This window comes from Neovison vison, chromosome 9, assembly GCF_020171115.1.
Source record: "Neovison vison isolate M4711 chromosome 9, ASM_NN_V1, whole genome shotgun sequence".
NCBI lineage: Eukaryota > Metazoa > Chordata > Mammalia > Carnivora > Mustelidae > Neogale > Neogale vison.
In genome coordinates, this window is record NC_058099.1 from 42,892,215 (window position 1) to 43,004,719 (window position 112,505).

At 41.8% G+C, this 112,505-nt stretch overlaps 2 protein-coding genes across 6 annotated transcripts; one reads left to right on the forward strand and one right to left on the reverse strand.

Moving 5' to 3' along the window:
• Positions 1-2,610: 2,610 nt before the first annotated feature.
• On the forward strand, positions 2,611-21,207 carry LOC122917548 (putative exonuclease GOR). Of its 3 annotated transcripts, XR_006386397.1 has the most exons (9): positions 2,611-2,777; positions 4,420-4,535; positions 10,409-10,523; positions 12,943-13,039; positions 15,383-15,486; positions 15,945-16,131; positions 16,496-16,610; positions 18,932-19,017; positions 21,064-21,207. XR_006386397.1 is itself a non-coding variant. In XM_044265559.1 (3 exons), exons 1-3 carry the CDS (start codon positions 2,709-2,711, stop codon positions 10,476-10,478), a joined length of 255 nt encoding a protein of 84 aa, XP_044121494.1. In that variant the 5' UTR covers positions 2,611-2,708; the 3' UTR covers positions 10,479-10,694. The 3 variants fall into 3 exon arrangements, 1 of the variants encoding a protein (XP_044121494.1); XR_006386398.1 differs by lacking the exons at positions 15,945-16,131; positions 18,932-19,017; positions 21,064-21,207 and having other exon boundaries at positions 16,496-16,566; XM_044265559.1 differs by lacking the exons at positions 12,943-13,039; positions 15,383-15,486; positions 15,945-16,131; ... (1 more) ...; positions 18,932-19,017; positions 21,064-21,207 and having other exon boundaries at positions 10,409-10,694.
• Positions 16,606-111,390, reverse strand: TEK (TEK receptor tyrosine kinase). Of its 3 annotated transcripts, XM_044265558.1 has the most exons (24): positions 110,974-111,054; positions 95,965-96,050; positions 71,072-71,383; positions 62,494-62,604; positions 60,358-60,510; positions 56,433-56,564; positions 55,981-56,121; positions 55,111-55,239; positions 52,241-52,392; positions 50,489-50,633; positions 45,803-45,964; positions 44,511-44,645; positions 39,403-39,690; positions 37,096-37,395; positions 34,919-35,073; positions 32,956-33,166; positions 30,485-30,595; positions 27,828-28,018; positions 27,082-27,195; positions 22,887-22,957; positions 21,827-21,867; positions 20,258-20,354; positions 18,422-18,521; positions 16,606-17,584 (listed from the first exon to the last, which is right to left on the reverse strand). In XM_044265558.1, the coding sequence occupies exons 3-24, from the start codon at positions 71,364-71,366 to the stop codon at positions 17,510-17,512; spliced, it is 3,309 nt and encodes a 1,102-aa protein (XP_044121493.1). In that variant the 5' UTR covers positions 71,367-71,383; positions 95,965-96,050; positions 110,974-111,054; the 3' UTR covers positions 16,606-17,509. The 3 variants fall into 3 exon arrangements, with proteins under 3 accessions (XP_044121493.1, XP_044121492.1, XP_044121491.1); XM_044265557.1 differs by lacking the exon at positions 95,965-96,050 and having other exon boundaries at positions 34,922-35,073; positions 110,974-111,390; XM_044265556.1 differs by lacking the exon at positions 95,965-96,050 and having other exon boundaries at positions 110,974-111,390.
• Positions 111,391-112,505: the final 1,115 nt, after the last annotated feature.

A 112,505-nucleotide genomic window follows, 5' to 3' on the forward strand; every position in this document is an offset into this window, starting at 1 on the left:
GTCTCCTCTGCTCTCCCTCAGGAGTCTAGCTGGAGCCCAAACAGCTCCACCTCTCCTGCCCCTGCCCAGGTCCCGGCCACCCCCTCCCTGTCCCCAGTTGCTGCACTGTCCTCCTGCTCAGTCTCACAGCTCCTCCCAACCCCCCACTCCGCATCTATTTTTCACCCCCAAGCCCCTAGAATAACTTTTTGACATCACATCGGCTTTTGACATCACTCTGCCCTGCTTTGATAAAGACACTTTGGTTTCTTGGCTGACCCTGCCTGATTCAGCCTCTGCCCCCATCTTCTGCCCTGTCCCAAAGTTCCCTTCCCAGCCCCCCGGCCCTCTGCCCAGAGCCTCCTTCCCTGTTGTTCCCTGTGCTTGTGCTGTGGCTCGGTCCTTCTTACCCTCTGTGTCTCTGCTTAACTCCTCCATCCTTTCCCAGCCCCATCCCAGCTCCAGGCCTGTTCCTTTCAGAGCATGTAACCATATTTAATAACGATCTACTCGTTTATCTGCCCTCTCTGAAAGACTGTAAGCTCTGGGAGGGATGCCCATCCCTTCCTGATTTCTCTCCCCAGTGTCTTAGCACGGGACTAATGCATAGGGACTGTCAGTAAATCTTTGGGTGGGTGCATAGACACATGAATTATTTATGTAGAATTTATGCAGAATTATTTACGTATTATGTAGAGATGGACAGGAATATAAGTGAGTGCACGAAATACTATGAGGAAGATAACAGAACAGTGGGCTTGATTGAATAACAGAAAAAAAATATGTGGATAAAGAATAAAGTAAATCAGGCAGGTTTGGCCCGAGTGTTTAGAGCATGGGGGGCTTAGTTTCACAGGGTGGAGGGATTGTGAATTCCCATGGGAGGAGAACGAAGAGGGAAGATGCCGCAGGAAGAGTCAGTGTAGCAGGGAGACCAGTTGGGCTAATCAGGCAATACAGCATAACAAGCAGAACGAGGACTCTGGAGTCCTCAGACCTGAGATTTGGGGATTTTTTTGCCACCGACTTCCTCTAAGACACTGGGCAAGTTACTTAATTTTGAGCTTTTGGTTCCACCTTCACAGAATGAGCTTTGTGTGGCAATTTGGTGAGCTGACATGTGCAAGTCCTGGCTTATAATAAATGCTGCGTTAAAACTGGATCCCCGCCTCTCTTCCTCATCCCGGGAGGAAGTAAGACGGGGCTGTGGGGTGTCAAGACTGGGCAAGTGACGTAAGGCTGGAACAGTAAGACCCTTCGGGGCCAGCCTGAGAAATTCGCATTTGATCAGTCATGTGCAAGGGAACAACTTGAGGAAAGTGATATAATGAGTATGTGTTTTAGGAAAGTCAGTCTTAACCACATTTTATAGGAAAACTGGTGCAGAAAACACTGGAGGGCAGAATGATTTAATAGGCAGCAGTTGAGAGAATGTTGTCTTGGCCAGAGGGAAATGGGCTGAGGTGGATAAGGAAACAGATGGGATGGCATATGGGAGTAGGGTAAGAAAAGAGTTATGAAGGCTTGGGATTATGGCTGTGAAAAAATGTGCAATATGCCTGAACAAAGATCCAGAAGAAGAGGGCATCAGGGTTTCGTAGGTCTAGCCAAGGCTGGAGGGGACATCTGTGTTGTGGTCTCAGTCTGTATAACTGGGTGAGGCTTCCTGGGTCAGATCAACAGCTCAGACATGGGAAGGGAGAAGCTGGTAGTTGGTAGCCCCAACCAGCAGGCTCCAGTAGAGAGGAAACATCAAGGAGCAGAGAAGATCAAAAAGATAGTTGAGGTGAAGTCAGAGCAGAATAAAGAAGCCACACTAGGGGCGCCTGGGTGGCTCAGCTGGTGAAGTGTCTGACTCTCGATTTTGGCTCTGGTCATGATCTCAGGGTCCTGGGTTCAAGCCCCCTGTGGGCCTCCCCGCTCAGCATGGAGTCTGCTGGAGATTCTTTCTCCCTGTCCCTTTGCCTCAGCACCACTCTCCTGTGCCTGCACTCTTGCTCTCAATAAATAAATACATTAAAATCTTAAAAAAATGATGCCAGAGGATTGCTGAGGGACCAGGACAAGAATGAGGGAAAGAGGAAGGAAGGGAATAGAAAGTGTTCAGGACATTGGTAATTGTACTTCATCAAAGTGGAACCCATAAGAACTCTGCTTCCAGGAGTTGATTGTTTTGCTCATTATGGAATATCTAGAACAAGACTATGTGGAGTGGTAACATCAGATCACATGTACAGCAGTGTCCTTAAAGGTCTTTGAAGGTAAGACCTGGGAGTGAGATCTGCTGCTGCTTTATAGAGTTGAGCTGTTTTGATTTTTATTTGTTTCTGGTTTGTAGTCCTTGGTGGCTTAGAGACACAGTACAGCTGTTGGGAATGCGTCCTTGGACCTGCTGGGTGTCTGGTCGCCAAGGTAGGGCTTGTCACCAAGACCGCTGCCCGGGTCAGGATCAGAGGTTTGTCTCCAGAGATCAAGAAGCCTTTGAAAGAATTTGAAAGAATTCATTAACTAATTTTTTTTAATTTTTTATTTTTTATAAACATATATTTTTATCCCCAGGGGTACAGGTCCGTGAATCGCCAGGTCCATACACCCCACATCATTAACTAATTTTTAATTGATGAAATTTCTATGAGCATAATCGCCCCTGCAGGAATACACAGTAATTTATTTGGCCCTGTTTATTTCAGCTTCATGTTCATGACTGGGAAGAAAACCTAGAGGGCTTCATGAAGACTTCCATCAAGTGCCCACCTGCCAACAGTAATCCTGGTGTATTTGCTGTGAATTGTGAGGTGGTATGTCAGTGTTTTCTCTCTTACCCTTCTTGGGGTAATTATAAGGAAATTATGGTGTCGTACCCTTCGTCATATGAGAGTACTTCACTGGGCTTTATCCCCATCCCACATAGCTCTGCAGTGTAGTTCATATATTTTCAGAAACAACTGAAGCTGAAGAGAGTTAGGCCACTTGGCCACTTTCCTATACTTAGGGATAGAGCCAGGAATTGACCCTTGGTGCTCCTTTGGGTTATTAATTTTTCTTTATATATTACCAATGGTGTTTCTACTCCTCAAATTGCTGAAATTATATGGGTGGAGAATATTATAAATAGTATAAATAGTGCTGTTATCCCCAGAATCAACATAAAATCTTGAATAAATTTTTCAGAAACTATTGTTTATAGAGACAGTAAAATATTTGTAGGGACTTTTATTCATATGAGAATCAATACAAAAAAGTAGGGAACAAACAGAACTTGGAATCCTATGACCTCAGAAACTTCACCCCTCCCCCACGGTCACCCCCGAGCAAGAGTCCCAGATGCTCTAACCTGTGAAGTAGGGGGTTAATCATCACTCCATGGTTACTGTGAGAATCAGATATACTAAAATAGGGGAAAGTACATTGGATGTGTCAAACATCATGTGAAGAGTTGTCTTTCCCAAAACACAAAATTTTTATTCCCTGTAGTATATTTGGAGAGCATATTTGTAGAGTTTAATTATGATATATATATATATAAGGCATTGTTCAGTTTGAAGCTTGGGTCTTTAACTAGAAACAATTAAGGCTGCTTCAGGCTTTGAAATCGAGTATCCTTACTATGCTGTCCTCTACAATGCCATGTTTATACATTTACGGTAAAGATTTTCTTTTTTTCATTGAGTAAGATCTTTAATTGCATTATCCAATATGGTAACACTCAGTTCCTCAGTCACACTAGCCAGATTTCATTTTGTTTGGGCGGGGGGAGCACACATGCAAGTGGGGGAGGGGCAAGTGGGGGAGGGAGAATTTTTTTTTAAGATTTTATTTATTTATTTGAAAGAGATCATGAGCAGGGGGAGGGGGAGGGAGAGAAGCAGACTTCCCACTGAACAGGGAGCCCAATGCAAGATTGGATCCCAGGACCCGGGGATCATAATCTGAGCTGAACGCAAACCCTTAACCAAGTGAGCCACCCAGGTGCCCTGGGACAGAGAATCCCAAGCAGGCTCCATACCCAGTATAGGTCCAGTGCAGAGTTCAGTCTCAAGACCCTGAGATCATGACCTGAGCTGAAATCAAGAGTCATATGTTTGACTGACTGAGCCACCCGGGCACCCCTCAGACCTGTGGCTACTAGCTGCCTTATTAAACAGCATAGAAATAAAACATTTGGTCATCATGGAATGTTCTACTGGATAGCACTGATTCTAATAAAAATAGTCATAAATACTAAGCCAAGAAAATGGAATTATTTTATTAGCAGAAATACTACTAACATTAAAGAAAAAAGTTTGGAACATCTTTTGTAAGACTGTCAGACTGGTTTTTGTTAGAAATCCAAATAATACTAAATTGTATATTCTAGTCAGAAATACTCCTTTGGGATATCTCAGATGTTAAAATGTTTACTCAATATGCTATGTAAGTTTAATATGTCCCCCTTTATAGTGCTGTACAGCCAAAGGTTTGGAACTTACTCAAGTGACCGTGGTTGATCCCAGCCTCCAGGTGGTCTATGACACATTTGTGAAACCAGATGAAGAAGTCATTGGCTATAACACCAGGTATATAAAAGGGTTGACTTTGAGAATGTAGAATATTCAACATGTAGTTTAGGTGAGTTTTAGCTTAATACTTTTATTGAGTCAATGTTACAGTAGGAGTTACACTATTTTCCTTTAGTTCATTCATTTGTTCAAAAACATTCATATTTTATGGAATACCTTGCTAAAATTATGCAGACAGACACTGTGTTAGACCCCATGTTACAACCCTAAATAACAGGTTTTCAGCCCTCATGGTGTTGACATGTGGAAGTGGTAGGTAGTTTAGAGAGGTAAAAACTTATTCAATAATAAATTATTCTATTCATTGTTCCATCATTAATCAGTTCCTTTTGAAAATTCCCTATTTGCCATTTCCATTCAGTAAAAATTCCCATTGGATAAAAATTTCTGCAATCTTGTAGACATGTCCCTGAGTATACATGGCTTTGATATGGCAAGCAGAGTAATGGTTCAGTGCAGATGCTATTCTGTGAATCATTATTATTAAAATAAGATGTATTTCTGACACAAACTCAGTGCTAACTTGAAGTGGTAGAATATAGATGTGCCTTTAATTTTTTAAAACCTCATATGAAACACCAGTGATATCACTGATCAATTGAATTTGGGTTTCCTAAAGGTTTATAAGCCATATAACATGACCTATTTATATATTTCCTCAAATATAAAATGGCAAGGATCTAAATTTTCACTTTAGAATAAGAAGTGTTTATTATTGATGTTACTGTACTTATTCAATTTAACACATTCTCCAAAAGTACTTAAAATTACTCAGTTATGTGTGTGTATATATATATGAATTGTTTACATATATAAACAAATATGACTTGTATATACATGTATACATGTACACATATATAGTATATATAATGTATATAGTATATATTAATATAGTATAGTATATATACTATCTTACATAATATTGTATATAAAGTATATATTATATAATATATAATGTATATATGTCCATAATTTTGGAACACAACAAAGCAAAGTGGTCATGTAAATTAAAAGTTATTTTGATGATAAATATTGAGAATACGTATAGAGAATTCTAATAAACATTTTTAAACCTAAATTCCCCCCAGTTCATAAAAATGGTTATATGCATAAACACAGTAAAGATTGCTATGATCAGAAAATACTAATATTTGTATACTAATCTTTCTCCAGACCTCTTTGGATTTTTTTTCCTACTAATTTTTGCCACATTTAAATAGTCCTATTGATTTAACTGTTTTCTTTTTTTCAGCTTTATTGGGGTATATTGACAAACAAAATTGTAATATACTTAATGTTACTATCCTTCCAATGGTACTTACTCTTTAATGGTTTTAATGGGATCTTTCCTAACTGAATTTTGGAAATATTTGGTAATTATTGATACTCATAGTGACAAAATGATAACTGAGGGGCTTGCATTATAAATAATTTTTGAGTCTCAAAAATATGTCAAATACATTAAATGCATTGAATTTTTTAAAAAATGTTTTAAAATAAGCCCAAGTACCCCATGATAATTTCCCTCTTAATCCAAATATTTGATTATTTATCAAATTCCCTAAGCTTGATGATGGAGCTAGGTATCTTTTCTTTAACTATTCAAGTATAATTGGGATACATTATCAGTTTCAGGTTACATACAATATAATTTGTCATTCACATGTAAAATGATCAAAATAAGACTGGTTACCATTTGTCACCATACAGTTTAAAAACTTTTCCTTGTGAGAACTTTTAAGATTTACTTTTTAAACAACTTTCACAGTAACAGTACAGTCTTAATGATTATAGTCCCCATGGTGTACATTACAACCTCTTGACTTAAAAGTGGAAATTTGTACCTCTTGGTCTCCTGAACCCATTTTTTTCTACCTCCAACAATCCTCCCCTCTGGAAGCCACCATTTGGATCTCTGTATCTGAGTTTTGTTCTGTTCATTGATTTATTTTGTTTCTTTCTTTCTTTTTTTTTTTTTTACATTCTACATATAAGTGAAATCATACAGTGTTTATCTTGCTCTGATTTATTTCACTTCATCTAATACCCTCAAGTTTCATCCATGTTGTCACAAATAGAAAGATTTCATTCTTTTATAGAGTTAAGTGGTATTTCTTTGTAGATTTTTTTGTAGATTTCTTTCTCATCCATTCATCCATCAGTGATTACTTAGGTTGTTTCCATATCTTGGCTGTTGAAAATAATGCTACAATAAACACTAGAGTACATATGTCTTTTCAAGTTCATGCTTTTCATATTATTCAAATAAATACCCAGAAGTATAGATAGTGGATCATATGGTAATTCTGTTTTTAATTTTTTGAGGAAACTCCATGTTTTTCATAGTATATGGCTATGCACCATATATACTGTATACTGGTGGTATATTGGTTGCACCAATTTATATTACCATCAACAGTGCACAAAGCTTCCCTTTGCCCCCCATCCTCACCAACACTTGTTATTTTTTATCTTTTTGACAGTAGCCATTCTAACAGGTGTGAGGTGGTATCTTATGGCAGTTTTGATTTGCATTTCCCTGATGAGTGATATCGAGCATCTTTTCATGAGTCTGTTGGCTGGCTGTGTATCTTTGCAAAAAATGTCTATTCAGATCCTCTGCCCATTTTTTTTTTATATACTGTATTCTTTTTTTTTTCTCCCAATTTATTTATTTTCAGAAAAACAGTATTCATTATTTTTTCACCACACCCAGTGCTCCATGCAAGCTGTGCCCTCTATAATACCCACCACCTGGTACACCAACCTCCCACCCCCCCGCCACTTCAAACCCCTCAGACTGTTTTTCACTCTGCCCATTTTTTAATCAGATTGTTTTGGATTTTTTGTTGTTGTTGTTGAGTTGTAGGAGTTTTTTATATACTTTGGATATTAACCACTCATTGGATAAATGATTTGCAATTACATTCGTCCATTCCGTGGGTTATTTTGTTGATGGTATCTTTAACTGGGCAAAAGCTTTTTAGTTTAAGGTGGTCCCAATTGTTTATTTTTGCTTTTGTTGCCACCGCCTATGGAGTCAGATTAAAAAAAAAAAGTCTAAAACCAATGTCAAGGAGCTTTTTTTGCCTGGTGTAGGAGTTTTGTGGTTTCTGATCTTACAGTCAAGTCTTTAATTCATTTTGAGTTAATTTTTGAGTGTGGTATAGGATGGTAGTCCACTTTCGTTCTTTTGCATGTGGTTATCCAGTTTTCCCAACACCACTTATTGAAGAGACTATCCTTTCTCCGCTGTGTAGTCATTCTTTCTACGTACTAGATTAATTGATCATAAGTGCATGGGTTTATTTCTGGGCTATCTATTCTGTTTCATTGATCTCTGCATTTGTTTTTATGCCAATACCCCATACTGTTTTGATTACTATAGCTTTGTAATATTGCTTGAAATCAGGAAGTGTGATGCCTCCAACTTTGTTGTTCTTTTTCAAGATTGCTTTAGCTATTCTGGATCTTCTGTAGTTCCATACAAATTTTTACAATCGTTTGTTCTATTTCTTTGGAAAATGCAGTTAGAATTTTGATACAGATTGCATTGGATGTGTAGACTGCTTGAGTGGTATGGCAATATTTACAGTGTTCTTCCAATCCATGAGCATGGAATATCTTTGCATTTACTGGTATCCCCTTCGATTTCTTTCATCAGTGTACAGGTTTTCGGTGTACAGGTCTTCTACCTCCTCGATTAAATTTATTCCTAGGTATTTTATTCTTTTTGATGCTTGTAAATGGGATTTTCTTAATCTTTAAATGAAATTTCATTATTAATGTATAAACATGCAATAGACTTTTGTATATTGATTTTTGGACCCTGCACATTTACTGACCTCATTTATTCTAACAGTTTTTTGGTGGAGTCTTTGGATTGTCTATATATAAAATCATGTTCTTGTTGCTCTAGCTAATACTTCCTATACTATGTTAAATAAAAGTTGAGCCATATATATTTTGTTCACAGGGGACAATAATATCAGCATACACTTTAAATAAAAAATACCTTCCCAGGGGTGCCTGGGTACCTCAGTTGTTCAGCATCTGCCTTTGGCTCAGGTCATGATCCCAGGGTCCTGAGATCGAGCCCGCATCGGGCTCTCTGCTCAGCAGGGAATCTTCTTTTCCCTCTCCCTTGGCTTGTATTCCCTCTCTTGCTGTCTCTCTGTCATATAAATAAGATCTTTAAAAAAATATCTTCCCAGTACTTTTATCTCTTGGTTTTCTCCTAAATCACAGTAAACAGAAGTAGCCATGCTTCTGGACAGTTATTTAGAATGGGCTTCATGGAAGCCACTAGAGTGTTTTCTGCATGTATTTCACTGGTCCTCATAAGCCATTAAGATTGGTAATTAACTCTACAGATAAGACTAGACCAGAAGGTTAAGTAACTTTCTGAAAATCAAATATAGTAACTGTAAAGAAGATGATGTGTGTGTGTGTATAATTCAGTCATAAAAAAGAATGAAATCTTGCCATTTGAAACAACATGGATGGAACAAAAGAGTATAATGCCAAGGGAAATAAGTCAGTCAGAGGAAGACAAATACCATATGGTTTCAATCATATGTGGAATTTAAGAAACCAAACTAGTGATCATGGGGGAAAAGAGGGAGAGAGAGAGAAACCAATAAACAGACTCTTAACTATAGAGAACAAACTGATGGTTACCAGAGGGAAGGTGGAGGAATGGGGGAGAGGTGAAGGGGAATAGGACTACACTTACCATGATGAGCACTGAGTAATGTATAGAATTGTTGAATCACTATATCATCCACCCGAAACTAATATAACACTATATGTTAACTATCCTGAAGTTAAAATTAAAAAAATAAATAAAACAGTAAAAAAAAGTGTAAGTAAGTAGTAGAGTCATAGCATAGTTCAAACTTAGGTTATCTGACCTCTCCCTAGGACCTTTCCATGCTACCCATATTTCATAGTTAGACTTTATTATTTTTTATTATTTGAGTATAGTCAACACACAATGTGACATTAGTCTCAGGTATAAAAAACTGTGATTCAACATTTCTCCATTATTCTATGCTCACAAATATCACCACACAACACTACTAAAATATAAACTATACTCCCCATGCTATACCTTTATTTCCAGAACTTAATTTACTTCGTAACTAAAAGCATGTATCTCCCACTCCTGTCTGCCCATTTTGGCCATCCTCCCATCCCCCTTCCTTCTGGCAACAATTAGGTCTCTATTTTTATAGGTCTATTTCACGTGTGAGTGAAAACTCAGTCTGACTTATTTCACTTAGCATAATATCCTTTAGGTCCTTCCATGTTGTCATAAATGGTAAGATCTCATTCTTTTTTTAATGCTGCATAACGTGTGTGTGTGTGTGTGTGTGTACCACACCTTTATCCATCAATGGACACCTAGGTTGCTTCCATATCTTGGCTATTACAAGTAAAGCTGCAGTAAATATAAGGTTGCATGTATCTTTTTCGAATTGTGGTTCTATGTTCTTTGGATAATTACCCAGTAGTGGAATTACTGGGTCATATGGTAATGCTATTTTTAATTTTTTCAGGAACTTCCATATTGTTTTCCGTGGTGGCTCTTTGAGGCTTACTTGAAATGGGGGACTAAAACGCAGATTATACGAAGAGAGTTCAAAGGAACTCTGTGAACTCCTAATGTCTCCCCCCTCCCAGCTTTACATTAATTAATCTACATTACCTTTTACAAATATAAGCTGGTAAAGGATGGCTGGTGATCCTAAGTAAGATCATTGTTTTGTTCGGTGAATATTTGTCACGCTGGGTCAGAGATGTGTTCTACCTCTAACGGATGAAATCCAGCGAGATACCTTCTTGCATTGTGTGTCTTACTGGGGCAGGTTTTCTGGTGTCGAAGAGGACCTGAGGAACACAAGAATATCGATCCGGATGTCCAAGCCACCCTGTTGAACCTGTTCAGTGCTGATACTGTACTAATTGGACATAGCTTTTAAGGTAAAAGAAGTATGCTCTTAAGGTAAAGAAGTACAGCCTCGTACTTTTACAGAGCAGTATGAGTTAAGGTGGTAGTCCTTCCTATGGCATTATCCCTGATGGTTGATTTGCCCTGTTAACCAAGAAGGAAAGAATTGCTGTCCATGTTGATAATACAGTCCAACCATCACAAACTAGAAGCAGTGTAAGATAGCTAAAGTCGTTTGGCTCATCCAGATCAAAAAGAAAATCCATTAGTTAGAATTAAACCAAAATCATTGTTTGATAGTATCTTTAATATTCAAATGGGTGAGACTAAGGTTATTTTATTCACCTACTTGAAGATACTTTTTTGTGTTAAGTCCAAGTAGACTCAAAATCAAATGTCATGTTCACTTTTCTTGGCATGATAGACTTGAAAAATCTACCCCTTAATATACTTCAGGTTAAAATGATCTGTTCTTTGCTCTAGAACAAGAGTCCAAACACTGCAGCTGGTGCTGGCCACCTAGTTTTGCAAATATTTTTGTTAGACCCACTGCCCCCCATTCACCTCTGTATTTTCTGTGGCTTCTTTCATGCTACAGCAGGATTGTTAAAGAGTTTTGACAGAGACTATGTGGTCTGCAAGCCCAAAATATTTATAGCTTGACACTGTGAAGAGGTTGGTGGCTACCTCTGTTCCAGAACACTGGTATCCAATAGAACTTTCTATATTTTCCACTACCTACTATGGTAGACACTAACCACACTTGGTTATTGAACATTTACAGTATGTCTAATGTGACTGAGAAGATGATTTTTTCATTTTTATTAAATTTAAACAGCCACATGCGACTGGTGGCCTACCACTTGCACAGCACAGCTCTTGAACTTTGGAGACATTTGCTGATTATTTGTTTTAGCCACCCCCAAGACTTACCTTCATGCTGAGAAGGGCTAGTTCTTTAGTGCAAGAATACAAATATAGCTATTTAAATTTCATAGGTGAATGTCAACCTCGTTCTCTGTAAAGCACCTGGCATTCGAAGTATAGATCTGTTTCCCATAGCAGTGTTGTCTTTGCACGTGCCAGCTAAGACTGGGATGTGCCTCCACCCAGACCTACCAAACTATGTGAAAAGAGAGGTGGGAACGGGTCGCCTGGGTGACTCAGTGGGTTAAAGCCTCTGCCTTCAGCTCAGGTCATGATCTCAGGGTCCTGGGATCGAGTCCTGCATCGGGCTCTGTGCTCGGCAGGGAGCCTGCTTCCTCCTCTCTCTGCCTTCCTCTCTGCCTACTTGTGATCTCTGTCAAAGAAATGAATAAAATCTTAAAAAAAAAAAAAGAGAGGTGGGAACAGACCTAAGTTGTCTTTGAGAAAGTTATTCCAGGGATGTCCTTCTGTGGCCCAGAGACCTCACCTCTCAAACTGAACTTCTCACCATGACTCTGTCTCTTCTTTTTCACGAACCATTCTACTCCACCTGTCTCCTGGATCAGAAAATGTTAAACTGTCATGATTCTTCTCTGTAATCAGTCTGTTTCTTCTGCCCAGATAACTCATGGATTTTCCCGTTTTCCTCTATTTCTACCACCATCTTCTTTTATTTACTCAATACCCCACAGCCAGGAACTGGTGTCTGGTTGGTAGTTGACTCATTAAAGGACATTTTACAGTACTTCTGAAACATGGCATACTAGGTGCTTACTGTTAACTCTTCAACTCCTCATTTTTCGGGGAGTCTCTAAATTACTCTTGAAGCTCATCTTCTTCCACGCTCCTTTCATAATACAGCTCCCCTCCGCAAGAATCCAAACTGGTACCTCACTTTCTAGACTCTCCGTTATCTGACTGCTCTGCTTTTTATCCTATTTTCTGCCTTATGAAACTTCAGTGGAAATGTATGCATCATCTTTCATGTATAAGCACAGGAAACTTGGACATAGATGGGATAGGGTCCTTGTCCGTGCCACCTCCCCAGATGCAGACACGTAAACACTAATATGTGATGGGACATGTGCTAAGTTGAGGGGTGTCCCCTTCAGTGGCGTCCCAGGGTGGGAGGAGCGTGGCTCTGCATCTACCCGTCTTGGTTGGAACCTGTCTGCACATGCTGCCCCCTGGTGGTGCTTCCAGCAAGGAAGTGGCTCCACAAGTCAGACTGCTTGGGTTTGATTCCCCAGGACTCTCCTAACTCTGTTCTTAATTTCTCAGAGCTGCAGTTCCCTGGGCTGTAACAGGGGCCAATATCATAAAAGGGACAAAAAAAATACCCCATTCGGTTGGTTTGCAAATTGTACTGATAATCTACGTGGAGAGCTTAATGACTGATAGGTCACAGCTGCCTCATGTTCCTTGCCCGCGGAGCAAGTTCTCCCTGTACAATGATGGTTGGGCTATCAGTGTGGTTATTTTGAGGGGAGAGCTTCTGATAGCATTTTCTCGTTCACTTGACAGCTAATTCCTACTTCAGTTGTGGACACGACAATTCTGTTTCCTTGTGGCGAGGCTTGTCTAGTGGCTGACCACCTGCAGAGAATCATTCAGGACTATGGTAAGAGCCTGTTCACTCATGATTAATCTCGGGATCCTAAGTCTGACTTGAGTAAACAAACCATGGGATTCGTGGTAAAAGCTTTGCTCCCTGAAATGCTTAAGGTAGGTTTTTCTTTACGGATTCCCTGCTAGGGTGGAGAACCCTAAAGCATCTGCGTATGTAGACACCACTCAAATGCCCCCCCACCGCCTGGTGTTGTCCTGGCTCTTCCACAGGCATCGGAACAGCCAGGCCACAGAGATTGGTGGCCAGGTCGCTGTTCAGCAAGTTGCCTGGTCTTGGAGTTCATGTATAAAACTTTGGTTGGTGGGGAGGTCTAATTCCAGTCCAAATTTTGCTGGGTACCTCTTTTCATACCAGCTTTTCATTAAATGAGATTCCAGAATGTACTGGGGTCAGGTCCTCTCACCCAGAGTAAATTGTGCGTGTTGGGTTAGAAAAACTATTGTTCAAATTCAATAGATTTCATCATATGTGCATGTGATTTGTACTGGTTTGGTGTGTATCTTGCTCTCATAACATCTTGTTTTTTTCTGATAAATACACCCAACCGTAAACAAGTTAGTCAAGTACATCGAGTAAAGCTACAACCGCCCTGTTAGTGGTATTGCCATATGCACAGTCAAGCAGCGTCTGCCTTGGAAGGGGGGTTACTCTGTACATTCACGCATACCCATGTAGGCTCCTCTTTGGCACAATAGAGAATTCTAAGAAAACTAATTCTGCCTATTTTAAAATTTGTTATAGTTCTGTGTTTCTAAAGATAACTAAGACATGGGAAGGCCCTCTGACCGTGTCATTAATTGTACAACATACCCTATGTACCCTATGGTCTTTATTCTTTGATTCTTCGTCTGTTAGATACTACTGCTGCCTCACAGTGGGTCTTTATCTGTTTTGCTAAAAATACGTCTCAAAAAATTCCCACAATATTCTGTTATAAAATGTAATGTGTTCTATTGAAAGCTGTCTTGAAGGGCGCCTGGGTGGCTCAGTGAGTTAAAGCCTCTGCCTTCGGCTCAGGTCATGATCCCAGGGTCCTGGGATCGAGCCCCGCATTGGGCTCTCTGCTCGGCGGGGAGCCTGCTTCCCTTCCTCTCTCCGCCTGCCTCTCTGCCTACTTCTGATTTCTGTCAAATAAATAAAATCTTAAAAAAAAAAAAAAAAGAAAACCGTCTTGAACCTTAGACGGGAAAATATTTCATTTAACAAAAAACAGCTTATATAAACATATACTACCCATTTTTTCCAGAATAACACAAGTGAAAAATACCATACCATTTTAGACATGGTGATCATATGATTTTTCTCATTTAACCTCCTACATCATTTATTATTCTCATCAGAACTGTAGGCTTTATACTTGGGGTAAATTTTATCCACTTGTATTTCAGGTCATTCTCTGTGTAGAGAGTTGCACTTTTTCTAGCACTATGTTTGGCTTTTTTGCCAGATCTTTTACTTAAGCTCTCCCACTTTGTTGTTCTCTGGAAAAGGGGTTTACAGAGAAGGTAACAATGTGCTATCTTGTCATAGCAAGGCAGAGACAACGTGGGGACAGCCAACGTAGGAAAAGGGAGAGGTTTGCTAAATCTAGATTTATGTATAATCTTTACAAAGCATTCAGAATCATGTGTTGGTAAGTGCCCGGTGTTAATTTTTTATAAACACGAACTCAAGGCTTCGTTTTGAGAACCGCTGTGGGTAATGTCATGGATGCAGTCATTGTGGGTCTGATATGTTGTCTTCTGTTCTGTACTGCTTGAAGTTCATAGTTCAAGTGAAAATGCAACTGCCTTCATAGAACTGGTTCTCTGGAAGGTAAAACAAGACCTGAAAGGAAAGGAGTGATCGCTCTGCCCGAGCAGATCTTAAATCCCTGTAGTGGGGTTTGAGGGACGCCTCTGCGGCTGGCAATAGAGTTGGGTCTATGATGGTAGGAAGTTTCTTGACCTTTTTCTTCAATTTCCAACAAAAGTTGTGAGTGGGGTGGGGGGCGGTTAATGGGGAAGATTAAGTTGCTTTGAATTTTCGACTCCTCTTGATGGATCTAGGGTGACATGTTTACCAAGGAGTACGGTTTATAGTTGAGCAGTGACCTCCTCAAGGGTCACGTCTCTGGTTACGTACATTTCTTTCTCTCCAAATACCAAAAACTATCATTACCTAACACATTTTTTTTAGGTCTCATATATAAATAGATTTTCCTCACAAAGTAAATGTAAACTTTTCAGTGTACTCTGTTAACATAAAGCTTTGGGTCATTTGGCTGTTGGGTAATGTTTGTATTCTAACTGGTGTACTGTGACTGGATTTTAATTCATAACTTATTTTTTTCAGGCAGTGTCCTAGGGATCTTCGGAACACACTAACCTGTGTTCAGTGCCGGACCTGTCTCATTCCTTTGAGGGGCTAGCTCCATCTTTCTTGCTTTCTCATCATGGGTAAGTACCTGACCTGATTCAGTTTGATTACCCTCAAGTACGAATCTTCAGTATTAATGTTGCTAACATGCTACAAAATTACAAAGGTTTCAATAGTACAGGAGAGTCAGAGTAATTAACAGGAGGGCCTCTGGCGGGAAGTACACCTGCTACCTTCTGACAGTTGCTTGTGAGATGCCCTCAAGCGTACGTCGGTTTGGCTGCCTCCGTGTTGTGACTTACAAGTAACTCAGTGATGCCTGAACATGTTTTTCTTGCTGCCCCAGGTACTTCCAGCCATCTCTCTTGTCATGTACTTGATGTAAAGTAAAATAATACAAATTTTAATCATTATGAATTTAAATATGAATTAAGAAAGACTATGGGGGGGGGGAGATGTGTTACAATGCCACATGCAATGAAGGGATTATCTGCGTTTTCAGGTCCTCCTTGCTCAGTTCCACATACTTTCAAACCAGGGGCTGTCAGGAGGATCTCCACAACATGTGGTAAAAAGCCCAAGGAGCTAGTGCAGATACCTGGACCCGTCAAGGGCTCTTCGCGCGTTTCCAGCTGCTGACTCTGCTGGCAGCCTTGCGTGTGCGCTCTCCCCTGGAGAATGCCGTTGGGAACAAAGGGCCCTGCTATTGTCTCTGAACACACGAGGTGAATCAAGTGGAAGGAACAGGGAACTTTATGCTCTATGTCGACCGATTTCACACTATCCCAGTTAAGAGGTTGCCGTTCTGGAGCACCTGGGTGGCTCATTGGGTTAAAGCCTCTGCCTTTGGCTCAGGTCATGATCCCAGGGTCCTGGGATCGAGCCCCACATCGGGCTTTCTGCTCAGCAGGGAGCCTGCTTCCTCCTCTCTCTCTGCCTGCCTCTCTGCCTACTTGTGATCTCTGTCAAAATTAAAAAAAAAAAAAAAGCTGCTGTTCTAAGCCCTCAGTGGACACTGGCGCACTACTGGGGGCACAGGGCGCTGCTACAAGAAAATGGGCTCACCCGAACACTTCTCGATGTTTGCAGTCCTGCCAGCTGGAGTCCCCACCCACCGCACTACGGGCATCTCACCGAGACAGCTGGAGGGCAGGAACTTGACATCAGGCATGACCTAGGAGAAACACTCCCAGACAAAAAACAGGTACGCAAGACATTTATTCACTTACTAGGAGATCTCACGGCGATGTGTGCCTACCATGTAAACTGCAGACTCACAGCTGATCAACACGGGAACTTTACCATGTGCAGTACATGGTGTTCTGTTGTACCCACGTCACATGTCTTCCAAATAGAGCCTCAGGCGTCCTACTCGATTTCTTAAAATACACAAAGCAGTGTCACCAGAGAAACTAAAACTAAATCCCATTGATTTACCAAACTTGTACTTCTTTAAAGGTCCTTAGATGCACACTGAAGGAGGGTTGAGTCCCCTTTTAGATGGTAGCACTCTGGACTGGACTCTGGACACACATGACAATGGGGTCCAATGAGCAGATGACATTGAAATGGCTTCTACAGTTGAGGAATCGAAGAATCCCTTTTAAATGTTCAACTAGGTCCTGATAGAACTAACGTATTTTCCCCACTTTCCTCACCGGTGCCATCAGGGCTGGTGTGACATTTATTAACATCTTTCTTCTATACAGCAAAACGTTTTACAGCATTCACTATGAAGGTAAATACCAAAAAAAAAAATCCAGAATGATAATGAGTTAGGCATCATAGTAATTGTACTCACACACCTTCCTGTAAAGTCCATATTTTTAGAAAAATATATTATTGCATATGAAACCACCAACAGGCATTCTGAGTTCAGCACATTCTTACTCAAAACGGTATATACAGTCCTAGAAGAGTCGCAGGGTCCTACAGATTCACACGCACGGGTTTTTGTGGTCTCGTCCCAGACAGACAGCAATATATATACATTTGTATATTCTGTGTCCCCTCTCTTGGCAGAGTCTTGCTGGCTTTCTTGGCGTCGAGGGTCTGACAGGCCGGGGAAGGGGCAACGTTACGTACAGACGGGTGTGATTTGTTCTAGGCGGCTTCCTCAGCAGAGCAGTCGATCCCGGCGTAGGCGAACTTCTCATAAAGCGTGGTATTCACATAGGTCTACGAGAGCAAGAGTGGTTTAGGACAACAGCGTCGAGAACGGTGGTCTAACAGTGTTCTGCCACTGCCAGGGGCAGGAATCATCAGACCCTAGTTTTCTTAACTTGTTTTGATTCAAATACTAGGTACCTGGGGGACGTTTTTCTGTCCTCAGTCCCCATGTGGTATTTGCTGGCTTTCTTCCTGAAATGCCTCCCTGGCCTTCTGCCCCTAAGACTTCACCCTTGTACTCTCCCCAGGCTCCAGGCCATTCTTTCTTGTCCCGGTGTGGCCCCCCCCCCCGGAAATGTCCCAGTCTCTCAGGATCGTTCTCAGCCCTCAGTTCTCTCTGACCTCACCCACGTCTCTGGTTTAATCACCACTCGGGTGGTGGTAACTTTCCGTCCAGTTCTATAACCTAGATTTGTCTGTTCAACCTCAGATTTGTACAGCCAACCACCTGCTGGACCTTTTTATAGAATTCCTGCCCCTGCCCCCTAGAAACCTGCAGACCGGGCTGTACCGGTTCCCGGCTGTGTGCCCCTGGACACATCCATCTCCCCTCTTTGTATAGATTTCTTCTGCAAAATTGAAGAGTCAGGCTCCATTACTGATGAGGCTCCTTCTAACTCAGAGGTAATTCTATCTGTCGTACCGAGTGACTCTCTCTTTTATGGAAATCTGATTAACTCGGACATTGTAACATCCTCAGAGCTGGGGGCCACGTCCTTTATGTCCCTCTATTGCCTCAGGCTGCGCCCAGACCACCCTGCTGAACTGTATCAGCTATTTCTCTTTAACCACAGGGGACACGTGATGAACTGTGATTCCAGAGTCTGCCCAGAACTCCGTGCTCACCTTGCGTTCTTCTAACATCCTGTTCAAGGACACCAGGATCTGGGCAAACGAGGGCCTCTCGTAGGGCTTCTCCCGCCAGCACTGTCTCATGAGGTCATACCTGTGAACACAAAAGGTTAAGCAGTGAACTCTGTGACTCTGCTTCAGTCCTGGGCCTGTCCTGCCGTGGGGCACCGAAGCGAGAGAAGAGAGGGAGCCATTTCACACGTGGGCATCTGCGCTTAAGCAGCAGCACAAAAGTAGAGCATCGGATTTCTCTCGGCCTCCCTTCTCGCCCCACCGGTCCCCCTTTCTTCTGTCAGTAAAACTAGTGCCCATCCTGAGTACCATTCCTGCGGGATCTTGGTCTCAGCTCTCCTGACTGGAAAGAACCGACTCATGCATGCATCTAGGGCAGCATTTCTCTTGGAATGCCACATCTCTCAAAATTTTAATTCTTTTCTTTTTTTTTTAAGGACTCCATGCTGTAATAAATTTGCAAGATTCTCACCTATTGTGTCTCCCCCTTAGGGAGTAGCAGAGTCAAAGCTTGAGAAGTCTTGCCCTTACAAACAAAAAAAACCGTGTAATCTGATTTAACCTGGAACTTGCCCCACGTAAGTGACCATAGAATTCCTTCCCTCTTATATTACCTATTTGCATCTTGTATGTCCCAGGAACACTGTGTGGAAGCACTGGTCTAAGGCAGTACGCTCCCCAATATGGTCAGAACCACTTGCATTAAAAGGCAGATTCCTGGGACCCACCCTAGACCTATAGAAGCAAAGTCCGACTATGGACCGAAAGATCTCTCTGATGTGAGGAATTTGAGAGGCAGGCTGGGGGGCTGTGGAGGGTAGGGAAGGAAAAAATGAAATAAAATGGGATTGGGAGGGAGACAAACCTTAAGAGACTCTCAATCTCACAAAACAAACTGAGGGTTGCTGGGGGCAGGGAGGGAGGGAGAGGCTGGCTGGGTGATGGACATCGGGGAGGGTATGGGCTCTGGTGAGTGCTATGAAGTATGTAAGCCTGATGATTCACAGACCTGTACCCCTGGGGCAAATAATACCTTGTATGTTAAATTTTTTTTTTTTTTAAAGAAGCAATGTTGGGGGATAGGACTCAAAATTTCACATAGGGAACAAATGTCTTAAGGGAAACTTACAGGCACAGAAGTCTAGCCACCTAGCGTGGTCTAGGTTCATGCCTCTTGTACCAGAGACCTAAGGAATAACACGCTTTCTCAGAAAGCAACTCCGTAAAATAAATAAATTGGAAAAAAAAAAAAAAAAGAAAGCAACTCCGTGTGGATAATAAATTCTTTGCTGAACCTAGTGCTTTGCCCTTTCACATTACGCCCTTTAGGCAGCAGCTCCTTCAGGGAGTTCTGGGAATGGTGGTTTCGCAAAAGCTACTCATTCTTCCCTGGGGAATAATTCTTATTTCTGGAAAATGATCCTTGCAGAATCAAGATACTGTGATTTTTTAAAAAAAAAAAATCCATCTTCCTAACATCACAGCTCTGAAATCTCTCTCTCCAAAGTTAGCCTCAAGGTTTCATACATTTATTTATGAATTTCAGATCTTTTCTGCATTTGGGGCCTTTCCTCATTTCCACCTTCCTGATATCACTGCCTTAGATTCCTGCTGGATTTCTATGCCAATAAAGCTCTTCACTCCCTGCCCACTGCACCATGCTCTGAGTTTAAGGAGCCCCCTACCCTCCTCCTCCATTTTGGCTGTTTGGGATGGCGACGTGTGTATGAAGCAGACACCCCTCCCAGGAGAGTCTGTGTGTTCAAGAAATGCGGGGGAGGTCAAGGTGAAATGGCCCCAGCGCGGAGCCTGACTTACACCTCGTCATCACAGTTCAGGGGCTTCTCCAGTCTGTAGCCCTGGGGCAGCTTCTCGTAGAGCTCTGCACATGTCATCCCGCAGTAGGGGGTGCCACCTGGAAGACAGGAAACCACGTCACCCTCAGGCCCTGCTAGTGGGCGCACAGGGTCTCCTGCTCCAAGCCTCTCCAGCAGAGAGACGGGGAGAAAGGGTGTGGCAAGGGAGGTGCCCACCCAGCGTGACCCTCCCTCTGAGCAAACCCACCACACAGCACAGCTGCCCAGATGCCACCGACCGCGTCACAGGGCGGCCATCCCCTCGGTGGAAAGATCCAGTTCAGGGCTCACGGGGCTGTTCCTCCCAGGACTGTTCTCGTCCCTGAGTCAGCCCACACAACTCGTCTCGCGTCCCAATGAGCGGTATCTTTTCCCTACTGGGGAGTCTGCTGTTAGGTTATCCACTTCCTGTTTGATCTGTAATAGTTACTGTCCAGTGATAGAAAACTTGGAAAATACAAAGAAGTAGGAAGAGAGCAAGCAATAGTGTGTATCACTCTGGTGTAGTCTTTCCAGGTTTTTCATGGGCAGTATTTACTCAACGGGGGTCCTAGTGTAAGGCAGTTGTTTTTTGTTGTTGTTTTTTTTTAAGATTATTTATTTATTTATTTGATGGACAGAGATCACAGGCAGGCAGAGAGCAGAGAGCCTGATGCAGGATCGGATCCCAGGACTCTGGGATCATGACCTGAGCCTAGGCAGAGGCTTTAACCCACTGAGCCACCCAGGCGCCCCAGTTGATGGGTTTTGACACCTATGTTTTCACAGGCTATTAACTGGCCTTCGGAAAGGACTTCTCATGGCTGTGGAGCGTGCCATCTTCAAGCAAACGTGCAATAGTCCTGGGACATCTCTGCGCCCACAGACACAACAAGCTCTAGTGTCCGTCAGCCACCAGGTCATAAGTATTAGGTATGACATTAGCTACAGAACTCTCAAAAAAGAAAGACGGGAATAAGCACAGACAGAAACCTATCAAATTCTATTTCCCAGTCCTATCCGGTGGTGCCACGTAAATACAGAAATATATAAAAATGGCACCGGTGGGGCGCCTGGGTGGCTCAGTGGGTTAAGGCCTCTGCCTTCGACTCAGGTCATGATCTCAGGGTCTTGGGATCGAGCCCCACATCGGGCTCTCTGCTCAGCGGGGAGCCTGTTTCCCCCTCTCTCTCTGCCTGCCTCTCTGCCTACTTGTGATCTCTGTCTGTCAAATAAATTAATTAATTTAAAAAAAAATGGCACCGGTGGGGCGCCTGGGTGGCTCAGTTGGTTAAGCAACTGCCTTCGGCTCAGGTCATGATCCCGGAGTCCCGGATTGGGTCCCGCATAGGGCTCCCAGCTCCATGGGGAGTCTGCTTCTCCCTCTGACCTTCTCCCCACTCATGCTTTCTCTCGCTCTTTCTCTCAAATAAAGAAAGAAAATCTTAAAAAAAGAAAAAAATGGCACTGGTGGAATTACACAGCGAGGGGGCCCGGGGAGGGCTGGCTCCGAGCACCTGAAGTCTCCCCGTAGATGAACGTGGACACTCACCTAAGGAAACGATCTCCCAGAGCAGCACGCCGTAGGACCACCTGCAGGGGACACAACGGGGAGACCAATCACCGACACACAAGCAGACACAAGCTGACAGGTCAGTTTCCTGCCTCAAAAGTCAGGGTGACGGACACTTTGCCGAAAAGGAAGTGTTAAGCGTATGCTCCCTGGGACAGGGCCCCGCGGGGGCACGTGCTTCTCTCCTCTTCGGCCAAGGTCAGGATTCTAACAGGGCAACCGCGTGAGAGCCCCCACTCGCTTCCGGCGGTGTCGGGGCGTCAGGGCCAAGTCCAAGCTGACAGACTGGAGTTCAATTCCAGCTCGACCACCTTGGCACTCGCATGACCTGGGACAAGTTACGGAACCGCCTGAGGCCTTTTTCTGTGTTCGGAAAGTGGGGACACCAGCTGCTGCCTCGGTCACAGGAAGTGAGCGAACACCCCAGAGGCACGTTGCACGCAGGGAGGACACAAGTACTCGCCAGCCCCCCACCCTTCCCCAGGCAGAAGCTAAACTCCCTGGACAAGTCACCTCAACCCCCGAGGCCTCAGTTTCTCCTGCCATCATTAAGATATGGCCCAGGCGGCCGAGATCTCGCTCCCAACCCTCCCTTCCACCCCAGCCTGAGACTCGCCCCTGCAGGCTGCGAGCAGAGACGCGCTCTAGACCCAGCCTGCCTTCTGCCCCTGCCACCTCTGACCCCAGCAGCTAGTCTGGGCTGCCCGCCCACCCCCCACCTGTATGTGGAACTCAGTCGGGGATGTGGAGCCACAGAAAACCCCACACACCCCTTGACTTTCTGGTGATTGAGAAGTCACCACTTCCCCTTGACAGGCGGAATAAAACCCACAACCTGCCCCCAATGATCTTAGACCATGAGAACAGTCTTTCTGCTTTGAGGCTGCATTTTGTAGACTATTAATTTATTTTCTGGGCTTACGGACTAGCTTTCTTCTACAGAGGAACATCATATTCCTGCCTCTTGTTAAGACCTCTGTCAAATGCTTACTTTCCCGGGGGAAAAAAAAAAAACCCTCAAAATAAAAGGCGTACTCACACGTCACTGTTGGTTGTATACACACTGTAATTTAGTGACTCGATCGCCATCCAGCGCACCGGGAGCCTTCCCTGGAGAGAACGAAGTGAGATGCCACTTAGTCAAGAAGGACCCCTGCCCAAGGCATGTAACTTGCCTGGAGCCCTGCTTCACCCAAGTCCACGGGGAGCTCTACTTGGAATTCCCGGACATATGGGGTGGTAGAATCAGGAATTGCTGTTTGTGTTCGTGCCATGCACAAGAGCATTCTCAAATCCGAAGACAGGCAAAGATTAAGCCCTGCTTACTTCAAGGAGTCCCTACAGGAGTTTTATATAAAGAAGAATTGTAAGCTTGGGCATGTATGTCTGTGGATGGCTGTGTGCCCTCTTGGTAGGCATTTCATTTATTCACTTTGTGGCTCTCAGAGGCTTGAAAGGGGAGGGAGGCAGAGAAACCAGGAATTAAACTGTAAGGTGGGAAAGGCTCAGGCCATGTCACGTGACCAACTGTGCCTGGAGGAGATAGGGCAGACATTCAGACAAGGGGACCTCGGAGTGGGTCCTGTAAGATGTGTAGGTTCAGCAGGTGGCCTGGGGAGAGAAGAACATTTCAGACCAAAGGGAACAGGGCACATGCACATCAGTGGAGGAAGAAATAATTTCCTGTCAGTGCAGTTTTCACTGGGTTTGGAGTGTCGTGAGGGACACTCATCTTTGGGGGCCCGGCCCTGACTCCATCCAGATTGTCCCCATTTCTTTAAGTCCAACCTGGGAAAAAGGAATGTGGACTGGACACTGGGAAGTTTGACTTCTAGCTTTTAGTCCTAGTTTTATGTGACTGGGGAGCTGCCTTCCTAAAGACCCACCCAGAGAATCTCATGGGCCCTCCTGAGAGATGGCGGCCTCCCTTCCAGGGTTTTGTCCAAGCTCCAACAGTGGTGTTTCAGCCCACAGTAGCCAAGAAGTGGGGCAACAACCAGCACTATGTGGGGGGGGGGTCTTTTCAGCGCCCCTGAAACAGGAGCAGGTATTCTCCCAGACCAACCATCCTGAGACCAGCTGTGCCCTGGACCGCAAAAACTATTCCTGAACGTGCCCTTGTCTCCTAGATCTTTGTGAAGTAGTGATATTCTGAAGCTCTTTCTGATCGTAAGTCCTGATTGCTACCTTACAGGTCAGTTACAGAACTGTCTCTTCTTAAACCCACTTCTTCAGTGTATCCTCAACATTCGTACCTCCCTCCACTCCATGCCCACCACTCCCCACCGCCGATCTGTTATCCTAGCTGCTTCTTCCCCTCCACAGGAATGGAAGGTGTCGTTGACATTTTCTGTCTTGTGTTTGCTTCTAGGTACCTGCTAGCTTCTGATCTCACACCTCCCAATGACTAATTTCCACGTTCACTTTTTTATTTTTCTCATTTGACATCTTTTGGATCTTTCCACTTCCACCTGTTCCCCTTGCTCTCTCTCCATGATTTAGGCCACCATCACCTCTTACCTGAGGACAACCTCTTAACTGACCTTCCTGCTTCAGAGTTTACTCCCTCAGGATCAGTCCTCCTCACCATGGCCAGACTGACTCGAAATGGCAAATCCAGCCACGTGGTTCCTTTTCTTAAAGTTCTTCAATGTCCCTTATTGTCCCAAGATCTCAAGTCCCTAACTGAATCCAAAATGTTTTAGCTGGAATTCAAGAATCTACAAGAAGACGTTATAACCCCTTCCTCCTCCCACCCTAAATTCTAACTCTCCTTCTCTGCATTACATTCCAGCCACATTGAATTACTTGACCTGAATGTTTGCCTCTAAGTTTTTATATAGACTGTACCCTCCAGGTGATCCAATTCATTCCTGTGTCTCCAATATCTATTTAACATTTGTAAAACCCAGGCGCTGGCCTCCTCCAGGGAGCCCTCATGACTCCACACGGGCTCAGTTCAGTGTGTGTTCCTCCTCTGTGCCCTCCTGGCCCTTGGCACTCACCAACTGTTAACAATTATTCATTGTGTGTCCGAGCTTTTTAGAAGTTGAGACTAGTTCAATTTATGTTACCCCCAAACCTAGCACAGGCATGAAACATTGTAGTCATAAATACATCGATGATGAGGGGATGGATCTATCCATGATAATAAAAAGCCCCAAATCACTTAGTATGTTGGCTTCCAGCACTTCCAATATTAGCATCATCTGGGGGACTTAAAAAAAACAGAAACTGATGTAGGAGCCTCATCCCAAGGCAGCTGAATCATAGTATCTCAGCCATAGGACTCCACTTCTGTACTTTTTGAAAGCTTCCCAGAAATTCTGGAGCGCAAGGAGTGGAAAATCGTGGATTTAAACGGTAGGCCAGGGAAGGCAGCCACTCTGCCCTCTGGTGGTCACTAGCCACACTACACCCTTCTTGCCGGGAGCTGGCTTCTCTCCATTCCCTCATCTTTCCTCAGCCTGGGCTGTCCCTGTGTCATTCCTCCCAGACCCGGTGCTGTCGCAACACTTCACCCAGCTGCTAGCAGACAGAATTAAGTTCTTACCTGCCTAAGTGCTCTAACCCTCTAAGCATTTCCCCCAAACTTTCCAAGACTGCCGAAATCCCTGCCCTTTATGAAATGCCAAGCAAAGCAGCATTTTTCTTAGGAATCGGAGGACAGGATCCAGATAAAATGTGTAGGTTGTGGGGTAAACTGTGTTAGTGCCTCTACCCCATCACCCAGAGCACCACAGCTCCCCAGATGCCAGAGAGAAGCAAGGAGAGGAGCTCTGTGAAGGAGAGCTCAAGCTTCAGGTGGCCCAGGAGGAGCAGGGAGAGTGGGAGTAAATGGGTGAGGGGCGGGTCCTGGCTCTTTAAGACAAGCCCAGTCCCTCTGCAGAGAAACATTGCCTGTTTGGGGTCAGGCAAATTCAGAAAAACTGAAAAGAACAAGAGAAAAAAGTATTACACGGAAGCCAGCCCTCAAGGAGGTTGCTATGGCTTCTGAAAGCGTTGCCATCCATGAGCATCTGGAGTCCCACTGGTTGTGTGTGATGGTCCCTACAGGCCGAAGGGTTCCCACTTCAAACCCCATCCAAAAAGGGACTGGAAAGATCCAAAATGATTATGTTCACTGGGATGGTAATCATATAAAAATATGTATGTTTGTGGAAAGCAATAAGTAAAGGAAAAATAAAATGGGTCAAGGGGGTGAACAATGGGTCATTTCCTTTTCAAAACATTCTTGAATATTGTTTGTTATCTTGTCAGTAACTAAAATAAGTATATTGCGAAAAACAAGAAACAAACAAACAAAAACCTGAATAAGAGGATAAATACAGAAGCCTGAGCCTGGCGAGACACCTTGTTACCCACAAACATAAAGGGACCGTGTGAAAACTGCCATAGTCACAGGGAAGCTGAGCCCGAGCAATGTCCATCAGCCCTCGGGAAGGGGGAGCCGTGCCACTGGGGTAGAGCCACCAAACACATGTGACAACTACAGGATTTGTCAGTGCCAAGGTCCTGCACTCTCCCACCCACGTAGGGAAAGCAAGGGCGGCGCCATGTTGACACCCAGCTCTCACGTCCCTGAGGGGGGGCATTTTTGGGGCGTTATGATTTACACTGGGCCACAAAAGCAGGAGTCCAGCTTCTCTCCTGCTGTGGGGACGTTCTCCTGGGATCTTGTACATCAAGATTAAATATCACTATCTGGGAGAGGAGGTATCATCAGGCGCATGTGGATTCGATGTGGGCTTGGAGAGACAGTGGTGAAGAGGCTATAGAAGTTATGAATTTCTCTCCAAGGCCTCCTTGTGATTTAGGAACCTCATTAATTTATTTCCTTTATATTTGGAAAGTATGTTAAATGTCTTTTTTTTTTTTTGCCCTTCCTATGCTTGCTGTACATGAAAGGGGGCTGAGGGAGCTCCTCAGAGGTTTCTGGGTGAGACACTTAGGGGTCTGGCCTAGAAGCAGACCAGAGCCCCTACAACATGAGACTGGCATATACCATCCCTTGGCCACATGTGATGGTGGCTTTTCACTGGTAAATGTGGAGCCCTCGGGCATTTTAGGAATCAAAACTCTGAAGGGATGTTTTCTGGGCCAGGGCACTAACTCCTGGGGTACACAACCAGGTGCCCGAGTCACCAAAGAATGGAGGTATTCCAAGAGAAGGGCCATCGCGGGAGGGAGGGGCCCTGGGGAGGACGTTCTCCGTGTCTGTGCTCTGAACTTACCATCGTCTTTTTCACATACACTTCTTGACCTCGGGACAATCCAAAATCTGCTATTTTGGCTACATAGTTTTCACCAACTAAAATGTTCCTGGCAGCCAGATCCCTGTGGATAAACTGAAATTTTAAAAAACATCATGTATTTTCAGCATTTTTGCTTGTTCGCTTCATTCTGTTGGCACAGAGCCACTGGGGCAAGAACTCTGGAAAATAGAGAAGTGAGGAATCCAAGTCCCTTAAACATCCCCCTCCAAAATCCTCAGTGGGTTCTGCCAAGTGACCTGCCATGTCTTGGGAAGCATTTCATGGGGGGAAAGAAAGAAAGAAAGAAAGAAAGGAAGGAAGGAAGGAAGGAAGGAAGGAAGGAAGAAAGAGAAAGGAAAGGAAGAGAAAGGAAAGGAAAGGAAAAGAAAAGAAAAGAAACGAAACGAAACGAAACCCAGGTCACTAAATCTTCCTGTTGCCAGGTAAGTCCTCTGCTACTGCGCTTCGTTTGGACCCAGGAGAAGCTACGATGGGTTAGGGCACCCCACCAAATGCATATGCCGACCTTCACTAAATACAGGTATTGCCAGTGTTTGGCCTTAACCTCTATACAAATAGAACAGTAACAAAGACATGAAAATTAGGCAGATTCTAAGGGGAATTACTGGGGAAGAGGAATTGAAAAATGCATAGTTTTAACTCAACTCTGATTCTGGAGAGAATTCTAAAGGAAAGATGTCCAAAGCAAGGTCCTTACAACAAACCTGTTTTTGGCTCAAGTAGTCCATACCCCGGGCCACGTCTGCCGCGAAATGGAGAAGCTGCTGGGAGGACAGCGTGGAGGCGGTGCTGTTGGCGATGGCAAAGGCTGGATCGGTCTCCAGCACTCGGCTCTTGCGTAGGAAGTCCAGGAGGTTTCCATGGGGGGCGTATTCGATGGCCAGGTACAGGTAGCCTGTGGGGAAAGGGAGAGACATCACCTTCTCAGCAGCTGTGAAATTTCTGAGATGGGCTATGGTCCTGGGAACTGCGTATAAAATTCGGTATCTAAAAGCCACAGGTCTAGCGGTACCAACCTCGGGAACGCTGGCGACAGGAGGAAGAGAAGCTCCATGCTCCTGCCGTGCTTAAAGGGCGCCATGCTTGAACCTGGGGTCCCCTCTCTCCCACACCCCTTCCTCCTGCCGCCAGTGGACTAACATGGAAGCTTCCTGAATGCTTTCACCCTCTCAGTAAGAAGAGCAGAATGAAATGAACGTGTTTCCCTTCAGAAGCTCTAGGACAGCAGGTGCACGTCAGCTTTTTCTTTTTTTTTTTTTTTGTCAATATTGATGGAGAACTAATATGAGCCAGGCATGTTATTCCATTTAGTCTCTAACTTTTCTTGAGATTATTTTTATTTTTTTCAAAGATTTTATTTATTTATTTGACAGAGCAAGATCACAAGCAGGCAGAGAGGCAGGCAGAGAGAGAGAGGAAGAAGCAAGCTCCCTGCTGAGCAGAGAGCCTGATGAGGGACTCGATCCCAGGACCCTGAGATCATGACCTGAGCCGAAGGCAGCGGCTTAACCCACTGAGCCACCCAGGTGCCCGAGATTATTTTTAAAAAAGGAAAAGATTCTGTATCCATGGCAGAAGGACCCACACCAGGTAACATTCTCTCTACTGGTTCTGTTCCTCCATGGAAGTTCGTATTCAGTCACTGTATTGCTGATTACCTCACTGGGCAGCACAGTCTAATGTTAGAGACTGCATCTTGCTTAGAGAGATGAGAAAACTCCAACTTTTAGAGACAAATAAAATAATAGATCCTCGAACAAATTATGGTCCATTGTCTTGGTTTTATTCCAAATTGTTTGTTTTAATAAAATTACTTTCTTCCATAAAAATGTTGATCTCTAGAGTCAATGAAAAGTAGACTGATTTTACTGTCTTTTAGAGGTTAAATTTTTTTGGTATACCATTTTTAAAATTTAAAATGTCAAGTGATTGTAAACTTCAATGCCATTCTAAGACATTGAAATTGTGGCCAAAAAAAAAAAAAAAAAAGTCTATCACTGTACCATGTTGCACTGTAAGTCAAGATACACCTCAATGCTTTCTCACCTCCTTACTGAACTACAAATTTTAAGAGCCAACAAGTTATGGGTTAAGGTGATGATAGAGCAAAAATTTGGAAGATACATATTTTTCTGTTGATGGTGGTTACTTTTTTTTTTTTTTAAACTTTTCATTTACTGTTGTCCCATGCTGATTCCTCTTTTCAGGAAATAGCTCAAAAATAAATGTCATTACTTCATTATCTAACCTAAGGGACATGATCTGGCTTTCAGAATTACACCCTTATTGGATCACAGAATGATATATTGTTTGAAGTCCCAGTATTTTTAGTTTAATAAATTGAGGAAGAGGAAGTAGTCTCTTTTCTATTGTTGCTGTTTGTGCTGCAAAGTCAACAAGAGGTTGTCAAGTTTGTAAATAATTGCTGTGTGGAGCTTTTTTGTGGACGTGAACTTTTCCATGAGAAATTAAGTGAAAACATTCCTGTAGAACTAGAAACCCAGGGAGCCTGGAGACGCAAACTCATGGAAGTACTCAGTAATATCTGAATTGATAATATAAGTTGAAGGATGCCTGGGTGGCTCAGTGGGTTAAAGCCTCTGCCTTCGGCTCAGGTCATGATCCTAGGGTACTGGGATCAAGCCCCACATTGGGCTCTCTGCTCAGTGGGGAGGCTGCTTCCTCCTCTCTCTCTGCCTGCTTCTTTGCCTACTTGTGAACTTTCTCTGTGTGTCAAATAAATAAATAAAATCTAAAAAAAAACAATAATATAAGTTAACTTTAAGAGTGTGACATAGGGTAGTTGTAAAGCTCCACCATAATTGTACCAGTAATGGTTTTGGAAAAAAATAAAGCTCAATCAGATATAAGCTTATTATTGTTCTTATTTCATCCTAATCATCACCAATGCTTTCATATTACAGTTGATTATTGGCATTCCTGGATTTCACATTCAGAATATCAGTGTCTTGGGTTTGGAGGGAAAAAGGTAAGCAATTAAGAAGAGCCAAAGCACTTCTCTCTTCCTGATGCTGAAGGCTTCCCCAATCTACCTAAGCAACAGCAGCCTAGGAAACCTCTGGGTCAGCAAAGATGGGAGTTTGCAGCAACCATGGGAACGTCTGGGCAGTAATGATGAACCACATCAGAGGGCAAAAGATCGAACCTTGAGACCTACCTCCAGAAAGTTGTCAAACCTCAGCACAGTTTATAAATGGGACTAGACATTCTGATTGAGACTGCAACTTTTTTTAAAAAAAGGTAACATTCTTAAGATTATTATCTTTACTGATTTAAAATGGACTGTGCCTGTTTCAAAAGAAAAAATTCTGTCAGGAAAGATAGGAAAAGCGCATCTTACCACGATGCTCACACGCTCCCAAGAGATTGATGATGTTTGGGTGGTGGCCAAGTTTACAGAGAACCTCCAGTTCCCCAGCAAAGTCCCTGTGGTCATCTTTGGAGGCATATTCTGGGAAAAAAGTCAAGAGTTGTGATTCTCTCTCTGCTAGACCTCTTTGAAAACAGCTGCCCTGTTCTTCTCCCCTCAGAGGACCTTCAGAGTCACCATCAGGTCTAGAAACCTGTACAGAAACCAAAGATTACTCTAGGAAGAGTACTTGGAACTGCTAACACCTTGGGCTGACACTTCTTTGTTGTTGGGAGCTGTCCTGTGCACAATAGGACGTTTGGCAGCACGTCTGGCTTCTCCCACTAGATACCAGCAAGCCAGCCAAAAATGTATCCAGATGCTGCTGAATGTTTCCCCAAAGGGCAAAACCACCCCCAGCTTGAGAACCACTGCTTTACACTTTTCCTCGTTTTGACTCTCAAAGACCCCGTGAAATGACTTGGTAGTGACGGAGTGGCCTCCACTTTAGACTCTACCTGTTCTAGCTGAAGCCGCTGTCCAGCAATAAATATGCTGAGCGGGAGAAAGAGTTTCAGAGCAACAACACAAGGAATGCAGACACCTTGCTTTATTACCATCATTTAAACTTGCTTTCCCACAAAGCAGTCCTGCTAAAACAGAAACTCAAATCCCACAGTATTTTTAATGGAAGTGCTTAGTGGTCAGGAAACTAGTCTTTTCGTCCTGTCCCTCCCTTAGCATTTGGTCAGAAGGATCTCCAGGACCAACCAGGCTGAAGGGAAGGCACTCTCTGGTTGTTGCACAAACCGATCAGCTTTGGTCAGTGACAAAGCACTAGTGCAGCTTTTTGAAAAATAACATTGCATAGGAAAGGTGGGAAAAGGGGGACTGTTGGGAGCTGGTGGCCCTGTGCTGGGCTGAATGTGCTTGGAAATTACAGGAATGTTTCCTAGGGGCTAAGGGTACCCATAAAACTAGCTAGTAGGCAATCCCAGGCCAGATACACTGTTCTTACCACAAGAAGCCCGAGGGTCAATGCCTTGGGAGCATTTTTAAAATGAAGTTCTTTACAAGCAAGTTGTCTCCCTACTTTGGTCATTGTCCTCTGAATGCATCACTCTTCCTATAGACAGTTTCTGCCCTGATGCCCCATTTAAGCTATTTCACCTCTTCACTCGGGCATGAGACAATCAGGCTCAGTTCAGATTTCAAAAGCCTGGCTTTTACAAGATTCTATACCCTGTTCCCTCATTCCATCCTTACTGTACTCCCAAACTCCCCATGACTAATGTAGCAAAATGGAAAAGAGATTTATGAATGCTAAGCAAGATTGTGTGTGTGTGTGTGTGTGTGTGTTTGAAACATACTACTATCCCTAAGCACAGACACTATTTTATTTATTTTATTTATTTTCTGTCAACACTGCAAAAAGTAGCAATGACATAATGAGTTTTAGGGTTAATTCCAACTTTAGGTTCCATATTGTTGTCAAAAAGGAAAACCTAGCAGCAACCTTAGAGAGCCTGCTTCATGAAGGTGACGAACAACAGCAGTTCATGACATTCCCTGCTCTAATTCATGGCTTTCCAAGGCCGGATGCTATACAAACAACACCGCAGCTTCCTAGTCAAGCCACGCGTAAACTCCTCACACAAGAGAACACAGCCAGGACCGCCAGTGAGCTAGTCAGTCTGCTTTCTCACAGGAGGTATATTAGCCATCTTGATAAGTGGGTAAGCACCAAGCAGTCCTGAGATGAACACAACTGGAAAAGATGTAGTTCTTCTGACCTTAGGTCGGTAGCTTTCAAACTTGAGCATACAGAAGGATCACAGAGCACACATGTTAAGAACACAGATTCTCACGTGTCCCCCCCAGAAATTCACCTACACTAGACCCAACAGTGGGAGAGCCCAAGAAGATGAATTTCTAACAACGTCTCCAGGAGCTCTGTTGCAGATCATCCACGAAGACAGTAGTTTGCAAAGTGTGATCTCCAAACCCTGGCATCAGCATCATCTGTGAGCTAATTAGAAATGCAAATCCTCTGGCTCCACCCCAGACTTGCTGAATCAGAAACCAGGATGGACCCCAACAGTTTGTTTTTAACAAGCCTCCCAGGTGATTCAGATACTCCACTCTGAGAGCCACTGCATCAAGAGAAACAACAGCGTTCCCCTGAAGTTAGCCATGTGTGACAGAGATCTATCTATATTATCACATCCCAATGAGTCGAGACAGTGGCATGTAAACAGCTCATGCCTTCATGTTTATGGCCTGGCCCTATGACTGGTTGACCTCAAAGGAACTACCACCTGCCATTGTTCAGAACAGCTGTATTTGACATCATGCCAATTTTCTGTTTAAATAATTTAAGACCATAGCGGAAAGATTTGACAGGAAGTGAAGTTTTCTCCCCACCCTAGTGAAATGCTGACTTGATCTGGTCAAGCACTGACCTTTCATCCTCTTGATGGCAGCATCCATCCGTAACCCATCCTTCTTGATGCGCGCCTTAAGAACCTGGCCAAAATTACCCTCCCCGATCACATCTTGAAATTTGATGTCATTCCAGTCAAGCACTGGATAAATTGTAGGATCCGGGTTGTTTTTGGCCTTCCTGTTCAGGGCCAGAGTTCCTGAGTTGAACTGCACAGCTGGTTCTTCCCTCTGGAGAAATAATTTTTTCATGGTTTAGTGTCAGGATTTTTCATAATTCTAATGTACTTAAATATTCCTGGTTTGTATCCATACCAGGTAAAACAAGAAACTGTCTAATTCTAAAATGCAGATGGAAATAGGTTTCATCTAAGGCTGTCTAAAGGGCTGCATGAGATAATTCCAGGGCTCAGGTGGAAGGCATGCTGCAATCGATTAGCAATGTCTGCAGAGCATAAGGTAGAGGGGAATAACGGCAAGTATGCCACAGGATGGCACATCCCCGAGTTAGTCACAGTTGAGTTTCTGCTGAGCTGGGGAACGAACGGGTGTTTGGTTCTGGTTTGGAAAAGAACTCAGAGATCCTGTCTGGGGCAGTAACAGACCATGCATTGCTAAGAGCTTTCCTTGCATTATCTTGGTCCATTATTGACTCTTACGTTCTCTGACTTATCCTAAACCTTTGAACATCTCAAGCCCACTCTGGAGCAGACTCTGGCTCCAGGATGACAGAGGCATACAGTAAAGCCCAACATAGCATAAACCCTTTTCTCCTGAGTTTGGTAGACTGTTGACATATCAGGACAAAGCAGTGGGACCATGAGCAGCTCCAGCATTCCCAGCCCCCTTGCTAGTTTTTCTTCTCCAGAGATAGCCTGAGTTGAGTCACTTCTGGCATGAAGTCAGATAACAAAGCTCCCCTTATCCTCCAAGGAGGGGACTCTCAGGGATTTGTGGACAGGAAGCTGCACCTCATCTGGAATGTGTAATTGTACCCAATGTTTCAAACATGGAATTGATAAAGTCAGGTACAAATTCATTTTATAGAATTTGAAACCACAAACGAGTTTCTAGTTTGAAACTACAAACTAGAAAAACGTTCTAGTTTTAGAAAAACGTTCTAGTTTTAGAAAAACATTCAGGCTATAGCATACCAAAGGAATCAAACTGGGTGTATACTGGTCAGGAATGATTTTGTAAGCCTTGGTTACTGGTCAAAATTTCTAGATGAAAGAATGGGGCTGTGCCAAGTATTATACACTATGGCTGCAGACTGATGGGTATACAAGAATGGAGAGACACATGTGAACATAAAAATCTACATATATTACACATATAATATATGTGAGCAATAAGAAGGTTGGGAGATATTAGAAGAATTAAATAGGAACTGGAAATAGGAAATGTGGGGAAAATTTGTCTAGCACAATACATCGTTACCCATCACACTGAGGTCTGGTTATGTTCATGTCCTTCCTTATTAACAGTATTCCATTCTTCATATTGCAAGACGGGTCCTCCTGATGACTCATCACTATGATGATAATACATCTCATTTCGGCAGGGCAATAGTTCTGTTTTAGCCCTGGTTTCCTAAATGATTATTAAGAGCAAACTTTCCACTCTCAAAATCATTCCAGTTTGGACAACAAATTACATAGTCATGTTGTTTATCTCCCATTTCATAATGGAAGTCAAAGAGAAGATGAGACCTGCCTAAGGGAAATATTTGCTTTACAAGTAAATTTCCTGGTCCACATCTTTTTTTTTTTTTTTTTTTTTTAAGTAGGCCCCACACCTAGCTTGGAGCCCACCATGAGGCTTGAACTCACAACACTGAGATCAGGACCTGAGCTGAAATCAAGAGTCAGTTGTTAAACCAAGTGAGCCACCCAGGCACCCCTCCTGGTCCACATCTTTAAATGAGGATTCTGCATACATGCAGACTTGTACTTATTAGCTAGTAGGAAGATGAGGCACTACCACGTTTTGGAAAGCTTGGGCCATTCTCCTTTGGACATTTGCCCTCTTCAATTGCAACATGATCAGGAAGGCCAACAGCACCGTCAGGCAAGTCATTCCCGCCGAGCCAAGGATGGCTATAAGCAGCATCTTCCCACCTCCAAGGTCTGCTGGTGCTGCACAGAACACAGGAGAAGCAGCAGGTTTAGTTTAGGAGAGAGAAGCCAAGACCATCCTTGGGCAACACCTTGGTACAATGGATATGTAATGGCAGCCCTGGCTCTGCCAACTAGTTGTTACGAGACGTTCAGCTACTCATTTATATGTTCTGAAACTCAATGGAGAGGAGTCTGACTCACAGGACTGTTATAAGACCTTAAAAAAGAAAGGGAAAAGTGCTAAGCATTAGTTATTATCATTTGTCCCACTTTTACTTCCAAGTAAAGGCCCAAGCAGTAGCGCATAATCAAGTAGCAGCAAGAATGACTAACTAGATATAAAACTTTGGGAAGGTGGCTAAACGTCCCTGCACAACTTCCCTAACTAGAAAAGCTCTCAAGTCTTAAGTTGCTGAATTTAAATCTGTAAGTTATCTTGCATTTTTTTTTTCTTGTTTAAAAGCTGATAGAGAAAATCCAAGAATGACATTGGGAGAATGAAGGAAAAGAGGAGGGAAAGGAAGGAAAGACAGAAAAGAAAACCCATTAAATTAGGGTTTAAGTAAAAATCAACTGTTAAAGCTTATGCTATAACCCATTTTTCCCTTTATTTAAACAAAAAAAAATTAAATGCCATACATTTTCTGAAAAACAGTATGTAGAGCAAGACCCTATGTTCTTACAAGTACTCTTCTGTGATTACCTCCCTTTCCTTCCTTCTCTCTCTAAGCATCTGGAATAGAATTGTGAGGATTTTGTTGCTTTGTTACGCCTTGTTTTTAATTTTTCTGTTTGTATTTTATGTATAGCTTGGATTTAGGGCCTGTATATATTGTACCAAAGCACAAATAATAGTAAAAAATAGGCATTAATTAAGGGTGTCACCTGAAAACTGCAACTCTCTATAACTGGCAGACTCCTCATTCCTTGGACATTTCAAAAATATTCCAAAGAATCAGCCCTGAAAATATGGCATGGTTCCTTTTATTTCTTAAGTAACCCTCAAAAACCAAGACGTTTTTACTACCAGAAGATTTTCTGTAAAAATAAACTCTAGCCCAGATTATAAATCTGCAAAACTCTCCATCTAACCTCACTCTGTGTTCCTCTGCACACGTTGCCGAGGGCTGGCAGGCGTCACGGCAGACAGAGTTCAAAGGGAAGGTGCTCTGGGAGCTGCAGCCTACCACCGCCCCCCACAACCCTGGTCCCTTATCCACTTAACTACATTCAACTGGCATTATCAGCCATAAACACAGAGCATCGTGTGCCTGGCACTCTGAAAGACCTCCAGCTATCTCAAAAAGCTTACTCTCACCGGAATGGGGGTTAGTGGTGGACATGGAGACATCATAATTTGGATCCAAAAAGTAAAAACAAAACAAAACAAAACCAACCAACCAACCAAAAAACCCAACTTGGAAGAGCATAGTCCTCAAAGCTAAAAGAGGAGTTCATTTGAAAAGAATGGAGTTGGTTCTTGGAACCTCCCACTGAACACCCGCACAGGCCTGCCTTCACTAAGCAGGTTCTATGTTCTTTTTCCGTGGAATGAAATTCATATTCCTCAGAGCCTCCGTTCCTGGATGGGGAGTGCTGATGGGCTGATTTACGCTTAACAAAAGAAAATGGATCAACAGGGTATCCCTCCCAGGGGCATTTTCATTTTAAGAACCTATCTAGAGGGGTGCCTGGCTGGCTCAGTGGGTTAAAGCCTCTGCCTTTGGCTCAGGTCATGATCTCAGGGTCCTGGGATCAAGTCCCACATCGGGCTCTCTGCTCAGCGGGAAGCCTGCTTCTCCCTCCTCCTCTGCCTGCCTCTCTGCCTACTTGTGATCTCTCTCTAATAATTTTTTTAAAATCTTTAAAAATAAAAATAATAATTAAAAAAGAACCTATCTAGAGATGGTGAAGCCTATTTGGACAAAAGAATTATGTCACATCACATACATATGAGGTAAGTATCTTAATTAAGATAATGGGGCTTTTCTGATACGCTCCAGAAACAATCCTAGGTAAATACCTGTTCACTCTACCAACCTTGAGATTTAGAAAGGGTCATCAGTTCATGAGAAAAGGTTGGGTTGCTTGACCCTATGTTGTTCTCTGCAAAAATGTCCACCTGGTAAGCTGTTTCAGGCTCTAGGCCCTTGAGCTGATACTGGGTAATGGTGGCATTCTTGATCTTCACATCAATGTGCTGGTCTTCATTCTTGCCCTGAACCTTGTAACGGATGATAATAGAAGAAATAGAATAGCCATCCAAGATTGTCCAAGAGATCATGGCTGTGGAGTCTGTGATGTTAGAAATCCTGATATTTTCTGGTTGAGGAGGGAGAACTGGAAATTTAAAAAAAAAATTCACTTAAGTTACACTACCATCTCTTAGATTACCATGCTTTTAATGGATACTTAATGTCAGCACATAAACCAAGAAGGGCAAATAGGTGTTTTCTTGGGTAGTAATTCCAATCAACTGGAAGTGGACTCCATGAAGACTTGACAAAATGGCACAAGACAGGAAAATGGCAACACATATTTCATCATATATTTTCTCATCCTTGCATTAAGATATCAAATTCTGTTACAACTAGTAGAAATTGGGCAATGTGTATGAACAAATTCATCAAAAAGCAGAAATCCATATGCCAAAGAAAAGATACTCCACATTGCTAATTATCAAGAAAATGAAAATTGAATTTAACAGTGGGGTACCATTTTTTACCTTTGAGATTATGAAAAATAAAAAGATCTCCACCATCAAGTAATAGAGATATAGGGAAAAGATATATGAACAGAGATGGATGTAGGGAAAATGATACTCTCATATACTCCTGGACATTGTACACATTGAATGAGAAACATTGCCCATCAGTTCTACTTCTGGACATATTCTCTAGGACAGCGCTCACATCTATGCACCTGGAGACATGTATAAGGATGGTCACTGCGCTTTTGTTTGGAATAGTTAAAAAAAAAGGGGGGGGGGGAGAACATGGTACACAAAGGAAACAACCTAAATATCCACCTCAAAGAGAACGGATAAATAGGACCATATAGTCAGAACATAGAATGTTATGCAGAGATTTTAAAAGTATATGTCAGATCTAAACAATGAGCATGGATAAGATAGAAATCATAGTGTTAATTCAAAAAAGCAAAATGAAGAACAGTACGTATGCATATGTGCACTTATGGATGAATCTAACATATCGAGCTGATTCAACCTTGAATGGAAAGATACACAGCCAACTCATAACTGGGTTGTCTCCGGGGAGTCAGCCATCAAATGAGAGTAGGGAGGACAGGCCAAGGGCCCTGTGATCTGTATTGTGCTTTTACTTCCACAAATCAACAAAAGAGCTGAAAACAAGCATGACAAAATAGTAACAGTTGTTAATTCTGGGTGGTAGGAATGTGGGTGTTTGTTGAATTACTCTTTGAGTATTCTGTAAATTTCACGAATTTTTAAAAATTGATGAAGAATCGCTGAATGCCACCGTAACAGGTGAGACTTCCACATGTCACTGATACAAGAGAGTGTATCAGATACAGAGCCCATTTCTACACCTGGTATTGAGCAAGTGGAGACAGGCAGCTGCAGAGGGGAACCTCAGACATCGGGTGTTGGCAAGGGACCCCATGATCCTAACCTAAATGATAGTCCGTGTGGCCAAGACATATTTTATCTTTCCAAGGACTCCAAAATACACAGACACAGTTCTAATGCAGTGACGCAAAACAGAACTCCTTGCTTAATGAGGAAAAACTTTCAATACTACCAAGAAACCCAAGAAGTTCCAGCCATAAATTTTAAATGACCAATCTGAAATAGAGGAAATCCTGAGTTGCAGAATATTTTGAAAGAAAAGAGGTTTTATTACTCTCAAATGTATTTTCTAACCCCAAGAATTATCTACTACTGAAGATTTTTCAAGCAGAATTCTTTGACTTCTAAGATTAGGGAAGACCTAACTAATTAACCAGCATCTGTGGGTCTGAAGAAACAAGACCATCCTGAAACCTGTCCTACAGCAAATTAAACATACCCTAGAGACCTTATTCATGCTATTAATTTACTTAATAGATAATAGCATACCAAGGAAAGGTAAATTTTAGCACAGTCCTGCCTGAATTATTGCAAATCTAAATACATGGGGCTTTCTTATATATTACAGGTTATTTAAATGATTTGGTGTGTTGGGATGGGGACACTAGTTAACCTCCATGCACACTTAACTGCCTTTTATGATGTCTAGCAAACAGGCTTGACTTGATGGTAACTAAGTCCAAGCAGCAGCACCCAAATGTCATTCGGGCAAGACCAGAGCCCGGTGAGTTACTTACTGTCGCTAAGGGTCCAAGCGATGAGGTCTTCACTCCATTCCCCCTGGGCCTTGGTGTTGACTCTGGCTCGGACTATATACTGCTCCCTGGGGTGTAAATTGTTAAGGAGCACTGAAGTCAGGTTGCCTGGAACTTTGATATTCTGCTGGTCACTATTCATTTGCACAGACCTTCTCTCCACTTCAACATAAAAATCATCTTCTGAAATAGGAAATATTGGTTGCCAGGTCAAATTTAGAGTGGTTTGACTTTTTGGTAGGAGGATGAGTCCTCTTGGAGGTGGGAGACCTGGGAGAAATCAGAAAGATCACGATTTTTTTTAAAGATTTTGTTTTTAAGTAAACACTACACCCACCATGGGGCTTGAACTCACAATCCCAAGGTAAAGAGTCACATGCTCTATCTGTTGGACCAGACAGGTGCCCCTGGATCATGATTTTTGTATCAGGTGAAGCACAAACAGCCCCAAAGGGCAGCTTGACAGAATAACCTTGGCATCTAGAATAATAGACAACTTCACAAACCATCAAAGAAACACAAGCTAGCAACCATGCCATACTTTTTTTTCTTATCAAAGTAGCAAATATTTATAACAATTCTATTTTTTTAAAGATTTTATTTATTTATCTGACAGGGAGAGACACAGAAAGGGAGGGAACATAAGCAGGGGGAGTGGGAGAGGAAGAAGCAGGCTTCCCACTCACGGAACAGGGAACCTGACGTGGGGCTGGATCCCAGGACCCTGGGATCATGACCTGAGCCGAAGGCAGACGCTTAACAACTGAGCCACCCAGGTGCCCCTTTATAACAGTTTTAATTTGTAGTTTGAGTAATTATAATAGAGGAACCCCCTTAGAGAACAACTTGAGAGTATTTTCAAGAGTTCTAGAAGTAATTGTCTGCTTTGGCCCTATAATCTGACTATAGATTATATCCTGAAGAAATAATTTTATCCTGATTTATCTTGAAGAAATAATCCAGAAGAAGAGAAAAACCTAAGTGCGTGAAGACATTCATTGTGGCATTATTCAATAATAGCAAACAATCAGAAGAAACCTAAATGCTCAAAATAGGAAAATGCTTTAATAAATTATGATATAACCATCCAATGGATTAAAATAGATCATTGGGAGTAGCATGGGAGGCCAATAAAAATATCTATAATACATTAGAAAAAACTCTAGTTGCAGTTTGGTAAAAGTCCTGGATACAGCTGGTGAAGGATAGGGAGGAAACTGTTATAAATTAAAACAGTGGATGCTCCAAGGCTGTGGGATAGGATGGGTGGGTAACTATTCAGTGTTTTGGTTACGATTTTGAGCAATATATTTTAACGCTATTTCAGGGTTCCTTCCCTGTAGCAAGAATTTCAAACACTGGAACAGCTATGGTGGCAGGGCCTGGCCTCACCCTGCTCTGATCAAGCAAGGGACTGGCTCTGACTACACGCTGCCCTGACTGAGAACCTGGGCTACCAGACAGTACCTGAATGCAAACAAGGGTTTTGAAATGAAAGAGAGAGGAACACGCCAAGTTTTGCAGCCTTGGGAAAATTCACAAGTTCTCCAAGTTCACATGTAACACGAAATGGAACTAGTTCTCTTTCAGACTCAGGAGGAACACATGGGATAATGGATGGGAGAATGCTTACAAGAAGTCAGGGACTCTTACATAAACTACTTTCCCTCCTTCCTTCCTGCCTCCCTCCCTCCCTCCCTTCCTGTCTTATCTGTGTCAGTGGGCACAGGACTCTGTATTCTCGGTTTATAACAACAGTAAATTGATTTTTAAATTCTAGATATTAAGTATTTTCAAAACATGCAATAGGGATCCTTTAACTCTTGCATTCTCAGTGGGGACACTATTGTTCCTAAGAGGGCAAAAACTGGTTTGTGGGATATGAGAATATTTCAGATATTACAGTGGCTTATGTAGGGCCACAGTATACAAATATATCTATGGTATTAAAACTCATGGCAGGGGAGACATTAGGACAAAAGAGGCATTTTGTCCTAAGGACACAGATATCTAAAGGGGGCAGTAGTTGAAGGAGGAGGAGCAGGGGGAGAGAGAGGAAGAGGGAGAAAAGTTTGAAAAACTGCTATTTTTCAGTTAGAGGTGAGAGAAAGGGTCTGTTTCTATACATCAGGACGACCACCTGTATGTAGCCTTTGCAAATATAATCATTATTTTAACCATTTAAAATTAATACATTTATTACTAAAAATAGCTCTTATTCTCTATAACCTTTACAAGTTGAAAGAGGTTCCTTATCTCTGAAGTTTAAGTTCTAAAAGAAGCCGCCCAGAGGAGCCAGACGAACTCAGAATGACAAAGCAGAACAGAAAGTTCTGTTCTGCTTTGACAATAAGAGCATATACGTAAACCTCCGAAGCCTAGGCTTGATGCAGAAGAGTCACTTGATAAATGGTCATTTCCCTTTTCCTTTCCTTTAGGAACATAACTTACCCTTTACCCCCCCCCCCCCGCACCTGCCCTTTTTCTGACTGTGTTCAGAGTGTGTTCTCTCCCCTCCCCGCCCCCAACCCGGGCCTCCTGGCTTTCACCATTAAATCAACATACTTATAAATAGAGCAACTGCCTGATGAATTAAAAAACAAACATCAGCAAAATTCAAATGATGGGAAAAGAAGAACCTTCAAGAATTCTCTCCCCACCTACCCCTGAGAACTACTTTGAAATATTCCAAGAGACTTCTAAAGACATCCTGGCTGGAACATACTCTGAATGCTGAAGACAGTACTGTGTGGGTCTGTGAAGTGTTTTATGATCTGTTCCATAAATACTTTCCATCTGAGTCAGATTATGACCTTCCCCTTTGATTCATTAACACTGGCAGAGAGAGAATTAACTACCATTTGCCTTTTAGCAGCAACCTGAGCACAGAGCAGAGGCCTCTTTATCTTCCAACTTTTATATATATATATATTTTTATACATATATTTATATATATAAAATATATATATTATATAAATTTATATAAATACATTATATATTTTACATATAATTTTTATATCTTTATATAAAATATATAAAATTTTTAATATATTTTATATAAATATATAAAATTTCTATATAAATTTATTTATATAATTTTTATATAAACACACACACACACACACACACACACATATATATATAGTACCAGAAGCGCTATATATATATAGCGCTTCTGGTGCTATTTTTTATATTTGCTACCTGGTGAGTTCCAGGAAACCATCCCTTATTTGCACACTGCTTCTCCAAGCACTATTACTCAGCATGTACAGATCGAGGATCAACAATAAGTACCACTTGTCAACTTCTTAGAGCTGCAAAGTCTTAAGCCCGACCCCTACCCCAAACCTACTGAATTGGAAACTCTGGGGGTGGGCCTAGAAATGTGTTTTAACCAGCTCTCCAGGCAATTCTTAAGGATACTAATGTTTGAGAACCAGTAATTTAGAAACATGGAGTCGTACGTTACAAAGTAGCTTAAGGTGGGGGTGCCCGGGTGGCTCATTCCAGTAAGGATCTGCCTTTGGCTCAGGTCATGATCCCAGGGTCCTGGGATGGAGCCCCACATTGGGCTCCTTGCTCAGTGGGGAGCCTGCTCCTCCCTCTCCCTGCCACCCCCCTGCTCCCCTTGTTTGTGCTCTCTCACTCTCTCTGACAAATAAATAATCCTGAAACTAAAAAAAAAAAAATTAGCTTAAGGAGGTAAAACGGGCTGCCTGTAGGAGGCAGCACTGGAGGGTTGGGAGGTGGAACAGGGGTCTGCTGTTCTTTAGATAAAAGCCTTTTATCCTGTTTTTCAGAGTCCATAGTCTCTCATGGTTCACCTCCCCTTCCAATTTACCCAAATTCCCTACTACTCTCTAACGCCCCTTGTCCTCCATGCTATTGGTTATGCTCCACAAATGAGTGAAACCATATGATAATTGACTCTCTCTGCTTGGCTGATTTCACTCAGCATAATCTCTTCCAGTCCTGTCCATGTTGCTACAAAAGTTGGATATTCGTCCTTTCTGATGGAGGCATAATACTCCATAGTGTATATGGACCACATCTTCCTTATCCATTCATCCGTTGAAGGGCATCTTGGTTCTTTCCATAGTTTGGCGACTGTGGCCATTGCTGCTATAAACATTGGGGTACAGATGGCCCTTCTTTTCACTACATCTGTATCTTTGGGGTAAATACCCAGGAGTGCAATTGCAGGGTCATAGGGAAGCTCTATTTTTAATTTCTTGAGGAATCTCCACACTGTTCTCCAAAGAGGCTGCACCAACTTGCATTCCCACCAACAGTGTAAGAGGGTTCCCCTTTCTCCACATCCTCTCCAACACATGTTGTTTCCTGTTTTGTTAATTTTGGCCATTCTAACTGGTGTAAGGTGATATCTCAATGTGGTTTTAATTTGAATCTCCCTGAGGGCTAATGATGATGAGCATTTTTTCATGTGGCGGGGGGGTGGGAGGTTGGGGTACCAGGTGGTGGGTATTATAGAGGGCACAGCTTGCATGGAGCACTGGGTGTGGTGAAAAAATAATGAATACTGTTTTTCTGAAAATAAATAAATTGGGAAAAAAAAAAAAAAAAAAAAAAAAAAAAAGCCTTTTATCCTATTTGATGTTTTAACTCTGTGCATGAATTACTTTGAAAAATTAGAAATTAGTTTTAAAAATAAATAAACTGGGATATCTGAAGTACGTATGCGGCAAGAGTCTGACTTAGGCCCTTAAGATGGAAACAGGAAGCTGTTGGTAAAACTCAGGAGCCGAGCAGTTGCTGCTAAGTAAATCCCAAGTCCTAAGGGATGGCCCTGACTTCCTGAAGGCTCATCTGCTTCCTCCTCTGTCCCCGTACTGCTGCAGACACCCTCCCCCAGGGACATAGACCAGGAGTGCAGCCCAAATAAAAGAGCTCTTTGGCTCCAAGCTGCCAACCTTCCTGTCACTTTCCCACCCATTCAAAAGCAAACTCCTTCCCCCTACATCTCCACCCACCCACTCGCCCACCACCACCCTTCCTGGTCTTCCTTCCTCTTTCCCCTTCCTCCCCCCTCCCACCCAGTGCAGGAATAAGTGCTGTTTGCTTCCACTGACCGATAGAAGCAGTTGTGAACCGTCTCACGGGTCCCGGATGCCCTTCCCCGCCCTCTCCACGCCGGACCAGCTGCACGCAGAGCTCGTATTCTGTGCGAGGTTCCAAATAGTTGAGTGTAACAATCTCATTTGTCACTGAGAAGAGGGAAAGTTCAGGAAACTTAAGTTGGCATACTTGTACATTGTTTAAAGTGGAATGTTGTTATTGTGATGTGAACTAGTGTTTGGTTTTTCAAAAATACAATGTTCTAAGTGAAATAGCCAATCCCCCCCTTCAGGGCCTCACCATTCCTAACATAAGGAAAATGAGGCTTTTTTAAGGAAGTTTCCAGATTACAATGTATACATTAATGTAAGTCTCTCTGAACCACTGAATCACTTTTGCTCTAGGGATTTTGTCTTTTCACTTACAGGATAAAACCACACAAATCTTCAACTATATGGAATAGCAATTAGACTTAATGGGGGGGATCTCAATTAAAATAATATAATTTAATTGCCACTGTTTTTAAATACATAGTGATCACAACCAGACTATCAAGAGAAGAGATTCTTTGAGGATTTGCTTACAAAGACCAGAAAGCAGATTTGTAATAATCATGCCATTTACAAATGAAGGGCTCTGAAGTCATTGAAAATAGATCTCTTAAACAAATAGTATGTGCATCTTTTCTCCTTAGCCATTTGCTTTAGCCACACTCTATTCTCCACAGATATTGCAAAAGTACTGCCTTACCATACGATAAATTTCCAGTTGGTAAGGAAAAAAAAAAAAAACTGGGCTGGGTTTACAAGTTCTTAAAAGAACAGTTTGTGGAAAGTGACAAATTATTACCATCATATGAAAAAAAAAGCTGCTTTTTAATAAAACCTCTCCATTGATATTGTCAACAGCTACTTTGCAAATCAGCCTTACGTCACTAGATTCTGAATTTTGGCGGAGTCTACAATAGAATGTGAAGGGCTCGGTAACAGTGCCATGACTTAATTTCACATATCCAGGTCAGCTGGGTTAATATGAAGCCCAAAACTCCTTTTGTTCTTTTTGTAACTTCCTCAATTACCTACATGCAGTGCCTAGGGGGCCCTTTTTAGGAAATCACGGGCATTATGATACTAAAAGATTGGTAGGTAATTAACTCTGAAATGGAATCCTTGGCTACAGCCACTACCCTGGGGCAGAGGAATGAGAGTGCAAGAGAGGATTTCTGTATTTCTTTATTTGAGGAATTTTTTTTTTTCCCCTCCTGGTGCCCCATCTTTAGCTGGAGTCTTTCCTGTTCAAACCTTACCTTGAATATGCCGCCAAGCCTCATAATGATTAACAGGTTTGTATAGAAGCTTCTTGGATTTGATTGGTCCATCCCCAAAGTAAGGCTCAGAGCTGATGTTGATGACAGCAAAATTATGTCCAGTGTCAATCACGTTTGGGGCATTCAGCGGCTCTGGAAGAACTAAACAAAATTTTCAGCAATCAGATTAGTTTCTGGAGTTTGATTACCTGTACTTTGATGAGGACAGAGGAGAGGTAACCTTACATTTCCAACAAAACCCCCTTGAGGCAGTATATAGGGAAACACTGGGTAACTGCAGGAGGAACAAAAGGCAGGGAACGGAGTCTGACACTCGACAGACTGTTTGTGACAACTGAGTAAACTCCGCGATAGCTCCGTGCTTTCTCAGGGCCGTAAGCATCCCCTTATGGCTCAAGCCCATGGCGCGCATACATACAGTCCCAGTCAGTCGGCAAATGACAGAATGACTCCTCCACTGGGGGCGCCAGAGTACTCCTCGTACATTTTGACTATGGAGCATCTGTACGAGAAAAATTAGACTGCGCCTGCGCAGAGTAGCTGCCATAAACCATGCATAATGACATGCAAAGTTTTTGGAAGACCCCGGCTATTCCCAGCTTTCAAGAATATATCACCCGCCCATTGTGACTATTTATAAAAAGCAGAACTCAGCATCCACCCAGGGCATCTCAGATCCTGTATCTGTGTGTACTTTGGCTTTGTAATATAACTTCTGCTATACTCTGAATTCCTTGAATTCTTTCTCATGAGTCAAGAACCTGGCACTGGCTGGTGGTTGAGGTCTCAGGGCCTGAAAACTCCCCCAGTCTCCCTTACCACTCTTAAGAGCTCTCTGTTCAGATTCAATGCAGTCACCTGCGCTGTGGTCTCCTGGCTTTGCTCTTTCCCCTCCCACCCACTATCCGCAAAGTACTTCTTAAAATATGATCACTCCTCTAATCAAGACCTTACCATGGATTCCCATCATGTTTAGAATAAAATCTAAAATTTATACCATGACCTATCAGGCCTTGCACATTGAGCCCCCGCCTCCTCTTCCCCTCACTCAATACCCTCCAATATCACTGACATTTTTTTAATTTTAAAAAACTTTTTAATTTAAATTCAGTTAGCCGACATACAGTACATTATCACTTTCAGAAGTTGTGTTCAATGATCCATCAGTTGCGTGTAACACCAGTGCGCATCCCATCACATGTCCTCCTTAATGCCCATCACCGAGCCACTGACCTTTCAATTCATCCAAGGAAAACTGGGACAAGCTCCTTTCTATCTCTGTTCTTTTTAAGTGTTGTTTTCCTGAAACCAAAACCCCAGGCCTCTCACCATTCATTCTCTGTTACCTCTTAACTGATCATTCATTAATCAGCTCTGATGTGATTTCTTTACAGGGGCTATACTAGAAACTCAGTTAGGCTTCAAAGAACTTAATCTTGTCCTCCATTGCAATTTTCAGAATTTATTATTCTTAGAGAGTTTGTGTGAACATTTGATATTGGTCTTCCTCTCAACTATGCATGGTCTTTCTCTTTAAAGCAACACAAATTGATTCTTATAGCTCTGGAGGTCAGAAGTCAGACAGGGGTCTCACTGGGCTAAGATCAAGGTGTTAGTAGGACTGTACAGAGCTCAAAGGGAGACACTGTTTTCTTGTTCTTCCCAACTTCTAGAAACCACCTACATTCCTTCACTTATGGTCCCTTCCTCCATCTTCAAAGGCAACATCATGTATCTCGAGCCCTTCTTTCATTGTGATATCTCTATCTGATGATAACTGCTTTTAAGGACTCATCTGATTAGAGTGGGTCCACCCAGATAATCTAGAATAATCTCCCCATTTCAAAGACCATATATTCTCAATAGGGTGAAATAACACCCCCAAATAGGTTAAAATTGGTTCTTATGGGATTAAAAAAGCCTCAGATATTACAAAGGTAATAAACAGCTATGCAGTATATGCATGATATTAACATGAAACAAACTGCTCCAAAACTTTCCTTTTAGTAATTTATCATTTTAGTTTTTTGTCTTTTAGTAATTTGTATTGAGATATACATATTATAAAGTGCAAAACTCTTAAGTGTTTTTCATTCGAGGGACTTTACTTGTGCACATACCCAGGTACTCATTACCCAGACTGAGACAAGGAATATTTCCAGTCCCCAGGAAGGCACTCTTATGAGGATCAGGGAACTATTCAATAGGGAACTATTACCCTGGCTTTTGTCACTATCAGTTAGTTTTGCCTGTTCTTTATATAAATGGAATCATAAAGCATCTATTTTCATTTGTTCTTTATTATGTCTATGATAGCCATATGATAGATGAAGTGTGTCTATGATAGCCATATTGTTGCAGGAATTCTCTTTTGTTGCTGTTTTATATTCCATTGTATGATGTTATGAGCTGAACTGCATTCCCTCAAAATTCTTAAGTGGAAGTCTTAATCCCCAGTACCTCAGAAGGTAACTCTATTTAGAGACAGGGTCTTTAAAGAGGTAAGGAAGTCAAAATGAGGTCATTAGGGTGGGTCCCAATCCAATACAACTGTTGTCCTTAGAAGATTAAATTAGGACACACACACACACACACACACACACTCACACACAGAAGACCATGTGAAAATACAGGGAAAAGACAGCCATTTATGAGCCAAGGAGTGAGGCCTCAGGAGAAATAAATTCTGCTGACACTTCAATCACTTACCTAGCCTCCAGAATGTGAGAAAACAGATTTCTGTTTAAGCCTCCTCATCTGTGGCACTCTGTATGACAGCCCTAGCAACCCATTAGGTATGAATCTAATACAATCTATTTCTCCTTTATCATGTGGTTGGATAATTGGGTTAGTTTCAGTTTGGGACTATTGTGAATAAAATTGCTCTGAATATTGAAGATGTCTTTTTGAACATATACACTCTTTTGAGCTTATACCTAGGAGAACTGCCAGGTCCTAGGTATATGTAGGCTAACTTAAGCATACATTTTCAGTTTTCCAAAGTGGTTGTACCAACTTGTATTCTGGTAGTAAAAGCCTTGCAACTTTTTTTTTTTTTTTTACTGTGATTAAAGACACTGAATAATTTACAAAATGGCTATTTTGATTTTATATCTATCAGTAAATATGACATGAAGAGGTATCAGTAACTTAGTACTACAAAGGCTTTGATGCATTGATTTTATGTGCTGTGTCTTCTACTAAAAAATAAAAATTATAGCCACGGACTCTTAGCAACATGTTTTATTTTTGACTTTTATTTTCCATGAGCAGAAAACATTCCAAGAAGCTTAAAAATAAGGTAATTTGTCTTGTCTGCATATCATTTCCTTCCTTTCAAGAACATGCAAGATACAAGAAATTATTTTGATCAAGTGAATGTTCTACTGAATAAAACAGATCAGGGCTTTTCCCCGTAATTCCCAAAAAAAAAAATATTGAAGATTCTGTGACAGTTTATATGGATGCTCAGAGTAGAGAATCCCAATCTACAAGGTTGTATTTAGGCTAATGTCGTTACTGGTCTCTTAAAAAAGATTATTATACTCTGGGCATTTGCTTTTATTTTATTTATGGAAATTACTTCTCAGATAGCCCAAAGATTCCTAATCAAGCAATCAAATGGGTAAAATACAAGTCATCATTGGTTATCTTGCTTCCTAAACTTTAACACAGGAGACAGAGAAAACGAAATGGTCTAGAAAAGATTTTGCAGCATCTGATTCAGGATACCCCGGTTCAAAGCTAAGATTTATTCCTTAACAAATGTGCTACTTTATACAAGTTAACTAAACCCTCTGCACCTGTTTTCTGACTGGTAAAGTGGTGATAACAATATCTACTACATACAGTTCTTATAATAATTAAATAAGATGAAGTGTGTGAAGTACTTAGCCCGGTGACTTTCTACAAAATATATCCAAGAGCTGTTAGCTGTTTTTGTCTAAATGGGTTCATAAGAAACTTCCAAATTTAGAATTCCTTGTGGTATCTATGTATACCAGCCAAGATAATTTGGATTTACCTTCATGTTCCTTCTCCCCTTAAAGCCACAAACGTATACCCATCTACTTAGATCAATGTAAATTTTGGAAAACTAATTCATAGCAGGAAGAATATGCGCCATGCTGAATATGTGAAAAAATTATTGTTCATTATATAGCATAGCATGTGCTTCATAATAAGTGAGTAATTCTCAAAGTATTTTCCAAATTATTCTGTACAATAATGAATAGGAAGTCACAACAATGATGAAGTCGAACTTTTCATGTACTATAAACACAACTAGACATGTTATGCCAGACACAATTCCAGGTGTTTTGCATATTTAACAAATATTCACAGTCACCCTGAGCAGTAGATGAACTAAACTTTATTTTCAAATGAAGAAAGGCTCAGAGAAGTTAAACTCATCTGCTCAGGGCTATACAAAAGCTGTCTTGCTCTTAGGGACAAAAATCAAAGCCAGGGCTGTGTGACTCTAAAGGTTATCTCCTTAATCCCTCCTTTCCATTTTCTTGCCTATGAAAAAAAATTTTAAAACCTAGAAAATACCCAAAAAGGCATTTTCGTGTTCAGATAACATTTCTATCCGGGAGCAGCACCCAACCATACATAAACACTGCACCGAGGAGGCCAGCTCTTCTTCTAGAAAATGGAGCTTACCTTTAACAGAAATGTTGAAAGGCTTTTCCACCATCCCAGCCACGGTGTTCACACTGCAGACCCAGACTCCTGAGTCAGGGGGGAGGATCCGGTGGATGGTGAATGTGGCCACTGACAGATGACTCGTAAGGTTGAAGTCTTTGGGCTGGAAGGGTCAAACACAAATAAAAGCTTCTAGGGAGGCATAAACACATGAAAGGTCCATAACACTGACCCCATCTCATTGTTTGATAAGACGTTTTCTAGGAGAGATTAAGAAGCCAAATGCAATGCTAGTATAATCACTGGCTTATTTCCAAAGCTATTGTAGTAACCCTGAAAGTTTATATTGGATTGACGCCCTCTCAGATCCTGCTGTTGTGTTTGTGTGTTTGGGAGTGTGGGGTAAATACTTACAGACTAAGAACCCAATTCCTTTAAACTGCTCTGGCAATATTTGTTCCTTCCCAGTTTAATACAGAGATGGCTGGGTGAGAGTACAAAATGGTTCCCCAAAATAATTGAGGAGCTACCGAGTGCAGTGTTGTGGGAAAAATCTGGGCTCTGAAGACACATGGACAACAACTCACATCCCTACTCTGCCACTCTTGATAATTCCTGAGTCAACGTCACCCAGCCAATTTCCACTTCTCTAGTGAGGGGACAGGGAATAATAAGCAGCACGTATACAGCACGGCTGACTCTCCCTAGAGGGTAGCTCTTACTTCCATTAACTCAGGAAAAGGCCAACAAGATTTTAAGCAGCTGTCAACTGGCTTCACTGACTAAGGAATTGTTTGTGGAACAGCTGACATGTGGAAACCAATAATGGCACATTCCACATATCCTGCAACCAGGAGGCCACTGGCATCTACCCTCTTGCCAGGTTGATTTTCAGCTATCTTTGAGAGGAAAACAACAACAACAACAAAAAAAGATAACCATTTCAAAATGTATAGACAAGAAAATACATCAACTTCCTGAGGATCTCTGGTGACCCAGAGAAATTTGGGGAACTCCTATCTGGGCCACATTGGAGATTGTTGGAAGAAAGAAGGGAAACATATTGGAAAAGTTGCTTAGTCCTTTCCAGCAAAGAAGAAGTGCTCTGACCGCCCCTAACCAGAGCTGAGCTCCTGCCACAAGGGCAGAATGAAGAGGTCGGGGGCCCAAGGAAAGTATTCAGATCCAAGGGATTCCATGGTTTATGGTTTCTGAATGGGAAGTGTGAGAGCAGATCTATCTGGAATCAACGAAATTAGACTGAACTGCCTTCTTTAGTGCTCTGCTAATTTTTGCTCCAAAGAACACAATAGAAATAGATCAGTCATCAAATTTCCATTTCCTGATAGCACAAGAATCTCCTGCTGATTCATGTGGCCACACCTTGCCATACCCTTTGGTGGCCACCGGACCCCCTCATTCTTCCTGATAGATGCTAGACCGAGGGGATGTACTGTGAGGAGGAGAGCCTGCATGGCCTGACGTGTTCCTCTCAACACACACAGTGGGAACTCTGCGGGAAGAGTGGGACGGTTGGCGCTCAGCTTCCTCAATTCCACTGTGGTGGTCTCTTGCCAACCTTGCCCCGTGGCACTGGCCAGGCTGCGGTGACTCTGCTCTACCTCCCCAGGGACACAGTATTCTGTCCAAGGTGACAACACACTGGCTTTGGAGGATGCAAGCCCAGGGTGGAACCCAGCCTGCAGCGAAGGGATTGCTACACTGAAAGCATCTAGCACTGTCAGGAGCCAGAAGAAGAAGAACTCCTACGTGGAGCACTGTCCCATCCGGCTTCACAAGTGTCATTTCTTCATTGGCAGGTAGTGGCCAGCCAGACGCTTTGCAGATGGGGTTGAATTTGCCGCTGTTTACTTCTATGTGATCCGGCAAATCCTCTATCTTTGGGATCATCCTTGGTGTGCCTGCATGAGGAAAACAGCACTGTGAAATCTAATCTTTGACACAGCAGCAACAGAAGTAAAAGCAGCTACCATTTGGCAAGTCATGTCCCCGGTAAGAACTTTGCAAGTATTATATTGTTTTATCATCGTGTAATAAATTTGTGGGGGGAAATGCTATTGTGGTCCCATCTTACAGATGAGAAGACTGAGGCTCATAGCCCAGAATCAAGCTCAGATCTGTATGAATCCAGAGTCTACACTCTGCCATAATGCCGTGCTCCCCTCAGTGGATCTGGGGTGGACAGTCTCTATGCTAAAATGATCCTCATGACCAAATCATCCCTGGTCTGACATTTCAGCTCCCTTTACTTTTTAAGAGAATGCTGACCAAAAAAAAAAAAAAAGCAAAAACGAAAACAAAAACTCGGTCCTCTTTGACTCTGCAAACAATCCCACAACGTTGCTGACCAACGTGAGCCTCCCTTGTGCTCTACAAGACAGAGCTCCCTGAATCTGCAGGTGGCGAGCAATGAGGAACATTGACACACGCAAGAAGCGAAGTGGAACAGAACTAGTCCCTCAAACTGGTTTCTAGGCAACAGCCCAGTCACTAGTGTTGCCACCAACACTGAAAGACACTGTCTCTGGTATCAACAAGGGTATCAGGACTTCTTGCCTAATACCTACGTGGTAGAGAATGAATAATCCTGAAATACAACGATTTTATTCTGAATTGTAGGGTCTTAGAGAACCTCAGACCTTTGTAACTAAAAGTGAGATGCAGTAGAAACCAGTCCAGCACTTCATAAAGACTGTGGGTGATGGAAATGCCCCCCAAGAGCAGCAGGGACTTACGAGCTGTTGGATACTGGTGGGGGTGCCATGTTGAACACAACATTCACATTTTATATTGTTGTCCTGTTTCCCGGGCCTAGAACGCAATGAGTAAAAGGTACGGAGCAGGGAGGAAAGAGGTCTAAGAACTACAAGGGTAATTCCTTGATCTATCTGTAGACTTGAAGGGACTGTGATTAGAATCTACCAGATTTTTCGGCTTAAGAAGTGATTCACATAGGAACTTTAAAAAGCGCTTTGACACTTTGAAGGCAGTTAAGTCTTTCCTGCTCTGTCGCCTTGCACTTCCTGCAGTCGGCTGGAAGGCGGGTTTGCAGGTGGAGATGGAGGAGAAGCCAGGAAGCGGGGTGCGGGGCTGCTATCTGAAAGCCAGGGGCCTGCATCTAGGTCTGAAGGTTTCCCACCTTTTGCAACTTCAGGCTCAGCAAAGGTAAACGAGCATGAAATTGAAAAGTCAAATCCCTGGGCGTGTTGGCCGCCCGCAGCCCCAAGGCCTTTCCTTCCCTTCCTAGACCCTCCCAGGTTCCTGCCCTGTGGCCAGAAGTCCGAACAGTGTGTGGGGGGGTAACTGAACACAGTAAAACGAAGCCAAAGCCTTTGAGAAAACAATTGTTGGTATTTTCCTCCCATATTTGTTCTGAATTTAAAAACGAACAGACAAAAAGCTGTAAGGGTCTTGGTCTTGCTGCTCTGAGTGTAGATTTCCTTCTGGAACGTTTAGATTTATAGGGTTGGAAAAGTTATATAGGTTCATTATTTTTAAATTTTGGGAAAATATATAAAAATATGTATCTTTTCATTTTATAAAGTATATTCTAGAGGAAGAATTAAGCTTTTTCTGTCTAGACAGTAAATATTTTCAGCTCTGCAGACTGGAAGTTCTCTAATAACGAAGTCCTTAACCCTGATGTAGAGTGTAAGCAGCTAGCGAGTACATGTTCTGAACGAATTAGTATGGCTCCTGACAATCAAATTTTCTTTACAACAACAGACGGTGGGGAAATAAAAAGGAGAAGTGCTATAGTACAGTTAAACCTCAAAATCAGTATGGTCCGTGAAAGAAGCCAGTCACGAAAGACCACATAATGGGTGATCCCATCTACAGTTTATGCAGTGTCAAGAATAAGTCATTCTATAGAGACAAAAAGTAAATTCAGGGTTACCAGGGGGCGGAGTGGGGGCGGGGAGAATGGGATCTACAGCCAATAGGTACAAGGTTTCCTCTGAAGGAGCAGAAACATCCTAAAATTAGAAACATCCTAAAATTAGATTGCAGTCATGGCTGCACGACTCTGTAAATATCACTCAATTGCACACTTATAAGGAATGAACTTCATGGTCTAGAAACGATATCTCAATAAAGTTATTAAAAAAATGGCAGACTGAATGGTCTGTGGGTCAGGGTTTGTGGACCCCTTGCTCTACGGTAATTTCTGAAGTAGAATTACTTAAAAGTGCGCTTTGAGGCTTCATCTTTTCTCTTTTTGCTTCCTTTTTCTATCTTTCTTTTCAAAAATATCCTTTGTCCAAATCCCTCCAAAGGAATTCTCCCCTGTTGTGCATACCCTGGGAAAAGATGGGTGCCCTGGAAGAGAGCAGACGGGGTTGGCAGAGCCCTCCGCCAGCCAGTCATCACTCCCTAATCCACAAAGGGTACGTGGTTTCCTCTCGCAGAAGGAGGAATGAAGGCCGGGAGGAGGGCCCGTAGGAAAGGACAAGAATGTTGTCCTTTAGAACTTGGGGTATATTCTTCCCAACTTCTGGATGGAAACAGAAGTGGCTTGAGGAATTTGGGCCTGAGGAATTTGGGCAAGAATTAAAACCGGCAAAGCCCAGTGCAGACAGGCTAAACACGGCCCTAATTACAGTGTTACCTTGCTTTACCTTCTTTCTCACACTGCAGCCCTTGGCGTTCTGGAGAGCAGAGACATCCCTGGAACCGATCACACAGCTCCCCGTGGGTGCACCTGCAGCTAAGCCTGCAGTCTGGCCCGTAATAACCCGGCTGGCACGCTGTAAACCAAGACCCCAGAACCATGGTGAACCAAGACGAAGGGAGAAAACGAAGTCTGTGGGTAGCTAGGAGGTGATGTTAGTGGGTCCACAGAAGAAAGCTCTTCCTCTATTTTCAAAGCCCAAATCCTGTCTGGATAGGACCTCAGAGCTCTAATATCTAAAGTCCACTAAAAAAATACAAATCTCTATGGCCTTTCCAACTCAAATGTGGTCTGAAAACCAGCACCGTGGAGCACCAACTGGGAGTTTTGGGAAACTCAGACCCCAGGACCCAGTCCACACCTATGGAATAAGAGGCTGTGTTTTAATAAGAACCCTAGATAATGTGCAGGAAAAACACTTTCTCTAATGTCCAGAGTCTTATGCTCAATTATGAAAGCATCATTAACTTGCAATGAAAACATCTATGATTCAAAACCCTGTAGTTCAGGGGCACCTGGTGGCTCAGTTGTTAAGCATCTGCCTTAGGCTCGGGTCATGATCCCAGGGTCCTGGGATCAGAGCCTGCTTCTCCCTCTCCCACTCTCCCTGCTTGTGCTCCCCCCTCACTGTCTCTCTTGCTCTCTCTGTGTCAAATAAAGAAATAAAATCTTTTAAAAAACCAAACCAACCCATAGCTCAGCACTGGATTGCAGAGTGAACAGTCCAGGTTCACCCCTCGCTCTGATCTCCTGCAAGCTGGGTCTCCCGGGTGTACCTACTGGAACGCTTCTGCTCAGGGGTGTGACTGGCACGTACCTTCGTTGCACTGCAGACCCTGCCAGCCTGTGGCACAGGAGCACCCGTAGGGGTCTGGGAGACAGAACACATAGGACTTGCAGCCCTCTGGTCCACTACACCTTTCTTTACACGTTCTGCCAAATGTGTGCAGCTCGCAAGCTTTGGTGGGAGAAAAGATGAGTCAGAGTCAAATATTCAACCCCTTGAAATGTATGGGTCTTCTTTTACGGGTCTTCCCTAGACTAGTGAAAACAGAAAACAATCCAATCTTAGCTGCGGCAGGGACAACTTTGATTGGCAATAAAGAACCTTCAGGAAAGGGTGCCTTTTTCCAATTCCCACTGAGTTCCTACATGGCCTAACTGGGCCACTTAGTTTCTGTTCCCAACAGTGTCCAGAGTTAAAATTCTACATCCAGCAATGACGGCTTTTTAAATGCGGAACTTGCTCATCAAACACTCCTGACTTACCCTTCTCACAGGTCTTCCCCATAAACCCAGGGGGGCAAATGCATTCTCCCGTATCTTCATGGCAGACACCGTTGTTCTTGCACTCGGTGCAGACACGGTTGCATTCAGGTCCCCACTTCTGAGCTTCACATCCTTTTAAGAAAAACAAGGCTCTGCTGAGTAGAGCACACTCATTCCATAAACCTTTACTGAACACCTACAACATGGCAGTCATTTCAATAGACACGAGTAAATGAAGAGAAAAATACAATCTCAGTTCTTTTTTTTTTTTTTAAACAATCTCAGTTCTTTAAAAGCTAATAGTCCTCTGTGGGAAACAGACATGGAAACAGGAAATAAGGATAGCAACAAAGACAAGGAGGGGTGCCTGGGTGGCTCAGTCAACTGAGCATCTGCCTTCCACTTGGGTCATGTTCCCAGGGTCCTGGGATCAAGCCCCACAGTCAGGCTCCCTGCTTCTCCCTCTCCACCCTGCTTGTGCTCTCTATCGCTATCTGTGTCTCCCTATCAAATATATAAATAAAATCTTTAAAAAGAGAGAGAGAGAGAGACAAGGAGTACCTAATCCTGTCTTGGGGATGAAAGGAAAGCTTCCTGGAGGAGGTGGTATGCAAGCAGAACCTGCATGACCACATAATTAGCAAAGAAGATAGGCTGCAAAGTGTGTTCCAAGCAAAGGTAGGGCAGGGGAGGAAGGCCTGGCATTTTCCAGAGCTGCAGGTACAATCAGAGCTAGAGCAATGGTTTTCCAAGTGTGATCCCTAACCACTAGCTTCTCCATTACCCGGGAGTCTGCTAGAGACACAAATCTCAAATGTAGCCCCCATCCGTGACCTACTGAATTGGAGGTGGCCTAGCGATCTATTCTTACCAAGTCCTCCCGATAATTCTAACGCATGCCAGAGGGTGAGAACCTCTGGTCCACAGTTTGTAGAGACAAGATGTGGCTGAAGGAGCGAGCAGGAACTGCTAGCGTCCACCCAAAAAAAAAAAAAAAAAATACAGGAAGTAAAACAAGCTATACAAAACCTAAAGTACAAGAATGGTTAAATGTTCCTAGATTCTTATTTACTGGTTACTTCTTTCTAACATTTAGTGATTTTAGATGATTTTTTTAGGTCCAAAGACACCTTCTGATATAAGGAAAAAATGCAGGGGGTTGGGATGACCCTTTGTGGTCAGCGATTTAATTTCTCATCTGATAGGAACGAGTGTCTTTGTCCCTGAATGTTAGTCTCACGGCGGTAAGGTTGGACCTATGCCTACGGCTGATGTAATAATTTCTTTGGCGAGAATTCCTGGTTATCAGTATTTTCTCTAAAACAATCAGGAAGACTGTCTACACAGACCCTTTCTTACAGACTTCCATTTAAAAGATAAAGCTACAAAATGTCAAAAAGTTAATATTTACGTGCCTTACTATATAAAGGGGAAAGTACTTCTGCACAATTAGTGATTTCTTGAAAGCCACATCACAGTTATTTGCACGTGTTGAAAACTAATGATGGCAGCCCATGGAGAAGAAAATGAGCTTCCTATTACACTGAACTACGTCTCTAGCTCTCTACTTATCTATAGACCTTGCCCAGCTTTTCCCCTCATCCTGAGAAAGACAAAAGAATAAAGCTTGAAGGGGAAACTGAGGTGATCTCCTAGAGATGCAGAAGCTAGGAAAAGTGGTTTTTGATAAGCAACAAGATGCAATCAGGCTTCTGCGGTTTTCTTCAAAAGCCCTGAGGTTTTATATTTTTAGGAAACCAAATATTTATGCATAGAGAGAGAAATCCTATAAATTCATTGGATCTAAGAAGTCTTTTGTCAGAGAGAGAATTTATTTTGAAAAGAAATGCTATAAATATAACCAGTGTGATTCTTGGCACAAAGTCTAAGGAGCTTATGATTTACTCCTAGATTTCAATTTGTCCTGGACAGATACTGTCGAGTTATGAGAAATGGACAAATACCGTTAGCCGTACCTCATTGCTTAAAACATCAAGTAAATCATACTGGCGAAAAATACTCTTAAACCGGATGATTGTAGCCGAACTCAAACTTTCTCAGAATTATTTTGGATATTAGCAATGCTTCTCAGTTTCACCAAAATACTCTGAAGCAAAGGAGTGCTCCTAGCAGTCTCAAGAGATAGCTAGAGATCAAAATGTGTTTGAAATCTTTCACTTTATCTTAAAACTTCAGGTGAGTTTCAAATTCTAGTCTATATTATGTCCTGATTGTTTTGACATTAAAAAAAAAGTTAAATCTTTTACCATATGTCAACATCTGGTGTTTCTGATAGGACTAGAAAATGTGCCCATTTTCCCTGGACTCTGAGTACGCCTGGTACGCAGTGCTATATAGGCCGGAGAGAAACACCTAAATGAAATGAAGTCCAACCGTGCTCCTGCCGTTTGGACTCTTCCTGAGAGCAGTGGAATAAAAGGGGACTAAACCAGGTGAGCCACACTTTTCACACTTCCACGGTCATAATGCGAAACGATTTATCCATTTGCCGATGTAACTGCTCTGAGAATGACCCAAGAGACAGTGATTCATCTTCTCATCCTTGTATTTTCGTACCAACACAATACTAGGCATAGAGTTATGATTAATAGATTTTTGTTGAATGAACAAATGAATAAATATAAGGCAAAGAAAAAGAAAAACTATAAGATTCCAATCATTAGAATGACGGAGCAGCCCAAACACTTAGACCTGGGTTGTTTCATACCATGAATACGTGGGATAGCCAGGAAGTTCAAGGCAAGTTTTTCTTTCTATAAATCAACTTCTTATTAAAAACTACTGGTTGAGGGGCACCTGGGTGGTTCAGTGGGTTAAGCCTCTGCCTTCGGCTCAGGTCATGGTCTCAGGGTCCTGGGATCGAGCCCCGCTTCGGGCTCTCTGTGCAGCAGGGAGCCTGCTTCCCTTCCTCTCTCTCTGCCTGCCTCTCTGCCTACTTGTGATCCCTCTCTGTCAAATAAATAAATACAATCTTAAAAAAAAAAAAAAACTACTGGTTGACAGTTCCACTCTACTTTGATAGTTGTAAAGGGGGATCAGGGTGTTTACTAATTCTCTAACTCATGCACATTTTCAAACATGAGAATAGAAATCCCATTTGAGAGTTAAATAGTCTGGACAGTGTAGGATTTATAAGAGACTTAATGTGGTTTTTTAAAAAGGTGTTATTTATTTATTTATTTGAGAGAGAGCATTAGGGCACGGGGGAGGAGCAGAGAGAGACGGAGGGGCAAGAATCTTAAGTGGACTCTGTGCTGAGCACAAAACCCGATGAAGGACTTGATCTGATGACCTTGAGATCGTGACCTGAGCTGAAATCAAGAGTCAGATGCTTAACTGACTGAGCTACCCAAGAGCCTCACAGAGACTGAATGTTTAACTAGCTATTAGACCAATCCAGAAGGCCCAACTCATCCCCGTGTATCAGATGCATTTCAGGGAGACTGCCCAGCTCACTGTGATGCCCCCTTCTTAGGGGAATGAAGCTGCTATTCAAGTGTGAGGTCCTGGAGTCTGTGCTGTGGTATGTTGCCCCCACACTCAACTATAGCTCATTGGTGTAAGCCAGTAGACATTTGATATCTATTAGGCCTATCCAATTCTCTATCTTGGGAATTCAAATTTAGTAAATAGAAAAACATTGCTGAAGCACAGTTAGAGTAAGCTCAGCCTCCTTGAGAGAAAGTCCATCTGCCCCCACCCACGCTGAGCCCCAGATCTTCCCTGGGGCCTATCTTTTCTGGAAACTTCTTTGTCAGCCATTCTACCAATTTTCTAGAGTCCTTAGTAAACTTCCAACCAATCCCCTGGTTTTTGCTCAGGTAGTCAGAGTCAGTTTCTGTTATTTGCCACTAAAAATCCTAATGACCAAATCATCACAGATTGTGGCCTCTCAGTCACTTACTCCGGACTATCAGCCTGGTGAAGGCTGAGGTGAAGAGGTTTCCTCCTATGTACCTGGCTGAGTACACTCCAGCGTCCTGGGGCTGAGCATGAGGCAGATGCACTTCTAAAATATCAGGTACTTCATGCCGGGGCACTGAGTGGATGAAGGAACCTGGTGAGGGAGAAGAGTGGAGAACAGTGAGTCATACGCAGACACTCCGTTTCCCCATCTGGCCCCTCCACTTCATCAGCTCTGACTGGATACAGAAAACGTGCTCTAGCATATTGGATGTAGAATGAAAAGGCTGAGCCATGCAGTGCTCTCCCCCAAACTGAGAAAGTTACGGTGATAGAGCAGATAGGTTAGTCTACGTGATCTACCACCAAAGGTATGAAGACACAGCAACTTCTTTCAAAATATGTCTCCAAAGGCAAAGGAAACAAAAGCGAAGATGAACTTTTGGGACTTCATCAAAATCAAAAGCTTCTGCACAGCCAAGGAAACAGTCAAGAAAACAAAGAGGCAATTCACGGAATGGGAGAAGATATTTGCAAATGACAGTACAGATAAAAGGTTGATATCCAGGATCTATAAAGAACTCCTCAAACTCAACACACACAAAACAGGCAATCATATCAAAAAATGGGCAGAAGATATGGACAGACACTTCTCCAATAAAGACATACAAATGGCTTTCAGACACATGAAAAAATGTTCATCATCACTAGCCATCAGGGAGATTCAAATTAAAACTACATTGAGATATCACCTTACACCAGTTAGAATGGCCAAAATTAACAAAACAGGAAACAATATGTGTTGGAGAGGGTGTGGAGAAAGGGGAACCCTCTTATACTGTTGGTGGGAATGCAAGTTGGTGCAGCCTCTTTGGAGAACAGTGTGGAGATTCCTCAGGAAATTCAAAATAGAACTTCCCTATGACCCTGCCATTGCACTCCTGGGTATTTACCCCAAAGATACAGATGTAGTGAAAAGAAGGGCCATCTGTACCCCAATGTTTATAGCAGCAATGGCCATGGTCGCCAAACTGTGGAAAGAACCAAGATGCCCTTCAGTGGACGAATGGATAAGGAAGATGTGGTCCATATACACTATGGAGTATCATGCCTCCATTAGAAAGGATGAATACCCAACTTTTGTAGCAACTTGGACGGGACTGTAAGAGATTATGCTGAGTGAAATAAGTCAAGCAGAGAGAGTCAATTATCATATGGTTTCACTTATTTGTGGAGCATAACAAATAGCATGGAGGACATGGGGAGTTAGAGAGAAGGGAGTTGGGGGAAATTGAAAGGGGAGGTGAACCATGAGAGACTATGGACTCTGAAAAACAATCTGAGGGTTTTGAAGGGGCAGGGGATGGGAGGTCGGGGTACCAGGTGGTGGGTATTATAGAGGGCATGGATTACAAGGAGCACTGGGTGTGGTGCAAAAATAATGAATACTGTTATGCTGAAAATAAAAAATAAATTTAAAATTTTTTTAAAAAATTAAAAAAAAATCTTAAAAAAAAAAAAAACTAAAGTGCTTATCTTCTGCGGGAAGAGATGAATAGGCAAAGACACCCAGCCGACTAATCAGCTAACCAGGAGATAACCTAGAATCGCTGCTGCAATCTGGAAGTCCTCTCCACCCACAAAACTCAGCATAGTCCCCATCAATATTCCAGTTGGATCAGGCAACTGCCACCACAGGGTGCCAAATCACAGCTGGAACTGGACAGATTTGTAAGACACAGTTGGACTCCCAGACCTACTTCCAGTTGGCTTCCAGGCTCAATCTGGTAATTTCCTTAACCTTGCAATCAAGCAACCCTCAGTTTACATGGATGAATTTGGGACCTCACTTATCACATCTTAAGGGAGAATCTATTGTACATTCACAATTTCATATTATATACTCATAAATATAGAATGTATATACATTCATTTATGTATATGAATCTCTACTTAATTAAGCAACCAACCACAGTGACTCATAGACCTTCTTTAATAAGATTCAACTGTTTTGCATCGTAACAGCTTTGCTTGCAACATCTGCCCCCAAGACTGCACCAGGATAATGACCCAATACATTTCATGCTATCTAATGTCTCACACCATGGTGCTGGCAGGAAATGAAACACATACTCACCATTTTTATAAATCACTGCGTCTTCTTCTTTAATCAACACCTTTTTGAAAGATATGTTCACATTATCTCCCCTGTCCACAGTCATGGTTAAAGTAGCTGGTAGGAAGGAAGCTTTTGAAAGAAAGAAGGAAAACAAATGAGAAAATGAGGTCACACATTTTCTCCAGGAACAAGTGAACTTGGAACTTCAACAGATGGGGGATGGCATTTGCCAGAAGTCAGCTGATTTGTAGGACAGGAAAATCGATGGCAGCTAACGGATTTTAAACTTGATTAAGGTTTTGAAAAATGTGGTGAAAGGAATACTCATTCTCTCCATAAAAATATAAATACATATATATACACACTATACATAAACACTTTGTTTTCATACAACTAGTTGGGGAGATAAGGACTTTATGTTGATTAGTCTGATATCAAACTAAGACCTGACCTTAGCTATAAACTATAGTAACAATGGATCAAACAACCTTCTCCAGTTCCTACCAAGTTTTCTCAAAGTGGAAAAGAATAGAAGTGGTTAGAGACTTGCCAAATGGCTCTTCCCTTTTGGGTCAAGGTCCTTCTGGGTTGTGTTGATCCAACTAATTCTAATTGCTTTGGAATGCAGCAAATATTTTTCAAATGGAATCAGCACAATACTGGACTTATTACTAATGATGTAAATATTGGAATATTGGACAGTAAGGCAAAGATGAGATCCAGTATCTTCCTTTCTTCCTCTTAAGTTTGTGTGTGTGTATGTATATATGTATGTATGTATGTATATATATGTCTGAGTCCTTCAGTTTGTTGGACAAGGTATGTGGATAAAATCTTCTAGCCTTCTTCCAGCCACAACAGTTTCTGAATTCCCTTAATTTATGCCATAATCTATAGAGAGTCACAATTATAAGAATAAGGGGGGATTAATTTTAGGCTTTACTGAGGTAAGCCAATTTTTTAAAATTTCAGCCTTATTCAGGTATAATTGACATACACATTAAGCCAATTTTTCAAATTTAAGGATCACTACTTAAAGAAGAGAATCAGAATATGTAACTTCCCTAAACATGGAGGCCAGGAGGGACATAAAAGAGGAGAAAAAAGCCCAAGTAAAAATCACAGCATACAGAAAAGATAGATTCTGCCAAATGTATGTCCAAAGCCAGAGAATCCTAGAATGAATTTTTTAAAAATATATTATACACACACACACACATACACACACACTTTTTAATGACCTACACATTAAACATAGTAAAACATAAGACTGAGGGAGAGAAAAATGTATGCCAGACTCAATAATTCAAAGAAGCTGGTACTGCAATAATTATGTCAGAAAAAAATAATTGACTCTAAAGCCAAAACAAAATTTTAAGGATAAAGATGGTCTTTACATGATATAAAAAATGGTAGATCTAGTAATCATGAACTTATATATGCATCTAACAACAGGTTCAAAACCCACGAAACAGAAACTGACAGAATTAAAAGAAGAAACTGACAAACCCACAAACATTGTGGAAGCTTCCCAAAACTGATCCATCAAAAATTTCCAAAAATTACTGAGTAACACAATTAAAGATCTGTTGGCTGTTCACAGATCCCTGTACCCAGTTCTAAGATCATTGTCTCCCTTATTAAGCCACAAAGCACATCTCCATAAATAACATAGAACTAATATCCCGTGGAACAAATTCTCTGACCAGATGCACCTAAATTAGTCATCAGTAGCAAAGCACCCTATGCCCCGACGTTTGGATGCCTAAGGCATTTCAGCCCAGGAGCAAGCCTTCTGCAGACAGCAGGCTGAATCAGCCTTCCTTCCTGGCTCCTCTGTGGCTCTCAGATTGGTGCCTTGAGAGAGGCTGATTAGGTACGTGCACACCATGGGCTTAGAGGGCTACCCTGGGTGCAGATGATGCCTTGAACTGCACTCAGCAGGATTCAGCCTTAGGTTCATCTGTCTGTTCTTGTCTTTTTGCACACCCAGGCATAGTGCCCTCCCAGGATACCCCCATCAATGCCTTTGGTGACATGGGGAGCACCTAGAGGGGGGATGGGACAGACCCAAGGGCGGTGGGAGCACTGGAAGAAGACAGTCCTGGGCTGTCAAAGTGGCTCCACCACTTACTGGACCTCCTTGAAGGAGTTACTTAACCTCTGAACATCTCAGCTTCCTCGTCTCTAATTTAGAAGTAAAAGTATTCACTTTAAAAGGCTGTTGGGGAATATGAAATGATGGATTCCACGCGCAGGGGGACTTAGAAGCAATCAGCATCCTTCCCAAATATAAACAAACGACAGCTCGGCTGCGTGGACATGTGCAATACAGACAACAGGGGCAGCTTCCTCATGGGGACTGAGACGGATCAAGCATGCAGAGAAGGCATGCATGACTGGCAGGGGGACTTGGGGCTCCTGCTCGCAGTGACAAGGGGCTTCCTCAAGCAGTCCTGACACATGCGGCTCCTGCTCTCTGTAGCAGGAGAACCAGAGAGAACCTTTTGTGACCATTTTATACTGTTGTTCCTTTCTCTGTGGTTTGTTTTGATTTTCTGCCCCTTTGTGTGACGGTCTGACGGTGGAGCTGACCATGGAACTTCTCACTCAGCATCGTATCCTGAAAAGGAACTGCCATTCCCCACGAGGATCAGCTCCAAAGGGGCTTTTCTTTTTCCCCCACTCTGTGGCTCTTTCTTATTTTAGACTTTGTGCCTTTTAAGCTCCTGTTCTCTTTCATTTTTTTCTTAAGATTTTATTTATTTATTTATCAGAGAGAGATAAAGCACAACCAGGAGGAGCAAGAGACAGGAAGGAGAAGCGGGATCCCCGCAGAGCAGGGAGCCCAATGTGGGGTTTGATCCCAGGACTCTGGGATCGTGACCTGAGCCAAAGGCAGATGCTTAACCACTGAGCCATCCAGGTGTCCCCTAAGCTCCCTGTCTCCTTAGGTAGAAACACGGTAACAGCAAAGTCCACCCCACCCATCCTTCCCACTCCTGCATTAATGGCTCTAAATTGACTGTACTCTGCTGAGTACTAATATAGGGATCTACAACCTTCACACTGACCTTTGCTGGAGCCCCGCTGGTCTACAGCATGCACAGATTAATGTCATGTGACTTGACAGGATCATGAAAATAATAAGCACCTTTCAATAGTGCCTACGATCAGGCACGACTTTTTCTTAGCACTTTATACAGATATAATTTTCACAATATCTCTATCAGATAGGTACTACAATTATCCTAATTTTACAAATGAGGAAATTAAGATACAGAGAGGTAAAGTAACTTGTTCAAATTCATGCAGCAAATTCATGGGAGAGTCAGGATTTAAACTAGATTCCTTGGGTCTGGAAGCTTTTCAGAGGCTATATAATGTTACTACTCACAAGGCTTTAAACTCCTAGTACCTCGTTTATCAATGAGATTGCTAGGGACTGAGTGTGAAGATGACTGTTCAAGGTCATTTGCATGGGCTATTTAATGGACAGAGTTTAACTAAGAACATGATTCCCTATTCCTTAAGGGCTGATGAAGAGAAGAGGTCATAGTAACACTTATAAACAAAGATATTTCTCACTGATGAAAAATAATTGAGTTCAATTTTGGGTATCTCCTTTAATGATAGAGACTAAGGGTAATAACATAGTTTTATGCCCATTACTTTTTTGTGCAGTCTCCCAAGTGTGCTAGAAAGATGGTGTATCCATTTGTCGACCCATGTGGGAGATGGAGTTAAGGGTGACTTAGTCCCTTACCCGAGGCTTCCTGACAGTGAATCCATGTGGAAGCTGAGACATGAACTCAAGATGCCCCCACTTGCTCAACAATGCCTGCTCTCCAGACCCATCTCACTCCAAGTCCACGGCCTCAGCTCTCAACGGCAGCCATTCTGAACTGTACTCAGCTCTACAAAAGGACCACGGATCACTCATACCCAAGTCATGAACTTCCTCCCTCTCCTCGGCTCCTTCCTTCCCCCTATGTCTCACCAAGTCCCACTCATCCTCGGCCCCTCCGTAGATGTCCCTTTCCCCAGGAACTTTACCCCTCCTCTGGGATCCAGGGTGAGTGCCTCAAGACTGCTCTCCGAAGGCCCCACAGGTCCCCATGCCAGCCCCCGCTAGCAGCACCCCTGCTAGCCCGAACGCTCCAAGACACAAGTTCACATCTGTTTTGAAAGGCAGTACAGGGTATTGGCCAGGGCCTGGCTTCTGGGATCAGCCCGAGCAAACCTTTCCAGATCCGACAATGAAAACCAGGTGTGTGACTGCATCTAAGTTGCAACTGATCTAAGCCTCATCTATTAATAAAGGTCCTAACAGTCCTCATCAGAGATACATTTGGTAAAGACTAAACTATGCAGTAATGTCTATAAGATTGCTAGGGGAATGTCAGGCACAGAAGTATTCAGGAAATGTTATCGTCACTTTAGTTCCCATGTGTGACACAAAAAGAGGCCTAAGAGTACTTGGGAAATGAAAGAATATATGAATGAATCAGATCTCAAGTTTTCCTATTTTTTTTTTCTGCTTTTAACACATTCATTTGTGTTGGTTTAGATAGAAATAGTTCCTCTCTATCAACGTCACAAATCATATTTACAAGGTTTGATGTTCTTTTTTTTTTTTTTTTTAAGATTTATTTATTTGATAGACGGAGGTCACAAGTAGGCGGAGAGGCAGGCAGAGAGAGAAGGGGAAGCAGGCTGCCCGCTGAGCAGAGAGCCGGACTCGACTAGGGGCTTGATCCCAGGACCCTGAGATCATGACCTGAGCTGAAGGCAGAGGCTTTAACCCACTGAGCCACCCAGGCGCCCCTGCAAAGTTTGATGTTCTTAAAGTAAAGCGATTTCTCAGATGAAAATAGGAAGGAAATAACCTATGCTTCCTTCTGATGGAACACCGAGACAGCATTTGGATGTAAAAAGGTCTCAAACTTCATTTATACCTCCCTACCCCCAAATGAAATCACCACTGAGGTTTGAACAAACTGCTTTTGATTTTTTTGCATGATGCCATTGATAAAAATGGTTTGACTGTTTGGCGTGTGAGAGCCAACATAAGCGTATTTTGGCCCATCTCAAATGGATTTTCCACTTCCTCCCCAGATGCACGAGTCAGCAGCAAGCTGGACTACGTTGCTGTTTATCCTATCCTGCTATGTCCCTGCGCAGGCACCTCTGAGATCCCCTGGTGTTTTGCTAGGGAATTAATAGTGTCACAAAGACAGAGCCGTGCAGGTTTTCCTGATTGACCGTAAAGGATAAACACTTTCCTCCCACCACATTTCAGCTACTGGATGGTCAATGAAAGAAACAGAATCAGTTCAGCAGCCGGTGATGTTGTTATTAAAATGCAAGAGAGAAAGCGCGCTACCTCTTTTCCTATTTTGTATACATTTGCACAATTACGTTAATGGATGGTATTACATTTTTCCACAACTGAGTAGAAAAATAGTCTTACTAAATTATTGCTGATTTCCATGGCACTGTGATGATTATTGAAGACTTACTAGGAGCCAGATAGATTGGCCATCTCCTTTGATTCTCAGATGTCTGGGGTAAAATCTCTACCTCCATCATTTTTTTCAAGTGAGAAAAATGATTTCAGTGAAGGAGTTTTCCCTACATCCTATGATTCAGTTGCAGAGGCTTAAGCCCATGTCTCTACACTGTGCACTGGAGTGCCCTGCAAGGCTTTCCGATGGACTGGCTCTACCTTATAAAATGTGTGCTCAGAATGGAGTAGGGGGGATAACAGCAAGTGGGAGGGAAGTGCCAAGCGTATGATAACGGTTACCCACATAGGCTCAGCAGTCAGGTCACAGGTCATTTAATCCCAGTCCCAGGTGCCTGGGTGGCTCAGTTGGTTAAGTGACTGCCTTTGGCTCAGGTCATGATCCTGGCATCCTGGGATCAAGTCCTGCATCGGGCTCCCAGCTCTGCAGGGAGTCTGCTTCTCTGAGCTTCTCCCTCTCATGCTTTCTCTCTCTCAAATAAATCAATAAAATCTTTTTTAAAAATCCCATTCCCAGCATTTACAAACCACTATTGTTATTCTGTAACTCACTCTGCAAAGTCTCATTTCACCCCAGCTTTTAGCAACATGTCGACCGTATCCATCCACTCTTCATGGAAAGGCACTCATGGTATTTTGAAGGTATCATTATACTCATTTCACAGATGATGAAAAATGAGACCAGTGGATGTTAAAGAAATTGTCCAGGGCCCCAGAGCTGGTGAGTGGTGGGGAAAGAATTAAAACTCATGAGAAAAGACATCTAAAAGCCATCTTCTCCCCATGCTTTCTCGCCAGCAAGCCAGCCTTCACTTCATTTAGCTGAATTTAAGCTCTCTTTTCCCTGCGCTGGCCTAGACCTTCGGTTTGGAGCGGTTGTTATGGTTGGTCTTTGACTCCCAAAATTCTGGTTTAATATACTCTGCAGGTTCTTACTTCTACACCATCAAGGACAGACCCATACCAGCCTGAAAAGGGCACAGTGGCACCCCACATTTCATTCCTACGAAGGCACTGGGGCCCACATCTCAGATTATCTTCATTCTGAATGTGGAAGCGTCAGCAGAAAGGACTAACTCTTGACACAAGTCAAATCCCGAATGACACGTGTGGAACATAACAGGGCTGACTCTTCAGCTCTGATAGCTTTGGCACACCTCACATCCCTTTGTTCAAACTCTCTTCCCTCACCGGAGAGCTGCATTCCTGGGAACGTCTGTTGTGCACTTTCCCACTCACCCTAGTGTCATTTAAAGGTGACCGGTGCAGTTTTGCTAAGAAAACCTTTTCCTTTATTTGTAATGAATGGTTATTTTATCACTTTTGACTTCAAAATGAGCTTGCTGCCTTCAAATCTTTTAATTATCACAGCCCAGAGGAATCTTACCACCTGGGACCTTGTGGGAAATGCACCATCTCGGGACTCTCCACAAGGACCTACGGATCAGAGTCTGCATTTTACCAAGACCCACGGTTGGTCTAGAAGCTCATTCAACTTAGAGAGACACTGGGCTAAGGAAAAAAAAAAAGCAGACTCCTAGCTAAAAAACAGCCCATCAGAGACAGATGGAGAGCTATGTTATTTATGTGGATCAGTCTAGCAATGAAAAATCAAACCCTAAAGAGTTCACAATGTCATTATCTCCTAAAATGACACTTTCTCAGGCCACGGTCCCTGTGGATACGATGACATCAATCTGGAAAGGATTCCTCTAGAGGTATGACCAGCTCAGAAAAAAGGGTTGACACATGAGTGGCCAGATCATTCCAGTCAGAACAAGGAGAGGTCATCTCTGCTGCAATTCTGTGCCTCCCTCCCAGCAAGCAGCATCAAGATACCAGGAGTCTACCCACCTGTCCAGGCCAGGGAGTCTTAGGGCAAAACAGAACCATTAAAGAATATGCACAGCTGCCTTCTCCAGTGGTCATCAGTTTGGTGGACGGACCTAAAGACTTAGCTTAGAGCCACTTGTATATTGGGACAAAGGTTCCATCCCATCACTGCCTTGTGAGGCGGTAGCTAAGAATAATGTGCCCCTTTGCAGAAACCCCTCAACATCTGCCTTCAAAATTCCAGGGTTCTGTGAGCTAAGTGTGGTCACTCGAGTGCCAAAACGAAACCATGGTCTCTTTCCAAGAATGGCAGCGGGCTGGAAGGGCCCCAGTGCTTCAACCTTCCCCGTCTCCGTCATCTTCGCCATTTAATTGTGGGAGGCCTAGCCATTGTGAGCTTAGGCTCAGCTATTTGACTTTCTGGGGCAAAGAAATGAGATAGGAGTGAGAGCGCACAACACTGAGGCTAGGTTTCAAGAAGCCTTGTGCGTTTCCTCTTGTTCTCTTGCACTTCTGCCATCTCTGAGAGTGCACCTGGCTAAACCTGTGAGAGGAAAATCGACACATGGAACAGACCCAGGCTGGTGCAGCCAAGGCCGGCATAATACACCTACCGTCGGCCAACATCCACGTGTGAGAAAGCCGGGTCAGGAACGGCAGAACAGGAACGGCAGAACACCCAATCCGCCCGGCTGACTTACACCCACAGGCTGTGAATGCTTACTGTGGCGTGCCACTGGGGTCTGTGGTGGTGTGGGACACAGCATGACCACGGCCACAGATAACCGACAGACTAAGGAACCAGTTAAGTTATTGATAGATGCTCCCCTTTTAAGCTTCTTATTTCTACCACATGGTCCCCTGAAAACAGTGACTTCTGTTAAGAATACTCAGGGGCAAGCAAAACAAAGAAACAAATGAAAACTCAATTAGAAAGCTCAAAACAGCTCCTATCTTGGCATGGACAGTTGTCTGCGTCTCTGGGATGTCCCTACTCCATACACGTAACATGTTCCTATCTCCATAAGGGCCACAGAAACCTTAGCACAATATGTATCACAGTTCATTTCATCTCAGGAACCAGGCACAATGTCCGGCGAAGGGGTCGAACGTGGGTGAGGCGGACTGGCCGGTGTCTTTGCTCCCGAATGCTATGTGCATCCTAGAGACAAGCCGCAGACAAGCCCTGTGTGAGCCTCAGCGGACGCCACAGCCCCCGACGAATGGACATGTTACCTTGCTGCCGCATCTTCATGGTCCGGATCCTTATTGCTTCTCCTCGAACGCGCCCTTCGCAGAAGTAGGCGCCATTGATTTTACTAGCCTTTTCTCTCTTCCAAACGACTTTTTTAGCCCATTCTCTGGTCACATCTTGAGTAACTTCCAGTGGATCCTGGTGCTGGTTCATTAAGGCTTCAAAGTCCCTTCCTATAGTGATGGGCTCATGGGGGCGCCAGCCAGAGGCGATGCAGGTGAGGGACGTTTCCGCATCAGACACCAGAGGTAGGGAATTGATCAGGATCAGGTCCATGGCACTGTCCACTGTTCCTGAAAAAGAAAGAAGGTGCGTCATCCATGAGGAAGGTTATTAATGTGGCTCCATGGGATAAATGGGGGCTTACAGAGTCCTGGCTGAAAATAGCTGGTGAGCCGTCCTTCTAAAATGCTACTGTTCCATAGGACAAGATCTGAAACTCTTTACCGTGGCATCACCTAGACACTACGGGCCCTTCCTGCCCACTGCACACCGCGGCTGCCATGGACTCTCAGTTATTCTCCATCCCCCCAAACAGAGCTGTGCGTTATAGCTCTACCCACTCCAGTGTCTGTGACATTAGTTAGGTGTTCAGCAAATGCTTGTTGAGTTAAACTCACAACAATAGCATTATTGCCAGTAATTATTAATGAAAGTAATAATTATTAAAAATTAATGAGAATATGGTACTCTCATTATCAAAGAATTCCATAGAGAAGGACTGAGTGAGGGCCACGTTTCCTTCTGAGCCTCTTTTGCCTCATCTCTAAAATGAGGCTAACAAGGGTGCCGGGTGGCTCAGTGGGTTAAGCATCTGCCTTTGCCTCAGGTCAGGATCCCAGTGTCCTGGGATGGAGCCCCGTGTCTGGGTCCCTGCTCAGCAGCAGAGTCTGCTTCTCCCTCTCCCTCCCCCTGCTCCTGCTCTCTCTCGTTCCTGCTCTCTTTCAAATAAATTAATAAAATCTTAAAAAATATATAAAGTTATTTTAAAAAACGAGGCTAACAAGACCCATTTTGCAGGATTCCTGTAAAGATTAAATGAGATAAAGTACCAAACTTACTAAGCACTGTATCTTATGGGGTTTACAATGACCATTATTTCAGTTCTCTTAATTCTGTTTCTGAACATCTAGGCCCAAACCTCAACCATCCCCACATGTGAAAATGAAATCCTATCTGGCCTTTAAAAGTTTTTCCATAAATGATGAAGCACATTTTAGAAAAGAAAATGCCTTCTTCTAGGTTCTCTCCCTCTTCTCTCTTCTCCTCTGATTTCCAAAGTTTCTAAGATGAACTAATGAAATCTCTGCTCCTCTCAAGTGTGGAAAACCAGGATGAAGGGTATTCACTGGCTCAGGTGATGGCTGATCCCCAAGTCTACATGCAATGACCTGGGGGCTAGTGAGGTCAAGCACGATGGATGAAAAGTTCTCTTCCGTGAAGGAGAGAAGCTGTTTTGTTCACACTGACGTATATAGGAGTAGCATGCCTAGTCCCTGCATGTAGGACTTAACAAATATTTGTTGAATGAGTGGGTGGTTGGGTGGATGGATGGATGGACCAATTTTATTCCAGATCTGCCTGGTTCAAGTTTACAACTCTGACTTCTAGAATAATGAGTTAAATATGAAAGTGTTCCTCTGAGTCTAAATTGACATCCTTGCCCAAATTTAAAAGGCTGTTTTGAGAAGTACTAAGTTTAAAGAAAGAAAAAGCAAATGTTTTAAGTTTAAAGAAAGAAAAAGCAAATGTTTTAATTTTTATAAAATGCCACAGGAAGGTGATCAATTGCTGAGTATATAGGGCTGACTGGTATTCATCTACCAGATCTTTTTTGAGCCTCTGCTTATATCAGACATTATGCTTGCCATGAAGTCCTCTTAGAATTTTAATGGCAATTGCCAGTGTTGGATGGACGCCGTGATATTTTGAGAAGGACACTATTAGGAGTTACATTTTTGTCTGATTAATTAAGAAGAATGTCCTAGACCGATCTTAATGTAAGTGGGAATGAGAGCTATATATTTTTTTTCTTGTAATGTTAACTCAATATTTGGGACTGAGGGACAAAATTTGCCTTGAATGGGTTTCCCAACCTGACCCTAAAGAAGCATGTATCTTGCTCCAAGCCTCAATGGTAACTTCACGATCTCCAGAGAAGAGACAGGGATTGTGATTTAAAAAAATAATAATTTTAAAAAGTGCTGTAAGAGGATGAGTGAGGAAAACTAGCAATGGAATTAGGGCCTCCAAAAATAACACTGGAGCCCAGCTCCCCTCCACACGTAGGTCCAGCTGTGCCTTGGAGTGGATACCACCTCGTCTCCCACACTCACTCATTCCAGGCATGTTCCCAGAGAGAGTCATCAGAGGAAGGAAACACCGTAATTCTTTCAGCTCCGGTTCAATTGAGGCTCATTTCTAGGACTAGGTGAGTGACTTGCCAAAACTGAGGGACTGACTCTGAACTCACTGAACTTGCGCTGGCTCTGGTTTTTGAAGGATGTTAGGAAATAATAGAAAACGCAGCTGATTTGAAAAGACAGCCACACTTCATCTCTACATGGTTTCTGGGTATGGATCCGGTTTCTTTTTCCTTTTTTTGCTCCCAGTTCTCTCCCTTTACTTTCACTGACAGAAAGGGAAATCATGTAACTTCTGCGGGTCCAGACTGCACTAGGCTTCCCTCCCCTTACTCAGTATGCCACTTACAGGAAGCCCTCTCCCACCAGTGAGTTGTCGGTCCTTGGTCATGCCATTTACAGTGAGGTGTCAGGAGGATTTTGTATGTGAGCTATGGAGAAGAGAAGAAATCCCTACCAGATTCCTGGGGTGGATCTTAAAAATCATCTACTTAATTTTCCTGAAACAAGGGTATGCATTTGTAACTTGCCTGCATATGCCTAAAGCAATTCTGGAAGGTGAGACGTGAAACTGAGAACAAGAGTGACCCATTAGGGGAGAGTGGGGTACCTGGGGGACACGATAAGAGGAAGGTTTGTCACCATATACATATGTACGCTGGCTTTTAGAACCATTTGAATAATACCTACACATAAAAATCAAATGTAAAAAGTAAATGCTATTGCTCGTCCCTTAAAAAGTTGTATTTGGAAAGGAATCAAGAGCCAGAGGAATCTATGTGTCTCTCATCATTTGTCCCTATATCCCAATCTCTTTGGATTGCATCCAAGTAATGCATTTTTCTCTTTGTCTCTTCTTTAGTGGGAAATGTGATACCATTCCACAATGCTGGGGGGAAAAACATGGGTTTAAAAAGAAAAAGAGAAAAAACCCTTGAGAATAGGGAGAAGAGTAACCATACTTGACCTCTCAAAGAGAATAAAGGAGCCGGGGCCCTAACGCCATGGGTACAGCTGTGGCCTGTGGCTTCTTGAAAGAGTTCAGCCACAGACACTGTGAAAGATGTGACTGTAGGTACACAGCTGGTGCCACAGAGAAATCTGCTACAGGGGACACGGGCCTCAGAAAAATTGCCAAAAGACAGACCAGGCTCACACCAGTATCATTTCCTGTGCCTAACGCCTTTTCCTACATTATAACTCTGTCTTCCCCAAGTCCCACTGGGGACTGGCATGGAGTTCTTTCACCTCAGGCACGGTCTGAAGGGCTCTAGTCCAATCCAGTGCTTAGTTCTTGACACACCTAGCATCAAGGAAAAGGCTAAGTTTGCTGTATGAGTAAGTAAGACGCATGTTGAATTTCAGTCATCTTCCATGCTTTGGGGGTTGATATGATTTTTCCTTTTAGCAAAGACCTTGCAAACACTTTTTAATATTTGCCTAAAATGTGTCTTATTTATAAAGAAGTGCTTTCCATCATGACATGGCATCTTCCAAGTTAACAAATGATTGTCCATCACAGTTGAAGCCCAATATCCTAAAATGTTACTTCTCTCACTCTGTCATTTGTCTGCTATAGGACACATTACCTAATCATTCACAGTAACATTTGCTTATTAAACTGCATTGTGGTACACTCGAAATGTTTATAAATTGTTTTTGCCCTTAGATTTTCTTATGTTTAAGATTGCTTTGAATAATGACTCATTAACTAAAACAAAGAAATATTTTTCTTTAAAAATAGTCATTGATGTGGATGGAGTTAGAGTGTATTATGCTAAGTGAAATAAATCAGACAAAGACAAATACCATACGATCTCACTCATATGACTCATATGTGGAATTTAAGAAATAAAACAGGTAAACATATGGGAAAGGGGAAAAAAAAAGAAGGAAGCAAACCATAAGAGACTCTTAACTATAGAGAACAAACTGAGGGTTGATGGAGGGAGGTGGGCGGGGGATGGGCTAAACGGGTTATGGGGATTAAGGAGGGCACTAGTGATAAACACTGAGTGTTATATGTGATGAACCACTAAATTCTACTCCTGAAGCCGATATTACCTTATATGTTAACTAACTAGAATTAATCTTTTTAAAAAGATTTTATTTATTTATTAATGAGAGACATACAGAGAGAAAGAGAGGCAGAGGGAGAAGCCAGCTCCCCACGGAGCAGGGAGCCCGACATAGGACTCGATCCCAGGACCCCGGGATCATGACCTGAGCGAAGGCAGCCACTTAACCATCTGAGCCACCCAGGCACCCCTAACTGGAATTTAAATAAAAATTTGAAACAAAAAAAAATAGTCATAGAAAAATAGACACATAGATCAGTGGAACAGAATAGAAAGGCCAGAAATAAACCCACAATTACATGGTCAATTAATCTTCAACAGAAGAAGTAAGAATATGCAAAGGGAAAACAACAGTCTCTTTGACAAAATGGTGTTGAAAAACTGGACAGCTACATTCATGAATGAAAATGGAACCAGTTTGTTACACTGTACACAGAACGAAATTAAAAATGAATTAAGGACCTTAATGGGAAACCTGAAACCATAAAAATCCAAGAAGAGAGCATAAGCAGTAATTTCTTTGATATCAGTCATAATAGCATCTTTTTAGATATGTCCCTTGAAGAAAGGGAAACAAAAGCAAAAATAAACTATTGGGATTATACTAAAATAAAAAGTTCTGTACAACAAAGGACATAACCAACAAACTAAAAGACAACCTACTGAATGGGAAACGATATTTGCAAATGACGTACCCAATAAAGGATTAGTATCCAAATATATATGAGGAACTTATACAACTCAATACCAATAATAATAATCATAATCCAATTTAAAAATGGGCAGAAGACATGAACAGGCATTTCTCCTAAGACGACATCCAGATGGCCAACAGATATATGAAAAGATGTTCAACATCACTCGGCATCAGGGAAATGCAAATCAAAACCACAATGAGATACCACCTCACACTTGTCAGAACGGCTAAAATCAAAAACTTGTTTTTTAACAAGTTTTGGTAAGGATTTGGAAAAAAAGAACACTTGCACACTGTTGGTGGGAATGTAAACTGGTGTAGCCACTGTGGAAAACAGTATGGAGTCTCCTCAAAAAATTTAAAGAAGAATATGATTCAGTAATTGCACTACTGGGTATTTATGCTAAGAATACAAAAGCACTAAATCAAGGGGATATATGCACCCCATGTGTACAGCCGTATTTACAATAGCCCAATTATGGAAGCAGCACAGATGTCTGCTAATAGATGCACAGAGAAAGATGTGGTGTATACACACACATATACACGATAAGATATTACTCAGCCATAAAAAAAGAATGAAATCTTGTCATTCACAGCAACATGAATGGAGCTACAGAGCATTAGGCTAAGTGAAATAAGCCAGTCAGAGAAAGAAAAATACCATATGATTTCACTCATATGTGGAATTTAAAAAATAAATTAATAAAGAAGGGAGAAAGAGACAACGCAAAAAAACTGTTTCTTTGCTATGGGGAATAAAAAGATGGTTACCAGAGGGGAGGTGGGCGGCAAGATGGGTGAAATAGGGTCACGTGCAGATTAAGAGTACACTTAATGTTGTTTTAAAGATTTACTTACTTATTCGAGAGAGAGCGAGAGTGTGCGGGAGCTGGGGGAGGGGCAGAGGGAGAGAGAGAATGTGAAGCAGCCTCTTCACCAAGAGCAGAGACCAATGTGGGGCTAAATCTCACAACCCTGACATCATGACCTGAACTGAGATCAGGAGTCAGACGCTTAATGGACTGAGCCACCCTGGTGACCCAAGAGTACACTTATCTTGAACATCACCGAGTCATATATGGATTTGCTGAATCACTGTATTGTATACCTGAAACTAATATAACACCGTATGTTAACTATGCTGTAATTAAAATATTTTAAATAAAAATATATTTTTTTAATTATTATAGAAAGGATTGTGGACCTAAATGAATACCCATACAATAGAAATTAACTGATTTGGAAATTAGAGATGGAGCCATTTTTCAAGCTGTATTATTTCAAGGAGTTATTTCTCAGTTTTCTAAAATGTTGTTCCAGAAGTTTCTGAGACTGATGGAGGTGAAATTATCACACATACATGCTCTCAATGAGCTACTTAGCTTTTATCTGTTTACATTTACACTCATGTAAGCTTTCATTTGGGGAAAAAATTTGGGAAAAAAAATTTGTTTCAGGGGCACCTGGGTGGCTCAGTGGGTTAAAGCCTCTGCCTTCAGCTCAGGTCATGATCCCAGGGTCCTGGGATTGAGTCCCACATTGGGCTCTCTGCTCAGTGGGGAGCCTGCTTCCTCCTCTCTCTCTGCCTGCTTTTCTGCCTACTTCTGATCTCTGTCTGTCAAATAAATAAATAAAATCTTTTAAAAAATTTGTTTCAATAAAAACACACAAAGCCTCAAAGATCACCACTTTTAACTACTTTTCTTTTTACAGATGAAAAAACTGAAAGGTTAAATATGATTATCAATGAGAATACATTCCAATGCAGTACAACATGCTTATTCCAATTAGCCTGCTGTCCCTCTCTTCCCACATTCAAGTTTGAGACTGTTTGCAGATGATGAAGTTCTGATTAAACCAGCTCCCCCATCTTCAAAGGACTGGCAGGGTAAGCAGAAAAAGCAGGTTAAATTATTGCATACTGAGGCCATTTATTTGTGCTTCTTAACACCTTAGATTTGTAGTATTGGTAAAGTTTCGTCGATATGTGTCTGGAGTAAGATATCATGTCTTTAGAACAACTGTACGTCTCCCATCCAAGTACTAACCATGCCCGACCCTGCTTAGCTTCCAAGATCAGACGAGATCGGGCGCGTTCAGGGTAGTATGACCATAGACTAGAACAACTGTATGTATGAGTTCTTGGAAATTTGATCTTGACCACATTTAAAACCTTTTCAAGTTGTTCTTGGATGTCTCAGCTTAGCAACAGCAGTAGATGTCTTAAACTCCCAAATATTTAAAATGTCAATGAACACTATCTTAACCAAAGCATTTCTGGAATGAGGGAGTTGGCATAGAGCTGAAGAAGCCAAGACAACCCCCAAACTACCCAGGATATTTGGCAGAATAGTTATTATTTTTTTATATACTGCCCAGAAAAGGAAAATTAATCTGTGGGTTAAAAGCCTGTCATGAAGTCATTTATATGTTCATCCATCTACTAAAAAAATTTCCCGAGTACCGCCCTGTGCCAGTGACTGTACTCCATCTTGGAGACACAACAATAAATAAAACAAATGATTTCAACCATCATGTAGCTTCCAGGCAAATGTGAAAGACAGATGTAGAAAACTAGGTACATAAATAAATGTACCCTGGAACCATGATAAATAGTATGAGAGAGAATGACAAGTTCTGATGACTATGGGATAGCATAATGGTGAACTTAATCAGACTTGGCTGGGGTGGGGGGATGGTTTGTGGATCAGATAGATTTCCCTCAGGAAGTGACATTTGGCCTGAAGGAGAATTAGACTTACTCAGATAAAGCAAAAGGGATATGAGAAGACAGAATACTTTTCCCTGAAAGGGTAACTACAAAGCAGGGTTTTAAGAATGATTAAGTGTTTGATAAGACTCTCTTCTAGAATGTTCTTTCTTAAGTCCATCCTAAAGTTGGCATTAGTTTCTTCTTATCGGATCCTAAGAACTACTAGAGCCATTCTATGTGTCTGTGCTAAAATATTTTTAGTATCTTCTCTGCTTTCTTGCCTTCTCTGAAGAAATCCAGTTCCCAGGCATGCTTCCAACACTTTAATATCTTTTTGTTCTTCATGATCCTTTTATGTATGTAGTAAGTCTCTGAGGACTAACTGTTATCCTCAAGGTTCCTTCCAAGAAGGTATTGGGCAATTAACGAGAAGATGCCAAAACGTACAAGACTAGAAATAACTGAAGGAAGTTGCTAACTTTTTTATTGTATAATTGGGAGTTTGGAGTTAGAGAAGGACATCCTTGATGTGACTAGGCTGTGCATCTCTAACATCTCACCAGGAGCTGTGCCAAGCCTGTTTGCCCAAAGGGCATGCCTGTTTCCCATCCCTGCCTCCCAGCCAAATACGGTCCTTGTCTGTCTCCTGGATGAAATGGCAACCTCTCCCCACCTTAGAATACCAGAAATTTTCCATTCAGGATAAGTAACACATGTTCTTTTTTTTTTTTTCCTCCTGAAACCTTTATTGGGCATTCGCTCATACCAGGCACTGTGCTAGGTGGTGAGAACATAACAGTGAGAAAAACTGAGTCAGTTCCCACCTCTTGAGGTTATAGTACCTCCTGAGATATGATAATTTAAATTAGAATAAATTCACACATTGAGCAAATAACAAATATTCTAACTTTACAGATAATGTTTAGTGACATCATTTATTCTACCTTAAGACTACAATGTTGTCCGCCTAATTACAACTTCAGCATCATTCTTTTCCTATCAATTTCTTTTTGAGAGTAACACATGTTCTAGTTAGAATTAGCTACAGTCAGTTGGCAGGAAACTGTTTATTTCCAGGGAATAGGCAGAACGTCCACACAGTGAGACTTTACTGAGTATAAAGCACACGTGTGCACTTACTTACAAACTCTGTTCCACATCGTGGGGATGGCGGTAGCATGGTACCATCCCATCAAGGCTTGTTTAAACTGAAGGGGACTTGAGAGACTTCCCAAAGCAAGACTCACAGTGTTTAAAAAGTAAACTGAGGCCTACAGACAAGAGACTCATCAGTGGTCACATGAAAGGCGATAGTCAAGCCAGTCCCCAATTGCTGATCTCTCTCCAGGGCCCTTTCTGTCACCAGGGATAGGAGTGTAACCAGACAGATCTTTAATGTGAGGGAATTGGGAACATTTACAGATCTGGCAGAATGGTACATGGAGAATCCTGGCACTTGGCAGAAGCTGGGGCAAGGAGGAAAGTCCTGGAGGAGAGGCAGCCAAAAATCTGGAAAGGATACAGGACAGAGAGATTGGGAATACGCAGAAATGAAGTTTGCCTACCTCGCAAATACCAAGTCTTACAATGCTGCCTTACAATCTTTCCTGTCCACTTCACCCCGAGAGAAAACTGTCCCCTAAGTGGATTGCGTTCATTTGCGCCAGGAAATGCATCGGGTGTCAGAAGAATCCATGCTTGGTGCCAGGCCACTAATTCTTTCTGGGCTCATCTCCTGATTTAATCACCTGACAAGTTCCCCTCCACCCTTAGGCTGCCCAAATGTGTGCGTGTCTGCTTCTACAACCTAATGTCTTTATCTTCCAAGGCAGAATTCAACAACTCTGTCTTCTCATGCATTGATCTCCAGGTCCTGATAAAGAAGTCAATTTGATTGATTTGTTTGCACAAAAAAGAGAATAATCAAGAATAGCCTAAAGTGACCACACACTGAGAACTATTAGAAGAGCAAACAAAAGAAATGAGTCTGTAATGGAAAAAATCCAGAATCATAATAGTCTCTATGAAGAGAGTGACAAAGGAGGAAGGTAGCCTTGCCAGCAGGCCTCAGATTATACCCTGTAGGGACAAAGCCAGCACTCCTTATCATATACTACTTAATAGGTATGGTGCTGGGTGTTTTACAAACACTGTACCCCTGAATTGTATAATAATAGTGAAGAAAGGTATTTGTATTCCATTTTATAGGTTTACTGACACCAACCCTTTTTGGGTTCCTGGACTCAATTCCAATGTGCGGGGAGGAGTTCCCCAATGTCCCAAACCAAGCAATTCTTGGAAGCAGCAAGTGTCTGAGAACTCCACCCAATTTTGACATTATGTACTCAGACACAGCATCAGATTCCCCAGAGTAAGGGCTCAGTCTTGTGAGCTAGCCCACTACCCACCCTCTACCCTGTTTCAGATTCCAGTCACAAGTCCAGGCTCTTATCTGTGCTTCTCCACTGGGCTACAGATCAGAGGTTCCCAAACCCTCTTCCTTGGACTTCAGATCCCAACTGCAAGCGCCGGCTGTTCCCTGTACTTTGGACTGACCGGCTATAAAGCAGAGGTTCCCAGGACCTCCTCTTAGGAGGTTTGCTAGAGTAATTTCTTTTATTTTGCTAGAGGGGCTCAAAGAACTCAGAGAAACAGATTTGCCAGTTAATTAAAGATATGATAAAGGATCCGAATCAACAGCCAGGTGAAGAGGTACTAAGGGCAAAGTATGGGAGGAGGTCTGGGAGCTTCTGTGCCCTCTCCAGAAGCACCACGGTACCTGGATCCCCAGCTCCGTTCTCACCAACCTGGAAGCTCGGAGTCCAGTTCTTTTGGGTTTTATGGAGGCTTCATTATGACTCATAACTAAGTCATTGGTGATTGGCTGATTCAACCTCCAGCTCCTCACCTCTCCCCAGAGGGTACGAGGTGGAACTTCAAGGTCCAGCCTCTAATGGAAAAAAACACTATTATATGTGAAACTTAAAGTGTTAATACATATAATATACAAATAAATTAGTGTTGGGTGCCTGGGTGGTTCAGTCAGTTGAATGTCTGCCTTCAGCTCAGGTCATAATGCCAGGATCCTGGGATCCAGTCCCACACCCCATCCTTGCTCAGTGAGGAATCTGCTCCTCCTTCTCCCTCGGCCCCACCCCACTGCTCATGTGCCCTCTCTCTCTCTCTCGAATAAATAAATAAAATCTTAGAGAAAATAAATCAGTGTTAATTCACAGATGAAGAAATACAAATAGCCAACTAGTAGGTTGAAGAAAAAATGGTTGCAATAGTTTATATTTTCTTGGAAATGCACTTATAGGACATGCTTGCAATATCTACAATAATTATAAAACTACATAAAAGCTAACCCTAATTCATTACTTACTACATGTCAAATGCTGCTTCAAGTGTATTACACATAATCATCATCATAGCAATCTTACGGAGTAGGAACTGTAACTCTTTGTTCTACAAAAAAGGAGACTAAAGCCAAGGGAGGTTAGTACGTGGTCAGTGTCACAAAGGTAATTAGTGGTAGAATTGAGGTTCAAAATTTAAGCAGACTGGATTCAAAACCTATTAACAATTAAACTATACTCATATTACACCATTTCACATAAAAATGTATCTTTCAGCAATTCAGTGACAATAGGTCTTTTAGTGTCGAAACAACTGGACATCCATATGCAAAAATAACTGAGCCCTGAAAAAAACCTCCAACCTTAAAAATTAACTGAAAATGAGTCCTATAAAATGTTAAAATACAGGGATATGGAAGAAAAATCTTCATGATGTTGGAGTTAGGCTGTGAGTTGTTAGCTAGGACACCAAAATTGTGATCCATATGGAAACAAATGAACAAATTATATTTTATCAACATTGAGAACTTCAGTCTATAAATGACAGTGTTAAAAGTAAGAAGACAACTACAGCCTGGGGGAGGATATTTGCAAGTCACATATCTGACAAACAACTTGTATCCAGAAGGTATCAAAAAAAAAAAAAAAACTCTCAAAACTCAACAGTAAAAAAAAAAAATTCATTTTTTGTAATGGGCAAAAGACTTGAGACATTTCACCAAAGACAACATATGGATGGCAAAAAAGCATGCAGAAAGATGTCCCATTTCATTAGCCATTAGGGAAATGCTCATTAAAACTATGAGATATTAAAATTATAAATTATAATTAAATTATAAAAAATGAGATATTGCTATACCCCTATCAGAATGGCTAAAAACAAAACTATCAATCAAAAAACGCTGATAATACTAAGTGTACTAAGAAAGCGCAACAGCTCTACCTCTCATTCATTCCTGGGTGTAACATAAAATGAATGGGTCAATCACTGTGAAAATGCTTCCACATTTTTTTCATAAAATCAAACTTACATTCATCATATCACCCAGCAAGGCTACTCCTGGTATTTACCTGAGAGAAATGGAAATTTTTGTTTCTGCAACGAATGTTTATAGCAATTCTATTTATTTATAATCACTCAAAACTGAAAATACCCAAATGACCTTCAGTAGATGAAGTTATCAACATCCACACAATGGAATATTACTCAACAAAAGAAAGGAACAAACTGTTGATCCTTGCAACAACATGGTATTATGTTGAGTAAAGTAAGGAAGCATCAGAAGGCTACATAATGTATGACTGCATTTATAGGACATTCTGGAAAAGGAAAGCCTTTTATGGCTGAAGAACAGATGAGTGGTTGCCCAGGATTAGGAGTGGGAGAGATCGGGCTACAAAGGGTCAGTCCAGTAAGACTCCTGGGGTGATGGAATGGTTCTATATTCTGATTATGATGACAGTTGCACAAATTTCTAAATTTCTAAAATTTCTAAAACATTAAAACTCATAGGGCTGCACACACACACACACACACACACACAATTACGCTGTATGTTAATTTTAAAATTACAATAAAAATGTATCTTCCATAATTATTGGTAAAAATATGCAAAGACATGGCAAGGATATTCATCACAGCCTATGGCCAAAAATTGGAAACACCATGAAATTCATGAATAGGAACATGGCTAAGTAAATAATGATTCTTACATAGAATGGAATATTAGAAGTTTGCAGGGATTTATGCCCCTGATACATTAAGAAAACAAAAGTGTATATCATCCTCAATGGGAAAAAGCTTGCAGCCTTCCCGTTGAGATCAGGAACAAGACAAGGATGCCCACTTTCACCACTCTTGTTCAACATAGTATTAGAAGTCCTAGCAACAGCAATCAGACAACAAAGAGAAATAAAAGGTATCCAAATTGGTAATGAAGAAGTCAAGCTCTCTCTCTTCGCAGATGACATGATTCTTTATATGGAAAACCCAAAAGACTCCACCCCCAAACTACTAGAACTCATACAGCAATTCAGCAACGTGGCAGGATACAAAGTCAATGTGCAGAAATCAGTGGCTTTCTTATACACTAACAATGAAAATACAGAAAGGGAAATTAGAGAATTGATTGTCTGCCTTCAGCTCAGGTCATGACCCTGGGGTCCTTGGATAGAGCCCTGTATTGGGCTCCCTGCTCAGCTGGAAGCCTGCTTCTCCCTCTCCCACTCCACTTCTTGCTTTCCCTCTCTTGCTATGTCTCTTTGTCAAATAAATAAAATCTTGAAAAAAAAAGATTGAAAGAAAACAAAAATAAATCTGAGATTCAGACTTTAGTATTTCGTGTTAATAGGCTCTATTTCTATTTCATGATGTTATTAATTTAATATCTCACATTTGTTATCTTAAAGTCCTCTGTATTCTTTAATTCAAAAAATAGGTATAGAGGGTTTGAATTATCAGTTATGACAGTCTACGCACCTGAACTCTCTTGCTGAAGGCAGACACTTAACAACTGAGTCGCCCAGGAGCACCTTGTTTCAATCATTTTACTTTTTTCATCATGATATGTGTACTCTTTAATCCCCATCACCTATTTCCCCCATGCTTCTACCCACCACCCCTTTGGTAACCATCAGTTTACTCTGTAGTCAAGAGTTTGTTTGGAGTCTCTGGGTGGTTCTCTGGGTTAAGCTGCCTACTCTTATTTTTGGCTTGGGTCTTGATCTTAGGGTCATGAGATCAAGTCCCCCATCGGGTTCTGTGCTCAGTAGGGAGTCTGCTTGAGATTCTCTCCCTCTTCCCTTCCCCAGCTCATGTTCTTTCTCTCTCTCCCCTTCTCTTTCTCTCCTTCTCTCTAGAAAAAATAATGTTTTTTTTTTTAAGAGTTTGTTTCTTGGTTTGTCTCTTTTCTTTTTTCCTTAGCTCATTTGTTTTCTTTTTTTAAAAAGACTTTATTTGTTTATTTGACAGACAGCATGAGCAGGGGGGAGGAGCAGAGGGAGAGGGAGAAGAAGATTCCAAAGAGCAGGGAGCCCAATGTGGGACTCAACTGTGGGACCCTGGGATCATGACCTGAGCCAAAGGCAGACTCTTAACTGACTAACCCACTCAAGCACCCCTCATTTGTTTTGTTTCTTAAATTCCACATATGAGTGAAATCATAAGGTATTTGTCTTTCTCTGACTTATTTCGCTTAGCATTATATACTTTAGCTCCATGCAAGTCATTGCAAATGGCAAGATTTCATGCTTTGTGATGACTAATATTCCATTGTGTGTATATACCACCTCTTCTTTATCCATTCATCCATCAACAAACACTTGAGCTGAGTATCTCAGATTTATAGTGTCATCTGACTAGCACCTTTAGTGTAGTTTCTTTCAATTTTTCTCTAAAGATAAAACAAAGAATGAGGAATTGTTGCTATAGTGATCAGCCTATTATCAGCATCTAACAACCACAAAAGCCAATAAAATTGGACTGAAAAATGTATTCATTTTTATTATTAAAATATTTTTAATATCAAAAGTATCTCCTTAGGGCTTCCTGGGAGGCTCAGTGGGTTAAAGCCTCTGCCTTCGGCTCAGGTCATGATCCCAGAGTCCTGGGATGGAGCCCTGCATCGGGCTCTCTGCTCGGCAGGGAGCCTGCTTCCTCCTCTTTCTCTCTGCCTGCCTCTCTGCCTACTTGGGATCTCTGTCTGTCCAATAAATAAAATATTTTAAAAAATAAAATAAAATTATCTCTTAAAATTGAAAATGTGTAACTCAGATCTCAAATTCCATATAATGTAAGCAAGGATTTAGAAGGGAGAATAAAGGATGGGACGAAGTTTAAATGTGATGAGTTCCTCAATGATATGCAGATGTTCAAGATATGGGTTTATTATTTACTATTATAAATAGAGAAGTATAAGTTAAAGAATGTTTTTGCAAACTTAGAGTAACCACTAATGAAATTAAAAAACAGTATGTCTATATCAAAAAATGACCAGAGAAGATTAATGTAAACAAAAATATAAGTCAAATAAGCAAAGGACAGGAAAGAAAAAAAACCATAAAAGGAAACATCAGGGAAGTATAAAAAACAGACATAAAACAGGAGGTTAGAAGTTAAAATTAAATATATTATGATTTAAAGATAAGTGTTTATAATCACCTATGAACAAATCCTCTCAGAAAAAGATTAAAAATTAATTAATTAAAATTAAATTAATTAATTAAAATTAGTTTAAAAACTAAAATCTTCCTAGATGATCCTTATAGAAGACTCACTTAAACTCACACAATCTTAAAAACAAAGAGATGATCAAGAAATGACAAGAAAAAAAGAATAAAAAATAAAGAAAAAAGAAACCAAAGGTAATAATATTAGTTTCAGACGAAGGGGAATTCAAGACAGAAGGCATGAAATGGAAATGGAACTAAATCTATATTATCCTGATGGAAAATGAAGTCCACAATGAAAACATAGTGGTCATGAATTGCTGTGCTCTAAATCATATAGAATCAAATAGATAAAGAAAAAAGGTAAAAGCAAAAAGAATATAAGTACAATAGTTTTGGGAGACAGCATCACATCTCTCTCAAATGCGGACTGATGAAGTAGACTAAAAATCAAACATACAATTATTATAAATTATACACACATGCATAACCATCCAAAAAGTATTTACCAAAATTGAGTACATTCAAAGGAGCAACACATTTAGTAAGATCAGAATGTAAGGTCAAACTGTATATAGACAAAATTACTTTTGACAATCTTTTAACTCATCCAGAAAGATAATATGGAAGTGTGTCATTAATCCACAAATGTAACATGTAGGTTTTCCTCCCCCACCGGAACAGATCACTGCTACTTTGGATGAGAACCAGATAAAGGAGCCGGTTGGTATTCAGGAATCAGATGACACAAAATATATGTACCTCCACACACAGGGCTCACAACCAGAGCATGGGAAGCAGTTGAATAGAGACCAAGCTCTGTGGAAGAGGGAAGGCATGTGAAATTATCTGCACCGTTTTATATTTGTATGTGGTTTAGACCAAGCATGTCTAGTTGCATTCACTTAATTTCCATTTGGTTTGGCTCAGAGGTAATATTCAAAATATTTAACAACCTGGGCCAACCAAATTAAAATGCACATTGATCTGAGTGCCAGAAAATGCTTTGAAAGACTCTGACAGGCCAGACATTACCCTTTAGATGGTTGGGAAGTCTACAGGGACTAGGCAGCCAAGGTGACAGGACAGGGGGCCTTTAGGAAGAGAAAGCAACATTTACCAGAGAGCACAGAATTATTTCACTCTTTTAACAATCAGTACAGATGAACGACTACAAAACAGTGGAATATCAGTCCTGCCGTAACTCATGGTGCGTGCGCGCCTCAGTGAAGTCCAACAAAGACAAACCACCCATGCAACATTCCCCAAACACAACCTAATGATGCCATACACAGCATGATAAATCGAGTTTAATGATCTATCAATGAACAAGTGAAAACAATCCAACTCTTCCCAACTCTTCAAAATCATAAAACTGTCTTCTAAATAATTTTTAGAAAAGACCAGAACTAAAAAGACAAGATTTCTAGAAAATAAAGGATAATCTTCTTACTTTCAAAACTATACGAGTCCAAAACTACTTTCAGAGACAATGTATAGCTTTAAATACTTTGCTTATTAATGAATATAAATAAACCAATAACTCTACTCAGGAAATATGTGTAAAAGAACTAATAAGACATTAAAAAGGCAGGGAGAAGGGCTCCTGGGTGGCTCAGTTGGTTGAGTGTCTAACTTCATTTTGGCCCAGGTCACGATCTCAGGGTCCGGGTCTGACTAGGTCCATGATCTCAATTTCTAGCCCGTGTTTGCTCTGTTCTGAGTATGATGCCTCCGTCTCCCTTTGCCTGTCCCAACTCACACTCTCTCTCTCTTGCTCTCTCCCTCGCTCTCTAAATAGATAATAAATTTTTTAAAAAAAATTAAGGCAGGGAAAAAGAAAAAATAAAGCTAAATACAGATATTAATAAACTTAAAAATAGAAAAAAGAAGAATTCCAAGAGGTTGTTTATGGTGTAGATAGAACTCACAATAGCAAGTCACTGAAATCTATTCAAAACCACACTGAGATACCATCTTACACCAGCTAGAATGGCCAAAATTAACAAGACAGTAAACAAGTGTTGGAGAGGATGTGGAGAAGGGGGAACTCTCTCACACTGTTGGTGGAAATGCAAGTTGGTGCAGCCACTTTGGAAAACAGTAATTCCTTAAGAAATTAAAAATAGAACTACCCTATGACCCTGCAATTGCACTACTGGGTATTTACCCCAAACATACAGATGTAGTGAAAAGAAAGGCCACCTGTATCCCAATGTTCACAGCAGCAATGGCCACAGTCACCAAACTGTGGAAACAGCGAAGATGCCCTTCAACAGATGAATGGATAAAGAAGATTGGTCCATATACACTAGGGAGTATTATGCCTCCATCAGAAAGGATGAATACCCAACTTTTGTATCAACATGGATGGGACTGGAGGAGATTATGCTGAGTGAAATAAGTCAAGCAGAGAGAGTCAATTATCATATGGTTTCACTTACTTGTGGAGCATAAGGAATAATATGAAGAACATTGGGAGATGGAGAGGAGAAAGGAGTTGGGGGAAATCGGAGGGGGAGATGAACCATGAGAGACTGTGGACTCTGAGAAAACAAACTGAAGGTTTTAGAGGGGAGGGGGATGGGGGGGTAGGTGAGCCTGGTGGTGGGTATTAAGGAGGGCACGTATTGCATGGAGCACTGGGTGTGGTAAACAATGTGGTAAACAATTCATAAACAATCAATCTTGGAACACTGAAAAAATAAAGTTTAAATTAAAAAAAAGATTAAAATAAAAGATAAGAGGAGAGTCCTCAAAAATAAACAAACAAACAAAAAAAACCCTAAAATTGTCAATGAAACACAAGGCAAAATAGCTTGTGAAAAGATGTTTTAAATCACGAGAAAATCTCATGTATAATTCTCAATAGATTTGAAAAACATATATTCAGTGATTTTTATTAGAAAATATAGATTCTTATAGTTAAACTCGAAAAATACAAAGCCTGAATTAGCTCATCAAAAATTCACCGGGCACGCTGGCTAATTGAACATAATAAAAAAATAAAAATTCACAGAGCCAACTGATTTTGCTTATGAGTTCATTCAATACAACAGCATGTTTAAAAAAAAAAAAAAGAAATCTACCAATTCCTTTAAGGTAGTATAATCCTGTTATCTAACCTCAAATAAATAGCTGACAAGTGAAAACTACTCCTTATCTCACTTATGAAAAAGCAAAAATCCCAAATATTAGAAAATCACTTTGGCCCTTTATTAAAGGATTCATTCTCTGTAAATACATCTATGGTTCCCAGCAGGCAAAAATGGTGTTGTAGATCACAGTGGTATTAATAGCTCACTATGAAACATGTAGGACCTTTATGAAACTATCTATAAAATTTTACTGAAAGATAAAAAAAAAAAAAGCTCTAAAGACACGGAGAAATGCTCTGTGTTCTGAAGTGGAAAGATAACTCTTCCTAAACTAACTCATAAACTTAAGATAATCCCAGGTCGTGGCACAAAAGGAAAGAGGAGAAAAAAAGAGAACTTCAAGCAGTACCACGGGCAGCTAAAGGACTTCAGGAAGCAGGTGTGTCTGCGTGGCCGCAGGATAAACCCCACCTCTGGTTCAACTCAAGTGCGTTATAATCACAAATGTATCGTTTGTCTGTGTGTTGAACAACTGTTGCCTTTTTTTTCTTTTTAATTGAGGTATAAAAGCGTGAGCTGCATGTCTAGCTTGACACCAAGTGGAACAGAGACTAGGGCAGCAGGACGGAGGGAGGGAGGGCTGCATAAATTAAACGAAGACTGAAGCCAAACTTAGGGTAGGAGGGAACCCTGGGAATGGGAGTGCCCTGGGAATTCACAGGGGAAACCTGGTAGGAGGCTTGTGAATTCCATAGGGAGGGATATAAAATTCAATCTTATCTGGAAAATGTTAACAGTGGCTATCTCTGGATGGTGGTAGTAGACACACAGAATAAAAGATAAACATTTTTTTAAATGAAGTCATTGGAAGGAAAGTAAAGGGCTTGTTCTCTGCACGCTAAGTCTTGGATTTACAGTCCTGCCTCTCACTGTGGCGATGGGTCTAAACTCTGTATCAGCCCCCAGACGCCCTGCCACGCCTATCTCAAAACTGATCCCATCGCGTGAAAGGCCGGCGAGGTAAGCCTGATGAGGAGCGGAGCCATGCAGTTCCCAGTCAGAATCTCCGGAATCCAGCGGCCAGTGTTTGAGTCCCAGATCTGCCATATACTATTCATGTAACACAGACCCATCCTCGAATGACTGAGCTTTTTGTGCCTTCGAGGCGTCATTGTAAGGACAGGAGGATCCTGACCGCTTAGCATTTTGCTGAGGATGGATACATGTGCAGGTCTACATCATATAGAATGATTTTTGTAAATTCTATGATATGTTAAGAGTGTGTGACAAATAGTGTAATAGTCAATGAACAGCGATGATGAGGAGGAGGATGAGGACCTCAGGATTCCCTAAAGCTGTGAGACCGATGAGGAGAAAATAGGGTCTGCTGTCCTGCAGAATAGGCCCAACTCCACCCTCTCGAGGGGTGATCCTGCTTGCAGAGCCCATCACAGGGAAAAGCTCAAGTTTATAGTAGCATTTTTATCTTACATCCAGAGAAAACAGGGTCCAGAGAGTGAGCTGTTAAATACCATCCCGCACAGTAACGGTGCACTGGGACAAGGATCCTTTTTAAAATTTATTTCACACCTTTTTGCTCTCTTTTTTTCCAGATAGTAACAGCCCAGAGAAGCAACACAAACAGAGGCAAGAAATGAGTCTCCCTCAGCCTATCAGCTTCTGAACATTCAGAACTACGTTCCTCCTACATCCGGCTTCCTGGGCTGTGTTGCTCAAGCCTCCATTCCTTTAATGGGTTGGATCTTCAAATGGATTTAACTTCTAGTAGGGGCCATGAAGTTTTAATCTATGGTTTCTCTAATGATAATGAAATCCGATTCTAAGAATGACTAAGTCTAAGGTCACCACTGGAAAACAAGCCTTACCATCTGCTCTAGGAGTGTAAATCCAAAATCCCTGGATTCTGAATTTTAAAAGAGGACTCATCAGCCAGAGCCCTAGGTTTCAAAAAAGAATTTCTGAGTCCTAAGCTTGGCTCCTAAAGGAGTTCAAAACTAGATCAAATTGACTTTAGTTCTTAGATTGTGTGATGTAAAATGTATTCAAAGTATGATCATTTTTTTACTCTATTATGTTTGCTTGAAATTAAAACTTGATTGCTGAGGTCTGAGTGGTTAATTTCAAAATTTTAATGTGTGAAAGGGATCAACACTCAAATGTCAATTTAAAAGGGAATACCTGTTCATATTCAATAGATTTCCAAAGGACTTATTCAAACAGGTTTGTTGGCAATAAATCTCATAGAATAAATGAGATGGTGTTAACTCCTAATTCAAGTATATAAAATATTAATATCCATAAAGCAACAGTTCATCCAGCCAAAATTCTGCCTTTTTTTTTTTTTTTTTTTGCAAACAATCTTTTCCATAACACTAAGATCAGTGTTAGCTCATGGCTTAAAAATACATCCCCTTTATTCCTAGAAGAGTCTCTCAAACCTTCTCAAAACTTTATCAGCTTTTACAGATAGAAGTGATGACCTGGTTTCTGGTTTACAGTAAATAAAGAAATCCATCAGCTTTCCTATTTCAGTTTCAAAACCTGTACTTCTAGCCAGTATTGAGCCAATAATTCCTCATACAGGATACGTGTCTACCCAGCCCAGCTCAGGGCCATCTTTGCCTGAGTATATCTTGCAACTGATGTCAGCTATTTCCCCGTGCACTTTTGTTAAACAAAGACGTCCTTTTACCAAGTGAAATATTATATAGAAGATGATGTTAACTACATAAAAAGTATAGTAATCTTGATTGAAGTTGGCAAAGTAGGGGCATAGGGCTGGAGACCAACGGGCATTCACTCACTTTGGCCAGGTGTGCCAGACACTCAGGTGCCCCCCGCAATCCCAGGACCCCAGAAAGAAAATATGAGAGCCACTGGCCTACCTAATGGTGTATCTGTAGAAAGATCAGACATGGTGTGGTAATTAGTTTGCATACAAATACTAAAGGCCAAGGTGAGGTGAGGACACCGGCCTTCAGGTTTGGCCACATCACAGCCACTGTGATAACACAGGAGGCCAAGAAGCAAGATTGGGAGGGCACTGGGGGCTGCCGTCCTCACCTTCCTCAAACTCAGCTGACTGTGGCCCCTCTGTTTTACAAAGAGATGGTGACATGGAGAGGAAAAGACACAGAGCCAGAAGGACACAACATTTTGAAAAATGCCTTCCTGGACATTCTCAAGCCTTGTGACCCTAAAACAAGCCATAACCCTCTTCTTCATTAATAGCAAAAGGTCTTCTTTATGAACAAGTAACATGTAGATGACATTCCAATTCCATTTCTGAAATTTACCTTCATCGTTCACACTTCCCTGAATTCTCACTTCATCTCTCAGGGTTAAGTCTAAGTGATAAGAGGCGGTCCAGGGACAAGAGGACAGTACTTGTTTCAGGGCTTGGTTGAGTATAACATGGCACCATCAGAAGACCTGGCTTAGGGGCATCTGGGTGGCTCAGTTGGTTAAGGGTCTGCCTTCGGCTCAAGTCATGATCTCCCGGTCCTGGGATTGAGCCTCGGGTCAGGCTCCCTGTCAGTGCGGAGCCTGCTTTTCCCTCTTCCCCCTCATTCTCTCTCACCCTTTCTCAATTAAATAAATAAAAATTTTATTTAAAAAAAAAAAAAAAAAAGACCTGGCTTAGCTCTGTCTTCAGTTTGCATGGCCCTTCTGATTTATGGTCAATGATGCTGTGGTGGAGACCCCTTTTTTGTCCCTCTCTCAGTTCCCATCATAAAAGGGAGCTGGCAAAACTGGGTTTATGCCTTAAGACAATAATTAACAGATGTTTAAAACCAAATAACCAAATCTGTATTTCTACAGCCTCTCAGTCTGTCTCTTAATCTTTCTTTCTCTCTTGGTCCCTTTGTAAATATGTTATTTCTGTATTTATATATTATCTTATTTTTATATATTAACATGTATTTAATATATTTGTATATTTAAAAAGTATAAAATTCATTTATATATTAAAATGCTTTTCTGCATATCCAAATTTTTCAATAGGAACAGGAAATACTTTTGTCAATATTTTTATAATCAAATTATTTTTACAGAAAAATATACATTTTAAGGAAACTAATGCATACAAATGTTATAATTTGAAATAACTACACAGAGTTCCAATTTGAATAGTACTTTTTTATTCCCAAACATCAAAAATTAACTGAATCCTGTGAAAGAAACATTTCTCAGTCTCTCCTGGTCTTATTTCAATAGATCATCTGAATGGCCCAATGAAAATGTCCAAGGAAGATGTTGCTCTTTTCCTGTATTCATGCAGCATGAATTAATATATTGACAGTCACTAACAATTTATGTATGCAAAATAAACAGCAATCCTGATAAACGTGGGTTCCTTTCCTATTACTTTTATCCTTTAGGTAGTAACAGTTTGAGAATAAAAATGATCAGCAGGGACTATCTCTAAAACTACAAAAGTATTGTATTTAATCTTTTTAAAACACTCAGAATGTAAACTACTTAAAAATACATATTTTCTTCATAAAATTTTTCTTTAAATACCAGATAAGCCTATCTAAATCTGGACATTGAGATCCAAATACAGTGAGAAGAAATGGTTATGACGAAACATTTTTACTCTTGTTAACATTTTGATGTATATCCTTTATACACCAAGTATACACAAAGAGGAACTGCAGAAACCAACACATGTAGGTTTTTTCCTAGGTTAAAGCAGAACATTTCATATCCTAAATTTTAACTTAACCTTACAACATTTTAAATCTTGTAAAAATTTGCTTTGCTTTTCTAAATTTCTATTTAAAGAGCTACAGGGTATGAAAACACTCATCTCGCCAACCCTAGCCATATATTCTTAAATAACCCCACCTGGTTTTTAATCTTTGGTAGTTTGATGTAGAAAAATAGTATCTTATTTTGATTTTACTTTAATTTAGAGAATGAACTTTTTCACAAGACTATTAGCCATTTATATTTTCTCTGTGAATTGTTTGTTCCTCTTTCACTGTTGATGTTTTTGATTTTTTGTATCAATTTCAATCAGCTTCATGTATGAAAATACTTTAGTTGCTTATTTACCATAATTGTTGTAAATATTGTTCTCATTTTTTCTTTGCCTTTTAATTTTGCTTATTGTTAAATTAACAGTTTAAATATTTATGTAGCTAAGTTTATTGATTTTTATTTTTGTGGTTTCTTCCACTGTTTTTAAACTTAAGAAGTTTTTCTCCATATAAAAGTTAAAAAAATATTCACTTCCATCTTCTTTTGATGGCTTGATTTCTTGCATTTACTCTTTAATCTATTTAGAATTTGTTTTGCTATGTGGTAACAGATGGATTTTTTTAAACAGTTATTTTTTCTAAACAGAAAACTAATTTTCCCAGAACTATTACTCCTTTCCCCACTGATTTGTATCCTTTATAGGTAATAAAATTTTATGTAAACTTAGGTCTGGTTCTGATTTTTTTAGTCTGTCAATCTGTGTCTCCAGACTCTTGTTCTGTACCCCACTGTTACTATAGTATAGTACTCTGCCCTTAAGATACCCTTAAGATCTAATAGAGCTATTCCCAAGAATTACTTTCTTCCTCCCAGAATTTTCTTAGCTGCTCCTTCTGCTTATTCCTCAAGATAAAATTCACAATTATTTTAAGTTTCAAAAATAGTATCACTGAAAATTTTGATGAGAATTATTAGGAAGAAATGTTTAGAACTTAATGTGATGAGAATTACAAAACCTTGTAAAAGGTGTAAGAAAATGACAGTAAAATTACCTATCAGTTTTAAGGAAGAAAATATAAAAATGTCTCCTTTCCCCCAAATCATCAGTTCAGTGGAAATCTATTCATTTATCAAATATCTAATGTGGCTAGAGCCTGGACGAGGCACTTAAGAAACTGCAGCAACCATGGGTCACGTGTCCAAGATGAGAAAATCCTCCACCAGGAGTAACTGGCAGTAATAGGGAGTGGTAACTCATCTGGGACCTTGTATTTCTTTATTGCTTATGCCAAACCATGAAGGAAAATATTTTACGAAGTGAGTATTTGGATAAGTGGGAAATGAAGCATAGAGTGCAAACTCCCCAAAGCCATGCTCGACTCACAATTCTGGGCTCCAGCTAAGTTTCCAGAGGAGAGGGGGCCAGATAACTAGCTGGTCTATCCTTGGCTGTACATGTACATGTACATGTACAAGTGGGGGGTGAGAATGGCATGGCCTGGATCATGCGGGCAGTGGAGCGAGGGAAGAAAAATCAGGAGACTGGGAGCTGGAGATGAACTTTGTCAGAGAAATAGAGAGATATCTATTTATGCGCGCCATACGTGCTGTACAATGTACAATGCAAAGCATCTTTCCCTTCGGCCCACTAAGTAGTCTACTACTCACGAATAACATGGGGTCAGATTGTTTCATGTGTCTGGAGTCTCAGAGTGCTGGGTCTTGCCTCTAGGTGAACGCGGGCAAGAAGAGGCCTGCCGAAAGGTATGCAGTCAAGTCAGACCGGACAGTAGAGTGCTGGAGGCCCAGAGCCCTCCACCCCTGAACCCTAACCTGGGGCCATACTGTCATCCCTCCATGTTTCCATGTCTGCTTGTCAGAAATGCCTTTCTGAACACCTCATTGCCATCAGTGGAGCGGACTGTCCCAGATGGATCCCATTTCTCTCTCTCTCTCTCCTGTGCTTGTCCTCGACGGTCTCTGGATATTTTATTACCACCTGAGTTGAGTCATTTATATCAACAGTCCATCCTCATTTGTTGATTCTGTACTGGTCAATGTGCTTACGGTTTATTTACAACCTCAAAATCAACCCCCGTTGCGGCTTAGGTTGTCCTCAGATGCCCATGTTGCTAACTGTAAATCAGTATCCTCCTCACACCGTACCTAGTGCCATTTTTTTCACATTTTTGGTGGTATTAGTTGGCAATTTCACCATATAAAATGACTCCTAGGGGAGCCTGGGTCACTCAAGCCTCTGCCTTCGGCTCAGATCATGATCCCGGGGTCCTGGGATCAAGCCCCAGGTCTGGCTTCCTGCTCAGCGGGGAGCCTGCTTCTCCCTCTGCCCCTCCCCCTGCTGGTGCTCTCTCCCTCTCAAATAAAATCTTTAAAAAAAAAAATGACTCCCCAAAAAATAAAAAGCATATCATAATACATTCAATGATACCAGAATAGTGATGTAACAGGACAGAGGGCAACTACGTTTGTAATGAACGTAGCATAACGTATCACTACGTCACATCACTATATCATACACCTGAGACTAATGTAACCTTGTGGGCCAACTGTACTCAAAAAAATTTTAAGACAAACTCAAAAGATAAAAAAAATGAAATGGTCCCAAGTTTAAGTGTCCTCAAGTGTCAAAGTGCGGTCTCATGTTCCTAAGCATGAGAAAGCAGTAATGTGCCTCAGAAGAAACTCCGTGTGTTAGAGGAGCTCTGTTCAGGCAGCAGTTAGTGCTGTTGACCTTGACTTCCACGCTCATCCATCAGCCACATGTGCTAAATGATTTGCTTTTAAACAAAACACACACAAAACTAGGTGTATCAACTAGTTGACAAAAATGTGGTGACTTGCCTGAATCTAACCCTGCAGTTTATAGAACTATTCTGAATGAATAGTTCAGAATAGTTCAGAATGAATACTGGACGGCCATCAGTATGTCCCACCCCACCAGCAGCTAGCAGCAGGGACTTTATCTTCACATCTGCTGACTCAGGGTGGGGCACAGAGATGAGTTCAAGAAATGTTCATAGAATAGAATAGGCTGGAAAGGAAGGAGCTGTTGAAATGAGATCGAATGGAATAGATGGAATAGAATAACATTTACACAGATTCTTAGCAACAGGGAGCTCTTCAGAACATAGGGAAACATAAGAAAAAATGATAGCTAATATTTATTGAGCTTTTTGTATGAAACTGCACTTGCTGAACCTCTGATCTACTTATATTATGTAATCCTTACTACTTTTAGAGGCATAACATATCCCCATTCTACAGAAAAGACAAAGGACTTGTCCGGGGTCGCACAGCTGCCACAGTGTGTGGAGCTCCAAACCAGATTCTCCTGCCCCCACAGTCTGTGCTGATAATCTGGGTAGAGTGAAAATGTGGGCTTGGCAGGGGTGATAAGCCATGAGTTCCATCAGAAAATGTTCTCTAGGAAAGAAAAAGAGGTTCTCTAACAGAAATCAGCCTGAGTCACAGACTCTCCCCAGCTTTAATAGGAAGACAGTGATGCAATTAATGGTGATCTTTTTTTTCTCCCTGGCTGGCAACAAAACTGTTTCTTTTTGTTTGTTTGTTTCATTCCAGAAGCAGCTGGCAGAATGCATGTATTACTCATGTTGGAATCACACTTTGCTGATAGTTTATGTACTCTAGAGTCACTCAGTGATCCGGGCTATGGCCAGGCCTGCTGGAGATTTCTGCAAGCCTCTAGTTGTGGCTGAGCCTCTGCAGCTGCTCTGGGTTTCTGGCTCTAGTTCCACACCTCTTGGCAGACTATTGGTGTGAAAAGCACCACTGACTCTGGGTGTGAGATCCACAGGGGGAAAGGGGATAGGAGGGCCGGGAGGCACGAAGCAAGCCAATGCTGCTAAGGGGCCTTACAGCTGTGTCCATTAAGCATTTAAAAAAGAATACAAGGAATTTTTAAGTGGACGATATGGGGACTCTAACTTAAACAGCATTTTACTGTTGCTTAAATTCATGACCTGAGCTGAAGGCATAACATGATAACAAACTATCCTTAAAATGGTAGTTTGATGACACAGTATGTGCATTAAGCTCTAATTTCTATTGCCTCTAATTTCTATTGTCCTCCACTGTCTCTGGATATTTTATTACCACCTGAGTTGAGTCATTTGTATCAACAGTCTATCCTCATTTGTTGATTCTGTACCGGTCAATGTGCTTACGGTTTATTTACAACCTCAAAATCAACCCCCGTTGTGGCTTTAACATTCTCTGTTAAAGAGAAAAAACTTAGCCTCTAATGAGCTCAGTGGGTTTGACCAAAGTGGTGAGCCTCAGTGTTGGCGTCTATAAAATGAGAAAGTTGAACCAAGTTAGTATTTCTTAAGGTACCTTGTGTTAGCTCCCTAGCATACACAAAAAATAAAAATAAAAGATTCTAGGATTCTCCTGGAATTGGTATTCAGAAATGCTGGACTAAATAATCTTTTAAGTCTTAAGTCCTATTATTCTGTTACTCTGTATAACAGTTAATGTGTGGACCTTCCGTGAAGACTCTATTCCATGAAGACCTCTATTACCATGTTTGTGAAACTAAAATAGTTCCCTAATATAGGTAGCTTGGGACCACATCCAGGGGCAAGAGAGGGTGTCTGTGATGGAAGAGTTCTTTCCCTACTATCTCCACACCTCTGTGTTATTTTCCTAGCATCTCAAGCCAATCTTGGCAGAGAGGACCTCACACCTTCTACCAGATCACCCAGAATCAAGCTTAGAGAAGAGCACATGGTAACAGGAACCTGCCCGGATAAGGGACATCTCTCAGAAAGGAACTGACACTAGTGCCCCACTTCCACTTACTCCTCAACCCCAGCCCATCCATTAAGAATGCTCTGCAGTGCACAGTCCCAAATTACCCAGTCTCTAGTCCCTCTCTTTACGCTGCCCCTGCCTCTACAACTTTTGATGTGGTTGAAACTCCCTTCACCCTTGGCCTCTCTCGTTGAATGTCTTCAGTTTCCTCTTCCTCTACCCATTTCACCCCTTAATATAGGTGTCCCCAGACCCACTCTGCTGTCTTCTTCTTGGGCAATCTCATTCCCTCACACAGCTTCACCCTACAGTATTAATGACTCCCGGAAGCGTCCCTACGCTGTCCCTGCCCACTCAGCCTATCTCAAACCAAATTACCTTCTCTTCCCCATTCATCTCCCCAGTTGTATCCCCTGCCACCTCCTTCAGTGTGCCCTGGAGTATAGCCACGTAGAACCAGTGTACCAATGATTCTTAAACTTTCTATTCCCCGTTTTCATACTTTTTCCTCTGCCTGGAATGCTCTACTCCTCACTTTGACTCCTGATTTTCCATAAAACATAATCCTATTCATCCTCCTCAAACATCCAGGATTACCACTCCCCCCCCACCCCGCCATTTCCCATGCTCCCAATGTCTGCCTCCATTAAAGAGATTTTCACCCAGCAGACCACAAGGCACTGGAGGTTATGTGCCTCTTTTAACTATCTTTCTAACTGCATTACCTAGCAGATTCCCAGGACATAGAAAGGGCTCAGAAGAAGTTAGCCTGAATGTGTGACTGTCACTGACATATCCATTCCTCCCCTGGTTGACAATGACTCCTGGCTTGCTAGCTGACCACTCAGCTTATTTTCATGGATGCCCAGTATGCCCAAGGGGCAAACTAGGTATCTGATTTATTAACAAATGCCCACTTTCCAGGCTTACTGGGAAAAGCAAGATTAGAGTCGTAGACTGTCCTTGAGACAGGTTGATCACCACAGATGCCTTCACTTTGCTCATCTCACTTGGATAGTATTAATTATATACCTAATTATTTTCTATTTTTTATTTGGACACACAGAGCTCTGAAAAAGATTAGCTAACTAACTAGAGCAATGTCTCCCAAACTGCATAATTTATGTATGATAGTCAGATTCTTACTGACTCTACATGCTGCTTGTACAATTATTCTATTAACCATTCTCTTTAACTCATGTTTTCTTAGCTTTGTATTAAGAATATTCAAAAAATTGGGATGCCTGGCTGGCTCAGTTGGTTAAGCAGCTGCCTTCGGCTCAGGTCATAATCCCAGTATCCTGGGATCGAGTCCCACATTGGGCTCCTTGCTCCGCAGGGGGCCTGCTTCTCCCTCTGACTCTGCCTGCCACTCTCTGCCTATGCTCGCTCTCGTTCTCGTGCTCTCTGACAAATAAATAAATAAAATCTTTAAAAAAAAAGAATATTCAAAAGATTATGACTGATATATGTATAGATAAATGTATAGATATATATGTGTATATGTACATATATATATATATATATATATATACACACACACACCGCATCTATTTATACTCACATATAAAAACAAGTAGATAGTTTTAGAATATGTTTCCAAGATCTACATCAAATTATTTTTTTCTGGCCAGCAGTAATATATACAGTACACTTAGGGAGGCAATGGCTAGAACAATTAAACCAATGCAAAAACCATTTATTAAAGCATTTCTCTGCCAGCCAGTATACTACGTCTGGTGCTTAGAATATTGAAATGCCCAACACAGCTCCCAGCCTAGTGGACAAAAGCAACAAGTAAACTGTTAATTATAATTTAATGTTCTAAGTACGACAACAGAAGAGAGCATAAGGGTGCCTACATGCGACCCCTTTTGGGCATGAGCGCAAATCCTCCCCATCCCAGCTTTCAACCCAGAGTCCATGTGAGTCCATCTCATTTCCCCTCCTGGGACTTCCTCTGGCTCGACAGCACAGGACACCAGCAGTAACTCACCAGCTTCTTTTATCTACAGAACCTTGCACAAAGGGGGAGGATTGCAAAGGATGAATGCCTCTCCTTTTCCTGTGCTACAGGTGAACAGTCCTGAGTCTCCTCTCCTAAGGCTCCTAAGGATGCCCGCAGGATCCAGGATCCACAGCAGGAACTTGCATGATAACATGTCCTCATCCCTCACTTCTGCTCCCCGAGATCACTTCCCAGATAACCTACCTACGCATGTGCCTTTGCCTCAGGCCACATTTCTGATGGAATCCCAGGCAAGGGCAGACCATGCAAGAAGAAACACATGCAAGAAGTTTCAGGGAGACTTCTTTGAAGACATGACACTGGAGATAAACCTTGAAGCATGAATAAGTCAAATGAAGAAGGGAAGTTGAAGAGGGCATTCTGGGCAGGAGAAACAGCACATACAAAGGCAGGGAGGCTTGGAAGTGTATGTTTAGAGATTGCAAAGAGCCTGGAATGGCTGAAATACACCTCCAGGTTAGCATGAGGGACTGAGAATCCCAAGACCCTGGTGAGGTAGGCAAAGACTGGCTCCTGAAAAGGCACTGATTACAACCAACGGCTATTTGCACCCTGCTGTCTGAGTCTGAAGAGGCAGCAAGAAGGAACAAAACAGGTGGACATTTAAAGCAGCCCTGGAAGATGAGAAAGTGCTTTCTAGACGTGAGGGCACTAGACACAAAGAGGAATTAAGAGTAAGAGCAGGAGTAATTGGAGCAAAGACAGTGGTGAAATGGGAGAAGAACTACTGTCACAAACACACACATACACACAAACACACACTTAATCTAGTTGGGTCCAAAAATCCAATAATGAGCTTGGTCAAAAATGAGGTGACTTCTATTTGGAATTGACAATTCCACCATAAATCACCAAGAACTAGGAATTAGGTTTGGGATAATGGAATGGGACTTATAGATGACAAATCATCCTAGACCCTCTGTTCAATCAAGACAAGAGAGAAGAAGGAATTGAGGGCTGGCCTGAGAAAAGTAAAGAGCACCATCTTGCTACCCAGTAGAGGCACTGGAAGGAATTCGCCTACCTGACACTCCAGATTTTTAGCAAAAACCCAAGAAACTACAGCTCCAAGCTCTCTCTCTCCTTTCCCCGAGACAAGGCCAAATGTGGGATACGAAGGCTGTTTCACCCAGGGAAGATGGGGAGCCCTATCTGGCATAGAATAGGAGTTGCCTGCCCTCACACAGATGAACTTTGAAAAGACTGGCATAAAACAATGTAAGAGTCTGCAGCTCTGTTTATAAGCAAACATTTAAGAGCATCTGGTTTTGCTGAGTACAGATCATGTACCAACACCATACTAAGTATTTTAAGTAGTATTTCTTTTAAAACCATTACCAAAACCACATGAAGAAGTGTGGTCGTCAGCCTCATTTTCCAGGAACCAGCCTGAGGTAACGGGGTTTCTCAGGACTATTCACTTTCAAGAGACAGAAACCATTCAAAATAGTGGAAGCAAATGAAGGTAACTGGTTCCCATAATTGGAAGGTACAGGGTTGGGTCTCTGATCTAAAACCACTGGACTCAACACTCCAGTAATCACAGAGCGCCTGCCATGGTTCTGTTTTCTCTGCACGACTGAACTCATTCTCTCCTGCCAAAGACCAATTTCTCTCAGCTGGTAGCTCTGGGTGTTCAGTGTCCTCACTGGACAAGGAGAACCTCTTTCTCACAAATTCCCAGAGAAAGAGTCGAACTGTCCCTGTTGGGTCATTCTTCCTCCATCGGAACCAACTGCTGTGGTCAGCGGAGTGCTACCCTCTGCAATCAGTGACTGGCAGTCCCATCAGGGTCACATGGAGGGAACTAATGACAGCTCTTGGAAAAATAGGAATGCTAGGCAGTCCAAAATAACACAGGTCTTAGTTTTTAACCTTGGGCGAGTCACTTTTTGAACCTCAGTTTTACCGTCTATTTAAAAAATAATATTATCTATTCAGCAAGATTGTTGTGAGTTAGGAAAAATCCTATTAAATACTTGCCACAGAGACACTCAGTCTATGGTAGTCATTTTTGTTATCTGGTACTGTTACTGTTTTGTGGTTGTTTTTGACAGAGGGATCAGAATTGGAAGCCAATCCCAGATTCCCAGATGTCTAAAGCAGTCCTGTCCCCAGGGCGGAGTCCCCTTTGGCTCTGCAGCCAGACGCCTTGCACAACCCAGGCCCCGCGTGCCAAGGTTAAGCTGGTTCACCATCTGACGGCCGCATAGCTCTGAGTGCCTCCCTGGCCCCAGCAATGTCAATACTGCCTTCCTGACTCCGCCTATTGTATCTGGAGAAAAGTGGCCGAGCATTGTCTTCCAGCGCTCCCCCCAGGAAGCATGATATCACCCTCTAACAAAGGCGGGAAAGCTGACAGATCTGCTGAGATGGGTGTGACCACCATATACACCTCACTGGTCAAACTCTGAGCAAGGGCAGTGGCCAACAGAAAGCTAACCGCAGCCACCCAGAGTGTCTGTCATCTGGCCGCCGGACAGGCTCCCCTGTCATATCCATACCATGTCCCACAGAGAACAGCGGGGCAGAAGGAATTCACTCCCTCTCATCAGCAGATGTGTTGAAAAGAGGAGTCTCTCCACCTGGCAGACCCACGCCCCCACACCTGCCCCGGCTGCCTAGGTAAAGAAACATGGAGAGGAGGATGGTCAGATTCCTGAAGGGACAAGTGGAGGTAGTGGGGGGATGGGGTGCAGAGGAAAGCAGGCACAGATCAAGCTAAAAAACATTGTGCACGTGTACTAGGAGTTAAGGAATAGTCTGGCCAGACTGGTGGGAACTCGGTTATCAGTTTGAAATTCCAGAAATAAGGGAGGCAACTTTAGACATTCCCTTTCCTGAAGGCTGGGAGTGATGCCAACTGATCGTCTGACATCCCTTCCAGTTCTGGTCCAGAATGTTAGGAGTGCAGCTGGTGTTCTGTAAAACAACACACCATACTCTGGTGCCCCCACGTCAAGCCCAGGGGCTGTCACTCTGCTGTCCCCATCCTACTCTCCTCTTCTTAAAAAGCTCTTCTTCTTTAGCTACTGCCATACCAATTCTCTAAAATTCCAGAAAAGAAATCTGATTGGATTCATTTCTCTTACCAACTCCCTGACTGCTTCTTCATAGAACCCTTGACTTCCTCTTTTTCATCCTTTTTTGTACACATCCATGACCATGGCTTCACTTCCCATACACCAAGGTTGCCCATGTCTCAAACCTTTGCCCAGACTCCTTTATCTAAGCTTCAGACCCAGAGAGCTCAATTTTGCTAAATATATCCCTTTTCATGGAACCTCAAAGTGAACATGAACAAAATAACGACTGGCTCCATCTCAGCTCATCTCCAGCCAGTTCCTTCTGCCGCCTTTCCCAGCACTGTGAATTCTACCACCGTTACTCAAACCAAAACCACGGAGCAATACTTATTCTGTCCCCTATCACTCAATCTCCCAAAGGCAACGAATCACCAACCCTTATAGCTTCACCTCCTAAACATTCTCAACACCCCTGCCCATCCAGGCCTTCCTTCCTGGAGTTTTGAAGAGAAACATTATTAGTCTGGGCTGATCCTCTCTGCCGGGTTAACCCATCTTCCATCCCATTATCACAGTGAATTTTCCAAGATATAAATCAGCTGTGATCGGACAAACACCATAATAAATTTCAACATGTACAGAATGAGGTAAAGTTACTTAAAATGGTCTATAAGGCCCTTCCCTTTCTGACCCCAACCATAATTCTCCACTCCCACCCTACATTCCAACCTTACTTGACTTTCTTGAACTTGCCTTGCTATTCCACACTGCCTGCTCCCTCTAATGGGAAGAGCTTTCTTCCCTTTTCCTTTTTTTTATTCTTAGTTTTCAAATCCTTTGGCTGTGAGCAACTTATAATTATGATTGGCAATAACTGGCAATATCCACAACTATTTAGGAATTCTTGAAAAGTGAGGAAAATCTAACCTACAGATTGTTGTGAAATATTATTCATTTTATTCATACTATGTTTAGCAACTAATGAAGTTGACATTCTATGTTTTTAGACATTTAATTTAGATTTTAAAGTTCCTTTTTTTTAAAATTGAAGTCGCTAATAGTTTTTGTAGCTCTTGAAAAGCTTGATTTTCTATGTATCCCTATGGTACCATTTATCACATCACATAATTCATCTGCCTATACTCTTCTTTCCTACAAAAATGTGAAGGGAGAAAAAAATGACTCATCCTTTTTTGCATTCTTCATAAGTAGTACAGTACTTGGCATAAACTAAATCTTCAATATGTCTTCATTGACCGAAATGATAGTTGAGTAAAGGAATGAATAAAATGAACAAAGAAAAGGTGGGCAATAACTCAAAAATCTATTGAATAAAGAGTCTATCTTTCGGGTGAAATTCAATAATAGTATAATATCTAATATTAGGTAAAGGCCAGGTTAGACCCATCTTCATGAATTTTTTTTATGTTTCGCATCTAAGGGAATAAAGGAATTTTCTTTTGACCTTGTTCACATCATATATATATAACATAAGCTAACATTTTAAGATTTGAGCAAATACAACTTGCCATTTACATGAAATCGGTTACTGTCATCCAATTATTTGTTATTTTTATCATTATTATTACTTCACTGTGACTAAAACCCTTTCTACAACATTCCCTCTTTCTTTCAGGCCTGCTGTGGCATACCAACAATTTCTTATTATGGCATATTAAACTCTATCCAATAAAGATTATTCAACATCAAATGCATGTGTTATGGAGAATAAAAAAGAAGTAACATCTCTTGCCAAAAATGTTACAGGCTAATCGCTTCTCGGCCTTTTGGCTAAGATCAAAAATGTTACAGGCTAATGTACTAAATGCATGTGCCCAAATCACAAAGACACAGCCTCTATGGTAAGGGAACTGAGGATTAGGGGAAGATCATGGAGGAAAATTTGGCCTAGGCAGGTTGAGTTGAATATGTGTTTGCTGAGTAAGCATGGAGAGTGTCCTTTCCAAATGGATGGAGGAGCATAAACAAGAGCCAAGAGGAAAGAATGCATAGATTGTAGAGATGAGCCTGACTGAATGCAAAGAGCCTAGAGCAAGGATGAAGAGGAGTGAGCGGAAGCACTGGATAATAGCCCACATGGATGGAGACGAACATAAAACTTGTGGAATTAGATAAAGTTGATGTCTTTTAGAAGGAGAGTACCTCTCTGAGCAGTGACTTCCCTACATGCTGGAGAATATTGAACTAGTCTTGAACTACCACAGAGTTCCTCATAGAAACACTTATTATTATTATTATTATTATTATACTTTCTTCATTTATTAAGGAAGTTCTTACAGGCTAAGCTCTCTACTTGCATCACATGCTGCTCATAATGACTTTGGGAAATAAGTCCTCTTATCCACAAAAGAGAAGAAAACAGTGGCATTGAGAAATCAAGTGACATTCCCATAGTCATCAAATTTGAGCTTAACCCCAGATCTGTGGTTTCACAATGCATACTCTTCACTGTTTCTCCTGGTTTTTTTTTTTTGTTGTTGTTGTTGTTTGTTTGTTTGTTTTGTAGCTCCACCTCGGTCTCCAAGAGTAGTGGCTTCAGAAGAGTCATCATAGCACATGTATGCATATGCTGTTTTTCCTCATAAGGCATGTTGAGTTAAAATTCAGGAAACACCCAGGTTGGTTTCACTGGGCAAGATGTTGGTGGCTTTTCTGAACTCTTCTCCACTTAAATGATCAGGGAAGAGCCACAAACAGTAAAATGAAAGGGATGTAAAAGAGAAGTGTCTTCAGATGATCCTGCTAGAGGATCACCCCATCTATGCCTCAACATTCTACAGTGTGGGAGTTCACTCATCTTGGGGATGGTGGTCCAATATTCAGAAACTTTCTATCAATCAAGCCCAAATCCCTTCATCCTTGTATACTAGATCTAGCAAAATACAATGTCAATCTATGGTGTCTTCTCTATGGAAAGCCTTAAAAATTCATCTCTTTTCTCCTGGCTAAATATTTTTCTAAAGCACTTACCTTCTTACTTGTCCACTCTGTTTGCTGTCAAATTTCTCAGTCTCTTCAGTGTTTAATAGATATTCTCTGAGCAATAACGTGACTACCTTTTTTTTTTATGTTTTTAAAAAAATATTTTATTTATTTATTTGACAGAGATCACAAATAGGAGGAGAGGCAGGTGTGGGGGGTGGGGAAGCAGGCTCCCTTCTGAGCAGAGAGGCCAATGTGGGGCTTGATTCCAGGACCCTGAGATCATGACCTGAGCTGAAGGCAAAGGCTTAACCCACTGAGCCACCCCAGGCGCCCCAAATGGATAAAGAAGATGTGGTATATATACACAATGGAATACTCTGCAGCCATCAAAAGAAATGAAATCTTGCCATTTGCGACGACATAGATGGAACTAGAGGGCATCATGCTTAGCGAAATAAGTCAATCAGAGAACGACAACTATCATATGATCTCCCTGATATGAGGAAGTGGAAATGTGACTACCATTTCTTTTTTTTTTTTTTAAGATTTTATTTATTTGACAGATAGAGATCACAAGTAGGCAGAAAGGCAGGCAGAGAGAGAGAGGGAGAGAGAGGGAGAGAGGAAGCAGGCTCTCCGCTGAGCAGAGAGCCTGATGCGGGGCTCCATCCCAGGACCCTGGGATCATGACCTCTGCTGAAGGCAGAGGCTTTAACCCATGAGCCACCCAGGCGCCCCATGACTACCATTTCTAATGTGGACCTTATATTTCTACTGAAGTCAACTGTTGCAGCTTATATATTACATTTCTAGTAAACAGAGCACATGTTGGCACCTATGAATTGTGTGTATCACCAAAATGTAGGTATTATTCCCTAGAACTTTCAACAAACCAAGACTCTCTCACACTGAACATAAATACATATATTTTGGAAACCAAACTTCACATTGATCCATTTTAAAATGCTATCTTTTGGGTTTGGTCCACTTATTCATCTTAGAGAAATCATCTGAATACAGATTCTGTGGCCTAACCAATAAGCCATCTACAGGGAATAAGCAGGTTACACAATCATACACATATCTTTTTAGTAAACAAATTTATAATGTCAGAAAAATTTGGAATCCACCCATATTACTCCCCCAGAAGACACAGCACAATTTTCTGAAATGGACTTGGATGAGTACTTCCCTCCTCAAGAGATGTCTTAAAAGAACCAGAACTCTTGCAGGAAGCTCTCCCAGCATAGAGCTGAAAGGGAAATCCTGACATTTCCAACAAAGACAATGCTTAGGAGGGAGCATCTGTGAAGAAAGCAAAACTCCTCCCTGTGAGAGTAATTCCCAGGTGTGTCTCTAGTCCCAGCTTCTGGACCTCCACCCTAGATTACTCAGACCCGATATAACCTTCCAAGACCAGCCCTAAAGAGAAGGTTCCATCTGGGACCACTTCCCTGACCTTGAAACTGAATTTCCACTGTCATTACAGACAAGATATCCACTATTAGAGATAATCGTTTTTATTTAAAATGCCAAATGAAACAGGAAAGAGATATGAAGGCACACTACTAGAGACTTACCATTGGGTCAGTGTTGATCATATAGGACATACTATGATAAAGCACAAAGAATAATATATTTTGTATTTCTGCATATACAATTCTTTAGACCAAACAGCCTGACTGGAGAGAATGGGAGAGTAGGGAAAAGCTAGTGTGTTTATGAGAACTTGTTTGGAAGTTGGCCATGATTCTCCATTGGGAGGGGAAATCTCCATTCTCCACAATCTAGGGAAGTCTTCTGAAAATTATAGACATTTTCCAACCCCTTATGGATCAGTATCTGCCACCCAGAGCCACCTTCATTGAGGCAAATGTGACATATTGTTTCAGTCCTCTATGTCCAAAGAAAAAAGGAATCAGAAACCACCCACTGGAATAGAGAAAGAAAGGCATAAGCTGTAAGTCCCTTGTTCCATTAAGTGGGGCACCACTGGAGTTTGGTGTAAAGAATGGCCTCCCCACTCCCCCTCCCCCCAAAAAAAAGAATGGAGTCCTGTGCTTATAGACATGATCATGCTGGATTCTTGTGGCAATGACCAAGCATTGTGTATCCATGTCCATGGAGGGTTATATTGGCAAAGTAAGTTAGGATTCCAATACAACAGACCTTCCCCAGAAACCAACTTTGCTAGTGTCACCCTTTCATTTCAAAAGGAGCATGAAATCCCTCTCCTTGAGCCTCTACCTTTTGAAGTCAGGGCTATGTTTCCAGGGAACTAAGGTCTAGACACAGAGCAACTATTTCAGCCACATAATTTTTTTTTGTCTGATTTTATGTCTAAGCTTATGCTGCAAAGTATCATGATCCAGTCCCTTTGAGGGGGAAAAAATGAATTAAAACTCCGTGTGTGTGTGTGTGTGTGTGCGCGCGCGCGCACAGGTGATTTAACTTATAAAGTATCTCAGAGCAATTGTAGCCCCCTGGGCTTTGCCTTACTGTAATCCTTGGCGTAGAGTAGTTCCAGATTTCATGTTACTGATAAATATGTCACACAGAAAAGAAAGCAAAATAAAAATGGAATCATGGTAATTATTTGTTTTAAAGGTGCCTATTACTAGAGAAATCAGCATTTCTATGTTAATATAAATAATTTGTACAAAACACTGAACCATCTCAGTAGTTTATATTACACAGTCTTAAGAATATTATTAAATCCTCAATATAATTGGGTGTTGAAAGCAAACTGAAAAGCTATAGACAAATCACCTGCAATTCTCTTATCTTGTTGGATTAATTTTTGACTATTTAATATAGTATTTCAAACATATAGAAAAAGATGGAAATAATGTAACACATACTTATGTGTGTTTGGATCCATTTCTAATAACATAATATAGGCTGCACCATTGAATTCAGCACATTTTCCCAATTTGATTTCCACTAACAATTCTCTTTTCATTACAATAATTAGAATGTTTTCACACTAAAAGGGAAAAGCTGCCGGCGATTAGAGTTGTGATTTACAGGTCAGGATTTCATTCCACTCTCAACCAGTGTCCCACAGAGTGAGGGAATAGAAGAAGCATGCCACTATCTGGAGAATCTGAGCAACAGACAGACCAGATCCAAAAACATCCAAACCCACCATTCCTTAGCTCTCCAACAGCTTTCGATACTCTCCTGTGCCCAGGGATCGGGGTAACTGCCCCAACTTTCGTCCCATTGGGATAATGAAGACTTTATAAATTACTACATGCCAAATATTTTTTAAAATTTAACAAAAATTATAAAGTCCTGACCCCAGCTCTAAGAGAAAAAGAAGAAAAGCCTAGCCTTTGGCTGTTTTGCTTAAAGTAGGAGGTGGATAGATATGAAATCCTTATAGAAAAGCGGTTTTTGTTCTCATTTAAAAATAACAATCTGCACATTGCTGTAAGTGGGTCCCATAATTCTCTGCATGAATTTCGTTTTTTACAAAATTATGGGAGTTTTTTCTGAAGCAGGTAATTTTTTTTTTTTTTAATAAGGAAACAATCCCAAATGAGGGGCAAATACTATATCACAGTAAGTGTATCTCTACAAATTAAGAGACCTGCTCAGTTCTCACAGAGTCTGCAGCAACACAGGTGGCAATTACGCAGAAGGAAAACTCTAGAAAAATCATTTCAATGCCATAAAGACATTGCATTTCAATCCACACATAGATTAAATGGAAAGTCCTGGAGAAACAGTGCCGAAGCCACAGCTGCCCCTTGTTAACTAGTACTAACAGCTGGTGAGAAAGCCCAGAATCACTAACTCCGTTAAAAACAAACAAAAAAAAACAAAATAAACAAACAAAAAAAAAAACTAAATTCAGAAAACAAAGCCAAACCTTACCAGAAAGAAGCAAGCTGACTCCACAGAGGACTAAGCCGGCTAAAGAGTCCATGCTTCCCCAAATCTCTCCATCCAGTTTCCGCAGATGTGCATGAGGTCCCAAGGAGCCTTTCAAACACACAGAAGTTTGTGACTTTCCATTCGCATGTTCTACTAGGTCTTGTTTACAAGTCAGAGGCAAGAAGGAACAGCACAGAAGCGGGCTGTAACAGTCTCATTTCTGTCTGAGCACAGGGAGTTTTAAGTTCCTTTTTCCTGTTTCCTTTGTAGATTAGGATGGGAAAGGCTGTATCTTAAAGGCATTTGGTATCTGCAGGGCTGGGGGCAAGGCAAGCCCTATCCGTCTTGCAATTCATCAAAACACTTCTCTATTGCTGTTGCTTCTGCCGCTGCTCTTGCTGCTGTTGTAGGGGTAGAGGAATTTTTGTTGGAAGTGTGGGTCCTGGTCAGCGTTTTCAGGAACAATAGGGGTATCCTCTCATAGGCGGGAAACAGAATAACAGCCCTCCACCTATGGATGGCATGCAGGGGGTGGGGGGCAGCCCTTCTCGGCCTCCAACAGCAAACGCCCTCCGCCCACCAGGTCCACCTGGGATCCCTGACAGAGGGGCTTTCGGGTATGGGGTGGGGAGGAGTTTTGGCTTTTATTTTCTCATTTTAACCCACGTGGTTTTGCATTGGTAAGAGAAGGTTTCCATCATGAGAGAACACAACCCAAAGGCAATTCATTTGGGTAATTACCGGTGAGGTCAACGCACAATGCAGCCCGGAGACCAGAGTCCAAAATTGTCGGCCTGTTTTCCTGCACACAGATGGTTACTTTTCTGGCCAAGAGCCCAAAAATATCCGTGCTACTGGCTCTAGCTTTAATTTTTATTAACAATTTATCCGAAGGTGATTTCATTTCTTAAAGCACTTCGTCTAGAAGAGTTTTAGTGATGACAGGAATTTCATGGTTCTTGGCCAGTGGTGTTTCAGAAGCAAATTATACACAAAACTTTACAAATAACCTCTGTCAAAACCTAATATAAGTGATTCAACTGGGATAAAAATAGCATTCATAAGACCAGAGAGACCACATAGGCCAAAAGGAAAACAGCCCTTGGAGTAACCATACCTAAAATGAGATCAGAAATGCTGACTGATCCAGAAAATTATTTTTCCCTAACACAAACTGTGACGTCAGGACAGAATGTCTGTGCTTGTTCATCACCCTGCCTTCATGCCGGAGGAAAGAGCGGTCTGCTCCTCCTGTCCTGCTCACCACAGAAAAAGGCAGGCGCTTGTTAGCCTTGCCTCATTTCTGTCCCAGGTTTTATCACATCGGTGATGATCTTGAGAACCATGGATGTTTCCAGTCTGCTCTGGTAGAAAGGCGCAGGTTGTTTTCAAGCAGACCTGAGTTCAAATACTTAGTCAGCCACATATTTACTTAATCTCTTGGAGTCTCCATTTCAACAGCTGTAAAACAGCAATAATATCTCCAATGGGGGGATTTTTGAGAGGATTACATGAGGCTGGCACAGGCCTAA

Bases quoted from the DNA above. Each gene is read 5' to 3' on its own strand.
- LOC122917548 (XM_044265559.1), top strand. From the start codon at position 2,709: ATGAAGACTTCCATCAAGTGCCCACCTGCCAACAGTAATCCTGGTGTA. The intron at 2,778-4,419 runs GTATGTCAGTGT...CCCCCTTTATAG, and splicing joins TTGCTGTGAATTGTGAGGTG to TGCTGTACAGCCAAAGGTTT. The intron at 4,536-10,408 runs GTATATAAAAGG...TTACTGGGGCAG, and splicing joins GTCATTGGCTATAACACCAG to GTTTTCTGGTGTCGAAGAGG.
- TEK (XM_044265556.1), bottom strand. From the start codon at position 111,025: ATGGACTCTTTAGCCGGCTTAGTCCTCTGTGGAGTCAGCTTGCTTCTT. The intron at 52,393-55,110 runs GTAAAGCAAGGT...TTCCTCATGCAG, and splicing joins GCTGCAGTGTGAGAAAGAAG to GCACACCAAGGATGATCCCA. The intron at 50,634-52,240 runs GTAGGAGTTCTT...TGACCCTTCCAG, and splicing joins CGGATGGGACAGTGCTCCAC to CCCAAAGACTTCAACCTTAC.